Source organism: Emys orbicularis, chromosome 19 (assembly GCF_028017835.1).
Source record: "Emys orbicularis isolate rEmyOrb1 chromosome 19, rEmyOrb1.hap1, whole genome shotgun sequence".
Classification (NCBI taxonomy): domain Eukaryota; kingdom Metazoa; phylum Chordata; order Testudines; family Emydidae; genus Emys; species Emys orbicularis.
In genome coordinates, this window is record NC_088701.1 from 21,440,597 (window position 1) to 21,555,683 (window position 115,087).

At 66.0% G+C, this 115,087-nt stretch overlaps 6 protein-coding genes across 6 annotated transcripts in view; 1 reads left to right on the plus strand and 5 right to left on the minus strand.

The window, feature by feature from the left end:
• The window catches only part of LOC135892022 (solute carrier family 26 member 10-like), an 8,482-nt gene extending 7,454 nt beyond the window's left edge, over positions 1–1,028 (minus strand). The window contains exons 1-2 of the mRNA XM_065419704.1: positions 893–1,028; positions 1–111 (exon numbers count right to left, since the gene is read on the minus strand). Coding sequence (XP_065275776.1) covers positions 1–109 — 109 coding nt within the window. The 5' untranslated portion in view covers positions 110–111; positions 893–1,028. The remainder of the gene's footprint in view (positions 112–892) is intronic.
• An 18,381-nt stretch (positions 1,029–19,409) lies between these two features.
• Positions 19,410–23,278, plus strand: LOC135892076 (transcription factor Sp5-like). The gene is made up of 2 exons (XM_065419769.1): positions 19,410–19,564; positions 22,315–23,278. The coding sequence occupies exons 1-2, from the start codon at positions 19,410–19,412 to the stop codon at positions 23,276–23,278; spliced, it is 1,119 nt and encodes a 372-aa protein (XP_065275841.1).
• Positions 23,279–26,320: 3,042 nt separating this feature from the next.
• Positions 26,321–54,359, minus strand: ARHGEF25 (Rho guanine nucleotide exchange factor 25). Its single transcript, XM_065419516.1, is given in 16 exon segments — positions 26,321–26,410; positions 26,937–27,038; positions 27,445–27,653; positions 28,029–28,209; positions 29,319–29,510; positions 30,092–30,169; positions 30,914–30,964; positions 31,642–31,734; positions 32,175–32,264; positions 33,816–33,885; positions 34,309–34,412; positions 38,331–38,420; positions 39,133–39,446; positions 49,464–49,644; positions 54,251–54,289; positions 54,291–54,359. Coding segments are annotated over 16 exon segments (1,953 nt in total).
• Positions 54,360–61,635: 7,276 nt separating this feature from the next.
• On the minus strand, positions 61,636–64,356 carry DTX3 (deltex E3 ubiquitin ligase 3). The gene is given in 5 exon segments (XM_065419707.1): positions 61,636–61,711; positions 62,435–62,652; positions 63,604–63,882; positions 63,921–64,017; positions 64,019–64,356. Coding segments are annotated over 5 exon segments (1,008 nt in total).
• A 9,933-nt stretch (positions 64,357–74,289) lies between these two features.
• On the minus strand, positions 74,290–86,365 carry PIP4K2C (phosphatidylinositol-5-phosphate 4-kinase type 2 gamma). Its single transcript, XM_065419354.1, has 10 exons — positions 86,234–86,365; positions 82,513–82,610; positions 80,168–80,264; positions 79,639–79,785; positions 79,253–79,399; positions 78,358–78,396; positions 76,284–76,397; positions 75,182–75,425; positions 74,678–74,781; positions 74,290–74,370 (listed from the first exon to the last, which is right to left on the minus strand). Exons 1-10 carry the CDS (start codon positions 86,363–86,365, stop codon positions 74,290–74,292), a joined length of 1,203 nt encoding a protein of 400 aa, XP_065275426.1.
• A 4,995-nt stretch (positions 86,366–91,360) lies between these two features.
• Positions 91,361–109,669, minus strand: KIF5A (kinesin family member 5A). Its single transcript, XM_065419255.1, has 28 exons — positions 109,529–109,669; positions 105,533–105,620; positions 105,230–105,303; positions 104,934–105,038; positions 104,499–104,547; positions 104,170–104,225; positions 103,672–103,759; positions 103,281–103,405; positions 102,914–103,018; positions 102,099–102,247; positions 101,276–101,424; positions 100,661–100,836; positions 100,223–100,291; positions 99,898–100,104; positions 99,670–99,816; positions 99,239–99,427; positions 98,852–98,969; positions 98,696–98,763; positions 98,148–98,257; positions 97,912–98,013; positions 97,654–97,714; positions 97,490–97,561; positions 97,121–97,225; positions 93,022–93,238; positions 92,545–92,686; positions 92,122–92,204; positions 91,714–91,741; positions 91,361–91,439 (listed from the first exon to the last, which is right to left on the minus strand). Exons 1-28 carry the CDS (start codon positions 109,655–109,657, stop codon positions 91,361–91,363), a joined length of 3,090 nt encoding a protein of 1,029 aa, XP_065275327.1. The 5' UTR covers positions 109,658–109,669.
• Positions 109,670–115,087: the final 5,418 nt, after the last annotated feature.

Here is a 115,087-nt window from a genome sequence, read left to right on the forward strand (position 1 = left end):
CAGTAGAGACGTGGCGCCCGGTGCCAAAGAGCATGTAAAGGATGACAGGGAAGAAGGAGGTGTAGAGCCCGTAGACGGGGGCCACGGAGGCCAGGAGGGCGAAGGCCATGCCTGCGGGGACCCGAGACGGGCACGGGGGTGAGCCGGGGGCGGCCAAGACCATAACTGCCCCGCTGCTCTCCTAAGGACTGAGCGGCAACGTCCCGCGGATCGCTACTACACCCCCGCCCAGAGGCCCCGGCAAGAGGGCGAGATACAGACTGTGATGGGGGAGGGGTCAGAGCGGCCCCCCAAACAGAGGGCTCCTGTTTCAGAGGGGCACTGAGGCCAAATCCAGTCAGCACCAAGGGGTCCAGCCTGTCTAAACCTTGCCCTTCTCCGTGGCTTTGTTACCACCCCACCCGGGGGAAACTGAGGCCCAGAGGGGTGGAAGGACAGCAAGTCAGAGGCAGAACTGGGAATGGAACTCAGGAGTCCTGGCTCCCAGCCCCCACTGATCTCACGCACCAGACCCCACTGCCCTCCCAGAGCTGGGGAGAGAACCCAGGAGTCCTGGCTCCCAGCCCTTCGGTTCCAAGTCTAACCACTGCCCCAGGAGTGAACCCAGGAGTCCCGGCTCGGCTCGCTGTCTCTCCCGCCACCGTGCGAGTGGCTCCCAGCAGAGCTGCGCAGGGCGGCTCTCCAGCCTCTGGGCTCCCCGGCCAGACCCGCTCCCAGAGCTGGGATCCGTCTCTCCACCGGCCGCCGCGCAGCCGGACCCCCGGCAGCTACCCGCCTTGGGGCGCCCGAGCCCGCGGAGAGATGCGGGACGTGGGACAGCTGAGGGGTAGCTCGCCCCCCCCCCGGGGCTGGGGGGTCAGGGGGAACGGGGGGGTCCGGGGCAGCTGCTCACCCTGGGGGATGTGCACAATCCCCACGGTGAGCCCGGCCAGCGCGTCCCCCAGCAGCCAGGGCCCCACCCGGTAGCCGGGCAGCCAGGCGGCGATGGGCAGCCGGCGCCGCAGGAGCCGCAGGGCGGCCGCCCCGGAGCAGCGGCAGCCCCGGGCCACCCGCCGGCGCAGCGTCCCCGCCGGGCGGCCCCGGGGCTCGGGCGCCCCGTAGAGCTGCTGGAAGCGCTGCTCGGTGAGAGCCCGGCCCGGCGCCAGGCGGCTCATGCTGGTGGCCCGGGCGGGCTGGGCGCGCGGCCCCTTTTATCGCCCGGCCCTGGACCCCGCCAAGCCCCGCCCCCTCTGACCCACAGCGCCGCCCCCTTCCCCGGGCTCTAATCTATCCCCCTCTGACCCACAGCTCCCACCCACACCCACCCTCTGACCCACAGCCGCCTCCCCGGGGTCCCATCAAGCCCCCTCTGAACCACACAGCCCCCCCATCTGACCCACAGCTTCCCCCCCCATGCCATCTACCTCACCCTGACCCCCAGCCCCCTCCTGGTCTCCAATCTACCCCTATCTGACCTACAGCGCCCCCCCCAGCTCCCATCTACCCCCCCATCTGATCCACAGCCCCCCCATCTCCCATCTACCCCCCTGACTCACAACCGCCCCTTCTGACCCACAGCCCCCTCCTGAGCTCCGATCTACCCCCCTCTGACCCACAGCTCCTTCACCACCATCATCCGTAGAGACCCGTAAAGGCAGGGCGCTGGCTGGAGATGGGGCTGAGCCCGGGAGGGCCCAAGCCGTGCCTGGGACACAAGGAGCGTCCTGTCCCCGGGGGCTGATCCTGCAGGACGCCCAGTCATCTCCCATCTCCCCCTGACCTGGGGGGCCCGCTCCTGGCAGAATTAGGCCCTTTGAATTCCACCTCCCCAAGGCAGAATGGGGGTGTGAACAGAGCCCGTATCCTGTTTGCCAGCCCAGGTGGGGGACACCCCTCCCCCCGCCCCAGGCAACCAGACGGATTCAGCACCAAGCCCCCTGATGCTGGGGGTTGGGGGGTGGGTGGGGCAGCCTCAGCAGAGAGGTCGGAGGTTGAACGGCCCACGGAGACCAGGCTCCCCTCGGCCTGTTGGGGGAGGGGGCCCTGCCTGGCACATTGGGAGGGGCCCACATGAGTGGCAGACCCATCCTCCCGGGGGTCTCCGAGCGCCTGAACCCCAGAAGCCCTGCAGCCAGGCAGCTCCCCCCCCCCCATCGCTGTGCCCATAGCCACCAACCCTGGCCCCTCCCCGTCCCTCCATGTGCCCCCCCCCCCTCAGCCTGGCCTCTAGGTAACCCGGGAACGCAGAAGTGAATCCTTCCCTACAAACAGGATCTTCCCACTGAACTGGCCACACGGCACTAAACCCCGACAGGGAGGAAACCGCTCCCCCAGCCGCCCCGTGCCCCCCTCGGCCCGGCCCGGGCCCTGCTGAGCTAAACACAGGAACTATCGTGTGCCCGGGGCTGAGCCAAGCACACGCAGGGCACAGGCCCAGCAATGGCCCGTAGCCAGGAGCCTCCTGCTCCGGGTCTCCCTAAAACCTCCGACGGCCGGAAGCTGGGACGGGACGCCAGGGGAAGGACAGCTCGATAACCGCCCTGCTCTGGCAGCAGCCCCGGTCGGAGACAGGCCGCTGGGTGAGCGGGGCTGCCCCAGCCCCAGCCCCGCTCACCCCCCCCCCCCCCCGAGGCGCCATGGGGGGAGGGCAATGCCCTCGGCCGTTGGGAAGGGGGGGAAAGCAACTGATCTGCTACATGCCTCCCCTGCCCCCCCCCCGTTAGTCTGTCCATCCCCCTATGCACCCCTCTATCCCCACCCCATGCACCGCTACCCATCCATACTCCCCTAGTTCCATCTATCCCCCGCTATCCATCCACCCCCCGTCCCCATCCGCAGGGCCCCTTTTGTCTGTCTGCTTCCCACGCCCGTGACTGTGGCATCGAACGGTTGATCCCAGGCTCTGAAATTCCCCCCCCCCCCATTATGGAAGGGAAGCCGCAGGGCTCTGGCAAGCAGGCCCCTCACCCGCGCCCCCCGCAGCGCACTGGAGAGTCGCGTGGCTTGCCACAGCCACACGCACTCAGGCAGGAAGATGCCACGGCGGGCATGGAGCCCAAGAGCCCCTGTCTCCAGCACCCTCCACCCCTGCTCCTGGCTGTCTGGCTGCCCCCCCTCCCCTCCCACAGAGAGATTCAAGGGCAGGTGCCGGCTATAACATTCATTGCAATGATGCCTCCGCCTGTGTCCTTCTCCAGGCACTTCCAGCCAGTAGGAGCACAGAAAACAGGGAAGGGGGGGTCCCATTTAGCCTGGGGGGGGAGGCATGTAACCTTTTAGATGCTGGACTGTTCAAAGCAGAGGCTCTCCCAAGGGAATTGCATTCTTCTCTCACTACAGCCAATGGGAGTTAGGCACCAAAATACCTGTGAGGCACTGGGCTAAAGGCCTTGGGGGCAGAGAGAGGCTGTCCCGACCCATCGCCCAGCCCCTACGTCCCCCCTTATTGCCCCTTGCCCAGCCCCCACATCCCCTCCCTGTCCCGTAACATCCTTGTGCTGCCATTTCGCAGCTGAGAACAAGGCGGGGGACCAGCCCCACGTAGCTGCCAGCTCCCCGCTGGCCCCCAGTCCCTCCCTTGGGGACTTCCAGTCATCGCTCTGTGGGAGCCTCTCCCATCGCCAACACCCCTGGGTGTGGGGAGCCCAGCTCCTGTGGCCCCCAACATTCTAGCAAACCCACCCGGCAGCAGCGCCTTGCCCCAGGGAGCGGCACCTGGCTGCCCATGGCCATGCTAGGAGCTGGCAGGGGAGGGACAATGGGTCCCCGGCTAATTGCCCTGGTAGCTGCCAGTTTGCCGCCCAAGGATGACGGTTTGCGGCCTTCTCAGCTCGCCCCTGGCCCCAGGCCCGCTGGGCACAGCCCCCTGTCACCGGCAGTGGGCACTGCCCAGCACGGGGGCCTGGCTGTGACCAGAGCCGCGGCAGCACCGTCCTGGTGCTATGGCCCATGTGCCGGGGGGGCGGGGGCTGCCCCACCACAGTGGCCTGGTTGTCGGCAGGGCCTGCTTGGCGCTGCCCTGGCCGTCCTGCGCTGCCCCATCCCCATCTTCCCAGCTGCGGCCCGCACCCGCCTCAGCCAGTCCCCCGCTGCCTCTCCCCGGCCCATTCTTCAAAGTCTGGGTGGTGCAGCCTGGAGCCCGCGGCCTTCCAATTCCTTCCATTGTTCCCCTGGCGTCTTATCGCGCCGGCTGGCTGCCTGGCCCGCTCGCTCAGCACGTCCTGTCAGCATTAATCCCACCTCGGGGAGGCCGCGGCCAGCTACTCCTCAGCCCCCACATTGTTCGCGGGGAGGAGAACTCCACGATGGGTTCCTGTATTTCAATGAGCCTCCGAGGATCCGCCTGGCCGCCTGCCACTTGGCAGCCTGGCCCGCCCGAGGGTAACAGGGTGATGGGCTGGGGCCACGGAGAGTCATCTTCGCCCTCCCTCCCGCCCCAAACGCTATTGTCTGACGGCAGGAAACCAGCCCAGCTCGGAGCAGGGAACACGCGAACCCCCGGGGAGACACGCGCAGGCTGTGCAAGGCAGGGTTAGCGGGCACCCCAGGGCACCGGGAGAGACCCACACCTAGCTGGGTGCATGGCCCAGGCAGCTGGGGAAGATAGCGCAGCACTCAGGGAGTCAGGACTCCTGGGTTCTATTCCCCAGCTCTGGGAGGGGAGTGGGGGCTAGTGGTTAGAGCAGGGCCTGGCCACCAGGACTCTGGCTTCTATTCCCCGTTCTAGGAGAGTGGGATCCAGTGCTTAAAGCAGAAAGAGATGAGAGACAGGATTCCTGGGTTCTATTCAGGCCAGGGGATGGGAGGGGAGTCTAGTGGTTAAAGCAGTAAGCTGCCAGGACGCCTGGGTTCTCCTCCCATCTCTGCCATTGACTGACGATGTGACATGGAGTGAGTCCTTGCTCTGCGCCTCGGTTTCCCCACCTTGCAGTGCTGAGTTCTGGATCTGTGGCATTTCCCCTAGGAGTTGGGGACCTTTCTTTTCCCCCCAGGGGCTCAGTAACCCTGGGGGGGGTCTCTGCCTCCTAGGGGAGGGGGTATCTCTGCAGTAACAGCTCTCCTGCGGGTGCTACCGACATTCTGTGCCCACCCCAACTCCCAGCCCCCCTACTCTGAACCCCTTCACCCTCCCCAGTCCAGCTGACTCTGAGCCCCCCCTTTCTCCTGCCCTGAACCCCCCTTGCCCAGCTGCCAGCCCCTCCCTGCCCCCATGCTGGGCTTGCTCCACAGATACAACAATCCGCTCTGTCTCTCCTTGGCAGGTCTGGTTGTTTGGGACCCCTGAGAGTTCTGAGCACGGCCCCGTTCCCCTCCAACCGGCCTCCCCGGGAGGGCTCAGAAAACACCACCGCTGCGGGTCAAAGCCAGCGCAGGATTCGCCCGGGGCTTGGCCCAGCCCCCCTCATCTTCTGCAAGCTGCTTCCATATGGGCTAGAGCAGCAGGGAGCGGTCATTCGTCAAAGCCCCCGGGGAGCCCTTGGCCCGGGTCGGCGGATATTTAGAGACGTGCAGCCGGAGCAATAAACACCAGGCCATTTAGCATTTGCCCTCCAGAGACCCCCTTCTGCCACGGGCTCCTACGGAAGGATATGCCGCCAAACTCTGGGTCCCCCTGCACCGGCGGGGGGGGGCATTTCCTGTGTGGTGCTGGCCCCACCCACCTCCTGCCACTGCGGGCACTCAGCTGTTGTACAGAGAGCAGGCCCCAGACAGCCTCTGCTCCCAAAGAGCTCACAATGGAAACAGACCATGGATGGGAGGGGAAACTGAGGCACAGAGCGAGACAAAGGGACTTCCCAAGGTCACTCAGCACTAGAGGTGAGACTAGGGCCCAGCCCTCGGGCGGCCCAGCCCAGCGCGCTACCCACTGGACAGCACTGCCCCCTGCAACGGGTGATTCCAGCCCTCCGGGTAGCTGCCCCAGGAGCTGCTCTTTGCACTGACCCCTGCAGGGTTCACAACGCTAGTGCAGATCACCATTCAGCGTGCGCCGCACTAGGGGATAAAGGGCTGGAATCAGGCTGTTTCCCCCGGTGTGGACAAGACGGGAGCCTGCCCCGGTCTTACCGGGAAATCGGGGAGTTTTTCAGGGAGAGGGGGGCTGCAGTTCCCTGCCTTAGCGGATCCTTCCCCCGCTGGGGGTCCCGGAGACCAGGCCTCCAACGGGAACAGCTCCAGGGTGGGGGAGACAGATGCCAGACAGACCCCTGCTCTGGGGTGACTGATAGCGCAAGGGATGGGTGGGGGGCAGGAATCCAGTGCACCTCCTGACTTGGTCGCTCTCTGTCCCCCTCTAGTGGCTATTCCATGCACTGAGGCCTGCAGGGTAAGGAAGCCCGCTCCCTAGCTTATAGGGTAGTAGCTAAAGCGGTGGGATCCAAAGGTCCCCGGTTCAAATCCGCCCCCTTCCCCGGGCGGGGTGTTTTGCAGCACAAGGGGTGATCCGGGGGTGAGCACAGCGGGGCCAGGTCCCGGCGCTGAGCAAATGGAACTTGCTCTTTCCGGGGAGCCAGCTGCTGTCCTGAACTGCCCCTCGGGGGACCCGCCGGCCCGTGAAGCGCCTGCCTCTCGTGTGTGGTTCGTGCGTCACGAGAGCTCTTCGCCACGGCCGGGAGAGCCGGCGAGTGGGTCCCAGCCAAAGCCGGAGAGCAGCAGCCGCACAATCCGTGCTGAAAAGACCAATGGCCTCTCTCTCCCCCGGGCCCAGACCAGGGGGGCACGAGTGGACATGGGCACTGCAGGCCTGGGCGAGCTCTGGGTCGCCCACCCGCATTCCTAAAGGGTTAAATAGCTTTACCCAACATAGTACCTGGTAGGCAGAGGAGGGAGGCTGATAAGGTGGCCGAGGGCGGAGGGGGGCTCGGGCCGCTCTCCCCACACAGAGACTGGGGAAGGCCAAGGTGCTGAGGACGAATCTCCCGACCAGACACTATAGTGATAGGCACAGTGGCCCGCTGCTGTCCTTCACCCCAACCCAGCCCTGGGGGTCGGAGGGCATCCAGGCGCTCGAGAGAATCCCAGCACGACCCATGGGAGAGGAGGCTGCGCAGTCTACTTTTTACAAATGGGGAAACTGAGGCACAGAGCAGGGGCGGGACTAGCTCAAGAACACACAGCAAGTCAGTGACTGAACCCAGGAGTCCGATCTAACCCCGCTAGACCCCTCGCCCCTCCCAGAACCAGAACCCAGGAGGCCTGACTGCCATTTGCCGTGCTCTACCCACTACTCAACTCTCCCCTCCCAGAGCCACAAATAGACAGTTCCCTGCTCCAGCCCACGAGACCCCGCTCCCTCCAGAGATGGGAAGAGAACCCGGGAGTTCCCTGCTCTGGTCCTGCCTGTCTGATAAGGGAAGCGGGAACCCCAGGGGGAAATGGCCCATCTCCAAAGAGCAAAACACTTCTTGAGTCGGGGAAAGGAGGGTGCTGGCATCAGGGTATCGGTGCCAAACTCCCGGGCTTCAGCTTCCCAGCTCTGTGCCCAGGCTGGGTGGCACTTTCCTGAGGGTTTCAGGGGTAAATTCATTGGCTCCGGCTGGGCACAGGGAGAAGAGCCCAGGGCAGATTCTCTCTGCAGCCCGTTCACTCCTTGGCTCCTCTCCCAAGGCTGTGAGCACAGGTGCCAACAGTCCTGGGGCACCCGCCCCCTGGGAACCCACCTGGGCCCACCACTCACAGACCTCGGGACTGGGCAGAGGCCCTGGCCGCTGCAGGGCCAGCCTTCCCGGCAGGCCGGGCGACGGATCCCTCGGTTATCTCCACAGGGGCAACCTTCCTGTGCCCTGACCCCTCCTGACCCTGCTCCCTGGGGGGCAGGAAGGGAGGGCCGTGACCGCCCCACCCACCCGATAGGAGCTTGGCCCCGGAGCCAGACTCTCCAGCCAGCCACGCTCCTTGTCCTTGAGCCTCTGCTGATCCTCGCTCCTCCGGTGGGTTCCTTAACGGGGCTGGAGTCCGGACGTCCCAGCTGGGCTGGGCTCTGGCAGCGGCAGGGGGCAGAGGTCCCGGACGGGCTCTGCCCAGCGACAGGGCCCGGGCAGCGTCCCTCCTGGGGGAGATCATTGCCCAAAGATGGGCCCCCCCACACACACACACATGTGCCACTCCAAACCCTCCCTCCTTGCCTGTGGGGTGGGGCCCGGTGCTGTACGTCTGTCATTCAGCCCTGTCCCCGCGCCCCAGCCTCGGACCCACACTAGGGGGCAGCAGCGAGCTGCCTTTGGGACAGGAAGGCTGGAGTGGGGCCCCTGCCCCCTCCCTCTCTATGGCCCTCAGGGGCCTCCGGGGGATGCTGTGGGACTGAGATTTAAAGGGACAATACGTCTTTACACCCATAGCCTCCCCCCCATTCTAACCACTAGACGCCATGTCCTTCTTGGGATAGAACCCAGGAGTCCTGGCTCCCAGTCCCCTCCCCCAGCTCTAACCACTCGTGCATGTGCTAGAGATCCCTCTTCACCCAGCCTGGCATCCGTCCTGGGGATGGAGCCCTCCTCCCGCCCTGGGCTGTGTGGTGCCAGCTTGGGGAACTCCCCCCCCCCCCCATTGGAGGCAACAGACTGGCCACGCCCCCCTAGGTGCTCACTGGCCCCTCGCTGGCCGTCCCAGCAGGGCTGGAGGAAGGCACAGGGCCCACGCCCAGGTTCCCAGCTCCCGGAGTCAGGGGATCAGACCAGACTCTGGGCTCTCACTGGAAAAGGACAATTTCTAGCCCTCACAGCTGGGGAGAAACGCTCAGAATTGTGACCCAAGTGTAATTAACTCAATAACGCTGCCTGAGTCTGCCAAGAGCCTGAGCCCATAGCTGCCTCATTCATCCCCCTGGGGTGTAACCGCCAAGGTCCTCTTCTTTGGGGGCCCCGGCCAGCCCCACCCCAGCATGGGACTCTGTGTGTGGCAGGAGGGGGAGAACGCAGCAGGCCCAGCCCCCCATCCAAGCAGAGCCCCCCTGGCAGTGGGCAGGAAGGGGACGCTGTGGGGTGGAGAGGGAGAGCCAGACACTGCCCCTCCAGTGGGGTCGGACCTCTGGGGAGTCCACTTTCATAGTGGACCCAGGGCCCTGGAGGTGCCTTAAACCAGTCACGGGGCGAGGCTGCGCTCTCTCTCCCCACTAGAGGGCGCCCTCCGGAGCAGGGGCGAGCAGCTCGCCAAGGGCCCCAGCCTCCCAGGCTGGCACCGCTCCCCAGGACCAGCTTCTGGGTGCCAGCCATGCAGGGCTCCCGCTCTCCCCAGCCGCCCGGGGCGACCCCGTCAGGAAAGGGACGGGCACCGCGCACCCCCTGCCCAGAGCTCACCTGGTCTGCAGGCAGCAGGACGCCGTCCCTGGGCGGGGGCTCCGGGGCGCTTTGATTCGGGGGGTTTGAAGATCAAGCGAAGCACGAGGTAAATTTGGGCCTTTGATCTGCGAAGACGCGGACGTCGATTCCAGCTTTGATTTCCTTCGCCGCGGGCGCGGTGCCAGCAGCCGCCGCACAGGGCAAAGCGCCAGCCACGCAGGGCAGCCAGGTGCAGGGACGGGGCAGGGCACACACAGCACGCACAGCGGGCGCACACGGACACACTGCATGGGTCCGCAACATAGCACACACTGCACAACACAGCGCACAGCTACACAACACAGTGCACACTCACAACACAGCACACACCAATACAACGCACAGCTACACAACACAGTGCACATGGACACACTGCACGTGTCCGCAACACAGCACACACTGCACAACACAGCGCACAGCTACACAACACAGTGCACACTGCACAACACAGCACACATCGACACAACGCACAGCTACACAACACAGCACACACGGACACATTGCACAACACTGCACACACCGACACAACGCACAGCTACACAACACAGTGCACACGGACACATTGCACAACACTGCACACACCGACACAACGCACAGCTACACAACACAGCTCACACCGACACACCGCACAGCTGCACAACACAGTGCACACTGACACACTGCACGGTTCTGCAACACAGCGCATATTGACACACTGCACAACACAGCGCACACCAACACAACGCACAGCTACACAACACAGCTCAGACCGACACATCGCACAGCTACACAACACAGCGCACACTGACACACCGTATAGCTACACAACACTGTGCACACTGACACACTGCACAACACAGCGCACAACATCACACTGCACAACATAGCTACAACTCTGCACACACCGCACAGCTACACAACAAAGTACACACGGACACACTGCACAACACACACCGATGTACTATGCAGATACACAACACATATGCCTGCATGCAACATGGGCACAGAACACGGTGCAGCACAACTACACAACACAACACACACTGCACAACACAGCTACACAATGCACACTGATGCATTGCATGACACACACTCAACACACTACACAGTCACACAACACACTTCAACACAGAGCACAGGCTGGCAGAGCACACACCAACACACACACGGACCCACATACACCACGGACCCTTCCTTGTGCCCCACACGGGAACTCAACACAGGTCAGACACACCGGTGTATTGCACACACAGCACAGCTCTTTGCCTGCCCCACATCTGCACCCCACACCTCCCTGCCTGCCCCACACCTGCACCCCACACCTTCCTGCTCCACACCTCTCTGTCTGCCCCACACCTGCACCCCACACCTCCCTGCCTGCCCCACACCTGCAACCCACACCTTCCTGCTCCACACCTCCCTGCCTGCCCCACGTCTGCACCCCAGAGTCCCACACCTCCCTGCTCCACACCTGCACCCACACTTCCCAGCCTCCCCCACACCTCCGACACACCCCCAACTCCCCACACCTCCCTGCCTGCCCCACACCTCCCTGCCTGCCCCACACCTTCACCGCACACCTTCCTGCCCCACACCTCCCTGCCACACCCCCAACTCCCCACACCTCCCCACCCCTCTACATTGGACCCCTGTTCCATGGCTGCCCCCCCAGCACAGAGCCCCTTGCCCAGCACTGGGCCCCGTCTCCCAGCCCGGGCACCGGGGCCCGCTCTAAGGGGAGCTCTGCGCGGAGCTGCCAGAGGGCGCTGGTGGGGGGCTGGCACAGGGCCCTCCCAGGCCCGTGGCGTAGCCAGGCCAAAGCCCCCATCCTTCACGACAGCGAGCGCGGGCCAGGGTGGGGCTGCTCCGTGCCAGCCCTGGGGGCAGCAGAGGCCGAGAGGCCGCTGGCACCGGGAGCTGCCGTCCGGGCACATCCCCGGCTCTGCTAACGAGCCGCAGCGCGCGCCAGACGGCATAATTCATGGCCCGGCGGCTGCCCCCTGCTGCTTCGCCGAGCAAACCCCAGATGTATTATTCATGCCCCCACGGACTTTTCTGGGCCTGGCAACACAGCCCCCACCCCCCCCAGCTCCCCTCGGAGTAATCCACTAATGAGCCACTTCCCGGGGGACTGCGGGGAAGGAAGGAGCCCGGGCGGTCGTGACTCGAGGCGGGCGGCCACCCCCCCCCCCAGCGCTGCCCCCTGCAGACGAGCCCCAAACTCCAAGGGGAGGCCCGTGGGGGGAATCCGAGCCCCCCGCGCGCCCTGGGGAGGGCCAAGCCCCTGTGGCTCCCCGGCCCGGCCCGGCCCAAGGTAAGTTCTCGAGACTTGAGCAGGGGCCGCAGAGGAGAGTGCGGTGCCCCCCCCCCCCACACACACACACATCAGCCTAATGCAAGGAGAGGGGGGCGCCCGCCCCGCTGCCTTGTTTTCCCCCTAATTGAATGGCGGGGGACTGGCAGCAGCTGCTCCTCAGATAGCGGATGCCGCGGGATGCTAAACAGGCGGCTTCAAAGCCGGGCCTACACGGCGCGAGCAAATTGGACCCGTCGTCCCAGCTCCGCGCAGGGCCCCCCAGGCCTTTGTAGCCCCGGATCAGAACCGCTCGGCTGCTTCCTCCGATATCCGTCAGCCGGGTGGCAGGAGACGAGATGAAACACAGGTTGGGGGGGGCACAGCCCGTCCCCGGGGCCCCCCCGAGCTGCTGCTACTTGTTGTTCTCTGCTGCAGCTGATCCCTGGATTTCCCGGGCAGCTGGGGTGGGACTTGGCGAAGATTCCCTTTGCCAATAAACTTTCTGTGCTGGGGAGCCGGGGGAGGGGCCGCTGCTGGGGGAGGGGGCTCCCGGCCTGGCAGCGTGATGGGCTGGGAGCCCAGGATGGCACCGGGACTGGGTACGGAGCTGACATTGCAAGCTTAGCGCCCCTCCGTCCTGCCTGAGTCCCCCAGTCCTGCCAGGTCAGCTGCCCACACGCAACTGTGCCAACACCCTTCCATCCCCACCTCCAGCCCCTGTTAGCCAGGCCCTGGGCTCCCCACCCCTCACTCCCGACCCCCAGCCCTGAACTCCTCACACACTCAGTTCTGCTGATGGCCCTGGAGCCCAAGCTACAATAGGAAGCAGGGAGAGTCAAGGAGGCCAGTGGAAAACTCCAACCCATCCTGGCTAAGAAGCCCCATATTGTGGGGATCTGGGCTGGAGGGGCCAAGCCAACAACCCCTCCCCCCATGCCCCAAGATCAGGGCAGGGCTGTTCTGGAATCAAAGCAGACCGGCACAGACAGACAGATGGGCAGAGATACCGAGCAAGCAACAGCCGGCCTCATGGAGAACAATGTACAGATGAACGCCCAGGGGGCACCGAGGGACAGCCGGATACCCGGGTAGCACCAAGGGACAGCCGGACACCCAGGGGGCACCGAGGGACAGTCGGACACCCAGGTAGCATCCAGAGACAGCCGGACACCCAGGGGGCACCGAGGGACAGTCGGACACCCAGGTAGCATCCAGAGACAGCCGGACACCCAGGGAGCACCGAGGGACAGCCGGACACCCAGGGGGCACCGAGGGACAGCCAGACACCCGGGTAGCACCCAGGGACAGCCAGACACCCGGGGGTACCGAGGGACAGCCGGACACCCAGGGAGCACCGAGGGACAGCCAGACACCCGGGGAGCGCCAAAGCATGACCAGACACCTGGGGAGTGGTGAGAAACAGCCCAACACCTGAGGGGCACCGAGGGACAGCCGGACACCCAGGGAAGCGCCGAGCGACAGCGTCACAGCTGGACACCCGGGGAGGGCTTTGGGGGTGATTTGCCTGTCCTGGGGGAGGGGGGGGAGTGGCCGGGCCGCACTCCCAGCCCCACCATGCCCAGTAATGTGTCTGTTTGTCGGGTGCGCTGACTTCTGCGCATCCACCATCACTGGGCTTGGCCCCGGCTGGGCCGGCCCTGCAGCATCCCCACTCCCAGGCCCGGCGCGCTCGCTGCACAGACCGTGGGGCGCCAGCAGCTCCCGTCCGCCCGACAGGCCTGGGCAGCCTCTCTCCAAAAGCCCTCGTGGCGGCTGCCAGCCCCTGGCACATCCGGGCACCTCGCCCCAGCCCAGAGCCCAAGCTCCAGCCAACCGGGAGCTGGAGCGAAGAGGCTCAGCCCCAAGAAGGGAGCCGCGAGGGAGGTTCCCCCTGCTGCTGTACCCACCGCGAGGACCCCGAGTCCCCCAGCCGGGCACCGTGTGTCTCTGCCATTGGTTCTCTGCCAGGCCCAGGCCTGACGGAGGAGGCGGCAGCAGGACGAGCAGGGGAGGGCTGGAGATGGGGAGCAGGAGGCTGAGGGCGGATGGGACCAGTGGGGGGGAATGAACTTTAAGGGGTGCGGGGGGGGGTAAGCAGGAGGGAGCTGCTCTCTATCGCCCCTCCCCCAGAGCAGGGGCAGAGACACCCCCCCACTTCCAGGGGCGACCGATCCCCTTGCCCCTGGGATGGCTGGCAATGGGGGGGGGCACAGGTGGAGGAGGGGGGATTTGCAGTTGTGTCCCCCAAGGATTGAACGGAGACACCCCCCCCGTCTCCGGCTCCTTTCCCAGTGGCCTGGGAACCCGCCCCCAGAGCAGTCCCAGCGTCTGCCCGTTCCAGGCTGGGAGCTGCCCTGGTTGAAATCAATCACTAGCCACTTGGCAGGCTGCAGCAGCCCCTGGGGTGCTGGCTCCATGGGGCCAGGCAGGGGGGGCAGGGTCCCAGCCACTGTTGGGGCAGCAGCTGGACACACAGAGCCCATAGGTGAGAGCAGCGGGCACCCCTACCCCCCCATGCCCTCTAATGGGGCCATCTCCAGCCCAGCTCGTGATGGGCAACCCCCCTGCAGGCTGCATGAGTCACCCACCATCTGGGTGCCATTCTGAACCTCTTCCTTCCCTTGCAGGGAGCGAGCTGAAGTGTGTGTGTGTGGGGGGGGAAGGCGCCAGGACTCCTGGGTTCTCTCCTAGGATGCAGGCACCTCAATAATATCCATTCCCAGCTCTGGGAGGGGAGGGAGCCGACCCAGCCGAGTGGTCAGAGCAGGGGAGTCCAAGGAGTCAGAACGCCTGGGTTCCATCCCACAGCGCTGCCGCTGGGTCGGTCACTGCCAGGCTCCGGGCCTCAGTTTCCCCCAATCTCCCATAAGTTACATGCTGGGGGCTGGGGAGGGGCAGATTTCACCGGTGTCAGTGAAACACTCCAAGACAGGGACACTCCCCGAGCCCGAGGGCGGAGTCCGGCTGCTTCCCACCAGGGCTGGGAGCAGAGACCAGAATCGGCTCCATGGCACCTCCCGCTGGGAGCACATGGGCCAGGGCAGCCCCCCCGGCTGCTGGGACCTTTACCCTCCACCCCCACCCCGGGCCAGCCCCCGACAGCTAGAACACAGGGGCCAAGTCTGGTCCTATCCCCAGCTCTGGGGTGAAGGGGGTTGGGAGGGTCTAAGGATTAGAGTGGGGGGCTGGGAGCCAGGACTCCTGGGTTCTATCTCCAGCTCTGGGAGGGGAGTGGGGCCTAATGGTTAGAGCTGGGGGGGGGGTCTTGGAGCCAGGACTCCTGGGTTCTATCTCCAGCTCTGGGAGGGGAGTGGGGTCTAGTGGTTAAAACCCACCCACCCCGCATCAGCTGTCCTGGCCCCAGCCCCCCAGCTCTGGTCAGGGTGCAGGGCGGGGGGAGCCGGGGCGGGAGATATGGGGCCCAGGGCCCAGAGCTGGGGGGGGAGCAGACTGGAGCTTTGTTTTAGCAGTTCAAAGCGATGCACCGGTTGTTTGCACTTCAAAGGGCGCAGCTGGGCCCGCGTGGAGTAATTAACAGCTGGGTTACAGGGACCCCCTGAAAGAGCCCCCCCCCCCCCCCCGCCTGCCCCTGCCGCCACTGCACGTGCGCCCTCACACACAGACACACAAGCACGAATGCACACACACACACACACACCCCTGCTGCAACTCCACACACACACCCCTGCTGCAACTCCACACACACACCCTGCTGCAACTCCACACACACACACCTGCTGCAACTGCATACACACCCCCTGCTGCAACTCCACACACACACCCCTGCTGCAACTCCACACACACACACCCTGCTGCAACTCCACACACACACCCCTGCTGCAACTCCACACACACCCCACGCTGCGACTGCACACACACACCCCACACTGCAACTACACACACCCCACACTGCAACTACACACACACACCCCTGTTGCAACTACACACACACCCCACGCTCCGACTGCACACACACACCCCACACTGCAACTCCACACACACCCCTGCTGCAACTCCACACACACACACACACCACGCTGCGACTGCACACACACCCCTGCTGCAACTACACACACACACACACACACCACGCTGCAACTGCACACACACACACACCCCTGCTGCAACTCCACACACACACACATCCCTGCTGCCATCATGCACATTTGCACACCCAGAGCTGTCACCATGCACACTCACACACACACCCTTGCCACTACTCACACACAAACATAAACACCCACCACTATCACACACACACAGGGTTGTGTGAGACGTGTCTTGGAAACGATGCCTCTTCCCTGACTGCATTGGACCCTACACACACACACACACACACACACACACAATCACACCTGCCACCGTTGGTCCACACAACCTACCCACAAACACCTGCCAGTGACACACACACCCCAGCTGCTGCCGGACATTCACTGCACGCACACACTGCATGCACACACACACACACATGCTGCGGCAGCGCCACGTTCACACACACACATGCATAGACAACTCACACGCACCTACCATTGCTACACTCACACACCTGCCATCATTGATACACACACGAACACCCCAGCTGCTGCCACACATGCAGTGAACAAGCACACATACACTGCTCACACACATTGCACAAACACACTGCATGCGCACGTGCACACACTGTACAAACACACTGTGTGCACACACACATGTGCACTGCACATACACACTCACTGCACAAACACACTGCATGCACATGCACACTGCACAAATGCACATGCACACTGCACAAATGCACTGCACGCATGCACCCCAGAAATACATGCACTGCAAAAACATACTGCACGCGCACACATATACTGCACACACACTGCATGCACACATACATACTGCACACACACGCACTGCACAAACGCACTGTACACACTCTGCACAAACTGCACACACACACATACTGCACAAACACACCGCATGAACACACGCACTGCACAAACAACACACTACATGCACACACGCACTACAAACACACTGCACAAACACATGCATTGCATGCACATACACACCCACTGTGCACACACACACACACATGCACTGCTGCACCGCACATGTGCTGCTGCCACACTCATACAACACTCACACACACAACTCCCATTGCTCACACACACACACACACACACACACACACACACACACACACACTCACTACCACACCCACCCACTTCTGCCTCTTGATACAACACCCAGCTTAGGGCTGCCTGGCCTGGCCCTCCTGGGGGAGAGAATGCCCCCTGCCAGCAGCCCCCCACCGCACCCCTCCCCATAGCACTGGGGCCATGCCCCACACCGATCCCAGTTCCCATCTCCATGTGCTAGACGGTTCCCAGCAGATGGTGCCCCCGGCCCTGTCACCACCACACCTGCCGCCGAGCCGTAGGGCCAACGGGGCCGGAAGGGCGAGCTGCAGCCGGCCAGCTGAGGCCTGGTGCCGTCTACACTAGCATTGTGTGAACACGTTTGAATGACAGCTGTCCTGTAGACGTGGCCAGGGAGGGGGGATACCAGCTCCTTGGCCTGGGGGGGATGGGGTGAGGTCCTGGCACATACCAGAGGGCTGAGGGGGAGGGGGAGACAGAAACAGCCCCTCCCAGGGCGTTCACTGAAACCCACCCTAGGGATGGAAAGTGCTAATGGTGGGGGGAGGGGGCAGCCCAGAGCCAGGAGATAAGGCAGCACAATGGGCTATTTGCATACAATGCCCCGCACCCACCCTGGGGCTCATCAAGGGCCTTGGGGGTGGGGGAGGGGAGGAGAGCTGGGGGAGGGGCAAACCTGCGATGGAGTGGGGAGGATTCAGAGCCTGGCTGACACCCAGCTCCCCCCTCCCCGCCCCATACATGCAGCACAGCACCTCCTCCTCCTGCCAGGCTGGGGCCCATGTGCCTGCTGGGCACTCGCTGTCCTAGCTGCTCGCTCACCGTATCTCACCACCTGGGAAGCGCGGGTGGATGCCAGCCCCTGTCTGGCTCCAGCAGCCACAGCCAGGCCCCTGCCGGGCAGTGGACAGGGATGGGGGCAGCCGGGCACCATCCCCCAGGCCGGACACACGGACGCGGCACAGGGCGCCACCACCCCCCAGGCCGGACACACGGACGCGGCACAGGGCGCCACCCCCCCCCCCAGGCTGGACACACGGACGCGGCACAGGGTGCCACCCCCTAGGCCGGAAACACGGACACAGGCGAGCGTCACCCCCCAGGCCGAACACACGGATGCGGCACAGGGTGCCCCCCCCCCAGGCCGGATACATGGACGCTGCACAGGGCATCACCCCCGAGGCCGGACACATGGACGTGGCACAGGGTGCCCCCCCAGGCCGGACACACGGACGCGGCACAGGGTGCCCCCCCAGGCTGGACACACGGACGCGGCACAGGGTGCCCCCCCAGGCCGGACACACGGATGCGGCACAGGGTGCCCCCCCCCCAGGCCGGATACATGGACGCTGCACAGGGCATCACCCCCCAGGCTGGACACACGGACGCGGCACAGGGTGCCCCCCCCAGGCCGGACACACGGACGCGGCACAGGGTGCCCCCCCAGGCCGGACACATGGACGTGGCACAGGGTGCCCCCCCAGGCTGGACACACAGACGCGGCACAGGGTGCCCCCCCAGGCTGGATACATGGACGCTGCACAGGGCATCACCCCCCAGGCTGGACACACGGACGCGGCACAGGGTGCCCCCCCCAGGCCGGACACACAGACGCAGGCCCTGTCTCAGGGCCGGAGCCCGTTCTGTGTGGAAGGAGGCAGCCAGCTGGTCAGTCTTGGCAGAGCGGAGCCTTGGCAGACCTTGGAGAAGGGGGGGGGGGATATCGTCTGTCTGTCTGTCCATCCATCCTGCTGTCATTCTGTCCATCTTCCAGTCAGTCTCTCTCGCTTTCCCGCAGGTGCCCCTCACCGGGGTATCTGGGAGCAAATGCTAATAACGTCACTGGCTTCAAGCGGGTCTCTGACCCACCTCCCAAGCCAGGCATGGGAGAGTTGATGCTTCATTCCCCCCTCCCTTTCCCCGGAAGGGGTGGTCTGTGGGGGGATCTCTGGGTGCCCTTTCCCACCCCCCACTGTAGAGCCGCTGGGGGAATCTCCAGCATGTCCGAGACACCCGGGAGTGTCCCAAGGCGCTGGATACGAAGTGAGCCACGCAGCAGTGAGCCCCCAACAACCCGGTGGCCACCTGATCCTGGGGTGCCAAGTGGAGGGGATTCCCGTGGGCCCCTCCCCGCGTCTGTATGGCCACAAAGCAGGAAGGGGCCGGTTGGGGTGGCCACTAGACAGAGAGAGGCAGGATGGCCCAGTGGTTAGAGCCAGGAGGGGCGTCCTGGGCCCTTGAACTGGGCAGAGGGCACTGGGCAGAAGGCAGGGGGCGTCCTAGACCCACAAACTCCCTCCCCTGTCCTAGATGCAGCCAGCTCTGGGGTGAGTCCCGGGGCCAGGCCCTGCAGCTGGGCTGGCATGTCACGTACCCAAGAGGAACCATTTGCTGCATCCTATGCGCTCATTCCCCTCCCCCGCGACTCCCTAAAAACCCCACCTCGCGCTGTACCTTTCAAGAGATAAAACGAGCAGCCGGGGCTCTTCACACGAGCCCAATCGGCCCCTTTGCATCCATAACAAGTGGCCCAGCGGGGAGCCCGGCGCTTAAAGGAGACCCAGCCAGACCCCTTTGAAATCCCTCCATCTAGTTTAATGATTGGTTCGCTCCCGGACTTCAAAGGCTGCCTCCCCTCCGCACTCCTGATTGGCTGAGGGGGCAGCCCCAAAAAAAAAGTTTGCGCGCAGGGGGAAAAGCGCAAAGATGCGGCCGGGGGAGAAGCGGCGGCTGGAGAAGGAGAATGACGCCTGCGAGCCGCGGCGCGCCGCGCTCCACGGAGCAGCCCTGAGCCCCCGGCCCTGGCTAGCCTGGGCGCAGCGCGCATGGACCCCGGCTCCCGGACCCCAGCCCCGCTGCAGGTAAGGGGCGTCCCTTCCGGCCGGGAACGCAGGCGATCTCCCGGCTCCCCGCCCCGCCGAGGGACCCCCGGTTCCCAGCTGGAACGCTGCGTGCGCCCCGGAGAGCTGCGCCCTTCCGTACCCGAGTCCTGCGCCCTGCGACGCAGGGAGGCGAACCCGGTGCTGGGGGGATGTAGTAGCCCTCCGAGGGCCCCGATCCTGAGCTGGGGGCAGGTCGCTGCCCGGAGCCGGGGGAGGGGGGCAGCAAAAAGAGGCGATTCCCACGGAAGATCCTCTCCGTGCGCTTTGCGTCGCTGCTGCTTAGCCTGGCACGGGACAGGGACCGTCTCCTGGTCCCCGGCCCGCCCTCTGGATCCCTCCCCCTCAGCGCTGAGCCCAGCGGAGGGCAGCTAAGCCTCGGGCTGTGCCTCTGTGTTAGACCCTCGTCCCTTGGGCGTCTTCCCCGGGTCCCCTGGGGCCTAGCGGGTCCGTCCCCCGCAGAGACACATGGAGCCGGCCAGCCGCGCCCGCTCGCTCGCTCGCTCTGCCGGGGGCTCCGGCGACAGGCTGCTACCACCGCCGGGTCCTGGGCCATGCCTGGGCTGCCCCGAAAAGTTTATTCTCCCAGAGGGGCTGGTGGGGAGCCCTGGCCCCCTGGAGCCCAAGGGACCAGAACCCGCCAGCGGCTGATGTTACCAACCTGGGGCTTGGGCTCCGGGCTGCACACTGGGACAGGCAGACTAGTCACCAGCTGTCACGGGGTGCTGCGAGTCCCAGGTCAAGCACCCACGACCCTCTAGCCTGTGACAAAGTCAGGGGGAGCGGAGCGCTGGGTCCTGCTCCCTCTCTGGCTAGGGTTGGGGGGGGGGGTCATGAGTCACTCGGCAGGGCCTCTGCTATCTGGAGCTGCTCCCCTCGCCCCTGCCCCTGCGAGAGCCTTCTCCTCTGCAGCCCCTGCCACCCGCCTCTCCCAGGGCTCCGGTTCCCCTCAAACCTCAGCCAAGCCCCCTTGTCCCATTTATAACGGAGTAGGCTGGCTCGCCCCTCGCAGGCATCCGCACGCTCGTGGGCGTGGGATACTGCTTGTGCGTCAGGGTGAGCACCATGCTCAAATCACTGGTGATACGGGATGCACGGCCAAACCACTGGTGATACGGGATGCACGGCCAAATCACTGGTGATACGGGATGCACGGCCAAACCACTGGTGATACGGGATCACGGGGCGGTCTCAGCATCTCCCTTGTGGTGCAGGGGCCGGGGCTGCCTAGTGAAGATCCCCCAACCTCTGGGCCGGACTCTGCTCCCAGACACAAGGGTGAAATCCGGAGTGAATTCAGTGGGGACTCCAGAGCGCCGCCCATGGGACCAGGCTGGGGACAGGCAGGCGAGCCCTCCTATACTGCAGCAAAGCAAAGTTCTCAAACCCTAGGAAGAAACACTCCAGGATCTCCAAGGTCAAACATCTCCTGGTGGAAACAGAGACATGGAGCCCCGGAGACTGCCCGAGAACAGACCCTGTTGGGTATCGCGGGCTGCCCGTGCCAGGCTCAGTCTAACCGCCACCCCGTGCAGATGGGCTGGGCAGTCGTGCATCGTGGCTTGGGTTAATAACCCAGCTTTGCAAACGCCTCAACTTTCTAGTCACCCCAGGGGCTGCCAGTGACACAGACAGAGGTGACCTGCTTGGCATCTCTTAGGGCGCAGGAGTTGGGGGCTGTGCCCTGCGCCAAGCTGTGAGCCCGGACGCTGGCCACCGGGAGGGTATAATAGACTGGGATCTATTCCCACCCTGATCAGCCGGGGGATGGGGGGGGGAAGCCCCACCCCCGAGGCCTGACCCGCCCTGGGCAGGGCACACCCACAGCCGCTGGCACAGCTGCCAGGGCAGGAAGAGGAGTTTGCACCTCCAGACCCCCAGCTCCCAACCCAGAACTCCACTCAGGCAAGTCTATGGGGCTCCCAAGTCTGAGCGGTGCCCTGAGGTGTACCCAGCGTTCCCGGGGGGTCACCCAGGAACCGCATCCAGCCTCCCGCCCCCACCCTGGCTCTCTCCTGCGCCCACTGCCTCTCCGGGCAGGAAGCTGGGAAAGGCAGGAGCCGGCTGGGTTTGGGGTGGGTCAGTCCTGCTGGGGGAGCTGGTGCCCGGGCACAAATAGGGGCCATTCGCATCAGAGGCTAATGAGCACCTCGGGCTGCGGGGGGGGAGTTCTGTTCTGTGGGGCCCTGGGCACCCCCTAGAGGCAGGACTTGTGGAGCTGGGAGGGGGGGTGCCCCAGGTGGGTGACGCTGCAGCTTGGGGGGCCGGCGGTGGCTGGGGGCGTGTGATGCTGTGATGGGAAGGCAGGTGGGTGATGCTCTGGCAGAAGAGAGGGTTGCTGTGGCTGGGGGGGGCAGTCAGGTGACGTAGGGGCTGGGGGGTGACGCTCTGGTGCAGGGGTGGGAAGATGCTCAGGCTGGGGGGGCAGGTGATGCAGGGGCTGGGGGTGATGCTCAGGCTGGGGGGGGCAGGTGATGCAGGGCTGGGGGGTGACGCTCTGGTGCAGGGGGTGGGAAGATGCTCAGGCTGGGGGGCAGGTGATGCAGGGGCTGGGGGTGATGCTCAGGCGGGGGGGGGCAGGTGATGCACTGGCTGGGGGGGGAAGATGCTCGGGGGGGGGGGAGATGATGCAGGGGCTGGGGGCAAGCTGCAGGGAGTGGTACTGGGAGGGGGGTTGTTCTCACTGCTAGGCCCGGCCCTGCCTGACTCCGGCTCTCTCTGCCCCAGGACAGGACCCCCGTCTCCTCCCCTGAGCGAGCTGCTCCCCACCACCCCTCCTTGGCGTTCCTGGCAGCGGCTGCGGGACCCTCCACTGCGGACTTTCCCCCGGCCGCCTATGAGGCTGTAGGTGGCCCTGTTGGGATGTTTCAACTCTGGAGCAATGAGGTGCCGGCCGGCTCCGGGCTGAGTGCCCACACCATGGCCTTTGGGCTGCCCAAGGCGCAGTACCCCGGGTACGTCGCCCCGGGCTCTCCCCTGACCCCACCGGCCGAGCACACCTACTCCTTCGAGCTGTCACCCGTCAAGGTCCTGGCTCCCCAGGGGCCGCCCGGCTCCTCCTACCACTTCCCTGAGGCTCAGGACTTCCCCAGCTTCTTGGAGAGCTCTGGCGGCATGGCCCCCCGGCCCCTGGGCCCCGGACCCCCCAATGCCCCAGCTGCCCCAGGGGGCCACGCGGAAGATGCCCCCTGGTGGAGCCTGCAGCAGCCCACCTCGGGCAACCTGCCTGCCTTCCACCTGAGCCGGCCCCTGATGCTGGGGCCACAGCCCCCGCTCCCAGCCCTGCTACACGGCTCCCCCAAGGGGCTGCTGGGCCCGGCCCGGCGCTGCCGGCGCTGCAAGTGCCCCAACTGCCAGGCGGGCGCCGAGGAGCCGGGCAAGAAGAAGCAGCACCTGTGCCACTTGCCGGGCTGCGGGAAGGTCTACGGCAAGACGTCCCACCTGAAGGCCCACCTGCGCTGGCACGCGGGCGAGCGCCCCTTCGTCTGCACCTGGCTGTACTGCGGGAAGAGCTTCACCCGCTCGGACGAGCTGCAGCGCCACCTGCGGACTCACACGGGCGAGAAGCGCTTCGGGTGCCAGGGCTGCGGGAAGCGCTTCATGCGCAGCGACCACCTGGCCAAGCACATCAAGACCCATCAGGGCAAGCGGGCCAAGGGCAGCGGGGCCCAGTTGGGCACCATCAAGCAGGAGTGAGGGGGCTGCGGACGGTGGGGGGGGGGCACAGCGCAGCTGCTATTGGGGACAGACCTGCGGGGGGGAGGGAAACTGAGGCACACGCTCCTGGTCACACATACAAACACTCCACGTTGTGGGCACGCACCTGGAGACACACGGCTGAGGCAGAGCAGGTCCAGCCTGGGATCTGTGGGAAAGGTCCCAAATCCGGCCGCTCAGGCCAACTGGGAATGTTCGAAATATCCCAGGTGGCCCTGATCACGCGGCCCAAAGCGCTTGGTTCCTCCAGGGTGGACCCTAGCGTCTCCATAGTGCTGGGCGGGTTTTCCCCAGGCAGCCCGCGGCACAGCCAGGGCCATCCCTCTCCACCGGAAACTTTGAGACAGAAGCCGTGAGACGTTTGGAGTTTGGCATTTCCCGACAGAAAACATCGCCTTGGGAAAACTTTGGGTCGAAGAGACACACACACACACACACACACACACACACACACACCCCAAGCACCCCGGACATCTGCAGAGACGCCCCCCCAGAGCACCCCGGCCACTCACAGAGATGCCCCCCCGGACCACCCCGGCCACACACAGAGACGTGCCCCCAGATACCTGTGGAGACGCCACCCCCGGAGCACCCCGGACACCCGCGGAGATGCCCCCCCCAGAGTGCCCCCAGCCATCTGCAGAGATGTCACCCGGACACCTGCGGAGACGCCCCCCCCAGAGTGCCTGACTGCGGAGACGCCCCCCAGGAGTCTCAAATTTGCACAGCGCGTTCCCTCTGGAAAAGCCAGTCCTTGTGACCCAGGGGGGTGTGGGGACCCCCCGCCCCAGGCCCCCTCCCTTATGGATCTTCAGCAGGAACGATGGAGCAGCCAGTCCTGGGACCGCCAGCCCAGCTAGCGGTTGCATGGGGGGCAGGGGGGTTGGAGGTGGCTAGAACTAAACACAGGGCACTGAGACCCCCCCTGTCCTGGGGGGGCCTGACGCCTGGACCCCAGAGTGAACATGGGGGCAACTGTCAAATCCCCCTTCCCCCGCGGGCACCCACGCAGTCACTGTGACATCACAGCGTGCGAGGTCACACACACGCTTCTGACATCAGCATGGGGGGGGGGGGCGGCTCCAGGGGGCCAGGCTGTGCCCCCTGCCCCATGTACAGCGCTTGACACCCATTAAATGCCTGACACCGCCCCAGCCACTCTGGTTGGTCCAGTCTCTAGGGCCCCGGTGGGAGGGAGTGGGGGGGACCCCGACCCGGCTGAGATGGGGGTCGATGTCCAGAGAACGGGGGCAACCCTGGGGCGCTGTGAGGCACCACCAGAATGTGGCCACCTCTGGGGGGGGAGAGCTGCACAGGCGAGGGGCTGAGCCCACGTGATCCCCCCACTCCCACCCCACCTGCGCCTTTGGGGGGACAGAAGGTGCTGAGCCCACATGGGGTTCTGGGGGGGAATGGCAGAGCAGATCCCCCCACTTTGGGCCCACAGCGGGGAGGGCTGTTTCAGGGAGCACATTTTTTGTGGGGGGATCCAGAAATCCCTCGAGGGGGGCTCATTCCTGGGGGAGCTGTGGAGTGGGGGGGGCAGAGCCAGCAGGTGGGTAAACACTCCCCCACCCCCTGCAGGAGGGGGAGCTGGCCCTGAGATCTGATCTGTCTTAATGCCCCCCTCCCCCCGTGGCCATAAACAGGAAAGGAAAGCCCCCCCCACCCGTGTCCCTCACTCAACCCACAGCCCCCACCCCGTACCCCCAACCTGCAGCCCCTGGCCCTGGCCCCCTCTTGCCCCTGCCCCAGCTCTGCCACTACCCCGTACCCCCAACCTGCACCCCCCCACTAGTCAACACCCTCCAAGCTAGCGGCTGTGAGTGCAGGATGGGGCTGTAGGCACAGTCCGTGGGGCTTCGGGGGCCCCTCCTGCTGCTTCTCTCTGGCGAAACCGGGGCCCCACCTCACAGCCTTGCCTGGGGCGCCCTGCTGCCCTCCACCTCTGGAGCCGGGCCTGACCCTGCCAGGGGTGTCAGCAGCGTGAGGAGGTGCTGCCCCCATGCCCTGAGCCCCGGGGGGCCCTGTAGTGCATGGCGCTGCCCCTGGCAGCAGAGCCCATGCCCCGGAAATGGGCCTGCCCCACACAAGCGCGAGCCCTACACGGGACCGGGCTCCTACGGATGGGGGGGCTGGGGGCTGCCCCCCCAGGAGCGCAGGAGGTGCTGTCACCCCCTAGAGGCCGGGAGTGGGGTGGGGCTCCGAGCTCAGCCAGTTTTTCCCCATTTGATAAACCAAAAACTTTATTATTAAACAAAATAATTCCCATGCTCCCCGCCCGGGGCCCGGCAGCATGCATATACAGGGGCCTGCGGGCCCGGGGGGCGAGCCCAGGGGGGCCCCGCATTGCATTCCCTGGTCCAGAAAGGGGGCCTGATTCCCATGGGGAGAGGTGAAGCCTGGGAGAGAAGCCACCTTTGGGCTGGGCGGCTGGGCCAGGCTAGAAGGGTGGGGGGGGGGGCGGCCATGTTGCAATCTCTGGGGCCAGAGATGGGGGGTGGGAAGGGAAGGGACCTGACAGCGTGGGGCTGCTAAACGTTCCCCGGGAGCAAGGAGGGGATGTCTGGGAACACCCCCCCGCCACAAAGCAGGGGGAAGTGGGGGCCGCAGCTGGGGGTCAGGGCGACGGGATCGGGGTCCGGCTGGGTCCAACCCAGCTCCCAGGCGGGGGCAGAGGCACCCTTCCCATCTGTTCAGAGCCCCATTTGCCCCCTCCCCAGCACCCCACTGCCAGCCCCATGGCAGCTCCATGCACTGACGGGTCCTGGGTGGGGGAGGGGCAGACCCCCGTGCCCCCCTCAGTATGAGGGTCCTTGGCCAAAAGGAAGGTGCTCAAGGTCACGTCCATGGTCCCTGCCTGGCTGCCCCTCCTCCCAGGGGGGGCAGCGTGGGGTGTGGGGCTCCAGGTCTCCCCGGCTTCACTCCAGTCTCTGAGGGGGGGCCCAGCCATTCCTCGCGGGTCACTCCTTGGGCTGGGAGGGGGCAGCAGCCTCCAGAGTCCCCAATGGGGGGAGTGGGTCACAGCTCGTCTTCGTCGAGTTTGGCAAGCCGGGCGCTGGGGGTGTCGGAGCCCGGCTCGGGGAGCAGGCAGCCTGCCCCCCTCAGGGCCTGCCAGGGACAAACGCAGCAAGAGTCAGCCCCCCACCCCCAGCCAGACTGGCCCTGCCCCCCAGCACTCCTCTGCCTGCCCCAAAGCTGGCCCCTGCTCCCCAGAACCCGCGGTTCCCCCCCCAGCACCACCAGGCCTCAGCCCCGAACTCACAAGAGCCAACCACAAACCCCCAGTGGACGGGAACCATTGCAGATATGGGGCTCGGGGGGCTGCGGGTTGGGAGTGAGGGGCACTGGCTGAGCTGGGGGGGAGCCCAGGGCTGGGAGAGCAGGGGGCTGCGGGTCGGGATTGGGGGAGGCACTGGCTGAGCTGGGGGGGAGCCCAGGGCTGGGCTGGCAAGGGGTTGTGGTTCAGGATTGAGGGGAACTGGCAGGGCCCAGCGAGACCCTATTGCAAAGCAGGAGCAGAAGAGACATTCCCCGGCGAGCCCCCATTGCCCCAGCCCCCCCACACCTGCTCCCCACCCCCCAGCTCCAGCCCTAGAAGTCGCATGGCCCTTATTGATCTGTTCCCATCACTCACCCCAGGGGGGGGCTCGCCTGGCTGGGGGCCCCCGGGGAAGTCGAGGCAAACATGGGCCGGGGAGGCCGTCCTGGGCGCAGGGGAGCTCTGGCTGCGGGCGGGCTGCAAGGGAAGCGCGAGGAGAAGTGGACCCAGGAGTCCTGGCTCAGGGAAGGGGCTTCCCGAGGCTGGGCTCCCCAGACCCCGACTTCAGTCCCTGCCCCCTATCTCAGCTGGGCCCCCCAGACCCCAACCTCAGTCCCTGCCCCCCGCCCCTTACCTCAGCTGGGACCCCCACACCCCGACCTCAGTCCCTGCTCCCCACCCACTACCTCAGCTGGGACCCCCAGGCCCCAACCTCAGTCCCTGCCCCCCGCCCCCTACCTCAGCTGGCCTCCAGACCCCGACCTCAGTCCCTGCCCCCCACCCCCTACCTCAACTGGGCCCCCCAGACTCCAACTTCAGTCCCTGCCCCCTACCTCAGCTGGCCCCCCAGTCCCTGCCCCCCGCACACCAGTCCCCCCAGTACCTCAGTGGGCGGCGGGTGGCTGCTGGGCAGGTAGATGGAGGGCAGGGAGGAGTTGTAGGCCCGGAAGCCGGGCCCCGTGTTCCTGTCCATGGAGGCGGAGGAGTGGGGGCGCATTGGGCCGCTGGGTGGCGATGCCCGCGGGGCCCCCGCCCAGCCCAGGCTGTGGGACTTGCTCTCCCGCCGCTGGTACTCGATGGGCGACTGCAGCGCTGTGGGGGGGAACCACACAGGGCATCACACGTGTCACACGCTGCACAGAGCCACATGCACGCTCACACGGCACACGGGCTGCACACACCTGGGGGACAGCTTCCCTCCCCTGACCATTCTGGGAACCTCTCACCCTGCCGGGCCCTAGGCAGGGCAGATAAGGGGGGAGGGGGGAAAGTGCACCCAGGGGGAGGGGGCTAGGGCAGCCTGTGGGCGGAGCTGTGAGCGGGACATCCCAGGGGCGGGGCTGTGGACAGGGCAGCCTGTGGGCGGAGCTGTGGGCAGGACATCCCAGGGGAGGGGCTGAGGGCGGGGCAGCCGAGGGCCGGGGGAGGGGCCGGGGCAGCCCCGGTGGAGGAGTGGGGGTCACCTACCATTGAGGAAGTCGCGCTGGGTCTCCAGGATGTGGCTGATGTCGGCTGCCCAGGCCCGGGCGATCTCGGGGGCCGCGGCCTGGAGCACGTAGCGGACGGTGCTGCGGTCGGCGCCCCGCGACGTCAGGGCGAACTTGCAGAGGTCGTTCTCCACGCCCTCCTCCAGCCCCAGGCAGCTGACCTGCCGAAGGGAGCCCGGACTGAGAGGGGAGCCGGCCCAGCCCCCCGCCACCAGCTGCCCCCTCCCCCCAGGGGCCTGGGGCCCACACTGGAGCGGGCAGGCGGAGGCACAGCGGGGGGCGCTCAGTTCCCCTCGAGGGTACCCTGGCTCTGGTCCCAGTCCCCCTGGTGCAGAGGACCAGGGGGGGCTCCCAGGCGTGGGTCACAGGGCGGGGAGGGTGCAGTGGCGGGGAGCGACCCCCAGGCGTGGGTCACAGGGTGGGGAGGGGGCAGTGGCGGGGAGCGACCCCCAGGCGTGGGTCACAGGGAGGGGGCAGTGGCGGGGAGCGACCCCCAGGCGTGGGTCACAGGGAGGGGGCAGTGGCAGGGAGCGACCCCCAGGCGTGGGTCACAGGGCGGGGAGGGTGCAGTGGCGGGGAGCGACCCCCAGGCGTGGGTCACAGGGCGGGGGAGGTGCAGTGGCGGGGAGCGACCCCCAGGCGTGGGTCACAGGGCGGGGAGGGTGCAGTGGCAGGGGGCTGCAGGGGCCACAGCACATGAGGTCCCAGCCCCTCACTTCCCGCTCCCTTTGGCAGCTGCCCCTGGGAAGGTGCCTGCGAACCCCATTTTGCCCCCTTTGCTGTGTGTGTGTTGGGGAGCAGGTCGTGGGTCCTGCCCCGCAAGATGCTCCCAGGGTTTGAGCTCTGGACTGGGCACCAGCTTCCAACCATTTGGGTCTCACCAAAGGGGGTAGGAGGCTCCTCTGAGAGGCGGGACTTGCCTGTGTGGGCGGAGCTTCCTGAGGCTAGGATGGGGTGAGGCCTGCTAGGGGTGAGGCTCCCTGGTGGGGCCTTGGCTTGCCAGAGGTGGGGCTCCATGGGTGGGGGCAGGGCCAGCCAGGGGCGGAGCTCCATGGGTGGGTGTGGCCAATTAGAGGTGGGGGCGGGGCCTGCCAGGGGCAGAGCTCCATGGGTGGGTGTGGCCTGCTAGAGTTGGGGCGTGGCCTGCCGGGGGCGGGACTCCATGGATGGGGTGTGGCCCACTAGAGGTGGGGGCGGGGCCTGTCAGGGGCGGGGCCCGCTAGAGGTGGGGGCGGGGCTCCCTGGCTGGAGGCGGGGCTCCCAGCCGTACCTTGATGCTGCTCTTGAAGAGGTAGGCGGGCGTGGCGAAGGCCTTGCGCCGCTCCAGCGGCTCGCTGAGGATGACGAGCTGCTCGAAGAGGAAGACGCGTCGCTCCCTGCAGCGCGGCAGGAACCCGCCGTCCTGCTCCGTCACCCAGAAGGTGTCCTGCTGCAGCAGCTTCCCCTGCGCCGTCAGCTTGCCCTGGGGGTGGGGGGTGGGAGGGGTCACGTGGGGGCCAAAAGCACCCCTACCCCAGCCCCCCCAACTTCCTGTCACCCCCCTGCGCCCCACCAACACCTAACCCACCCGGCCAGCGCCCCCACCTGACCACGCCCCAGCCCCCCATCAGCACCCACTCCATCTGGCCAATCAGGGGACAGCCACAGCCCCACGGGACCCACTGGAGTGCTCAGGTTCGGATCCCAGTTCCAGGGAATTCTTGGGGGAAATTGGTGCCCCCTGGTGGCCACTCGGCGAACAGGCGAGAGGGCAGAACGCAGCCAGGAACCGGCTCGGCACCCTGGAATATGGGCAAAGAGCCATGCCCCCCACCCAACACCCCACAGGGACATGGACCCCTCAACCCCCCCCCAGTGGGCACAGACCCCCTAATCCCCCCCCACATCCCCGGGTCCTCAAGTGCCCCTGGGGGGGCCATGGCAGGCTGATAGCAGAGCCTACTCCATCCCCCTGCGGCGGGAGCAAAGGCTGCCCCAGCACAGGGCCTACGCGTGGGGGGGGAGACAGTTGATTGGAGCCCCCCCCCGCCCCCCAACTCCTACCTCAAACCCCTGCAGCCGCCCCACGTTCATCATGTCGTTGCAGCGCTTGGGCACGAAGCACATCACCTCCACGGCTTTCTGCGAGGCAAGGGGGGGTGAGAGCCGGGGGGAGGCCCTGGGCCCCGTGCGCCCTGGGGGGCAGGAGCTGCAGATACTTGGGGCTGCAAGTCAGGAGTGAGGGGCACTGGCAGAGTTGGGTGGGTTATCCCCAGACTCGCCCCCCCCCCCCCACTGCCCATGTAATGACCCAGTTGCTTTCATTTTCCCAATGGGAACTGAACCAACCCCAGGATGAACCTCCCTGGCAAACACCCGCTCCGGTCCCCATGGAGACGCTGCCCCGTGCCCCCTCCGGTTCCTACGGAGACATTGCCCCTTGCCCCCTCCGGTCCCCACGGAGACGCTGCCCCGTGCCCCCTCCGGTCCCTCCGGAGATGTTGCCCCTTGCCCCCTCCGGTCCCCACCGAGACGCTGCCCCGTGCCCCCTATGGTCCCCACGGAGACATTGCCCCTTGCCCCCTCCGGTCCCCACGGAGACGCTGCCCCGTGCCCTTTCTGGTCCCCACGTAAAAGCTGCCCACTGCCCTCCTGGTCCCCATGGAGATGCTGCCCCGTGGTCCCCCGGTTCCCATGGAAATGCTGCCTGCTGCCCCCTGGCAACCTCACCCTGTCCCCATGGAAACGCTGCCCAATCCCCCCGACAATGCTACAGGACTGGGATGGTGCATTTTCAGAAGGCGACCCCCAGCCCAGTGGGGCCTTGCCCTGGGCAGAGGCTTGTGGGCCGGGCGCCCCCCAGCTCCCGGCTCTCGCCGGCCCTACCTCCAGCTGCTCCGTGTCCATCCCGGCCTTGCTGTAGTACTTCAGGAAATCCTGGGACGCAAGAGAAAACAGGACTGAGGGATGGGAAAGGGGGTGCCCCGACCCCCCCCAAGGGGCTGGCAATGGCCCCAATTAACCCCCAAGCAGATGGCATCCCTCCTAACATGGACAGGGCAGGAGGAAGAAGCAGATGGCTCGTGCCCCCTGGCAGTGTGCCAGGGCAGGACGCTAGGGCTGGGAGCCTGGTTCAGAGCCACCCTGTTCCACTTGGCTCACAGGGCCGGGTCCCCAAGACGCTGGGTTCGCTGCTTTTTACACCAAGCCTTCAGCAGAACCCAGAGCAGGTGTTTACGCTCCCAAGAAGCCAGGGCTAGCATGGGGGCTAGCAGGGGGCTGCGGGTCGGGGTTGAGGGGCATCGCAGAGATGTTGGGATGGCTCTGGGCCAGAGTGTGCCCAGCCCTGGGCAGCCTGGTGTGGGCAGCTGGCTCTGGGGCGGAACGCCTCTGGCCCTGGGCAGCCCGGTGTGGGCGGCTGGCTCTGGGGCGGAACGCCTCTGGCCCTGGGCAGCAGGGTGTGGGCGGCTGGTTCTGGGGTGGAGCGTCCCCAGCTCTGGGCAGCCTGGTGTGGGCAGTTGGCTCTGGGGCGGAACGCCTCTGGCCCTGGGCAGCCCGGTGTGGGCGGCTGGCTCTGGGGCGGAGCGCGGCTGGCCCTGGCAGACCTTTCTCACCTTGAGCAGCAGCTGGTATTTCATGATCCTCTGCACCGGCTTGATCAACAGGTCATTGAGCTGCAGCCTGTGGCCCAGCTCCTGCTTCAGCTCCTGGGGAAACAGAGGCAGCACATCAGCCCCCTCGTGCTCCCCACTGGCCAGGGCTCGCCCACCTCCAGGAGGGTCCAGCCAGGGTGGGGGGCAGATGGGGCAAACTGGGGTTCTGGCTGGGGCAGTAAGTGTGTGTGGGGGTCAGACGAGCCGGGGAGCGGTGGGGGTTGGATGGGGTGAGCTGGGGTCCCAGCTCGGGGAGCGAGGGGGGGTTGGATGGAGTGAGGTGGGATCCTGGCTGGGGGAGTGCGGTTGGGGGGGTTGGAAGGGGTGAGGCAGGACAGCAAGAGGGGGGTCAGACAGGGGGAACTGGGGAGCGAGGGGGGGTCGGATGGGGCAGGTTGCAGAGGGCGAGTTGGGGACTGGGGGGGGTCACCAGAGTCCCACCTGGGGGGGGGGTGTCATAGAGGGGCCGGATGGGGAAGCCGGGGTCCCCTCACCTCAAAATAGGAGTCGATGTACTCAGAGACAATGTGCTCCGATTTGGGTTTGTTCTGGCAGTAAACGACGTACATGTGCAAACGGCGCTCCTGGAAGGGAACGGGGGGCAGGTGACAATGGTCCCAGGCACACGCCTGCACACGCCAATGCACGCCACAACATGCCCCACACATGCGCACAGCCCCCAACACGTGCCAGCCCATGCAACCACACGCTAATACACGCTGGAACATGCTCCCGCGTCTATCCTCGCAGGGGGGTGGCTGATGCCCGCTGGGACCTGCAGCAGCCCCCAGCGGAGCCGGTATGCCCAGCAGTTACGTGACCACAGGAGAGGTGGCAGGGCCCATGCAGCACCATATGGCAGCCAGCCCCACGGTGCGGGGCCCTTGAGATGTGGGGGAGGAGGCAGGGGGGCAGCATAGATCAGGGGTGCGGCCCTCACTGTATGAGGGGCAGGGCATGGTGAGGCGGGGTCCTCGTGGCAAGACCTGTGGGAGGGGCAGAGGCCATGTGGCGTGGGTGGGGCGGGGCTCCCTTGGTGTGACAGGGCAGGACCTGGGCCCCCACGGCACGGCGAGGCGGAGGGGTGGAGTGGAGTAAGCAAGTCATGAGAGGGCAGGGCCTGCGTGGGGCAGAGCCCTGGGGTGTGATGAGGTGGGTCCTTGTGGCATGGTGGGACCTGGGGGCAGGGGGGCGGGGCCTGGGGGCAGGGCGGGGCCAGGGGCAGGCTGGCGAGGCAGGGCTGGGGGTGGGATGGGGCCTGGGGGGAGGGTGGGGGTGGGGCTTGAGGGCAGGGGCGGGGCCAGGGGCAGGCTGGCGAGGCAGGGTGGGGGTGGGGCAGGGCCTGGGGGCAGGGTGGGGGCGGGGCCAGGGGCAGGCTGGCGAGGCAGGGCTGGGGGTGCAGTGGTGCCTGGGGGTAGGGCGGGGGCGGGGCCTGGGGCAGGCTGGCAAGGCAGGGCTGGGGGAGGGCTGGAGGCAGGGCGGGGGCAGGGCCAGGGGCAGGCAGGCGAGGCAGGGCTGGGGGGGGCTGGAGGCAGGGCGGGGGCGGGGCCAGGGGCAGGCTGGCGAGGCAGGGCTGGGAGGGGCTGGGGGCAGGGCGGGGGCGGGGCCTGGGGCAGGCAGGCAAGGCAGTGCTGGGGGGGGCTGGAGGCAGGGCAAGGGCGGGGCCAGGGGCAGGCTGGCGAGGCAGGGTGGGGGTGGGGCAGGGCCTGGGGACAGGGTGGGGGCGGGGCCAGGGGCAGGCTGGCGAGGCAGGGCTGGGGGAGGGCTGGAGGCAGGGCGGGGGTGGGGCCAGGGGCAGGCAGGTGAGGGGGGGCTGGGGGGCGGGGCCTGGGGGCAGGGCGGGGGTGGGGCCTGGGGCAGGTGGGCGAGGCAGGACTGGGGGTGGGGCGGGGCCTGGGGGCAGGGTGGGGGCGGGGCCAGGGGCAGGCTGGCGAGGCAGGTGTGGGGCTGGGGGGGGCGGGGCCAGGGACAGGCTGGCGAGGCAGGGCTGGGGGGTGGGGCGGGGCCTGGGGCAGGTGGGCGAGGCAGGGCTGGGGGTGGGGCAGGGCCTGGGGGCAGGGTGGGGGTGGGGCCTGAGGGCGGGGCCAGGGGCAGGCTGGCGAGGCAGGGCACATGCAGCGACGCCCAGGACTCACGTGTTTTATAAAGAGCTGCGCCAGCAGGTCCGGGTTGTGCAGACATTTCTCCAGCTCTTTAAGGAAGTAACTGGGGGGGGGCAGAGAGGGCTGAGAACCATGGGGCAGACCCCCACCGACCCAGGCCCCCCCCAACCCCCCAGGCAGCTGGGTGTGCCAGGGGCCCAGCGCGCGGCCTGGCACGGGCGCACCACAAGGGACCACATCTGGGAGAGGGCAGAGCAGGGCACCAGACGGCTCTGATCCTGGTCTCCCTGATCCTGCCAGAGCCCGGGCACCCCCCTGCAGCGGGCGGAAGGGGGGGGCGCTGCAGAGATCTCTTAGGGGTATATCTGTGTGCCCCCCTGACCTATACGTGGGTGGGGGGAGGCAGCCGGCCTGGCCCTGGCAGCACAGGGAGACCCAGCCCCTGGGACAAAGCGTTGGGGGGGGGTGTCCCTGGGACCCACGCAGGGGGAGGGGGGCTGGGGGGGCGTCCCGTCCCCCGACTCACTCCTTGTGCCAGTCGTAGATCTGGTGGATGTTCCCGAAGATGATCTTGTCCTTGCCCTCCATGTCCTCGGGCACGCCCCGGGCACGCATGGTTGCCATGTAGCCCTGGGGGCAGGAGGGGCGGGTTAGCGGGGAGCTGCCGCCGTGGGGCACACAGGGTGGGGCTCTGCTGCTGCCCAGACTGGGGCAGGGGGAGCGGGGTTCCCGGTGTGGGGGGGCAGGCCCCCGGTGGGAGGTGCTGGGCCAAGGGAGAATCATCTACTCACCCCAGGGAGGGGCCGTGTTCCCGGGGCAGAGCTCGGGGCTGAGGGAGGGGTCTGGGGGGGGCTACCCGGGGGGGCTCTAGGACTGGGCCTGCTGCTTGCTGTGGGGGGCTGCCCAGGGAGGGGGGCCCTAGGGCTGGTGGCTGTCTGGGGAGGGGGCCCTGGGGTGGGGGTGCTGCCCGGGAAGGGGTCCCTAGGCTGGTGGCTGTCTGGGGAGGGGAGCCCAGGAAGCAGGGGGCTGTTGGGGGAGGGGAGCCTGGGGGCTGGGGGCTGTCCGGGGAGGGGGGTTCTGGGGGGGTTCACACCTCCACTATCTGGCCCAGGTCCTCCACGTACATCTTCTCCGTCTCCACGAGCTCCGTGAGGACGAACCTGCCCACGGGAGGGAACGGCCACGTCTGAAAGCGGGGAGGGGACGCAGCCCCTTGTGAGACCCCCCCACATCCATCCTCCCCGTCCCGCCCTCGGCTGCCAGCGGGAGACGCCTCGGCCCCCTCCCAGCTCAAGCCCAGAGCGATGCCGGGGAGGGACCTAGGGTCCAGGTCGCCCCCAGCCCCAGGATCCGTCCCTAGCAAAGCCCTGCATGCTGGGAACGCAGCCTCTGCTCCAAGCGCCCCAGGACTCCCCAGCCCTGCCCCTGGCACCCACAGCCCTGCCCCTGCCCGCTGGTACCCCCCACCCAGGAACCCTGCCCCTGCCCGCTGGCACCCCCCACCCAGGAACCCCCGTCCCTACCCCTGGCACCTCCCCCCAGGAACCCCCATCCATGCCCCCTTGCACTCCCATCCAGGAACCCGATCCATGCCCCCTGGCACCTCCCCCCAGGAACCCCCATCCCTGACCCCTGGCACCTCCCAGTCAGGAACCCCCATCCCTGGCACCCCCAGCCCTGTCCCGCAGGCGCAGCGGCTCCACTTACATACTCTTTTCTAAGGCACTCTTTCTCTCCTCCTCACTCGTTATCTCTTCCGGGGGTTGCCTGGGGAGCTCTTCAGGGGGGGCCAGGCCTTGGGGGTCACTGGGGATATGAAGGGGGCTGGGGCCCTGCCAGGGGGAGGGGAGACACAGTTAGGGGGCATGGAGCATCCCTGCCCACTCCCACCCAGGCATTGGCAACGGGCCTCGAGGCTGCTGGGCAAAGAGCCCTGGGAGACCCTGCCAGGTGGGGGGCGTGGGGGCCCGTGGGGAGCAGGGGCAGGGGCCCAGCACCTCAGATCCGTGTGTCAGGGGCAGAGCTCCCCCATCGACAGACGAGTTGGCGCCTGCCCTGGAAGGGGCCCTCGGGGGAGGGGCATGGAAAATTCCAACCACCTCCCCCCAGCACCCCAGTTGCTGAGCCCGCCAGTCACTTCCCCCGAGAGCCAGGACGGGGCGGGGGGCACCTCCCATGTGAATGCGAGTGCACAGGAGTGTGTCTGCTTGGAGCACCTGTGTGCACGTGGGGGCACATCTGTGTGTGCAATGGCGTGTGTGCGGGGCCTGTCTGTGCATGATGTGACGAAGTGGGACTGTTCTTAATGTTTTCCTCAGTTTCCCCTATGCAGTTCTTAAGTATCTAGGGGGTGGGATAAGGGTGTATGGTTGCTGCAGAGCAAAGGGCCAGGGTACATAAATGCCCGACACTCTGTCTCCTGGCAACTGATGGCCTGGGCCTCTCCTCTGCAAAGGTGCCAACTGAAGGTGTTGGAGACAAAGAGATCAGGTGACCTCCTGGCCTGGGAAAGAGAAAAAGCCCAGAGAAGGAGGGGCTGGACAGGGGTGGGAGTTTGGAGCTAGCTGGGGACTGGAAGGGAGGGCAGACGGGGGTCTGCCTCGCTGGGCCCCAGAATGGACCCGGCGGAGGGGTCCCGTTCGCTGGACCTACAAGCTCTGTTTTAGACCATGTTCCTGTCGTCTAATAAACCTCTGTTTTACTGGCTGGCCGAGAGTCACGTCTGACTGCGAAGTGGGGGGTGCAGAACCCGTAGGCTTCCCCAGGACCCCGCCTGGGCGGACTCGCTGTGGGAAGCGCACAGAGGGGCATATGCTGAATGCTCCCAGGAGAGACTCAGGAGGTGAAGCCGTGTGAGCTTCTTGCCCTGAAGACAGTCTGCTCCGAGGGAGAGGAGGCTCCCCAAAGTCCTGACTGGCTTTGTGGGGAGCAGTTCCAGAGCATCGCCCGGGGACTCCGTGACACATACGTGTGTGCAAAGGGGTGTGCATGGGGTGTGTCTGCATGTGCACAGGGTTTGGGGGGGAGTATCTGAGTGTGCACAGGGAGTGCATGGGGCGTGTCTGCGTGTGCACGGGGTGTGTGTGTCTGCGTGTGCACAGGGTGTGCATGAGGCATGTCTGCGTGTGCATGGGTGTAGGGGGCATGTCTGGGTGTGCACAGAGTGTGCGTGTGGCGTGTCTGGGTGTGCGTGAGGCGTGTCTGGGTGTGCACAGGGTGTGGGGAGTGTGGGTGTGCATGGGGCGTGTCTGCGTGTGCATGGGTGTGGGGGGCATGTCTGTGTGTGCACAGAGTGCGTGAGGCGTGTCTGGGTGTGCACAGGCTGTGAGGGGAGTGTCTGTGTGTGCACGGGGGGGTGTCTGCGTGTGTCTGTGTGTGCACAGAGTGTGCATGAGGCGTGTCTGGGTGTGCACAGGTGTGAGGGGAGTGTCTGGGTGTGCATGGGGCGTGTCTGGGTGTGCACAGGCTGTGAGGGGAGTGTCTGCGTGTGCACGGGGGGGTGTCTGCGTGTGCATGGGTGGGGGGGCGTGTCTGTGTGTGCACAGAGTGTGCGTGAGGCGTGTCTGGGTGTGCATGGGGCGTGTCTGCGTGTGCACAGGGTGTGCATGGGGCGTGTCTGCGTGTGCACAGGGTGTGGGGGGAGTGTCTGGGTGTGCATGGGGCGTGTCTGGGTGTGCACAGGCTGTGAGGGGAGTGTCTGCGTGTGCACGGGGAGGTGTCTGCGTGTGCATGGTTGGGGGGGCGTGTCTGTGTGTGCACAGAGTGTGCGTGAGGCGTGTCTGGGTGTGCACAGGGTGTGAGGGGAGTGTCTGGGTGTGCATGGGGCGTGTCTGCGTGTGCACAGGGTGTGCATGGGGCGTGTCTGGGTGTGCACAGGGTGTGGGGTGAGTGTCTGGGTGTGCACGGGGAGGGGGGTTGCCAAGGGGACTCCTCTGCTTTGGGGAGACGTGGGTTGGGATCTCAGGGACCCCAAATGGCCAGAGATGCAGTTACCATAGTAACTGCAGGCCGTGCATGAGATGCCCTGGGAACCAAGACCCCATAGCCTGGGGGCCGGGGCACAGTCATGGGGCGGGGGGGGGGGGTGGCAGCAGACCTGCCTCGGGCATCGCGCCCCCAGGAGCATCCCAGAGCTCCCGGTCCCTGCTCCTGCCCCCCAGCCCCGGGCAGACCCCGCTAGCTGGAGTGGGTCCCTCCAGCGTGTGCAGTAGTGGGGAAGTCCTGCCGGGTCCCAGCCAGTGGCGGGGTCAGGCCCTGCGAGGGTTAAACGCCCCAGGGACCGGGACTCCTGGGAGTCAAATCCCCCAAGGACCCCCCACCGGAGTCAATCCCCACAGCGAACCCCCCCAGGGGCTGACCTGGGCGCTGCTTCTCTGTGCCCCAACTCCCAGCCACCCTTGGTACCAGTGGGGCAGGATCTGGGGCTGGGAGGGGGCATCTAGCCCCAACACAGCACCCGGGCAGAGCCAGGGGCAGTGAGGATGACCTGGGCCCAGGGGGAAAAGGGGGGGGTCTCCTGCGGCGCCCGCCCCAATGCCCCCTCCTCACCTGTGTGTTTGCCTCCGTGGCACCCCCCTCCAGCAGACTGCACAGCAGAGCCAGGCCCGGCAGCCGCTCGCCCCCCGAGGGGCCCGATTCCTGCAACACGCCGGGGGGGGGGGGTGTCAGACGGGGGCTAGGGCTGCAGCTCTGCCGGGGGGGAGAGGGCGCTCGAGAGGCTCAGTTTGCCCTGGAGCAGGATGGGGTGTCTATACCCCCTGCCCCTGATCTCCAACCCCCGCAGCCCTCACTCTCCCTCAGGGCGTCAGGTGCCCCCCATGGCGGATCCCCTGTTTTCCAGGGGAAACTGAATTCATGAGGCTGTTTTCCCAGCCAGAGCCTCAAGGCCCGCCAGGGCAGGGGCAGCCCAAATCAGGGGGCAGATTGCGGGCGCTGGGTGTGTCCTGACACATCACCAGCTCCCTGTGCCACCCCTGGAACTGCTAACCCAGAGCACTCCCATGGCAGTGCCCAGCCCCAGGGAACCCAGCCCCCCATGGCAGTGCCCGGCCCCCGGGAACCCAGCCCCCCATGGCAGTGCCCGGCCCCCGGGAACCCAGCGCCCCATGGCAGTGCCCGGCCCCCGGGAACCCAGCCCCGCATGGCAGTGCCCGGCCCCCGGGAACCCAGCACCCCATGGCAATGCCCGGCCCCCGGGAACCCAGCCCCCCATGGCAGTGCCCGGCCCCAGGAACCCAGCCCCCTCATGGCAGTGCCCGGCCCCCGGGAACCCAGTCCCCCATGGCAGTGCCCGGCCCCGGGAACCCAGCCCCCCCATGGCAGTGCCCAGCCCCACCCCCAATGCTCTCACCGTGGGCTCCCGGAGGGCAGCGAGGGGCTCGTTGGCCTTGCCCAGCAGCCCCAGGTCGATGCTTTTCCTCTCCTCCTGCCGGCCGTGCCGCCTGCCCTCGCCCCCTCGCCGGGGCCGACCCTCCGGCTTCCGCTCGCCCTTGGCCAGGCTGCCGGTGCTTAGCTTGCGCACCGGGGTGGTCAGCCACTTCTTGAGGGTGCTGACGGAGCGCCGGGAGCCGGGCGAGCTGGGCGCGGAGCCGGACGAGGGCTGGGGCTGGCTGGAGGCCACCGAGGCCGAGATGCTGCCATCACTGCCTGCCACCGAGTAGGACTCTGCGGGACAGAGGCTGAGGGGTCAGAGAGCAGGGCAGGCACAGGGTGGGCAGGGGGCTGGCATTGGGTGGGCACAGGGTGGGAAGGGGGCAGGCAGGGGGCAGGCACAGGGTGGGCAGGGTCCTGGCATGGGGGAGAAGCTCTGGAGGAGCGAGGGCTGACTCTCCAGGTGGGCCGGGGGAATACTCTGTGTGACCAAGTGGGAATGTTCTTAATGTTTTCTCTGAGTGTTGGGTGGGTGCCTCAGTTTCCCCTATGCATTTCTCGAGTGTCTGGGGGGGGGTGATTGTTGCAGGGCCCTAGGGGGCCAGTGTGATGGTGTCTGCACAGAGAATGGCCGACACCCTGTCTCCTGGCAACTGATGGCCTGGGCCCCTCCCCTGCAAAGGTGCCAACTGAAAGTGTTGGAGAACAAAGGGATCAGGTGGCCTCCTGGCCAGGGAAGAGACAAAGGGAGAGGAGGGGCTGGAGAGTCAATTTGGAGCTGGCTGGGGAAACGGAGGGGAGCCCTGACAGACCTCCTGGCCTCCCCTGGCCCCCCAAGCTGGACCCGCCTGAGGGGTCCAGTTGTCTGTACCTGCAAGACCTGTCTTGGACTGTTCCTGTCGTCTAAATAAACCTTCTGCTTTACTGGCTGGCTGAGAGTCGTGGTGAATCGGAGGAAGCCGGGGGTGCAGGGCCTTGTCTCCCCCAAACTCCCTGACACTCCGTGGGGTGTGGCATGGGGGGTGTGGAGAGCCAAGGGGCTCCCTGAGCGGGCATGGAGGAGAGCGGCACACAGACATGAGGGGGCTCTCACATGGGTCCAGAGGGGATCCTCAGGGGCACACACACACACACTGAGCAAAGATAGCGCTTGGGGGGTTATGCCCCGGGTGGCTTGGGAGGGTGCCAGGGCTTAGAGGGGGGCTGCTGTGGGTGGGCAGGGCTGGCAGCTTCTTTCCAGGCCCAGGAGAGAAGCCAAGTCTCTCCGGGGCACGGTTGGCAGCATGGATAAAATGCCTGGGAAGAGACGACCCAGGCCTTGAGCAGCCCGGCTGGAGCCATTAGCCCCTGGGTTTGCGGCACAATGGGGCGACACAGAGGCCCACGTGTCCAGCCCCCATCCCTGATCCCCACAGTGGGGAGCGCTGGCAGCAGGGGGGGGCTGCTGGGACTTAGCCCAGCTCAGAAATCTAATCCCTTCTATTCCAAACAATTCCAGCTGCGGAACGGAGCCGGCGCCGGGGGGCCCTGGCCCGTCAGCTGCAGCCTCGTCCTCTCTGTCCTGCAGACCCCCTGCAAAGCCCCCTGCCCTCCCCGCCAGCCCAGTCCGGAGCCCTGCTAACTGGGGGGGCCAGGGCTTCCAAAGAGCTCACCTCCCAGTGCTCAGGGCCCCAGGGTTCGGGGCCTAAAGGGCAGCAGAGTGAGCTCTTTGGATAATCGGGTCCAGGGAGTGCATGCGAGATAAACATGAGAAGCAATTAAGCTCCTTTACGGCACGAGAGAGGCAAAACCACAAGAGCCACCACCCAAAGCACCAGCCAGTCAGGAATCTGAGCTATGGGGGCGAGGGGCTTCCAAGGGGGGCCTGAATGCAAACCCAGAGGGCTGGGGATCATTTGGATGGAGCTGTGGCTACCTGAAGAGAAGCAGCAGAAAAAGCACAGGAACATGGCCCTGAGAACAGCCTGGAGAGCGTGAGAGCTTTTGGGCACAGCACGGGCTGGGAAGGGGCTTGGGATGGGAGCAAAGCACCAGCCTCCCGCTGTTTGATTCCTGCTGCCTCGGGGGAAACAGGACTTTGTCCATACGCAGGATTGCATCAAAGATCCCGGCTCCAGCTGCGATTCCTCCCCCCACCGGAAACAACCCCCGCCCCCCCCGCACACGCGCCCCGGGATCAGCACCCGCCTCCAGCCCATTTCGAACCCACACTTTACCCAGCTGGGGAGCCTCATCCCAGCCCCATCTCCTGGGAGGGACGGCAAGGGAGGCGCCTCCCCAAAACAACAGAGCTGGGGAGAGAACCCAGGAGTCCGAGTCCTGGGTTCCCAGCAGCGCCCCCTGCCATCTGCTTTGGGGAAATTGGGACATGCGTTCGAGAAGCAAGGAACGACCCCTCACGCTGGACTCCCCCATCCTCCCCCGAGGGAGACCCTTCCCCTGCCATCCCAGCCAGGTGCCCGGGGCACTGACCCTGACGGTGCCCGCTCTCAGCACAGCTATCAGTCAGCAGCAAAGCCTGTAGCAGGCAGGACAAGGGGAGGGAAGGCCCCCCCCGGGCAGGGCCCGGCAAGGCGGGGGGCGGCGGGGGCTGGGCCAGCGCCTGGCGGGAGGTGATAATCCCATGCAGCGAGACGGCACCTGCTCCCGAAATAACCTCATCTGCGTCAGGAGCCCAGGACGTGTCAAGCCGCCGCCACGGGCACCCCGCCCCACCCACAAGCCGCCGCCACGGGCACCCCGCCAGCAGGGGCGAGGCGGAGGGGCCTGGGCACAGTGGTAGGGGAACGTGCCGCCCCCCCAGGAGAGGGGCTCCCTCGGACACCTGCCCGAGCTGGCACCTCCCCCCTGAGCTGGGGGGCGGCCCTGGCATGGGGACGGAGGCCCAGGGAATGCAGGGGGCAGCAGGGGAGCGCCCCACATGGGCCAGCCTGGCACCAGCAGCAGGGCACAATGCCCCCCCAATGTCCTCCCCGCAGCCCCTACTCTCCCCCTGGGGACCAGGAGGTGCCCCCCCGAGTTTGTCCCCACGCATCAGCATCCTGCCCCCACGGCCCCCCCCCCCCGCACCGTGTGCCAGGGGAGGGGCCACGTGCCCGCAGAGGGGACGTGCACGGAGAGGTTCTTGGCAGCGCCGGCGAGCAGCCGGCCTGTTCCACCCGCTGTTCCCGGGGGGGGGGGGGGGGGGGGGGCCTAGCCTCGGGCCGGGCGGGGGAGGGGCAGGGGATTGTGTGACTTGAGTTGGGTTCTTTATCATTTCGTTTTCTTTTAAAGGCTCCTAACGACCCGGGGGCGGGGGGCGGAGTGGGGGGCAGGGCCCCAGAGATGGGGTTTGGGGAGCCTGCAGCAAACTGGAGGGGGCTGGAACTGGTGCCCCCCAGTGGGGAAAGGCCCCATACCCCACTCCCTGCCCCCTTGAGCCAGGCAGTGCCCTCGCCCAGGGGCTGGATTAGAGCCAGCGCCCCCTAGAGGGGAAAGGCCCCATGTCCCATTCCCTGTGCCAGGCAGTGCCCTCGCCCGGGGGCCGGATCAGAGCCAGCGCCCCCTAGAGGGGAAAGGCCCCATGTCCCATTCCCTGTGCCAGGCAGTGCCCTCGCCCGGGGGCCGGATCAGAGCCAGCGCCCCCTAGAGGGGAAAGGCCCCATGTCCCATTCCCTGTGCCAGGCAGTGCCCTCGCCCGGGGGCCGGATCAGAGCCAGCGCCCCCTAGAGGGGAAAGGCCCCATGTCCCATTCCCTGTGCCAGGCAGTGCCCTCGCCCGGGGGCCGGATCAGAGCCAGCGCCCCCTAGAGGGGAAAGGCCCCATGTCCCATTCCCTGTGCCAGGCAGTGCCCTCGCCCGGGGGCCGGATCAGAGCCAGCGCCCCCTAGAGGGGAAAGGCCCCATGTCCCATTCCCTGTGCCAGGCAGTGCCTTGCCCCGGATCAGAGCCACGTGATGATGACAGTAACATGGGGGATCCCTGCGCTGGCCAGTTTGCCCTAGGAAGCCCCCCAGGGCGGTGCTGGTGCCTGGCGGTGCCAGGGCTGAGGTGGGGGAGCTGGGCGGCTGTGGGGGAGATGGCAGCGGGGGCTGAGGCTGGTGTGGAGTGTGGCTGGGACGGCGGCCAGGCCCCCGAGCCGAGCAAAGGCAGCTGTGTTCGCTGTCTCCCCAGCCCTCCCGCGCCCGGGCTGGCACTGGGCACCGGGGCTCCACATGCACAGGCCTGGCAGCAGGTGCCAGCCATGCCCCAGGGTGGGCAGCGCTCAGCGTGGCTGGATTTACTGAGCCCCAGGGACGGGCCTGTGGGCTGAGTAACCCCTGCTAGTGGAGCCCGGAGAACCCAGGAGTCCTGGCTCCCAGCCCTCCCCCACGTGCTCTAATCACTAGACCCCACTCTCATCCCAGAGCCAGGGATAGAACCCAGGAGTCCTAGCTCCTAGCCCCCCCCATCCCCCAACCAAAGAGGGATGAGCAGGGCACACGGCTGAGCTCAGAACAGAGGGTGCTGAAGGGCACCCCTCTGCAGCACCCCTGGGTGGTGAGGGGCCATGTGGGACCTTTGGGGGGCAATCTGGGAAGACACCCTCCAACAGGAAAATACTGGAGGGGGAGTCAGGTCCCTGCTGCCCTTCCGGGGGGGGGGGGGAACTGCTGTAGTGAAGGGGGGACTCCAGGCAGCAGGCAGGGTGGGGAGGGGTGGCGCTAAGACCTGCCCCACACTGGGGCCGGTCTCTGGGGGAGGGGCTCCCAGGCAGCAGCCAGGGGGTTAAGTACAGGGCTCTCCCCCCCCCCGCCGCCCATCCCGGGATCCTGCCAACATTTTTCCCATTACGTTCTGTTTATTTTAATGAGGCTGACAAAAAAATGTTGATTTTATTATTGTATAAACAGGCTGGGCCGGGGGGGTGCAGGCCCCGGGCGGGTGCAGGCCCCGGGCGGGCAGGGGGCTTGGGAGGAGGGGGCAGTACAATCAGCCTGGGTGGAAGAGAATTGGCCAGGGAGGGGGGTCAAGAGACCAGAGAACTCAGGGTAGGGGGAGCCAGCTGGGGGGGGGACCTGGGGAGATCAGCTGGGGGAGGAGCCAAGGAGCTGGGGGGGCGTCAGCTGAGGGAGGAGCTGGGGGTTGGGTGGGGGTCATCTGGGGGAGGAGCCAGTGAGCTGGGGGAGGAGCCTGGGGGCTGTCAGCTGGGGGGACACAGGGAGATCAGCTGGGGGAGGACCCCGGGCAGCCAGCCCCCACCCGCGGCTCCAGGCCCTGCTGCACCGGGCAGCCACAGACCTTGGGAGGAACGGGGGGGAGGGGGGAGGCGGGGCTGTCTGTGCTGCCCCCGCCCCCAGCTCATCCCTCCCACACAGAGCCCTCCCCGGGCATTGGGAGCCCAGCCCTGTGCTGGGGGGGGGAACCCTGCGAGGGGAAGGAAACCCGGGGTTGGGGGGGCAGCTGGGGGCTGTCCAGCAAGGCGTGAGGGGGGGTGTCTGGCCAGGGCTCGCATTGTCTGTGGTCATAACAGCTCCATTTCAGGGTGGGGGGGGTGGCACTGGAGAGACCAGGGGGGTCCCCAGGCCAAAGGGGGCAGCTGGGCGGGGCGGGGGGCTGTGTCACCTTTGGCTGCCGCTGGCTAGCTCCACACTAGGTCCTGCCCCAGGGCTGCCCCCGTCCCTGGCCATCAACCATGTCCCCCCGGGCCGCTCAGCTGACCAAGGCCCCATCACACCACGGAGGGGTCGGACTCCTGTCAAACAATGCCAGCAGGAGCAACCCGCCAATAAGAACCCGGTCTGGCGAGAGACCCTTCGATAACAGAGCAGATCCCGCAGCCCTGTGCCCTCCAGCAAGCTACCAACAACGGATCCCAGTCTGCCCAGTCCAGAGCTCCTGGGAGACCCTACAATAACAAACCAGTCTGGGTACAGCCACGCAACTCCAGGAAGACCCTACAATAACACTCCAGTCTGGGTACAATCACGTAACTCCAAGAAGACCCTACAATAACACACCAGCTGTGACTGGGGGCGGGGGAGAGAATTCTTAGTAACAAAAGAGAATTTCCATGCCCGGTTTCTGAGGGGACCCTCAAGCCTGAACGGGGGAGGGGTCTGCTGCGCTGGGTGCATCTGGGGGGTGGGGACAAGACAGAGTGTGGGCCCCAGGCAAGGGTTAGGGTAGCCATACACTGAGCAGAGCCCCACTCCCCTTCCAGAGCTGGGGATAGAACCCAGGAGTCCTGGCTCCCAGCCCCACCCCCACTCTAGCCCACTAGACCCCACTGCCCTCCCAGAGTCAAGAATAGAACCCAGGAGTCCTGGGCTGAGAGCTGCCCCCTCTCTGCTCTCATCTAATTCTCTGCCATTAAGCAGGTGAAAGCCCCGCTTGGCGCAGCCAGTCGCCCACCTGCGGAGGGAGAGGGCGCCAGGTGGGGGTTGAGGTCGGTGGGTATTGGGGGCGAGGGGACGTGGATGTCCCCTGCCGGGCACCGGCTGGGCGGGCAGTGTGGAGGCTGGTGACCGGCTCTCTCCTGGCAGCTTGGCTGGTGCCCCCACCCCCCACACTGGGTCCCCAGCACCCCTACAGCCTGTCCTGCCCCCAACATCGACCCAGGACACCCCCTGGCACCGAAACCCTCCCCGTGATTCCTAGCACTGGGACATCCCCCCGCCACCGCCAGTGACCCAGGCCTGCAGGGAAGGGGCAGAGGTCCTGGCACTGGGGGCAGCTGGTCTGGCCAGCCGGGGGCGCTGTCGAGAGGATCCCCTGGGCTGGGGGCCATGAACACCACCACTGTGCCCCCAGGTGAGTGGTCAGGCCCCATTCCCCCCGCAGAGCTGGGGATAGAACTCAAGAGTCCTGGGCTCCCAGCCCCCACTGCTCTAACCCGCTAGCCCCCACTCCCCCCCAGAGCTAGGGATAGAACCCAGGAGTCCTGGGCTCCCAGCCCCAACCCACTAGCCCCCACACACCCCCAGAGCTGGGGATAGAACCCAGGAGTCCTGGGCTCCCAGCCCCCACTGCTCTAACCCACTATCCCCCATTCCCCCCCAGAGCTGGGGATAGAACCCAGGAGTCCTGGCCTCCCATTCCCACCCCCCCACACACACCTTTTGACCCAGAGCCAGGAATGGGACCCAGGAGTTTTATTAATCTGCCCCGCGCTCCCAAACCTGCAGTGGGGGGGCTGGGGGGTCCCACGGTCTCCCCCATCAGACACGTCTCTGGGGCCCGGAAGGAAAGTGCCAGAGGTTGGATCATGGAACAGAAAAGGACCCTCATGCCCCAGCCATGGGGCCACTGGAGATGTCCCCCCCCGGTCACGGGGCCACCCCGGACACCCCCCCCAGCTCTGCCAGTGCCCCTCAATCCTGACCCACAGCCGCCAGCTTGACCAGCCCTGGGCTTCCCCCGCCCCCAGCTCTGCTGATGCCCTTCAACCCAGGGAAGAGGAGCTGTCCCCGAGTACAGAGCACCCCCCGGAGAAGAGGGGGGGCGTGGGGATGCTGCAGGACCCTCACCCCCAGCCTCGGCCCAGCATGGGTAGCGCAGTGCAACTCAGCGGCTGGGACAGGGCACCCCCTACTGGCCCTTCTTGGAACTGCAGGGCAGTCTGGGCTCCAGGCCGAGGTGGGGCTCAGGGGGACACAGGGCCCCACCCCGAGCCCTGGGCAGATCCCTGGTCCTGGTGCAGGAGCCAAATTCCTGCTGTGGTGCAGGGCGAGGGGGCGCTGGGCCCCAGAGGGCAGGGGGCAAAGGGGTAAGAACCTGGGGTGCACAGACTGAGGGTCCCCTCCCTGCCCCCACCCTGGGGGGACCAATGCCCCCCCACCCCCCAGCAGCCCCAGTGCAGGCAGTGGGAAATGAGCAATGGCCACCAGGGCCAGAGTGGGGGTTCGCTCCCCACCAGGTCAGCAAGGCCTCAGGCTGGGGGACAGGGCAGGGCCCCGGCGCCGAGTGTGGAGCCGCGGGTGAGCGGGGCACCACCCCCTCCAGGCAGACTGTGAATGGCCAGGACAGATGTTGGAGTCCGGGCACAGCATGCGCCCCCCTCCCCCAGACTGTGGGGTCTCCCCCCCCAGATACACCCTGGGCCACCCACACGCTCCCACCATGGAAACTCCAATCCACCCCGGGACCCAGCCCCTAATTCTGAGCGACGCACCGGTCCTCCTTCCCCCCACGCCCCCAGGACCCCCCAGCTCTAAATCTGCCCGTCCCTCTTGGTCCAAACTTCGCCTGCCCCCCCCCCCCCGTGCGCCCGCTGCCCAGCGCAGCTGCGCCAACGGGGCGAGGCCATGGGGCATCTGCAGGCTGAGCTGGCTGCACCGTGGGCAGTTGCTGCCCGCTGTGCCATACCCCGGAGAGGTGCCCGCAGGGGACAGCGCCCCGGTGCGGGGGGCGTTGGGGGAGGGGAGTCACTGACCTCGCGCCCGGGCGTCACAGCAGCTGCACTTGGCGAGGACTTTGCGGAACAAGTGTTGGCAGGAGCAGCCCTGCTGGTGCCCCCCTTTCATGGTGCTGCCCGGCCGCGCTGGGCACCGGCGCCCGCTGCCCGAGAGGTGCCAGCCATAGACCGGGCAGCGGGGGGGGGCAGCGGGCGGCGGGAATCGGGGCACGGAGCCGGGGGGCCCAGGGCTCCTGCCCGCTGCACGCTCAGCGCTGGAATAACAGGGCTGGGGCTGGGACTGAACTGAGCTGCCAGCGAGGAGGAGCCTGGGCTTTCCCTCCCCCCTCTCCATCCCTCCATCCCTCCCCGCCTCCATCCCTCCATCCCTCCCCCTCTCCCTGCCTCCATCCCTCGCTCCCTTGGGCTTCGGGCTCTTCCCAGCCCAGGCTGCAGCCAGACTGCAGAGGCGCAGGCCTGCAGCAGGGAGCGCCTGCCCTGGGCCCTAGCTTGTGCCCTCGCCAAGGCCTGGCAGGGCGTGGGGGCGGCCCCAGCTGCCTGCCCCCCTCTTCCAGTGAGGAGGCCACAGCCGAGAATGGGGGGGGGAGCTCGCGGCTTATGGCCAAATCCCCACCCCCCACCCCAGGGGTGATGGGGGAGGGAGTGACTCCTTTGCCCCAGAGCAAGGGGGACTGAGCCCCAAGGCAGGGGGGCTGAAAGGTGCAAACGGACCCCCCTCTTGGGGGAAAAACAGAGCAAGAGGCCTGTGTTGTCTGGATCGCCCCCCCCCCCAATATTAATCACTGGCCCCCCCAGGTGCACTGCGGGGGAGCCATCCATCTGCCTGCACCGCAGTGCCATCTGCTGCCCGTCGCCCCCCAGCCTGGGGCCGGAGCCAGCGCCTGAGTCACCGCCCAGAGCCTGGCACCGGCTCTGCCATTTCAGGGGCCACCGCTGGGGGTGAGGGACACGGAGGGAGGAGGGGGGCAGGGAAGTGGGGCACGACCCTGGGTGCGCCTCACCCTCCGGCGCAGGCCCCACCCCACAGAACCTTCAAGACAAACCACAGGGGTCGTCTCTCAGACACCCCAGCGGCCCCCCAGCCCCACGCGAGCCACGTACCCATGCCCCCGGGTGTCTGTGCCAACCAGCCCGAGGGCACCACCCACCTTACAGCTCAGCACCCTGGCAGGGGCTGCGTGGCCGTTCCCAGGGCATCTGGGGCTATGAGGCAGCCGTGGGGCCAGCCCCACACTGGGCTGGGATGTACCAGCTGAATGAGACTGGCTGGCACAGGGAATGGAGCAAGGGGCCTTTCCCCGCTAGGGGGCACTGGCTCCCATCTGGCCCTGGGGCAGGATTGACAAATTCAGTGACCCCGGGTGAAAGAATTGGGGGGGGGGGGCTCAGCTCAACCTGTGGAGGAGGGGCAGCCACAGCATGAAAACCACTGGCACCAGCTGACCCCCTTACTGGCCGGCTGGGGCTGCACGGACCAAGGGGCCTGAGTGCCCCTCATGTGTGGGTCAGGCCAGGGTCCGGGGACAGACTCAGCATTTCTCCAGACGTGTGTCAGGACAGAGCCCCCAGTAAACTCCCCCCAAAAAGGCCTTGAGGGGGGCCGCTGACTCCAGGACGTCTGGCTGGCGGGGGCTGATTTGTCTGGAGAAGAACCGGGGGTGGCACTAGTCCCCGCTCTTGCCCCCCCCCCATGTCTCAGCTGCTCTCTGGGCCCCCCCAGACCAATCCCTCCCTCACTAGCCCCAAAGCCCGGCCCCGATCCCTCCCCATGCCAGCCCGGAGCCCAGGGACTGGTTCAGGGGGCGCTAATTCGTGCTCCTGGCTGCCACGGCCTGGGGGACGCAGCTGGGGGGTTCTGAGCACCAGGTACAAGCCTCCGGCCAAGGCCCCAGAGCCCTGGGGGGCAGACAGGCGCGGGGGGACCGGAGCTGGCCTCACCTTCTTCTGAGGGGCAGGTGTCTGGGGCCTGGTCCACGCCGGGGGGCTCCGGGGGGCCCGGTGCGGCTGGCCCGCTCGGGGGGTCCCCGTCATGCGGCTCCCCGTTCCCTGCAGGGGCCTCGGAGCGGCCGTGCTCCGGCCGCATCTCGTCCCCCGGCCCCTCCGAGCACAGATCCGGCAGCTGGAACAAAGGAAGGACAGACAGGTTGGAGGGGGTGGGGAGGGGCAGGCAGAGGCGCAGGGAGCCCTGCCGGAGAACAATGCTGGGTCCCCCCCCAGTCCTGCCGGTGCCCCTCACGCCCGCCTGCTCCAGCTGGAGGCAGAGCCTGGGCACTGGCTTTGCTGACTTGTTTCCTGGCATTGCTGGAGCAGCCAAGGCATTGGCACCGGCCATGGCCCTACCCAGCTCCCCCTGCACCCTCGTGGGGGGGGGATGTCAGCCGCTGTCACTGATCACTCCTCACCCTCCGCCACCGCTTCCTGCTCAGAGACTCCCCAGGCTGGGGCCAGCCCAGGGAGGGGTCCCCGTTTGGATCCCCCGGACGCGGAAAGAGGAGCTTGTTTCCTGCCAGACTGCCACCCACACAAAGGCTTGTTATTGTAGGGTCTCTAAGCGCTGGGTGTCATGCTCTGGTTCGTTATTGTAGGGTCACTCTGGTTTGTTATTGTAGGGTTTCTATAGCACTGGGTGTCATGCTCTGGTTTGTTATTGTAGGGTCACTCTGGTTTGTTATTATAGGGTCTCTAGGCGCTGGGTGTCATGCTCCGGTTTGTTATTGTATGGTCGCTCTGGTTTGTTATTGTAGGGTTGTCCCTTTGTCTCCTGATATTTTAAAAAGAAAAATGTGTTGGGAAGCATGGTCCAGAACCCCAACCCCTCCCCCCTGAGAAGGGCAGGGGGCTGTGAGCTGCTCTGATGGGGGGAGGGGTTGCCAGCTGATCTGGGGACGGGGCGGGGATGGGGCCGTGAGCTCCCCCGGAGCAGAGCCCTCCTGTCTGACGAGACTCCCTGCACTGCAGCCCCCCGCCTTTGGCCGCTGCTCCTCCCTAATTCAGACGTGTCCCCCTGAGCCTCAGCCCCAGCCCCGAATGCTCGGGGAGGGACAGGCTGGGGGTCAGCGACATGCGGAGAGGTGGGGGTGTCCCTGGCTTGAGATTCCTCCTCTTGAGTTACGTTTTAAAACGCTGCTAATACAGCAGCCACGGGAGCGCCTGCCATGTTGCATGAGCAACCCTACAATAACAAACCAGCATGCACAGCCCCAGTGCTCCGAGAGACCCTACAATAACAAACCAGCATGCACAGCCCCAGTGCTCCGAGAGACCCTACAATAACAAACCAGCATGCACCCCCCCAATTTCCCCAAGAGACCCTACAATAACAAACCAGCATGCACCCCCAGTCCCCCCAAGACACCCTACAATAACTAACCCACATGCACAGCCTCAGTGCCCCAAGAGACCCTACAATAACAAATAAGCGTGCAGTCGAGAGACCCCACACTAACAAACCAGGCTGCCTGCAGTGCCTCAGCGGGAAGGCTCTGCAGGGTGGGGTATTTATACCCCCCATCCCTGGGACTGTATCTGCCCCACACCAGGAAGCCTGTTTGCTGGGGTGGGGGGTGCAGCCTCTCCCTTGAAACTCTGCTCTAACCAATCTCACCCCCCGCCCCCCAGGAATGGAGCCTCCCGGCACCCACCCAGGGAAGGGGAGGGGGAGTCTGGCGGGATCCCTCTGCCCAACAGCCGGGAAACACCCTGTGAGCCGGAGAGGGGCGGCATCAAGGCCCCAAAAGCCCGCAGCCCCATGTGCCAGCACTGGGGGCACAGCCCCCTTAGTGACCCCTGCGCAGACCCCACAGCCAGCTCCACACGGCCTGTGTAATTCCTTCTTCACAGCCTCCCAGCCACCCTGCACAACCACCCCAAACAGGCCCCCCGACTGCCCCTGCAGAGACCCCCCAATTACCCCCACATGGCCCCCCCAGCCACCCTGCACAGCCACCCGACTGCCCCTGCAGAGACCCCCCCGATTACCCCCACATGGCCCCCCCAGCCACCCTGCACAGCCGCCCGACTGCCCCTGCACAGACCCCCCAAGCTCCCTTGCAGAGACCTCCCAATGGCCCCCATACAGACCCTCTAACTCCCTCATCAGAGACCCCCCCAATTGCCCCTAGACCAACCCCCTATCACCCCAGCACAGAGCCCCCGACTGCCCCTGGGCACCTCCCCGTCCAGCTGGCCCAACGCAAACAGGGGACCCAGATGGTCCTGAATCCCCTGCACCAGCCCCACATGCTACCCAGAGATGTCATGTGGCTCTGACACCCCCAGGAGCCGCCCCCGCCCCCATCCCAGGCCCTTACCCACTGCTGGCTGGGGAGGGCCATGGAGGTCAGGATATCGGCCATGGCCCCCAGCATCTGGTCCGTGCGCCCCGCTGCCTGCTGGGGGCCCTTCATGGCCTGGGGCCGGGGGCCCCACTCACACCTCGCTGCCCCTGACGGCTCCCTGCTCCAGCGCGAGGCTGGAGGCGTCTGGGGGCAGCATGGGCGCCGGGCGGAGCCGCGGGCACCCTGCCCATGTGGCAGCCGAGCGTGGCCGGGATTGCTAAACAGCGACGGATCCTGCGTGGCTCTGAGCCGAGGCCCCCGCCCCGGCCCCCCGCTCCACCGCAGCTACCATAACTTCTCTGCTACAAGCTGCTACCCTCCCCCGCCCCGCCACCACCCCTTATCTCCCGCCTCCTCCCTGGCCTTGGGAGAGCACAGGGGAGGAGCCGGGGGGGCTGAGACCCCCAGGGCAGCACTCAGAGTCAAGGGGAGCTCAGCGGCAGGGCTGCCTTTGGAATAAAAGAGGGGCCGGTGGTCTAGAAACCAGGGTCTAGAAGTCACTGGGCCCAGCGGTGCCGGGGGCTAGAAACCGCCGGGCCCAGCGGTGTCGGGGGCTACAAACTGCCGGGCCCAGCGGTGCCGGGGGCTAGAAACCACCGGGACCAGCGGTGCCGGGGGCTACAAACCGCCAGGCCCAGCAGTGCCGGGGGCTACAAACCGCCGGGCCCAGCGGTGCCGGGGGCTAGAAACCGCCGGGACCAGCGGTGCCGGGGGCTACAAACCACCAGGACCAGCGATGCCTTGGCACAAATGAAGAACTGCTCAGCGGCATCGCTGCTCCGGCTGGGAGGGCAAAGGGTAGCGCAGGATGGTCCAATCCGGCTCAGACTAGTCCCACGTGAGGCCAGCTCGGCCCAGCCCCAGGCCAGAGGGGGGTGTCTGGAGGGTCTCTCTTTCAGTGCCCCCAGGGGAGCTGCAGACTCAGCCCCGCGGGTGTCCTGGGCTCCGCTGGGGATGGGGCAGGGGAGGCCCCTGGGAAATAGGGAGCTGGTTCCAGGCCAAGGGGAGGAGCCCGCGGGGTGGTGGAGTGGAGGGTGAGGGGGCAGGGTATGGAGAGGCTCAGGCCATTGACAGTGCCCTAGAGAGAAATGTCCTGGCAGCGCTGCAGGGCAGAGAGCCCCAGTTGGCTCCCTGTTCCCCCATAGCCCTGTGATTACGGTCGGGGACTCCCCCAGAGTAAGGGGAATCCCGCTGCCCCCTATAGCCCAGTAATTACAGTCAGGGGCTCCCCCAGTCAGGGCCATCCTCCTGCCCCCTATAGCCCAGTAATTACAGTCAGGGGCTCCCCCAGTCAGGGCCATCCTCCTGCCCCCTATAGCCCAGTAATTACGGTCGGGGGCTCCCCCAGTCAGGGCCATCCTCCTGCCCCCTATAGCCCAGTAATTACGGTCGGGGGTTCCCCCAGAGGCAGGGCCATCCCGGTGCCCCCTATAGCCCAGTAATTACGGTCGGGGACTCCCCTGGGACGTTCGTTTCCTGCCATTTCTCTCCCACTTTCCAAAGTCAAAACACATTTTTGGAGCCCGAGCTCGGAGGAGCCGCAGCCAGAGCCCCTCCCCCACCCCCCGCCACGCAGGACCTTCCCCCATCCTCCCCGCCCACGCCACGCAGGACTTCCCCCCATCCCTCTGCCCTGCCCCTCCCCCATGCCCCCGCCCACAGAACCTTCCCCCAATCCCTCTGCCCTGCCATGCCCCTCCCAGCCCCCGCCACGCAGGAGCCTGCCCCCCATCCTCATCCCCCACCTGGCATGCAGGACTATGCTCCGTGTCGTGTCCCCCACGGGCCCCGTCATACCCTCAACTCTCCCCCCCCCCATGCAGGCTCCACACACAGGCTCCCGCCCACCCACTTTGGAGTCCTCTGTCCCTCTCATTCATGCCAGCTGCCTTTCCCCCCTTTCCCCCCCCAGCCTCGAGCCCCTTGCTGCTTCCCCCTCCCCTGCACAGATCCACCCCCCCCCCCCACTGATGGCAGTTTGCTGCTGTACCCCTCACGCCCCCCGCCCCCGGTTCCAAATTCTCCCTCCTCCGAATGAGCCTGGAGGGAGCCCTGAGCACCCAGCTCCTGTAGGAAACGCTCAGCACATGGGAACTCGCCTCCCCCTCGCTGCCTGCTGGTATGTTATGGTAGGGTCTCCTGGGGCTGAGCATGCTGGTATGTTACGGTAGGGTCTCCTGGGGCTGAGCATGCTGGTATGTTATTGTAGGGTCTCCTGGGGCTGAGCATGCTGGTATGTTATTGTAGGGCTGCTTGGGCTGGATTCCTCCCCCTGCTAGAGCTGACAAGCTGCTCCCTCCATGGGGATGTTAGCCACAGCGGCCCCTGTCCCCCGTCCCACGCCGAGAGCCCTAGACCCTGGAGAGGGACCCAGGCAGTCAGACCCACCTGGGCTGCGTCTCCTGGCTGACAGCAGCAAAGCCCCCTGGCCGGCTCCTTCCTGGGCCGCACAAGGCCTGAGCCTGCAGCTTTCCAGCCGGGAACTGCAGCTCAACATGAATAATTTACTGTGCTCCAGCTCGCCCTAATAGGCGGCTCTGTGCCGGGGGAGGTGGGGGGCTGACCCTGCCCATGCTCACACCCTCCTGCCAAGCTAGGTGTGCAGGAGCCCGGCTGTCTCAGCCCCGGGACAGCGCCCTCCCCTGGCTCAGCCACACCCAGAGGGGAAGGCAAGTGCTGAAAATGCAGCTGCCTCTGGGGCGGAACAGCCCCACAGTAACAGGCTAGGGCAGGAAACCTGCAGTGTCCAGGCCACGCGAGCAGCCTGAGCTGGGATTTAGCCAGGAGGCTTCGGCCCAGCTCCTGGGACCGTCAGGAAGGAGGCGGGGGTTGATTTTCCACCATGCTGGGTGCAGCGGGGGTCAGAATGGGACAGAGGTGAGACCCCTCTGCACAGCACCCCCAGTGCCGAGGCCAGCCCTGGCTCCAAGGAGAGCCCCCGCCCCAGTTTTGCAGTGCCCCGTGTGCTCTTTGCAGCCTCCCAGCCAAGGGGTAACCGGGCCTGGCCCTGCTCAGCTGATGAGCCCAGCCAGGGTTCCAGGCCGTGGCACCGTGCCCGCCGGGCGCGAGACTGCCCCGGACCCTCTTGGCCAATCGGCATCCAGCTCACGGTCAGCGACCCGCACGCAGAAAGCTTTTTATAACCACCATTGAGGTATTTATAGCGCCAGCTTGTCTGCCGCGGAGCCCTGCCAACCTCACCCCTGTCCCCGCCCCGGCAGTGCCCTTCTCTCCCCCACCCCCACCCCAGCCCGCCTGCCCCACTGAAGAAAGGATTAATCCCACCATCACCCTCCCCTCCCAGCTGGGGGCAGCTGGCCTTGCCCTGCGGCCCAGTCGCTAAAATCAACCCCCTGAACCTTGTTTGCCCCAGGCCAGCTCCTGCCAAGCAATGGGGCAGGGCAAGGGAGCCGGGTGGTGCGAAGTCAGGGCAGGCTGGGCCGGGGCGAGAGGCCACGGGGGCATTTAGACACCCCCCCCTTGATGCCCGGGTGGCCCCAGCAAGTACAAAGGGGAATTAGAACCACTATGAGGGGGTATAAATGGCTGGAAGATGGGCAGAGGCGCACAGTTGGTGCCAGCTGGGTACGTCCATATGGGGTGGGAGGGAGGGAGGGATGGCTAGCGAGTCTGGGGGGGATAGAGGGGTCTGGATAAGGAGAGATGCGGTGTGGGGGAGGAGAGATGGATAGAGGGGTGTGTGGGCAGGTGGGTGGGGGTGGGGATGGCTGGATGGGCAGCGGGTTGTGAGGGGATGGATGGAGGGAGGGGTGGGTGTGGATGGATGGATGGAAAGACGTGTGTGTGGATGGATGGACAGACGGACAGAGGGGAGTGGTGGGGATGGATGGTTGGACGGACGGAGGCGTGGGTGGGTGGGTGGGTGGATGGATGGAGGGGTGTGTGGGGGTGGATGGATTAATTGGGGTGGGGGGGATGGATGGAGGGGTGTGTGGGTGGACAGATGGAGAGGTGTGGGTGGGTGGATGGATGGACAGAGAGGTGTGTGGGGATGGATGGATGAATTGGGGTGTGTGGGGGTGGGTGGCTGGATGGACGGACACAGGTGTGTGTGGATGGATGAATAGACAGAGGACTGTGTGGGGATGGATGGATGGACACGGGTGTGTGAGGATGGATAGATGAATTGGGGGGGGTGGGGGATGGATGGTTAGAGGGGCGTGGGGGTGGATGGATGGACGGACACAGGTGTGTGGGGATGGATGGACGGACACAGGGTTGTGTGTGGATGGATGGATGAATTGGTGTGTGTGTGGGGATGGATGGTTGGAGGGGTGTGAGGTGGATCTATGGATGGACGGACACGGGTGTGTGGGGATGGATGAATGGACGGACACAGGACTGTGTGGGGATGGATGGACGGACACGGTTGTGTGGGGATGGATGGATGAATTGGGGTGTGTGGGGGATGGATGGTTGGAGGGGAGTGAGGTGGATCTATAGACGGATGGACATGGGGGTGTGTGGGGCTGGATGGATGGACAGAGAGAGGGGTGTGTGGGGATGGATGGATGGACAGAGGACTGTGGGGGGGGTGGATGGATAGAGAGAGGGGTGTGTGGGGGTGGATGGACGGACACAGGGTTGTGTGTGGATGGATGGATGAATTGGGGGCGGGTGGATGGATGGTTGGGGGGGTTTTGGGGTGGATGTGGGGATGGATGGACAGACAGAGGGGTGTGTGGGAATGGATGGATGAATTGGGGTATGTGGGGGGAAGGATGGTTGGAGGAGTATGGGGGTGGATGGGTGGATGGACACAGGGGTGTGGGGATGGATGAATGGGGGTGTGTGTGTGTGGGTAGATGGATGGATGGACACAGGGGTGTGAGAGGGTGGATGGATGAACGGACAGACACAGGGGTGTGTGTGGATGGATGAATGGGTGTGTGTGTGAGGGTGGATGGACGAACGGACAGACACAGGGGTGTGTAGGGGTGGATGGACTGACTGACAGACCCCCTGACCTCCGGTTTCCCAGCAGCCCTTTGATCTCTTTCCAGAGATTTTTGCCTCCTGGTGTCTGGTTTGGGGCAGGGGACGCTGACGCGTGAAGCTCCGGGGCCGGCGCTGGCCCAGACCCTGCACCTTCTGCCCTGGCCGGGGCTGAGACGAACGGGCCGGCTGGAGAGGCACCTGGGGGCCAGGGGACAGGCCGGGCACGCGCGTGAGGAAGGGACTCCACGTCCCCAGGGCCTGGCCTTGGCAGACAGGGCCCGGACCAGGCCGGAGGGCGCGGCGAGGGACGAATGGGCAGCGGGGCGTGAGTGGGGGGCACAAGCGTCGAGGCCAGGGGCCCGCAGCGAGCAGGAGCCGCAGTGCCGGGCGACGTGCATGGCCATCCCCAGCTCTAGAGCCCCCAGGCCACAATGGGCCAGAGCTGAACCCCCAACCCACGGCCCCCTGCCCGCGCCCCGCCATGGAGCTTCCTGGGCTGGGCAGGCAGCAAGGGTCGCCCTGCCCCCTCCCTGGGCCTGGGAGTGAGGTGAATGGGGCTCCCGGCTCCACTCATCTCCACTCCCTGGGGCTGGAATTGGGGGGCCGAGGTCCCAGAGCTTACAGAGGGATTCGGGGGAGAGGGGTAGCAGCCAGTGCCCTCCCCCTGCCCGTGTCAGGGCATGGGGCATAGATCAGCACCCAGACACCCCAGGGGTGGGATGAGCCCAGCTGGGCAGTGGGGAATCTGCCCCCCAGTCCCTATCTGGCTGGGGCCAGCTGGCCAAGAGCAGGGGTTGGAACTGAGCACCTGGGCCTGTGCCGTGGGGCTGAGGTGCCCTCAGGCACCGGTCTGTGGGCAGAGGGGCCCAGCTGTGCCTGGCAAGAGAGGGGTCAGCTGGCCCGGTCTAGCTTGGCCCGCCCACTGGGGTTGTCTGTTACACCAGTGATCTTCGTCCTCCTGGGCTCACACCGGTGCCACCGACTCCAAGAGGCTTGGGGCAGGGGACCCCGCATTGGATCCCGCCCCCCGCGAAGCCCCAGCACCATCGTGAGGAACATACCGTTAGCCCAGTGGGGACACTGAGGCACAGAGCTGGGGGGTGACATGCCCAAAGGCAGCAGCAGCAGCTCAGGGCCAGAGCTGAGGATAGAACCCAGATATCCCAGCTCCCAGACCCCCTGCTCTAACCACTAGGAGCAGCTGAAGAAGTTCCCAGGGGCCTGGCCAGTGCCGGAGCAGAGCCTGTCCTTGAGGCAAGGCAGGGAGGAAACGCTCCGAGCCCCCCAGGGCTGCAGCAGGAGCAGCCTATATTTAGCCCCTTCCCATCCCAGGGGCTCCTTCACCACCTTCCCATACTTGGCCATTTCCCCGTCATTGGAGACCGATGGGGGCCCCCCTCCTCCCCGGCCGGCTGGCTCCAGCGTCCAGCCCGCAGCTGGGATGGGGGGGGCATTCATTGCGGGCACTGTGGGGAGGAAACGGATGCTCCATCCTGGGGGGTGGGGGTTCCAACCCCTGACCAAAGGTGCGGGGAGGTGCCCAGCCCACGGCCATCGGAGACATGCTGTTTGTGGTGAGGAAGTGGGGTGGAGTAGTTAGAGCAAGGGATGGGCTCGGAGCCAGGACTCCTGGGTTCTGTTCCCAGCTCTGGGAGGGGAGTGGGGTCCAGTGGTTAGAGCGTGGGGGTGGCTCAGAGCCAGGACTCCTGGGTTCCACCCCTGGCTGTGTCCTAGTCGCATCCCCTCCTGCTGCTTCCTTTTCTCCCGGCGTAACGTGGTGCAACCCCAGGGGTGGCTCCACTTTTTCTTCTTGACAGTCACCCCCCCATGGCCCCTTTAGAGCCACGAGCCGGACGTCCCAGCCTTACCCAGGTGCTGGAGGGGTGGAATTCCAACCCAGGCCAGAGCCCACCAGGGGAATAGTTCAGCCTGAGCAGGTTTATCTGCATTTTGGGCACCAAATTCAAGGCCTAGTCAGAGAACTCGGGTTCCCGTGCCCAGCTCGACAGGCGAGCTGGTTCTTGCCAGCCTTGCTCCCACTGCTTGGGGAGCTGGATTACCTACGGTGACGCACCTCCACCACAGTGGCACAGCCCCAGCCCGCATCAGCCTCTGTTTCCCCTCCCAGCCCGTGAGCTCTCGGCGGCAGGGCCTGCGCCCCTCTATACCGATCAACATGGGAATGGATATTTCAGCCCGTCCGGCCTTTCTGAGAGTCCCCGGCTTTCAAATTCTCTCTACGGCTGGCCGGTGTCGGCACGGGGCAGAGTCCTGAAGGGAGGGTGCAGAGGGCCCCATGGGGGCAGCGGTTGGGGCCCAGGGCCCCAGATAGGCCCAGGACAATGAGGAAATCCTGCCCCAGGGCACGCGGGAGTGAGAAGGGGCCCTCAGAGCAGAGAGGGGCAGCCATGCGGCTAGCTGAGGCTGCTGAAGGCCAGAGCCCATCACACAGCCTGGCGCTGGCTGCGTTTCCCGTGCCCATCTAGGGTCTCTGGTCTGGTACTGAGATTGGAGGCTTGTGGGGCAGGCCTGCCTGTTTGTACAGCACCTAGCACAAACGGTGCGGGGGCATGCCGGGGGCTCTCAGCGCTACCGTAATACACCTAATAAATAATGCACAGCACCTAGCACAGTGGGTGCGGGGCCATGCCGGGGGCTCCCAGCGCTACCGTAATACACCTAATAAATAATGCACAGCGCCTAGCACAAACGGTGCGGGGCCACGACTGGGGCGAAGCGCTACTGTAATACACATCGATAATAGCAGCCCTGCGACTCCCAGAAAGCCAGCACCAGGCGGCCTCGGTCAACCTTATCCCCAAGAATTCCAGCAGAAGCCCTCCCCCCGCGGCCCCCGGCACCGGGCTCGGAAAGGGGGCTGCAGACGTGTTGCATACTTTTATTCAACCAAAGCTACAGAATCCAGGACAGACAGGTCGGGGGCCGAGCAACTCAGTTTCTCCTCTTTCTTTAACCAGCAACCTCCCCCTCCCCATCCCCCCCCGTGGAGAGACACGGGCCCCATCCTCCCCGGGGCGCGGGGGGGGGGGGGGGAGGCTAACACAGGACAGACAGCGGAGTCTGCTCACAGAACGCGACGCATCGTCTCTACCACACACAGTACACGCTGCGCGCCCGCAGCCACATGCTGAGAATAGGCAAAAGAAACAGAAGGGCCCCGCGCTGCCCGCTGGCGGTGCCCGGGCAGGTGGAGCCGGTGGCGATGGCCGGGGGAGGCCGGTCGGCAGAGTTCAGATCCAGACGACGGCGCCGGGCTCTGGCGTAGGCGCGTTCGGGACCAGGCCCCGGCGGAGAGTCCGGATGGGGATTGGAGGGGTATATACAGGAGAGGCGGGTCCCAGCGGGAGCCGTTGTCCACAGGCAGGCAGAGGGTGCCAAGGCAGGTGTCCGCAGAGGGCTGAGGCTTCGCCCGGGGGGGTGACGCGACAGGCGTCCTGGCAGGGCCGAGCCGTCACATAGCTCCGGAAATCAGTGCACAGCCGGCAGCGGCTCTGGTGCTCTGGGGCCCAGCAGGAACCGGAGAGGAGGCCGGCTGGGCCCAGGGCCCAGTGTTGTGTGCGAGCCAGGCCACCTCTTACACATACACACGTCTCGTACAGTCACCGCAAGTGCACACCCTGATATCACCCGCACAGTGCACACGCTCCACACGCAACCCCCGACCCCACCTGCCTGGTACAGCCACCCCACTCCCACACACCGGTACAGCCACCCCACCCTCACCTCCTGCACACACAACCCCTGACACCACCCACCCGGTACAGCCACATCACCCTCACCCCCTGCACACACAACCCCCGACCCCACCCACCCGGTACAGCCACCCCACCTTCACCCCCTGCACACACAACCCCCGACCCCACCCACCCGGTACAGCCACCCCACCCTTACCCCCTGCACACACAACCCCCGACCCCACCTGCCCAGTACACCCACACCACCCTCACCCCTGCACACACAACCCCCAACCCCACCCGCCCGCTACAGCCACACCACCCTCACCCCCTGCACACACAACCCCCGATCCCACCCGCCCGGTACAGCCACACCACCCTCACCCCCTGCACACACAACCCCCAATCCCACCCACCCGGTACAGCCACACCACCCTCACCCCCTGCACACACAACCCCCGATCCCACACACCCGGTACAGCCACATCACCCTCACCCCCTGCACACACAACCCCCGACCCCACCCACCCGGTACAGCCACCCCACCCTTACCCCCTGCACACACAACCCCCGACCCCACCTGCCCAGTACACCCACACCACCCTCACCCCTGCACACACAACCCCCAACCCCACCCGCCCGCTACAGCCACACTACCCTCACCCCCTGCACACACAACCCCCGATCCCACACACCCGGTACAGCCACATCACCCTCACCCCCTGCACACACAACCCCCGACACCACCCGCCCGGTACAGCCACCCCACCCTCACCCCCTGCACACACAACCCACAACCCCACCCGCCCGGTACAGCCACACAACCCCCGATCTCTCACTCACACACATTTATCTCACGCTACCCTCTCCATACACTCCCCCCCGTCACACACTCCCCTCCCCCCCGCCCCTCCAGGTAGCACTGGCAGTGGGGAGAGGCTCTGGCACGGACAGCGCGGGCCCCTCAGCCGCAATCCAGGGCGGAGCCAGCGAAGCACCTTGCCTTGACGGCCGCCTGGCCGCCCCGAGCCCAGCTGGACAGGAGACGCTGTGGGGCCATCCTGCTGCCCGCCCGGGTCGCCCCCTGGCACCACAGCAGGAGCCGCAGCAGAGAAAGGGTTAATCCTCAGTGAGGCCTTTGGCTCGGAGCTCCTCCTGCACCCTGGCGAGGTACGTGGGGTCGGGGTACCCGAATCTAGGAGACACACAGGGGAGACGTCAGCCATGCACAGCCCCACCCTCACCTGGACAGCTCCCCAGCCTACCATCTGCCCCCCACGCCGCAGCAGCCCCCGGCTTGGCCAGCTCAGCTGTGCACTGCCATGCACAGGGGGACCCCAGCACCCCCAGGGCCTGGGGGGCGCTCGGCCAGGGCACGGGGTAGTTTGTGTCCCAATTCCTGAAGAAACGGCCCTGGGAGCTGCCAGGGTCACAAGCGTTTTGGCACGCAGCACAGCGCCCCCTGGTGCCGGGCACTGGGGTCAGCGCCGACAGCGAGGGCAGAGCACCCCCCGCTGAGCCCCCTGGCGCCGGGCATTGGGGTCGGCGCCGACAGCAGGGACAGAGCGTCCCCCGCTGAGCCCCCTGGCGCCGGGTATTGGGGTTGGCGCCGACAGCCAGGGCAGAGCGCCCCCCGCTGAGCCCCCACACTGCAGCACAGCGCCCCCTAGCACCACATTGAGGATTTAGGGTCAGCAGTGACAGTAAGGGGAGAGCGCCCCCTATCGCACTCCCCACAGCACAGGGCCCCCTAGCACTGGGGCCAGCACTGACAGCCAGGGGAGAGTGCCACCTACTGAGCCCCCCACCCTCTGGGTTTCCAGGGCCAGTCGGGCCCCACTCAGGAGCACAGATGGGTCACCCCCCGCCACCACCACCAGCCCCCAGCCCGTGAGCCCTGCAGGCGGCGGCTGCCTACAGCTGGGGTCCCCCGGTGCAGTTGGTTTTGTGGTGGATGTCGTTCCACGTGATGACGTTGGCTCTGCCCGTGGTCATGGAGGTGCCGATGGTGAAGGTCAGGCGCTGGTCGAAGGCCTTGCGGAATAGCGCCAGCACCTTGTTCCCCTCCGGGCAGTCGGGCAGGTAGGCCACCCGCGTGGTGCCCGGGTACCGCACACCAGGGTTGGGATGCTCCACCTGCAATGGGGGCGGGGGGGGGGAGGGGAGAGACCATCAGACCCAAGGGATGCTGTGAAGCCCGGCACAGACGCTGCTGCCAGGCAGGGGTGACACTGCCCCTGGGCCGGAGCTCGCTGCGGGCATCAGGCAACCCCCCGGGTCGCTCCGGCTGCGGGCTTGGTGACAGAACCCCGGGGGCTGGTGACTCTGCACCCGGCTCAGGGGGCATTATGCCTGGGGAGGGAGAAATGACCCCTTCTCACTGCCCCCCGAATGCCAACCTGCTTCCAGCCCCCACAGTGCCCAGCCTCCCTGAGCCACTGGGCGACGACAGTCCAGAGGAGCCAGGACAAGGTAGGGCTGGTGTCACCCAGCATCGCCCCCCGCCAGGGCTGTGCCCATGGCTCTGCCATGCCCCCAGGGGCAAAGGCAGGGATCGGATGGTTGTGGGAGGAGTTAGATCTACCCAGATTTACCAGATGACCCCAGAGTGGAGGGAAAATTAGCGGATTGGGGGGTGGGGGGGTGACAGGAAAGGGGGGGCATCCAAGGGCCAAGGCAGCTGGGGGGGGCACTGCACATGGGACTGGGAGAGCAGGGGTTGGGATTGAGGGGCACCGGCAGGGTTGGGGGTGTGGGGAGCCCAGGGCTGGGCTAGCAGGGGGCTGCAGGTTGGGAGTGAGGGGCACTGTCAGGGCTGGGGTGTGGGGAGCCCAGGGCTGGGCTAGCAGGGGGCTGCAGGTCGGGAGTGAGGGGCACCGGCAGGGCTGGGGGTGTGGGGAGCCCAGGGCTGGGCTAGGAGGGGGCTGTGGATCAAGGTTGAGGGGCACCAGCAGAGCTAGGGAGGCAGGCAAGCTGACCCAGAACCCCCCCACTTGCAGCTGACTGCCCCAACAAGCCCCCTGCCCCCTTCTGCAGCCAGGCGGGGGAGGGCTGCAGAGCTGGGGCCAGAGGCGGGGGAGAACTCACCCCTTGGACGCCAGGCGGGAAGACGTACTGGATGATGATGGTGCCGTATTTCTCGTAGCCGGGGAGCAGCAGGCCCGAGTCCTTGGACACCAGCATGCGCCCGTTCTCGGGCTGGTTGCCCACCAGCTGCCCGTAGAAGCGCCCGCACATGGGGCAGGCCCGCTTGACCTGCAGCGCCCGCGTGATGCAGTCCTCGCAGAAGGAGTGCCGGCACTTCTCCAGCGTCTTTACGTTCTGGATCTCGCCCAGGCAGATGGGGCACTGGCTCTCCTGCTCCTCCTCCCGCGAGCCGCCCGCCGCCCCCCCCAGCCCCCCACCTCCTCCTGTGCCCCCCGCCCTGGCCCCGGTGGTCTGCTGACCCCGGGAGACCACGCCGGCCCCGTGCGGGCGCAGCTCGCCCCCGGGTTTGTCCAGCAGGGCCATGCACCCCACCAGCTCGCTCTGACGCTGCGCCTTCTTCAGCTCCTTCTCCGTCTCCTTGAGCAGGGCCTTGAGGGCTTTGCGGGCCAGGTAGAGGCCGTTGCCGGCCCCGGGGGCCGGCGTGGAGAGCTGCAGCACGTAGATCTCCGAGGTCTCCCCGTCGATCAGAATGCTCAGCTTGGTCTCCTCCTTCAGCTTGACCAGCTTGGAGGGGGCCTCTTTGGTCAGGAAGTCCCAGACGGGCTTAGAGACCGTGAGCTTATTTTTAGTGGCGCCCCCGCATGCCGCCATCCTGGATAAAACAAATGACACTGAAGAGAAAAGAACAGTCATCAAAGCCACCGGCATCGCCTCCCGGGTGGGCTAGAGACAGACAGACAGACAGACAGACACGGACACCGCCCCACCCCCTTCCACAGCCAGCCAACGGCCCCAGCCCCAGCCGGGATTTGAACCTTCGGCTCCAGGAAGCATCGGGAGGGGCGGATCCCGTCAGGGACCCGGCTATCCCCTCAGCCCCCGTGTCCTGCAGGGGAGGGCAGCCTGGACGACTGTCATTGTCCCCTCTGGCCTTTAAATCTCTACCCTCAGGTTCCACGCTCCTGGGAGTGTCTCTCCTGGGGTCTATTCCCCAATCGCTGTGTGAGTTGGGGTGAGTTAGCTCCCATCCATCTCAGTGGTGGCAGGTGGGTTGTACCCCACGGCGAACAACTCCCCCCCCCCCAAGTTCAAATGAAACAACCTCCCCCCACGGCTGATAAGTCGCCCATCACAAACATGACAGTCACGAGACAATCATTTAATAAATATCATTGCAATTAAAATAAAACACAGGTGTGGGGTGGGGGAGAAATGCTTGTTTGGGGGCTTAACAAATGGGGGGGTTAACAAACAGGGGGGCATGATTGCTGCAAAAACCCCGCTTTGTAAGGCCCAAGGCTGCGTTCCCCCCCCCCCACACACACACACACCTTGGGTTATGAAACAGCAGAGTAATGAATGGGAAGTCCTGGGGGAGGGATAAGGAGGCTGGGGGTGGGGTTGTCCATGGGAGAGGGAGGGGGGGTCTGGCGGGACCCTAAGACACAGATCCGTCCCCCCTGTTAAACTCGCCCTCCAACAGCACGAATGGGGGTGCATCCACCCCCCAAGAATTGCCCCTGCAGGGCCTCAGACGGTGAAGGGTCAGGCCCTGCCCCCCCACATGGGGCAGATCAGGGGTGTGGTCAGAGGGCACTGCACTTTGGGTAGCCTCTGTGCCCCAGGGGGAGCAGAGCTGAAGTTAGAGCAGCCCTCAGGCTGCTGTAATCGACACCTCAGGCCAGGCCCAGAATACGGGGAGCACAGAGAGGTGCAACGCGCCCTGCAGGGATGGGGGACCTTGGGATCGAGCCCCACAAACTGAGCCTCAGCCCTGGACACTAGGAGCAGGTGGCTCCCGAGCCCCATGGCACATTTGGGGAGACACCCCCCCACACACACACTTATCCCTCCCCCCACCCCAGTAAGTGCCAGGAATAACCCCCCCCCCCTATTTACCCCACTGAATCCTGTGCCCCGGGGCTATGGCTCCAGCAAGGGGGCTGGGGCCCTATACCCCATGGGGCAGACAACGGCACCACGCAGGTGCCAGCCTGGATCGAAGGGGGGCACCGGGGTGGGGACAGGGGAGGAGGCCTCTCTCCCTTCCCCCGACACTGGGGGTCACCCAAGGTCATGGCTCCCCGCCTCCCCTGGCAACCTCAGCAGGATTCAGACCAACCCTCACCTTGGGGTGGCATGAGGGGGCGGAGGGTGCCCCAAGGAGCTTTTGCCCCAGTTGGTCCCTGGGTTGGGGTGTCTCAGGGGGGTGGGGGCTGAATTGGGCCCTGTCTGGGGGAGCCCCTCTGGGGCCTGACCAGATGTGGGGGGAGGGACCAGGAGAGCAGGGCTGGGGGAGCCCCAAAGTGGGGCTGAGCTGGGGGGTTGACTGGGGGGCGGGGAGAGCTCCACAGAATAGGCCCAAACCCCAAGTCCTGGCTCCCAGCGCCCCCTGCTCTAACCCACTGGATCCCCATTCCCTGCCCGGTTCAGGGATAGACGAACCCAGGCGTCCGGGCTCCCAGACATGCCCCCACCCCCCAGCAGCTGTAACCCAGACCCACCCCCACCGGGGCCAGCATAAGCAGACCCACAGCAGGGAGAGACCAGCCCCCCCGCAGGACAGCCCCACACCTGGATGTGTGTGTGGGGGGGCGCACTGAGATCCCCCCCCCCCTGCAATGGATGCAGCCCACCCCAGAGCCTCGGGGGGGGGTAGGAGGAAGGGGGGGCTGGTAAAGGGGGAGATGGACCTATCGGAGTGGGGGGGCGGGGAGGCCTCCTGCACCTGGGGGGAGGGGGGGGCTGCACCCTATGGGAGGAAGCAGGGGGCGGGGCCGTAGCAGGGGGGTTCCGTACCGGGCGGCACCTACCTGGGGAGCCCATGGGAGAGGGAGGCAGGAAGCGCCCGGAGCGCGGAGTTCAGCGGAGCCGCGAACCAGGAACTACAAAGACCGGGGGGGGGGAGACAAGGGGGGTTGCGGGTTACGACGCTGCAGGGGCTGCCCCGCCCCCCCGTCTATCCAGCCCCCACCCCGGTGTCGCGGCAGCTGATCGGCCCGGCTGGCGTCAGCGACCCCCCCCCCCGCTGTCTCCCCCCGCCAGCTCAGCGTCCCCCACTACCCTCCAAAGTTCAGGGCGCCCCACCCCAGCTCAGGGGGAGCCCATCCCCCCTGCCTCCATCTCCTCCCCGCCCTCTCCCCCCCCCCCCGCTCAGGGGGTCCCTCCCATCCTTGTGTGAGCCCCAGCTCCCCCCACCCCCATGATTCACGGCCCCCCCTCAGCGCCTCTGCCAATACCTGGAGCCAGGTGGGCAAAGGGGTGGGAGCTGGGCCCCCAGCAGCTGGTCTCACGGAGCCCCAGCAGGTCCGGTCTGTGTCACCCCCCAACCGCCCTGCCCGCCCCGAACCACCTGCCACGCTCCATGCCCCTGCTTGCGGTCTGCACCCCACGTCCAGCCGCCCCCCCCAGGCACCGTGGCCTCCCAGCACAGCCCCCTTTGTGCAGAGGACGTGCCCGCGGCGTGGGGGGTTGTCCGTGGCAGGTTCGGCTCACAGGACGTGGCGGCCACCTGGGTCTGTCAGCCCGTCCCCTGCCTCCCCACCTGCCCCACTGATCTCCCCACTGCTCAGGCCCCAATTCCCAGCCGGCTGGGCAGGCCCCACTTCCCCCTCCCCAGCGGGCTGGGCTGAAGGGCAGGCAGTGTTTAAAGCGCATTGGGGGGGGTGTCACAAGGGGTCGCAGACGTAGCCTGTGGGGGGCACCTTGTGGCCCATCTTACCAAAACGGCTGCTCCCAGATTACGTTGGATCCCTCAATATGTTCAGAGCCCCACAGCCAGGGCAGGGAAGGAGCCGAATTCCTGGGCCGGACTCGCTGCAGGTGGGGGGCCGGGCCGGCTGGACCTCAGGGTTTCTGGGTTGGGGGAAATTTGAACATTGGCTTTGGTTCCAATTCAGAGGGAAACGCCACTCAATTTTCCTTTTCGGAAACCCCTCCCCACTCCCCAGGGTGCTTCCCCCAGATTCGCTCCCGGGGCCTGGCACCCACTGATTGAAATCGACCGTTTCACAGCTGCTGTTCAGTGCTGGGCACCCCTGAAACGGACACGAATCCTGGCAGTTTCAGTCAGAAGCAGCCAGAGGCCCTGGCCCTGGGAGCAGCCCGGCCTGGGAAAGTTTTCCCGACTGCTCTGGGAAAAGCCAGAACTTCCAGACTCGCAGGCCGGCCGGCTCCCCACTTCCTCTGCACATTCCTGACCAGCCCTAGGACGGAGGCTGTGGATGGGAGAGGTGTGAACGCTAAGAACCCCCCCGCCCCCCCCCCCAGTTTCATTTAAGGGGCACACACTCCTCCCTGCGCAGGGATCCAACCGGCAAAGGGACATCCATGATTCGCCCCATCCCCTAGTGAGTGCTGATGAATAACCTGCACTGAAGGATTTTTTCTCCTTACTGCCAGGGGGCTCAGGGTTCGGTCGGTGCCATGGGCAGGGCAGTTCATGCCCCTGTTGCATCGGGTCTCCTGCCTGTCACATCCTCACTGGCCTCAGGAACACCCAGCCAGTTTCTCTTCTCCATGCCTGTTCTCGCTCTCCATAATATCCTGTGGCAGTGAGTTCCGCAGGCCGGTGTGCTAACAAACCTCTAAGAGCCTGCTCTGCCAGGCAAGAGGCAGCCCTGGGGGATGCGAGGGGGCACTTGGGGAGGCAGCTGGCATAAGGAACTGAGAGGGGTATGGCTCTCTGGGCCCTGCTCAATTGGTGCAGAGGATGGAGGGGGTGGTGGTTTTGCTCCCAGCCTGCAGGGAGTGACCAGCATCTGGGGGAGGTGCTGTGTCCCACCGGGGACTGCCGACAAACAGCCTGTCTGGATCCATCTGGATCCAAACAACCGGGTGCCCAACAGTCATGGTGCATAGGCCCCTCCCCCTGGTCCGTAAGCCTCAACCGAGCCCTGGAGTCTCTAGCACCCGGGAGCTCCGTGTGTCGTGGGCGCTGCCCTGCGAGGCAGTGTCCCAGCGCGGGCTGTTCACTCCCAGAGCCCCCGGCGGCTGGCGTCACATCTGGTCCGGGGCTGCCAGGGCCTCGAGCAGAGCCTGGCATTGCGTCTGGGCAGCCCCCCCCAGTATGAGTGTGACCCTGTAGGCCCCCCCTGCACAGCAGCACCCCCAAGCTGCCGTTGGCAATCACAGCCCAGCCGGCATTCACCATCCCCTTCTCTGTGGCTGCATTGCAATAAACACGGGGCACAGCCCCCCGGAGACCCTACAATAACAAGCCAGCCTGAGCAACCTTCCAATAACAACCCAGCCCCCGCGGCTGCTGCAGGAAGGGACCCCACAGCTGCTCCCATGGGACCCTCTGAGAGCAAACTGCATGTGTTGGGAGCAGGGGAGTTCCCAGATTCAGTGGCCCTTGCAGTGTGTGTGTGTGTGTGTGTGTGGGGGAAACGGGCAAGATACAGGGCTCCCCTCCCCCATGGGTGGGGGGATTTGCTGGCAAAGACCTTGGCTTTCCCAGCCCCAGCTGGGCCCGGGGGGAGATCGGGCGTGGAGGGAACCAGCGAGTACAGCCGGCCTGGCCATGTAGACATACTGCCCCATGGGGGGGCTCGTCCTGAGACTGATTCCTCCCTAGAGGGGACTGGGATGGGCCAGGGCTGCAGAGTATCCCCAATCCCCTCCCCCCCCCAGGATCCCTGTCCAAAAAGGTGTGTCAGGGCTGCTCCCCGACCCCCGGCACCCCATGTACGATCTCCCTTCAAGGCGGGCCCCCAGGACGCATCACCCCCGCTGGGAGGGGCAGGGGTGCAGGGCTCTGGGGGAGCTGGCTCCACTTCCTACCAGGGGCCCCAGTGCTGAGATCCTGCTAGGTCAGCGTTGCAGCCGAGTGCCCCCTCCCCCCCCCCCCCGCAACAGGCTTCATCCTACTTTGCAGGTGGATCAGGCCCCATCAGGGCACCAGGCATGGGGGAGTGGAGGGGGGGCAGGAACGGAGGTCAGGCTCTGTCAGGGCACCAGGCCTGGCATGGTGGGGGTAAGGCCTATCTGGGTGCCAGGCCTGGGGGGGGGGGGGGGGAATTGAGCCCAGCCAGGGCATCTCTGCCACAGGACAAAGAACGGGGAGGGGGGGCATGGGCTGTTCTGAGCATCCAACACAGGCCAAAAACTGAGCGCAGGGATCCTTCAACCGCCCCCCGCCCGCCTCCCCTGCATCCTTCAGCTCAGACTCCCCATCCCCCCACCCTTCTCCCCTCCCCCTTCACCCCTTCAGCTCAGACCCCCGCATCCCCCCTTCTCCCCTCCCCATCACCCCTTTAGCTCAGACACCCGCATCTGGCCCCACCATTCACCCCCCATCACCCCTTCCCCATCCTTCAGCTCAGACCCCCCCATCTCACCCACGCTTCTCACCTCCCCCACCATCTTTCATCTCAGACCCCTTCATCCCCCCACCCTTCATCCCATCCCCCCTTCAGCTCAGACCCCCATCCCCCCTTCCCATCCTTCAGCTCAGACCCCCCCATCCTTCACCCCTCCCCCATCCCCCCTTCCCATCCTTCAGCTCAGACCCCTTCATCGCCCCCCCGAAGGACTCACCCCCCGGCTCACGCTCCCGAGGGGGGGCAGCGGCCCCTTCCCCCACCGCCGGGACAGGTGATGGTCTCGACCCTCCTCAATCTGCAGCCAAAGGCAGGAAGCCAAACCCCCCACCCCCCACCTCAGCACCACGGCCCAGGTCTATTTCATGCCAACCTCCCCCCCCCCCGCCCACACAATGGCCCGCTGCTATTGTGCATCCGGGCCCCGATCCCTGGCACGGGCCCCCTGGAGCAGCCAGACAGGGCCGGGGACATGCAGCCCCCCCCCCCCCCCGCAGCCCTGCCGCCCCCCCCCCCCCGCAGCCCTGCCGCCCCCATCTCTGCGCCCCCCCGCCCGCCTCTCCACCCCATCTCTGCAGCCCCCCAACCCTGCCGCTCTGCCCCCCAACGCCCCATCTCTGCAGCCCCCCAGCCACAATCCCCCCACCCCTCTCTGCAGCCCCCCAGCCCGAGAAAAAGCCTCGCAGCGGCGGGGCGGGGGGGGGTCCGATCCCGACCGCTCCGTACCTGGCCGCGCAGCAGCCCCGAGGCACCGCGGGGCGGGAGCGGTGGTCGCAGCCATGGCGGGCCCGGCCCTTCCCCGGCCTGGCGCGGGCGAGCGAGCGACCCGCTCCCGGCTCCTTTTGGGGGGGGGGGGCGCCGCTCGCCGGGGCGGGCGCGATGCGAGCGATGGGGGCTGCGGCGGCGCTATGGAAACGGGGGGGGGGGTCGGGCTGTGAGTGGCGGGGGAGAGACACTGGAGCTGGGATTGTGGGGGGGGGGTCGGCATGTGAGTGGCGGGGGCGGGAGGGGGGAGACACTGGAGCTGGGAGTGCGGGTGGGGTGGGGATGTGAGTGGCGGCGGGAGAGGGCTCGCTGGGGGGGTGACACTGGAGCTGGGATTGCAGGGGGGGGGTCCCTTTGTACCTACTGGCCCTGCAGCCCCTGGCCCGTTAGCCCCCCCCCCCCCCAGCCGCTTGGTGCCCAAAGCCCAACCGCACTTGGGGTCTGCCCCCCCCCGGAGAGCCAGCCCCGTAGTGCAGAGCCCCACTGCAGAACCAGGGGGGCTTGGTGTAGAGACCCCTTTGGGCCCGGCTGGGAGGGGCCTTTCCTGGCAGGGGATTCACCACACTGAACAGGCTCCCCCAGAAACCCAAGGAGGGGGTGGGCCAAGGGCATCACCAGGGGGAGTCAAACAGGAAGGCATAGCCCCGCTGGACGGTGCCTCCTGCCCCCAGGGCACAGGGCAGGGGCTGGAGGTTTTGCAAGCAGCAGGGCTGGCACCATCGGCGGAATGGGGCAGTGCCAAGGCTGGGGGGAAGCGACGCCACCCCAGAGCTGTCATCGCTGTTACCTGGGTGTGGGCAGCATCCACGGGTCCCCCGCAAGGTTGTGGGGCCCAGTGGCGAGGCAGAGCTGGAGCCAGGCCCTGACCCACAGTGCATGCAGGCTACACAGCCAGAGCAGGGAGGGAAACTGAGGCACAGAGCCGGGCTGTGACTTGCTCAAGGGCCCACAGTGGGTCAGGGGAGAAGCGGGACCAGAACCCAGGTGTCCTGAGTCCCAGACCTGCTAGGCCTCACTGCCCCCTCTCACAAGCCCAGTAACACCCAGTGTGCGTCCCACCCGTACCCTGGCCCGTCAAAGGGGCTAGAAGAGAGAGGAGCTGCCTGGGCCCAGGGCAGCGAGGGTGAGATGTGCCCACCAGCGAGGGACAAGCCAGGATTTTGAAAGCATGAAATCGGGTCGTGCTGGCTCTAAGCGAGCGGCTGGTTTCATCCGAGCCAGGCGTACCCGGGAGGGCAGATAATACTACTGTGACACCCCCCCCCCCCCCCCCGCGCTCAGGGCACGCAGTGGCAGCTGAGGGGGATCAGCCCAGAGCTGGGGGTGATGGGTGTAAGGGGATAGGGGTGGCTGGTGAGGAGGAGCTCCCCTGGGGGGTGACCCTGGTGCCAGAAGCCATGAGGGGGCAGAGGAGGCTCCCTCCCCCCATTGGGGGTACCACTCGGTTATCTCCCCCCCACATAGGCAGAAGCAGCTGGAAGGGCCAAGGTAGGTGCAGCTACAAAACACCAGAACCTTTTTCTCCCCTACCAGAGATGCCCCCCCCAGGGCAGGGGCCAGCAGCCCCAAAGGAACAAGGATCATCTGTCACCCCACAGTTCATGCCCAGGCTGCAGGGGTCAGAAAGGCGCTACCCCTCCCTGTTCCCGCCCCCCTAGCACCAGGCTGGGAGCACTGCAGCCTCACCCCCGGCTCTGGCATTGCCCCAAGCATGGATGGCGAAGTTCACAAGCCTTAGTCCCTACCCAGCCAGTCAGTAGGGGCAGGGCGGGCACTGCCCCACCCCATGTCTCCTTCCCTTCGTCAGGCGCTTGCCAGGGCCAAGAACCCAGAGCCAGGCTGCTGTCAGTCAATAATTTATTTCTATCCAGACACAGGGAACGGAAATACACCAGAGTTTACAAAAACAGAAGGTGCAACAGACTAACCTGCAGCGCGGGCGGCAGGGCCCCTCTCCCTGCGCGGCCCCAGGGCAGGATCGGGGCCCTGCCCAGGCTGGCGCACGGAGCGTTATTGCGTGTCGCAGGATCGCTGGAGGGCAAGGAACCGCATCTGGGGCCTCGGGCACCAGCCTCCTGCTTGGGAGCCCCTGCCCCCGATGGGTAGGGGAGCAGGCATTTCGTCCCGCTTGGCCAGCGCTGCTCACAGTGGGCAAGTTCAGAGCACCTCTTTGACCTGTTCTACTGTGCCCCCCCCCCCAAGGCAGCAGTGGGGATAACGGATTGCAGACCAGGCCCGGGGACAAGGCCGGTAAGGCTCTGCTACTTCCCATCCATATCCTGCCCCTCCCAGGGCTAGCTGTCAGCTCAGCGCACGAGCCCAGCCAGGGCTGAGGAGGGCTCAGGCCAAGGGCAGAAGCAGCCCCACATCCAGGGGAAAGCCCAACCCGTGGCCAGCAGGTGCCAGGGAGCAGCAACGCTATGCCCCCTCCATGGGGCCGCTGAGACCCTGGGCAGGCAAAGCTGAACCTAGCACGAGACTTGCCTGCAACCCACTGGAAGCACCTCCTGCTGGAGGAAGGGCAGAACTGCACACGCCAGCTGCCCCATGCCAGGAGGAAGGTGCCATGGCTGGGCAGAGGCTGCTGCTGCTGAAATGAATAGAGGAGGTGGCTTACCCTCTCCTTGCGGGGCCTGCCGGCCCCGGGAGCCCAGCGTACTCGCAGCCGGGGGGAGGGAGCTCTGCGCCCAGTCGCTCCCCTCCGGCATGCAGGGCAGAGGAGCAGTTTCCGGCCACAGCAGCCCAGAGACGAGGACCAGTGGCCCAAAGCTCGGCCCTGCCTCGAACCCAGGATCTGGCACCTAACATGGCTCGTGGCCTCGTGCGGGTGAGGCTGGGGGCAGGCGCCGGGGAAGCCAGCAGCAGCCATGGCCCCGGGGACGTAGTGTGTGGGGAGAGGTGGCTGCAGAGCGGGGGGCTGGGACCCCAATGCAAACTAGTGTTAACAACTGCCCCCGCGACCCAGCCGGGAGATTTCACCTAGGAATAAATTACACCGCGGGACAGGCCAAGAGAACCTTCTCCCTTCAGGGGGACCGGTGCGGAGCGCACATGGGGGGCGGGCAGGAGAGGGGACCCGCTGCCATCCCCAGGCTCGGGAAAGCAGGGGGGGGGTGTCACTGTTGCTAGGGGGGAAACTGTCTGCCCCCTCTAAGGCACCAAAGGGTCGAATCTTTTATTGCATATTGCAGGGCCCGGGCTGCCCCCCCTCCGCCCTCTAGACAGGGCTGGTTGCAGACCCCAGCCCTAGAGATGGGCTGAGCTGACAGGGCCCCTCAGCCAGCAGCCCCCCCACCCCAGTCAGAGGATCCATCCCCCGCTCTCCCGCCCGAGAGGGCGGATAAAGATAAGGCACTTGGGTTTGCAACCAAGCCCGCCCGGCCCACTCGGCTTCTCTGGAGCTCAGCTGAGCCCTCGGGCCAGCCAACAGTGGGGGGCACAAAGACCAAGGGGTGGGGGGCAGGGGACACCTTTGATCTTCAGCTCCCACAAGACGAGACGGGGGGGAAAGAGGGGGGCCTCTCCGGGCGGGTAACGACTAAGCAAAGATGTTGGTGACAAAGTCCAGGAAGCGCTTGGCGTACTGCTCGGGGTGGACGGTCGAGATCTCCGCGCCAGCCTGCAGGGGGCACAACAGCATCAGCGCCAACCAACCCCCGCCCCCTCCGACACCCCAGGGCGACCTTCCAACGCTTGCCAAGAGCCTGGGGGGAAGAGGGGGGGCTGTGCCCCACAGCTCTGACACCCCCTCCCTCGCCCGGTTTTCTGCTGGTCCACATGCCAGAGGCCAGGTAGCCCGGCTGCGTTTAACGAGGCTAATTCAAGCGGGGCGTGCGCAGCTCCAGCTGCCGTCCTCCCTTCCCCGGCAGGCCCCCCATGTGGCCAGGCGGCTCCGTCCCCCCACCCCGGACGCGAGCGGGACTCACCCCGTGCTTGACGGTCTTGGCGGCGTGCGCGGCCTTCTTCTTGGCGTCGTACTGCGTGAGGATGTCGATGAGGCCCATGAAGTACACCTCCGGCTGGGGCCCGCCTGGGGGAAAGGCCATACCCCGGCTTAACCCGGCTCCCAGACCTTCAACGGACCCTTCCCCGCCCACTAGCTCCCTGACCAGGGGTCCAGCCATGGGCGCAGTGGATCCGCGCCCTGCCACTCTCGGCAAGCTCCACGGCCGGCCCCGTCCCTGCCGCCTGGCCCTGAGGCTGCCGCAAAGGGCTGTGCGACCCACCGGCCACACAGGGCGCTCTGGGCCAGTGCCCATGGCTGGGGCCCTGTTTTTGAGGCATTGGGGGAAAATCCAGTCCCGAACGCGAGGGCCGGGGGCTCCCATCCTTTGAACATCTTTTGGGCCAGCCAGCGAGGAAGGAACAAAGCTACCACCCCCCCGCCCCAGATCCCTGCCCCCCGGCATGGCACTGCCAGCCCCACTCACCTTCCGCGCTCTTGATGGCGTACACGTCGACGTAGGGGTCAAACTCCCCGGGGCTCAGCGGCTTGTAGGAGTTCAGGTAGCCGCCGATCCCCTCGGGGGATGTCCCGTAGGAGCCCACAGCCATGACGTCCTCCCCCTCCTCTTCCTCCTCCTTCAGATCCTCGTCCTCCTCCTGCTCGGCCCGGAGCACGTCATGGATGCCCAACAGCAGGCTGTAATCCATGATCTTCAGCTGGACCAGGAACTAGGGGTGCAGCGGGCAGGGGGTGAGCCGGGGCAGCAGTGAAAGGCTCCATTCCCACCCAGGGGGCTCCTTAGAAGCCACCGCTGCTCCCACTCAGGCCATGTTACCTAATGGTTAGAGCAGGGCCCTGCTTTGGCCCGCTCTAAGGGCTGTCGCCCTGCCCCGATCTGCAGGGAGGGGAGACCCCCGACTGCACAGGGCCGCACCTTGCTCCAGGGAGAGGAGCTAGACATGGCCCACAACGCAGTTCTCCGGAGCCGTTGGGCCACAGGGACGTTTGGGGACCCCCCCCCACAGCTGAGAATGTCAGCGGAGCCGCGAGGGACCTGCTACTGTGGGCGCGGGAGACCCAGCAGTGCCAGGGCCTGGGTGCCAGCCAGCGCCAACAGCCGGTGCCCCTGGCAAAGCAGCCCTGCCGCCCCTCCTTTGCGTGGCTCTCCCTGGAACGTATCGCCTGGCACAGGCAGGGCTCTGGGTTCTTGGCCAGGCAAGGAGGGGCTATTGCCCCAAGCGGCCGGCGAAGGGAAGGAGACATGGAGTGGGGCACCGAGCCTCCCAAGGCAGTGCCCTTCCTTCCCATGGCTGATACCCCCAATCCCTCTGCCCCAGGTTTTAGTCCCTGCCGGCAGTGGCAGTGCGCCCCGAGGTGTCCGGCAGAGCCCGGTAGCCAGTTTTGGTTGCTAGACAAGCCATGCTCGACAGGCTGCCCCGGGCGGGTCTGGGCCGATCGGCTCAGGGAGGACGAGCTGTTTCGGGAAGGTTAGACGCCCCCAAGCACCCTCCTGCAGGCGGTGCCCGCAACCGATCCCAGCTGCCACCTCGGCGTGGAGGTCAGACGTACAAAGGCACCTGCCCTACCTCCACATCCCTCTTCAGCTTCTCCATGAAGTCGCCCTTCTGCCCCTCGTCCACGTACACCTTCTGGCTCATGTGCAGGAAGTCCATGTCTTTCAGCGTGGGCAGCTCCTTGACCTGGAAGGAACCAGACACGCTTAGTGGTCCAGGGAGGAGGGGGTCCCCAGGCGGAAGCAGCCTCACACCTGTGGGGCCATGCCCCGAGGGATGACCTGGAGAGCAGCCCAGCTCACGGAGTCGCCCCGGGAAACCCCCTCGCCGCCCATGGCCCCTTTAACAAGAGGCCCTGTCAGACCTGGGGCTGCCCCTCCTGGGACGGTTCCGGGGCTCACGGGGTGACAGGGCCATGGCGCCCGTGGCCAAAGGCAGGAGAAGCTGGCGACAACAGCCCGGCCGTCAGGGAGCCGCTCCCCCCAGAGGAAAGACTCAACAGGAGCCGGCGGCTGGCCCCTCGGCTTCCCCCGGGAATCCCCAGGATTCCCCCGGCAGCTGAGCCAAGGGCTCCAATCCAATCAACCCTCCCTCGCCATCATCTCGCGGCCCTCAAATCTCGTTAACTGGATGCTGACGCCACCCCCGGGCTTTAGGGCAGGCGAGGCCACTAACGAGATCAGGATTATCCGGCTAACTCGGGTCATTTCCCCCGCAAACGGGGCGAGGCGGCCGGCAGAGCCCCAGCTGCATCTCGCCCTGGCTCGTTTGGAGCGGCGGCTGGTTAGTTAATCCCAGGCCCCCGCCAGACAGAGCGAGCCTCTGGCCGGGCCTGGCATCAGCTCGTCCCCACTCCTGCCCGTGAACCGGCCTTGCTGCCCCTTCGCATCAGTGCCCCCAGAGCTAGCCGCAGCTGGAGAGCGCTGGCAAGGCGACCCCAGGGCCCGCAGCGCTCCGCATGGAGCCCGCCGAGGCCTGTGCTGGGGGAAAGGGCTGCTACCCTGGGCACCCCCTCCCCGGAGGGCAGCGCGCAGAGGGGTGGCCGTGCAGAGCTGAGAACCGCTCCTCCTGCCCGGTGCTTCGGTCCGGGATTTAACGGCGGCCAATTCCTTGCCAGCTTGAGCTGCCTTTCGAAGGGGGCTGGGCCGCTCCCCGGCACGCTCTGCCCGGCCAGGGGATCCCAGCTGGAGCTGCCTTTCAAAGGGGGCTGGGCCGCTCCCCGGCACGCTCTGCCCGGCCAGGGAATCCCAGCTCAAGCCCAGCCTGGCTCCCCCCACCGCCAGGGATGCCCCATCAAACCCACCTGCTGGCCCGTCCCAGCAGTGGCACCGCATCAGAGATCAGAGGCCCATCCTCCACTCCAGCTCCCTGGGGTGGGGGGGATAAGACAGCGGCTCCCCTCCCCACACCCTGAGGGGACAGAGCCCGCCTCTTCCCATGGAGTCAGCAGGTCCCAGTTAACCAAGATCCCCCTAAGCTGGGCACAGGACACCCCATAGCTTCCCGCTGCCCTCAGCCTGCTGCCCAGCCCCAGGGACCCCTGAGGGCAAACCCAAGCCCCTTCCCTAAACGGAAGCACAGGGCCGCATCCCCGACAGCTGCCACCCCCTGCACTTCGCTGCTCGCCCCGGCTCCCGCTCGGCGTGGGGCGGCCCCACCGGGAGGCGGCTGTGTGAGCAGCAAGGTGGATACCAGAAGGCTGGAGACCCAGGGTAGTCGGCCCAACCTCCAGGCATGGAAACCTGGCAGCTTCGCCCCAGTTCTGCCCCAGCGGGCAGGGCCCGGATACCAACCCAGCCCTCGAGGAGGGGCCTAGTTTTCAGATGCTTCGAGGTGCATCTGCAGAAAGGGAAGCAAGGCACCCCTACCACGGCTGCAGCCTGAGGACACCCGACGGCCACGGGAGACACCAGCCAGGCCTACCGGAGCAGCCTCCGATGGGGTCACCACCCCTGCCGATCCCACTGGGGGCAGCGACGCCTGTCAGTCAGGGACTCAGGCCCCCTGCTTGCTCTCCTGGAGGCCGGGCGCTGTCGCCCGCCAGAACAAGCTAGGCACCGAGGAGCGGGGAAGCAAGCTTCAGAGCAGAGAGATCCATGGGTCAGAGACCCCCCCTCCCCCCACATCCTCAGCCATCCTCCGCTACCTTCTCCTTGTCGCTGGCTTCTCGGGACACCAGGGAGCCCTGCAAGAGAGGTACCCGCCGATTAGTCACAAGCCCCCCCCGGCCGCAGGAGGAGGGGTCAGATCCCACGGACTCCTGCATGTGAGGGGCACAGAGCAGGCGGCCACAAGAAGCCACGGCAAGAGGGAGAAGATGGCTGAGATTTAGGGGACTGTCACCTGATTATTATGGATGGGAGCCAAGCGGCTAAACCCCCCGCACTGCCCTGAGCCCCCGGTCTAGTCCCAGGACTTCTGAGCCACTTGGCTATGGGATCCGTCTGGCCCTAGCCACACAGCTGCTGCTGCTGGCCTCTCCAAGCAGCAACCCCCAGCACCTGGGACCATGCCGGGGTGGGGAGGGCATGAACAGGTCTAGGGTGGGTCGCAACCACCTGCCCTTTGTGGGGAAATGGGGCCCCTAAACTAGGTTGCCACGTGGTGTGGAAAGTGACAAAAGCCACAGCTCCAATGGGGGCCTGTCCGGGGGGGGCTTCCAGCCGCGTGCCGCACAGCCCCGGCCGGCCTGACCCCGATGCCCACCAGCCCGGGGGCGCCCTCTGGGGTCCTGAGGCGCGAGAGAAGCTCCTCGGCCAGGAAAGGCGCTCCAATCTGGAGGAGGGTCTCTATCGAACTGCTGCTGAAAGCGGGGTTCAGGGCAGAGACCAATCGGGTGAAACCGGGGCGATCGATCCCTCGGGGTGCAATGCTCTGGGCCGACCCCTGGTGACGCAGCCTCGCAGGGGGGCTCAGGAGGGCACAGAGAGACTAGACCGGCCGGCAGGACGATCAGCAGCTCGTGTGTCTGCAGGGACCGGGGTGCCCCCAGGAACCTGGCTCAGGTGACTGCCCCTGGCCCCGCCCGCTGGCCCCGTTACCTTCAGGTCGTACTTCCTGTGCACGGCGAGCCGGTGGCTGAACACGTTCCTCATGACCAGCATGTAGGTCTCCTCGCTGTCCACACTGAGCCGGTACATCCCCAGGAACTGGGGCAGCAGGGTGAGCCCGTGACACTTCACCACGTACTGCAAGGAGACGGGGCCGCGTCAGACCGGCAGGGGCCAGGGCAGAGCGCGAGGCGCCAGCCGGTCGGGCCTCTGGAGACCCCAGCCAGAAGAGGGGGGCAGTGACGTGCCCTAGCGGCTGCAGGTTGGTGGCAGCGCTGGGATTGGAACTCGGCTCATTTCCTCCCAGCGGCAGGCAGGTTCGCTCTGGCGCCCCCAGGTGGCGAGGCAGGGACACCTCAGAGTGACACCGGCCGTACCTGGTGGTAGTGCGAAAGGAGGCTGTGCACGTCAGCCACGTCTTCGCTGGAGATCTCCTTGATCACCAGCGTCCGGTCGTAGGAGGTGAGGAAACGCCGGTCGCTCCCCTCACCTTCGTAGTGGGGCGGGCTGCGCGTCAGGGAGACCTGGGGGGGGGGGGGGGGAAGCAGGCGTGAGAACTGACCCTGGGGCATACCGGGGACACCTCACCCCGGGCCATTCCATCCTTTAACGGGGCAGATGGTGAGTTTCAGGAGCATCTGCTATCGGCGGCCTGCCTTGCCAAGGGGCACCACCCCAGCGATATCAGAGACTCGGCCAGCGCTGCTGTGGCCAGCCCCCAGCTCAGCCGGTCCCAGCCCGCCTCTGGCCAAGAAGCAGGCGTCCCAAGGAAAGCTTTAAGGGGCGCAGGGTGGGTCTGCGTACGTCCCCCTCTATGCACACAGGGCCCTGGAACGCGAGGCCCAGGACACACATTCACCCTCCTGCCCCCATACACGATCGGTACCGAGGGAGCGGGCTACCCACCTGGTAGTCCTGGTCGTCAATCCCGAAGCGCTCGCGGAGGTTGCGGAAGACCTGCGGGCAGTACTCCTTGAACTTGAAGTGGCTGGGCAGGTTCTCCCTGGCGGGGCAAAGGGGGGGGGGGGGGTGTCAGTGTTTAGAACCAGAGGGACCAGCTGGCCCCGGGAAGGGATCAGCCTGGCACAGTCACAGCCGTAACCGTGTGATTCAGTTCAATACCACACGGCTCATGGGCACCTTAACCCGCCCCTGGCATCGGGGACCCTCCTTGCTGGCAGTCGAAGCAGAAGGCAGAGGTTGGAGGACACCAGACAGAGCCAGGGATCCCCCCGCAGGTGGGGACGCTGGCAGGGGGGCTGGGGGGCGCTGACCCCTGGTTCTTGTGTCACGAGACGGGGGAAACAACACTTCCCTAGTCACTTTCTCCACCCGTGTCATGATTTTATAGACCTGCCTCAGTCGTCTCTTTTCTAAGAGAAACAGTCCCTGTCTTTTTAATCTCTCCTCACATGGAAGCTGCTCCATCCCCCTAATCATTCTCTGTCCTTTTCCAATTCTCTGGCAGGGTGACGAGATCTGCGTGCAGTCTTCAAGGGGTGGGCGTAGCGTGGATTTCGACAGTGGCGTTAGGATATTTTCTGTCTGATTCTCTCTCCCTTTCCGAGTGGCTCCTAACTCGGTTCGCTTTTTGACGGCCGTGGCACACGGAGCGGGTGTTTTCAGAGAACCCGATCTCTGTCTGTAAGTATCTACATGGGGCGCAAAGATCTAACGACAGGCTCTTCCACCGAGCGGAGCAAGACAGAACGAGAGCCAGCGGCCGGAAGCTGACGCTAGACAAAGGCGGCAGACGTTTAACAGGGAGGGGAATTACCCCATGGTGGAGCCTCCATCGCGGACCGTTTTTAACTCCCGACGGGCTGCGTGTCCAAACGATCTGCTGTAGGAATTAGCTCGGGGCAGCTCTTGACTAAGTGATCACAATGGAGCAGCGTGCACCACCTGCCCGGCCCCTGCCGTCACACAGAGCTTCACGAGCCAGCTCCTTGCCAGAGTGGCAGTGCTGTCCCCAGCTGCCCCGCTCCGGGCAAGCGAGACCCACACGGGAGCTTTTAGGTCACGTTTGCTGTTGAGTCTTCGCCTGGGCCCAGGTACAGGGTGGTTAAGGCTGGCAGGCGAGAGGGGAGGGGCAGCAGGGGAGGGCACCGGCACAGCCAGAGCTCTGGGCGAGGGCCCCCTAGCTCCAGGGCAGGGTGTTAGGCCTGGAAGGGGCTGGGGAAATGGCGGCTAATGCCGAGCACAGCAATGCCAAGGGGCTGCCACCGCGAGGGCACCAGAGGCTGCGCCCAGCGCAGGGAGAGAGACTCGGGAGCCAGGCGCAGCGGGCGCGAGAGGTGAAAATGCTGCTCCTGGGCTGAGCAGAAGACACGAGGGGCGTGGGACGTAGGGATGGGCGGGGAGGCTCATCGGGGGCTGGCTAGAACCAGCCTGTATCAATGGAGGATTTGGAAAGACAATGAACGCCTCGGGGAATGAACGGTGACCCCAAACGGGACACAACGGGGTAGGATCGGAACTGGCCTTTCCGGGACACCGAGCTCTGACCTGGGACTGACGGCGAGCGAGCGGAGACGGGATCTTCGGCAGCTTGGCTGGGTGGAGCTCAGCAGAGCCCTCTTACCCTTTGCTTCTCTCCATTCCCCCCAGGGCTTCCCAGGCTGGGCTCCAGCTGCCTAATAAACCCTGCGCGGTTTTGAAAACGGCTGCCTGGCGTCAGCGCATCAACAGGGGGAAAGTCTCGGACCAGGAGCCGATCTCGGCCCTTGAGGAAGGGTGAGACCCCGTCGGGGAGCGGCCTGGCTCGCTGAGGGCTTCCTCCAAGGGACTGTTTAAAAGCCACGGCACAGCATGGATCCCGTGGCCCCGCGACGCCCCTGCACCCAGGGTGGAAATCTGGGGAACCCAAACAAAGCTGCCCAAACTGGAGGACACATCAGCTCCTGCGAGACGAGCCTAGAGAGCGTTAGTAAGCTCTAGCAGGGAGGGGGCTGACTCAAAGTCCTGCGGGTGACGCCAGGAGGGTGGCACAGAAGCAATCCGAGAAATGCAGGACCCCAAAAGGTCGTCTAGTCCAGTGCCCCGCACCGAGGCAGGACTCTGTTGCCTAGGAGGACGCCGACCCTGCTTTCTCCTGAGCTAGTCGGTCTTATCTCCGGTGCACTGGGGTGTAATGTACCAGATCCAACCTCAGCCATTTCGATACCAGCCAGCGAGCTGTGCGCGCGCACACGCCCCCCCCCCCCCCCCCGCAAACTCCGTAGGGGCGGCAGCCTCCTGCAGCGACTCACCTGTTGAAGAGATGATTGTTCACTTTGATTTTAGAGTTGGCTTTAAAGTCATCGGGTAGCAGCATCACCGGCAGGGGAACCTGGCTGAGTTCATTGATCTGGCAAGGGAACACAGACAAGCGGGTTACTCCCCGCCCCGCGCGCAGGTTTGGCGCATCAGCAGGCGGCGTTCAACCCCCAGGCACGCTCAGACCTGCTGCTGGGTATCCTGCCAACCTCGTCCAGGCGCACAGAGCCAACGCCACACGGGACAGCTTCCATTCCTGCTAACAGCGTGGCGGGGTAGGGGGCTAGGACAGCGTTCCCAGCAAGTCCCTGCAGAGCCAGCTAGGATGGCCAAAAAAAAAAAAACCGGCTCAGGGCCTGGTCGCGAAGCTGCTTGGCAGTGTCCAGAGCATGGCGGTGGAGAGGTGCCGGGGAAGAATTCGAGCTCCCCTCCCTGAGCTATTCAAATGAACTGGACAGCAAGTGCCAGGCAACCTGCAAGCGCCCCCTACTGGATGGGGTAATAAACAGCCAGGCCATTGGAACGGGGCGACAGGAGCCCAGGGGAACAGTGTATAAAGAGCCAATTCAAGCAGCCCGTCAGTTGGCGCTTGAGGGAGCTCTGGGAACGGGCTGTGGATTAACACGGAGGGGGCTCGCCCACCGCTTGGCATGGTGGTGCCAAGCACGACAGAGGAAAGTGGCAGCTGGGACAAGCCAGGCTCCGGCCTGTAGCCGCTCAGACTCCACCCCGAAGCCCAGGCACAGGGAGCAGACGCCGATCAAGCCTGTGGGAGGAGCGAGCTGGCTGGGAGGGCGTGCGTGAGGTGGGAGCGCCCGTTTTAGCCCAGCACAAGGGGAGATGCCGCGACCACGTGAGTTCTGGGGCGGGGCCGTCACCGCCCCGCCCAGCTTTGCCCTACAGACTCCGGGCGGACAGTCCCCAAAGCTGCGCAGCGCCGTTTGGGGGCTCTGCCATCAGCTGCTAGAAGGCAACCAAGCTCCCGCAGAGTCACTGGGAGGCCATGTGGGTAGCGCGCCAGACCTCAGAGACCCCCTTTCTTATCCCAGCTCTACCACCTTGGGCAAGGTCCCATCCCCGCCCCGTGCCTCGGTTCCCCCTAAATGGTACGTCCCTCTCTGTGAAGTGCTTGCAAGCCAGGGGTGAAGGACACCGTACAAGAGTTATTAACGGCCAGTTGAGCCCCCTTAAGCACCTAGCAGACATTGCCCTGGGTAGTCAAAACGGAACCGCGCCCTGTACCGCTCACGGACCCGCTCCTGAGAGGAGAACCGTCCCTCGCGAGGGCCCTCGACACGAAGAGCCCCGGCATTAACAGACACAAAGCGACGGCACGCGGTGGGGTCCCGGCAGCTTGACACAACACTGCAAGTACATGCGCACGGGAGCCCACGCGACAGAACTCCGCGAGCAGCCAGACGCTCGAGCCACCGGTTCGAAAACCTGCTCCGTTTCTTACCCAGGCACGTGATTTTTTTTAAGCCGGGGCACAAATTAAACACACCAAACAGCAGGGAGCCGACGAAGCCAAGGCACCACCCGGGACGACCAGCCAGGAAGGAAGCAGCTGGCCAGGCTAGGGTTAAGGGACCACCACACTCCATGCTCCGAGGCCCACGTACCATCAGCCTCCTACACTGGGACGTCCAGGTTGTTCTGGGGCTGGTTAAGCAGGACACAGAGCTCTGGCTTTCTAGGGGGCTGGACTGGAGTGTCCCTTACAGCCCCTGGAATCAGCAGGCGGGTCCCTTGGCTTCTGGTCTCAGCCGGCGGCTAAGGGGTGGCCCTGGTACAGCGCACCCGAGAGAGGTGTGGGTTGAGACACTGATCCCACAGTGCAGACGCCTGCTCCAGGTCCCACTTGGCACCGTGGGGCTGGGACGTTCTCCCCCTCTCAGCTTGCCGCTGCGCAACGATGCTACGCCCCACCTTGGACCCGGGTCACGAGGGGCTTTTCCCGTTCGGGATCTCACTAGCTCTTGCCTGCCAGGGTCCCTCAGGTGGGCCAGTCGCCGTCAGGTAGGGGGGAGGAGGCGCTCACACGCCAGAGCGAGGAATGCGGTACACATGCCTGGAAAGGCACAGGCCACCCCTTCTAAACCCACAGGGCTCCCTGGGATGGGGTCTGAGCAGAGGACTGGGACGCCAGCAGCGCCTGGGAGCCTCACGTTCCCTGTCTGCAGGCTGGAATAATCCTGCCCTCGTTCCCAGGGAGCCTTGCGCTGTGACCTGGTTACCGAGCTCCACGGCTGTAGCCCTAGCGATCAGAACTATTTAAGGAGCGCAGCCGCCGGGAGCTGTGGGGGCACAAACTGGTGTTCAGCAGGAAACCCCACAAAGTTCACACCCCCACCCACGGGGTCAGATCTGCCTAACTCCTGCAGAACTGGGACACCCCCACCCCCACCCTGATCAGACCCACTGCCTCAGGTGAAGGCTGGGGAAAGGGGCAGCTTCTGCAGAACTCACATTGTGACTCACGTTGGGGTGGGGGGAGGAAGCAGAGGGAGAGGAGATGCCCAGCCCAGGGGAAGGAAATAGTGTGGGGTGTCTCACCTGGTGTGGGACACCCCAGCTCAGAGGGACAGTGAGGTCCTAGGCTGGAGGGAGTCAGTGGGCCCCGAGTGTCCTGGTCTCACCAGGTGCTGAACCCCACAACTCACTCCCAGGATGCAGTGAGGTCGGGGGTGGGGGACAATCACAAGCTCTCAGGCTAGGGGGGGTGGGGGGGTATCCCAGGGGCCCCGCCATCATCCAGGGCTGGACACCCAAGCCCAGCAGCGGCAGTGACATCAAAGGGGCTCAGGGTCAGAGGGTCCTGGGCCAGGATCAGGGGCACCCCAGAGAATAATAAGGGCCTGGACCAAGTAGCCCTGGGGGACACCTGGTGCTGGACACCCCAGCCCAGGAGAGCAATGAAGTCATGGGGGGGGGGCTGTGGGGCCCCAGGCCAGGATCAGGGGCCCCAGAGGGCTGTGGGGGGCCAGGAGCCCATCCCCACCTGGTGCTTGATGCCCCAAACCAGCAGAACAGTGAGGTCTCAAGGGGCCCCAGACCAGGATCGGGGGTCCCAGGATCAGAGAGGGGACTGGGAGTCCTGGGAGGCAGTGCGGGACCGGGCCGGGAACCCCAGAGGGACCAGGATCAAGGGCTCCCGGGGCAGTTGGGGGCCCAGGAAGGGGGACTCCCAAGGTGGGGCAGAGGCGGACCAGGAGCTCCCAGGGGGGAAATGGGGGCCAGGATGGGGAACTCCCGAGGTGGGGCAGCGGGGGGCCTGGACTTCCCGGGGGAGGGGGGCGCAGTGGGGGCCAGGATTGGGAGCGCCAGGATTGGGGATCCGGTGGGGACGACCAGGAGCTGTCGGGGGGGGGGCAGAGGGGGACCGGGATCGGGGGTTCCAGGGGGACCGGGAGCTCCCGGGGGGCAGTGGGGGGGGCCGGGATCGGGAGTTCCGGGGGTGACTGGGAGCTCCCGGGGGGCCGGGATCGGGGGTTCCGGGAGCTCCCGGGGGGCAGTGCGGGGGGCCTGGATCGGGAGTTCCGGGGGTGACTGGGAGCTCCCGGGGGGCCGGGATCGGGGGTTCCGGGAGCTCCCGGGGGGCAGTGGGGGGGGCCGGGATCGGGAGTTCCGGGGGTGACTGGGAGCTCCCGGGGGGCCGGGATCGGGGGTTCCGGGAGCTCCCGGGGGGCAGTGGAGGGCCGGCCCCGCCCTCACCTGGTGCTGGACGCCCCAGCCCAACACGCCCAGCAGCGGGTCCGCCGCCCGCGGCACCTTGACGCGCTGGGGCACGAAGCGCTTCCGCTTGGTCTTGGTGCGCGGCGCGGCGGGGCCGGCGGAGGCGGCCATGTCCCTGCTCGGCCCGCGCGGCCGCACTTCCGCCTTCTGCCCCCGGCGCCGGAAGCGGGGCCCAGCTGACTCCCCCGTCACGTGATGGGGGCAGGCCCCGGCCATTTTGCGCCTGCGCCCCACGGCCCCGCTCCCCCTAGTGCGAGGGTGTTCGACGTGGGGGGGCAAAGGTCATGCGCAGGCCAGGTTCTAGGGGTCGTGACCCCATGTGGGGGCAGAGGTCATGCTAGAACACATGTGACGCGTGGGTCAGGCCCCCGCCCGTCCTGTGTGGGGGCGAGGGAGCCGGGCCCGGGCCAGGGCACAAGGGTCCGGGGGAGTCAGGCCAGGAGAGCTGGGCAGGGGCCCCGGGCAGGGTAGGGCACAGGGCACCGGGGCAGCCCAGGGGAGCTGGGCTGGGTAGGGCACAGGGTACCGGGGCAGCCCAGGGGAGCCGGGGCACAGACAGGCCGGGGGAGCTGGGCTGGGTAGGGCACAGGGCACCGGGGCAGCCCAGGGGAGCTGGGCTGGGTAGGGCACAGGGGCAGGTTGGGCCCAGGGGATCCAGACTGGGCAGGCCGGGGGAGCTGGGCTGGGTAGGGCACAGGGCACCGGGGCTGGCTGCGGGAGCCGGCCCAGGGGAGCCAGGCTGGGCAGGGGGCCGGCTGGGCCAGGGGTGCACACAATGAGCAGGGCTGGGGGGGCATCGCTGTAGAGCAGGAGCTGAGCCCATTCAAACAACCCATGTTTTTACCCAGCCCCGTGCACGGTGCACGCTGTGGGCGAGGCCCGCCGGCCAGACCTACAAGATGGGGGGGATCCTGGACAGCAGCGTTTCCGGGGTCATCCTGGACACACGACTCCCCCAGCTCCCGGGGCGATGTGGCGGCAGAAAGAGCTAGTCAGCAGGGTGGGGATTTTCTCTCTGTCTGCATCAGGGAGAGCGACCGCTGCTGGATACTGCGGCCAGACCTGGGATCCCCATTTTAAAAAGGATGTTGGATAGTTGTCGAGGGTGCAGAAAAGAGCCACAAAACTGATTTGCAGACTGGAGAAAATGCTGGACACTGAGAGAAGCTCCGTCCGTTTCACTTATCAGAAAGGAGATTGAGGGGGGGGGGACCCGATTAGAGCATCTCAAGTATCTTCACGGGGAGAAAACCCCGGGTCCTGCAGGGCTCTTTGCCCTAGCAGAGAAAGGCAGGACGAAAACCGATGCTTGGAAACTGAAGCCAGAGGAAATCACATTAAAAATGACACACGTTTAACTGGATGGGTGTTTAACCATTGGAACCACCTCCCAAGTGGTGGATTCTCCATCTCTTGGTGTCCCCAGATCCAGGCTGGAGGCTTGTCCGGAAGATGTTTTAGTCAAACACAAGTTCTTGAGCTCAATGCAGGGGTAACTGGATGAAGTTAAATGACTTGTGTTACACAGGAGGGCCAAATGGTCCCTAAGCTCGTTGATCTGTGACCCCACTCAGGCAGAGTAGTAGGTAAAGGCCATGATCCTAGGGGGCACCTGCTGCAAAACAAGGGCTAAAGGTCACAACTTCATTCCCCTCTTGTGCCCCAAGAGGGGGCGAAGGTTCAGCCTCCAGGGCTAGCAGCTCTTGGGCCCACAAGCCACCTGTATGTGTGTGTGTCACAAGGGCACAACCCCTCCTGAGACCTGGCCTGAGAGCTCCCACGTATCAGATGGGAGCTGAGGCAGGTCACATACCCCCAGCTGGGCTGGATCAGAGCCAAGAGGTTCCTGATCTCATTCCCGCTCCCGGACATCCCCCTGCCACCCAGCACAGCATCACGCCCCAAGGGGCAGCCCGCCCCCCCACCACCCATTCACTGCATCCCTGCCCTCAGCTTCCCCTTCATCCCTCCTCTGCGGCAAACTGGGCTTGGGGTTCTCTTGGGCACATCCACCCCCGTGCACAGCCACGGCCCTGCGTGGGGATCAGAAACCAGAGCTCAGGGATGGTTCTGTGGGCTGGTCGTGGGCAGGCACACATGGGCTGTGGGTTGGCATCACTCCCAGGGCTAGTGGCACAAAACTGGCAGGAGGGGTCATGCTCAGAGCCAGGCTAATGGCTCTTCTGCAGCACGCAAGGGTTGCTCCTGCCCTGGGAGGCTGCGGCTGGCTCTGGGGTTCTTTGATGTACAAAGCGAAATAGCTGTAAATGGTGGGCTGGGAGGGGCCAGGCTCCAGGCCAGTCGAGGGGCAGGAGGTCAGGTCTGTCCTAGCTTTGGCCTGCCAAGGGTTGGCTTTTCTGGGCATCAGGTTTCTTCCCCCCCACCATACCGCCTTCAGGAGAAAGCTTTCATGCCCAACACTAGGATGTGTGCGTGGGGGTAGAGATGTTATATTTCCCTATTCAATCCTCAAAAGTCCCCTGCCCAGCTAGCTCCCACCTCCCAGGTCAAGGCAGGATAACAGGCCCATGGGCTAGCACAGGTTATTCCCATCCCCGTCCCATGTAGGAGCCCCCGTTGTGGACCATGCCGCTGTGTAAGGTGCTGCACAAACATGAGACCGAAGGACGTTGCCTGCCCACAAGAGTTTCTTGCTCCTGTCCCGTGCCCGCTACTCCCCCCGCTTCCCAGACACCAGGGCGCTCGCTCATTCTCATCTCTTTATTGATTTTCTTAAATAAACACTTTTTACTCCAACATGCAACATTTTGGTGTGATGTGAGCAGAGGGGGAGTGGGCGGGGCCTGCGTGTTCCCACCTTGCAGGAGCGGGGCAGAGTGACCCCGACATTGGGCCGAGGGTCCCCCCGGCCCGCTCTGCTCTGGGCGTAGTGGCCGTGGCGACGGGAGAAGAGGGGACACACACACACGCAAGCTAGAGGCGGCCGCCCGCCGGCCCAGGGAAAAAAAGACACAGAGGTGGGTTTAGCAGCTTCGGTTTGTCCAGAACAGCGCCGTGCAGGACGCCCGGCCCCTGTAGGCTAAACTGTATAATGGGCATTGGGGGGGAGGGGCAAAGCCCCCAGGCAGATTTCACAACCGTGGCAGTGTCCCCCCATTTTCTAGCACAGCGCCTCTGCCCCCAAAACCCCCCTACCTGCTAGCTCTGAGGGGAGCCCACCTTGACCTGGAAGGCACCCAGAGGAGACGATCAGGGCGCACCCCCCCCCGGGATCAGTAGCCTGGGGAGCAAGGCTAAGGAGTAGGGAGGCTCCCGGAGCAGGAAGGGGCCCAGCTCAGACAGCGCCATGGGGGTGGGACTCATCCTGGGGGCAAGATGCAGAGTGCAGCCCCGAGCGCCAGCACAGGTACCTCTGCCCTGCCCAGGAGCAACCCCCCTCTGGGCACGAGAGCTGGGGCTCCCCTGCATCTCTGCTGAGCCGGCCGCCCAGTGGTTGTGCTGGGGTCACGGGCTCTCCCGGGGTTAGTCTGACGCTGGGCGAGGCCAGGGACTCAGCCTGGGGCGAGCAGCTGTCTCCCCAGCACGGCTATGGGTGGAAGGGACAGACGGCCACTCGGCAGCCGCTGCAGCCCCAAGTCCAGATGCCAGGCAGGGCTGGGGCAGTGCTGGCAGCTGGGTGAGCTTGGGGGGGACAGAGGGAAGAGCCCGAGGCACTGACCTGCCTGCACTGCGGGGCCCCTTCCACCCCAGCGGGATGGCAGGCTGAGAACCAGGGGGCCGCTTACCCCTTGAGATGAGAAAGCAGGCTCCCAGGGCCTGGCAAGGCGGCCCTGCTGCTGGTTACGCGTAGGGCGCCCCCGGCCGGGGACACCGCTGCCTCAGCAGGTCCCGATCTAGCAGGGGGAAGGGCAGCGCCTGGGGGGTGCCACGGGCTCTGGGAGCCCAGGGCTGGGAGGCGGATGAGGGGGCGTGGGGTGAAATGGCTAATACCCCCCTCTCCGCGGGTGCAGAGGGGCTTGTCCTGGGCCTGGGTTTGATGCTGGACATTCCTCATGGCGGCTGCTTAAGGCATTTTAAAATCAAGGTGGGTCGGGCCGGAGCGCCAGCCCCAGGCAGGCCGGGCCCGGACCCGACGGGCAAGCTGTGACCTCAACGAGCTTGCAAGGACAGAGAGAGCGCGAGACAGCGAGCGCAGCAGCTGGGGAACGACACAGGAGACGAGAGAGCAGGACAGGCAGACGCGCGGACGGACAGACGGGGGTTAGTAGAGAGGCCCCGGGAAGCCAGAGAGCAGCATGCTGAGCAGAGGCCTCCAGCCCAGTTAGAAACTACAAGAGAAGAGGGGATGGAGTGAGATCTCAGGCCGCCCCGGACAGCAGGGACCTGCCCCGGGCCGAGCCCGGCTCACCCGCCAGTGCTGTGCCGGGCAGGGGTCCCGCCCCGCCAGCTAACGGGGTGCTGGGGAAGGCCGGCTTGACCTGGGGGCACGAGGAGGAGGGGCAACCCCCCAGCAGTTTTCAGGGTAGGACCCCCAGGGTGACACACAATGGGGAAGGGTTAGTGCGGGAGACAGGAGGGGAAGGCACCTGGGGGTGCAGGCACGGCGGTGCCAGTGTGACACTGGGGGGCTGTGGGAAGGTGTTGCACGCGATACTGAAAGGCTTTGGAGGGCAGCGACAGTGCTATGGCAGGGGGCGGGGGCCAGGCGCAATGGGGGGGGTTCCCCTGGCAGGGCCGGCTCCAGGGTTTTGGCCGCCCCAAGCAGCCAAAAAAAAAAAAAAAAAAAGCCGCGATCGCAATCGCGATCTGCAGCGGCAATTCGGCGGAAGGTCCTTCGCTCCGAGCGGGAGTGAGGGACCGTCCGCGGAATTGCCGCCAAATACCTGGACGTGCCGCCCCTCTCCCGAGTGGCCGCCCCAAACACCTGCTTGACAAGCTGGTGCCTGGAGCCGGGCCTGTCCCCTGGGAGGATGCAGACAGCAGGGAGTACATAACGGGGGTAAGGGCAGAGGCCCGTGGGGCGGTACCCGGCCGGGCGGGGGGGTGCAGGGGCAGAGGCCCGTGGGGCAGGGCGGTACCCAGCAGGGCAGGGCAGGGCAGGGCAGGGCGGTACCCGGCAGGGCAGGGCACTCACCAGCTGCGCTATTAGCTGGCTGCTGTCTCCTGGTGGAGGGGGAACAGCTTAGCTTGTTCGTCAGCCTGGCAGCTGCAGGGCAGCTCACTTCTGCGGGCAGAGAGAGGGCTTAGCTCTGCCCTCGGCTGTGCCCCGGGAGGCCCCTTCTCGCCTTCCCCCCAGTGCCAACCCCCTCCCCAGGCCAGGGCCTGGCTGCTCCAACCCCGGGGCAGACAGCCTGAACCCAGGGCTGTCTGGGGCGTGGACGACGCCCTCCCTGTGATGCCCCTTGGCTGGCGGATACCCGGTTCCAAGCCCGCCCTGTGGGTTGCTGGCCACTCCCTGCGCCACGTCCCAGCCCCCCCGCGGGGGCTCCCGGCCTCACCTGTTATCGTTGATGTCTGTGGCGTTCCCTGCAGCCCGGCAGACATGGAAAGGAAAGTGCAGTGTCAGGGGGAGGCCTGGCCCCCCATCATCCTGGCAGCCAGCCCCATAGAGGGGTCCCCTGAGAGTAGGAGCCCTGGGGTGCTCTCCCAGGACAGGCCCTGGCTATCAGGGAATCTCTGATGGGCTGCAAGTTCTGGTCCCCAGCAGGGCCCCAGCCACCCAGCAGATGGCCACCTCCGGCCCCGTCCCTCCCCAGCCTCAGCCGCCCGCTCCCCAGCAGCAGCCTCCACTCAGCCGCTCGGCCCAGCTGAAGCCGACGCATCCAAAGGCTCCAAGCTCCCGGCTCCCCTGTCAGGATTGCCCTTCTCCCCCCCGGTGCCCCCCACCCAGGCTGGGCCCCTCTCACCGTTATCCACGCTCAGCTTCTGGTAGGGGGCCAGGGGGCCGCTGGAGGAGCCCGTGCCGCTGCTGGACGAGGAGTTGGCAAAACTGAGCAAGGGGAGACCCAGACAGACGGAGCCGTCAGAACCGCAGCACGGACAGCCGCTCGCGGGGGGCCACGGCCCAGGACCGGCAGCCCCGGGCCCCACATGCCAGGGGTGATGAATGGGGGATCCCTGCCCCAAGAGCTGGTAGTGCCCACCCCCACTACGGGTTGGGATCCATGCCAGGATCACAGCCTGGATCCTCTGTAACTAACTGGCACCGGCCGGGCTGAGGCCAGGCTGCCGGGCCTCAGAGGGCAGCGTACGCCTGCGGGGGGTGGGTGGGCACATGCGTGGCAGCCCCCCATCAGGGGTTCCCCATCCCCCCCATCCCCGGCACTCACTAGGCATCTGGGGCGGAGCCCTGCCCGTAGGCTGCCTGGTAGTTCTGGAAGAGGCTGTTGGTGTAGCTGACGCAGTCGGAGTTGCGGGCGCCGTAGGGGTTGGTGGGCGAGACCGGGTAGTGCCCCGGCCGCACCGGCTTGGCTGAAAGGGAGAAACCGCCATTGAATCACGGCCCCTGGGAACCCCCCAGTGCAGACGTGGCAGTGAGGCGGGCTGGCTGGGGGGAGCGCATGGCCCCCAGAGAACGGGGGGGGGTCACGCCCTTGGCTCAGGCCTTGCTGGCTCGAGGGTCCGGCAGTGTCCACCCCTCATGCCCTCCCCTGCCCACAGGACCACTCACCGTGGAGAAGGCCAATGCCCTAGGAGTCACCAAGCCCTGCCCCCCATGTGCGTGGAGGGGGGGGTCTGCAGCCCTGACGCTGGCAGCGCCCGCTCCTGTGGGAAAGGGACCCCACTGCCCCCGGGCGGGCGCTCACCGATCTGCGCCGAGTGGGCGCGCTTGCTGGAGTTCTTGTAGCGCACGGCCTCCTTGATGCGGTCCACCTCCTGCTGGTAGCGCCGCTTGTCCTTCATGGCCCCCTCCTTGGCCTCCCTCAGTGCACCCTCCAGGGCCTTAACTCTCTCAGCCGTAGCCCGAAGCCGCTTCTCCAGCTTTGGAAGCTCACAGCGCAGATCTGCATTGTCACGAACCAGCTGGGGGCGCCGGAGAGACAAGGGGGTGTCGGCGGAGGCGAGACCCCCCCTGAGCCCTACCCCCCCCCCCCCGGGAAGCAGCCGGCTCCCACCCCGCCCTATGCAGGGAGCCGCGGCACACCTCACCTCGTCTCCTGCCCCACCCCCACCCCCGGGCCAGTGGCCTGCTTCAGGGAAAGGAGCCAGCACCCCCCCCCCCAGCAGTGGGCTAAGGGGTCACCTGCCCTGGGGGGAGACCCCCACCCCATCGGTTTGGAGCTGGGGGGTTTGCAGCCCCTCTCGCTCCATCTCTGGGATGTGCTCATGCACCCCCTGCTCCCAGGTCTGAAGCCCCCTAAGCTCTCAGCCTCAGCGCCCCCCTGTGGCAGGCAGTTCCACAGATCAATTCATCCCGTGCTACATCACTTGCACCGGGGAGCGATGGGGAACCGGGATTCCCACGCAGAGGGCAGCTGACAGGGCGGTGGTGGGATCTGTGACCGGTGGCCCTAGGGAGGGGGCCTTGTAGAGGGCCGGGGGCTCCAGCAACCTGCCCTCCTTCTCTCGGCCCTGCTAGCGTGTTGAGGTCGGGACGCCTTCGGCAAGGGAGGCCAGCATGGGGTCATGCCCCCTGTCTAGGGGCAAGGGGTGCCTCCCCATTGGCGCTCTCTCTCCTGTGCCCATGGAGACTTGGCCAAATTCATGCCCCTTTCCTTGTCCCCCCTATGTGGAGCCAGGCTCGAGGCTGCATGGCGCAGGGCACACGTTGGCTGAAAAGCTGGAGAGCCGCAGGGCAGCTAGGGGGGCAGGTACCTACCGTCTCCAGGCTGACCGCCCTCCCCCCCCCAGCTCTGCCAGGCACAAGCCCCCAGCAGGCCGTGCCGCCAGGCGTGTGGCATGCAGGCAGCAGCGGTGGCGGGAGAGCTGAAGCCGAGCGCGTGGCAGAGGGGAGCGTGGAAGCGGGAGGCAAGCTGTGGCAGGATGGAGGGGGACGGTCGCCGTCTGGCACAGCCGCCGCGGGCCAGGGGCGGGCAAGAAAACGTTTGAGATCACGCAGCAGAGAACAGAAGAACGGCCATACGGGGTCAGACCCAAGGTCCATCTAGCCCAGTGTCCTGTCTGCCGACAGCGGCCAATGCCAGGTGCCCCAGAGGGAACGAACGGAACAGGGAATCATCAAGTGATCCATCCTCTGTCGCCCATTTCCAGCTGCTGGCAAACAGAGGCTAGGGACCCCATCCCTGCCCATCCTGGCTAATAGCCATGGATGGACCTATCCTCCATGAACTTATCTAGTTCTTTTTTGAACGCTGTTATAGTCTTGGCCTTCACAACATCCCCTGGCAAGGAGTTCCACAGGTTGGCTGTGTGTTGTGTGAAGATATACTTCTTTTTCTTTGTTTTAAACCTGCTGCCTATTAATTTCATTTGGTGACCCCTAATTCTTGTGTTTATGGGAAGGAGTACATAACACTTCCTTATTTACTTTCTCCACACCAGTCATGATTTTATAGACCTGTCATATCTCCCCTTACCTGTCTCTTTTCCAAGCTGAAAAGTCCCAGTCTTATTAATCTCTCCTCATACGGCAGCCGTTCCATACCCCTAGCCATTTTTGTTGCCCTTTTCTGAACCTTTTCCAATTCCAATAGATCTGTTTTGAGATGGGGCGACCACATCTGCACGCAGTATTCAAGATGTGGGCGTTACCATGGATTTATATAGAGGCAACAGGATATTTTCTGTCTTATTATCTATCCCTTTCCTAATGATTCCCAGCATTCTGTTCGCTTTTTTGATGCCGCTGCACATTGAGTGGATGTTTTCAGAGAACTCTCCACAGTGACTCCCAGATCTCTTTCTTGAGTGGTAACAGCTAATTTAGACCCCATCATTGTATATGCATAGTTGGGATTACTTTGCATTTATCAACACTGAATTTCATCCTCCATTTTGTTGCCCAGTCACCCCGTTTTGCGAGATCCTTTTGTAGCTCTTCGCAGTCTGCCTGGGACTTAACTAGCGTGAGTAGTTTTGGATCAGCTGCAAATTTTCCCACCTCACTGTTTACCCCTTTTTCCAGATCACTTATGAATATGTTAAATAGGACTGGGCCCAGTACAGACCCCTGGCGGACACCACTATTTACCTCTCTCCATTCTGAGGGCCCAGCCCGGCCTGCCTGAGGGGTGCCCATGGGGAGGTGGGCACAGACCCTCCCTATCCTGCAGGGCCCATCCCGGGTGCTGCCCAAGCCCCCTGCCTCCCAGGGAAGAGGGAGAAAGGGGCACTCAGGGATGCGGCCAGGGGACGGAAAGCGCCCAGGCTCTTGCCGGGCACTGTCCCTGGCACGGAGAGACTGTCCCGACTGCAGCTGGGGGAAGGGAGGTTTTCGGGAGGGAGGAAGGTGCCACGTCTGAACCCTCGAGTGAGCTCTGCAAACATTTCCTGCCCGGCCCAGCCCTGCCTGCCCGGTGAGGGAGCAGGCTGGGGGGGTGGGGGTACGGTACCTTGGAGACCCAGAGATCCAGCTAGGGAAAGGCAGCGAAAGGGGACACAGAGCAGTGACTCAACACAGCGCGGCACCTGGGGGCAGCCCCGCACCCCATCTGCCTCCCACGGGCCCCAGGGCATCGGCCCGGGCGCCCAGCAGCAGCGGGCAGGAGACTGGGGAGGGCTCCATGGGCAGGGCCAGAGCTCGGGGCAGGGGAAGCAGCCAGGTTATTCCCAGCCTGGGCAAGTGGCTGCACCCCCTCCCCCATGGCGCTGTGCTACCCCCCCAGGGACTCAGCCCGCCGGGGGCACAGGGGACCAGGAAGGCACCCCCTGCTGTGCGGCAGCAGCCTGACACCCTCTCCGCCATGACGGGGAGATACACCCCCCCTAGCGCAGGGATGCGGGGGGACGGGGCGCCAAGGCACCACGGAAGTGGGAGCTGGAGAGACATCGAGAATGGATGGAGACGGGCACAAGTTGGGAGGGGGCAAAGGAGGGGGCTAGGCAGGGCCAGATGGGGTGTGGGGGAGGGAGAGGCCTAGGTGGGGACTGACGGGGATGGGGATCAAGGCAGAGCTGGGGGGGGGGGGGAAAGCACGGCCAAAGCCCACATTCGCACTCCCCGCTCTGGGAGCTGGGCATGCACTCCCCAGGATCCGTCCCCGTGCACCCCAGTGCCAGCCGGCCCAGACAGCCCCCCTGCCTCCCCACCACTGGGGAGGGGCCACTCATAGGGGAGCATTGCCTGATCTTCCCCGCGGGGCGCCCCCTCCGGGAGCAGCTCCTCCACCCCGGAGCAGGGGAGGCGGGAGGAGCAGACTCAGCGCCCGGTGCCGAATGCACGACAGGTGGTGATGAGTCTGGCGTTCTCAGCCCAGGCGCTGTGGTGATGGTCGCTCTAAGGCCCCAGGGTGGGGGGTGCCCCAGAGGAGGTGGCTGCAGATGGCACTAGCTGGGGTCAGACCCAGCCAGGGGCTGGTGAGGTCAGGGCACTGGCAGCACTGTTGGGGGGTGGTGGCATGGACGGGGGGGGGGGGTCAGCCCAAGCTGAACAGCAGGGGAGGGGGGCTCCAGGCTCAGGATGGGCATGGAGGTTCGTGAGCAGTGCACAACACACATGGATCAGAAAATAAAAACAGACGATGCCAATGGGGGGGGTGGGGTCCTGTGACCTCCCTCCAGCCCCCCAATGGGCCTGCCCAGTGCCAGGCAACAGCACACTGTACCCCCAGGGTGGGGGGCATGTCCCCAGCCCACTCGGTGCCCCCGGGCACCCTGCTCACAGCAAGTGCCCCCCACCCCAACCAGTTCCGGCTGAGCCCTCCCCACCCCTCCACGCTGGCTTAGTTCCAGCCCCCCACTCCTGTTCCAGCTGCCCCCCACCCCAGGCGCTCAGCCCCCACCTACCTGTTTGTGAACCTTTGTAAGCTGCTCCAGGTTGTTCTCAAGAAAGGAAATCTTCTGCTTCTGAGAATGGGCCCCCCCACTGTCCTCGGGTTCCATCTCTGCGCTCTGGGGGGCACAGGGAGGGGGGTGAAGCATGGACACATGGTGAAGCTGGCAGGGGGGAGCGCTATGGGGGGGGCTGGCACCGGCTCAGCGGGGCACAGGGCTGGGGAAGCCCAGGAAGGTTGGGGCAGGGCTGTAGTGTGGATGGGGGTCCTTGGGGAACAGAGGCAGGGCAGGACTGGGGCCGGGGGGCTGGCACCGGCTCGGGGTGCAAGCCCAGGGGCACGGGGCCGGGGTCAGGGCTCAGCCAGGCTGGACTCCACTCACTTTCTTGACTCGAGTCGTGACGTCTTGAACAAAAAGCTTGCGCAGGTTGTGGAGGGTCTGGAGTTCCCGGGCCTGGGGCAGAGACAGACAGACAGAGCGGAGGTCAGGACAGGTTCCCCTCCCCCGCCCCCGCCCCCCACTCCGGGGGGCTCCCCGATACTTACGACAGTCTCTTCCAGCCCCTTGAGATCCTGCTTCGACTGCTCGTGGCGCTCGTACAGAAATCTGGGGGGGGCAGAGGAGACGGGGATCAGGCCCCACATTCCCCCCTGGGGGGAGGGGGCGACCCCAGGGGTTGGAGCCGGTCCTGGGACTGGGGGGGGGGCTGAAATGGCTGCACGTGGGCTGGAATCTCAGCCCTGGTCCTGGGGGGCAGGGGGGTGTCTCAGCTCCGGGACTGGGGGGAGGGGGGTGGGGCTCACGTCAGCTCCTGCAGTTTGATGGTTTTCTCCTGCTCCTCGTTCTTGAGTTTCTCGTAGTCGGCCCGGAGCTGCTCCAGCTCCAGCTGCAGCTTCTGGTTCAGGCTGCGGCGGGACAGAGACAGACGCAGTCAGGGCTGGGGGCCCCAGGGCACCATCCGGCCCCCCTTGATGCTGAGCCCCTGCCCCGTCCGGGACACCCCCCCGCTGGGTGTCTGGAGGCCGGGGGGGTCACTCACTCCTTCAGCTCGTCGATGACCTTCTGCTTCTCGTTGATCTCGTCACGCAGCCGGGCCAGCTGCTTGTGGTGGGCTTCCCGGTGCCCCTCCAGCTGCAGCTCCAGGGCCCTCTGCACCACAAGGGCCACGGTGAGAGACGGTCCCAGCCAGGGGCCCCGCGTGCCCCCAACCCACCCCCGGGGACCCCAGACCAACCCACCGGGCTCCCCACCCTGCCCTTGGGGCCCCATATCCCCCGCGCCGGGCCCCCCATCCCCACCCTGCCTGGGGGTCCTAGACTGCCTAGCCAGGCTTGCTGTCCCCACCCCGCCGAACGGGCCCTAGATTTCCCCCCACTGGGCTCCCCATTCCCCCCTCATCCTGGGGCCCCAGATTCCTCACAGCCCTGCCCCCCCCCCCCGATATTCTGCTCCTCTGGTGAGTGGGGAACAGGCAGGAGGAAGAGAGCCCCTTCCCCGGCACAGAGCCCCCTGCCATCCCCCCAGCAGAGGGCCCAGAGCCACCCCTCCCCTCCCCCCAGAGCTCCGGCTCTGCCCGCCCCCACACACCTTGACCTCGTCGGCATCCTGGATCGGGTCCTGCTCCTGGTCCTTCCGGGCCGCCTCGTGCACGGTCTCTGCAGGGCCAGGAGCAGAGGGTTAGGAGGACCCCAGCCCCCTGCCCCACAGCCCCCTGCCCAGCAGGGGCAGGCCCCCCCCACGCACCTTGGGCCTGCAGCTTGGCCAGCTCCTCGCTCAGCGTGTCGTACGACTCCTCCAGGTGCCGCTTCTTCAACTCGACGCTGTGCATGTACTCGCTCAGCGACCGGATCTTGGCCTCGTGCTGCGGGGGGGGGGGGGGGGGTTATGGGCAGCCCCACAGCCCCAGCCCCATCACGCCCGCCCTCAGCCCCATCCCCAGCCCATCTAGCCCCAACCCCACGGCCCCATCACACCCACCCACAGCCCCATCCCCATCACACCCGGCCCCATGGCCACAGCCTCAGCCCCATCACACCTGGCCCAAGCCCAGGAGCCAGCCCACAGCCCCTACCCACGACCCCCAGCAAGGCACCACCCCCATTCTGCCATCCCGCGGCTCCCGCCCCTCACCTGGGAGATGAGCAGCTGGCAGGCGGCCAGCTCCCGGCCCGTCACGGCCATCTTCCGCTGGCACTCGACCTGCAGCGCCTCCAGCTGGCGGCAGCGCTTCACCACCCCCTTCACCTCCGCCTTGATCTTGCTGATGTAGAGCCGGGCGACCGTGAACTCCTCCTCGATGGCCCCGCTGATCTCCACCGGCTGGGGGAGCAGGGAGCTGAGAGCCGCCCCTGCCCCCATCCCCACCCCGCTGAGAGCTGCCCCCTGCCCCATCCCTTCCCCCACCCCGCTGAGAGCCGCTCCCTCCCCCATCCGCCTCCGTTCCTCCCACCCCGTTGAGAGCTGCCCTCTGCCCATGCCCCCCCTTCCCCCACCCCACTGAGAGCCACCCTCTGCCCCCTCCTCCATTCGCCTCCGTTCCTCCCACCCCCTCCCCCTCTCACCAGCTTGATCTCCCCGTTGCCCACAATGACGCTGAATTCGCTCAGGTCCTTCATGAGCCCGTTGAGCACCTCGGCCACGCGCTTCCGCTGGCGGGTGCCAAACTCCTGCAGGCGCTGCAGCTCCGTCTCCAGGGCCAGCAGGGTGCTCTGGGGGGGGAGAAGAGCAGCTCAGAGCCCAGCCCGGGATCAGCCCCCCCCCGCCCCCCCCCCCAGCGCCGCCCCGCTCACCACTTTCTGGGACAGTTCGTCCACCAGCAGCTGGTTCTGCTGCCCCTTCTCCTCCGCCTCCTGCGCCTTCTGGTCGTAGTTGAGGGCCAGCTCCTCCAGCGCCTGCAGCACCTCGCGCACCTCCTCCTTGGCCGAGTCGTTCTCCGCCTGCAGCCGGCCCAGCTCCCGCTGCACCTTCTCGTTGTCCCCGCGCGTCGACACCAGCAGCTGGGGGGGGGGGCACAGCCGGTCAGGCAGGGAGCCCCAGGCAAGCACCACCCCCCCCAGGAGAAGAGGGGGCTCCCCTGGGGTCCAGCCCCCTCCCTCCCTCTGCCCGGCCTCTCACCTCCTCCTGCTCCAGCATCTGCTGCGAGAGCTTCTCCATCAGCTGGCTCTGTTGGTTGATCTCGTCGTCCTGGGGGGGGGGGGGGGGGGGGGGGAAGGAGACAGGAGGAGGGTCAGAGCCACCCGCCCCACGGGCACCCCCCGAGCTGCTGCGCAGCACCCCTGGGCGCAGAGGACAGAGAAGGGGCTGGAAACATGAGGTGTCAGGCGGGGGGGCTCTCTGGCCTGTACTGGCTGGCAGGTTCGGGGGGGGGGGGGGTCTTGGTAAGCCTGCAGTGGGAGGCCGGGGGGCACAGTGCAGCCAGGGGTCTGTGTGTACCCGGGCATCTCCTGGGGCTGCAGGAATGGAGGGGGCTGGCCACAGTAATGGGGGGCCATGGGAGGGGCAGTGGGCACTGGGGGGGCAGTGGGCACTGGGGGGGGCAGCATCCCAGCTGACCTTGTCATCCAGCTGCTTGTACAGTTTGCGGATCTCCTCCTCGTACTTGCGCCGCTCCTCCTCGGAGATGCGGATGACGATGGACGAGGCGTTGTCGTTGACGGGCGTCTCGTCACAGGTGTCGGGCGCCGGCGTCTCCTCCTCGCTCAGCTGCTCCGTCTCCGGCACGTTCTCCCCTGCAGGGGGGGGGCAGGGTAACCCCCTGAAGCTGAAACAGGGACCCCCCCACCGGCCCCCAGGGATGTCCAGAAACTCAGCCCCGGAGAGCAAAGCTCTCTCCCCACAGGACATGGTGAGCTCCCCTTCCCACCCGGACGCCTGGGTCCCCTGGCCTCACCATTCCTCTAGCATGGAGGGTCAGCTCCTCCTCCCCACCCGGACGCCTGGGTCCCCCAACCAGGCCTCACGGTTCCTCCAGCAGCTGGGTGAGCTCCCCCGTCCCCACCCGGACGCCTGGGTTCCACAGCCCGGCCTCACCGTTCCTCCAGCGGCTGGGTGAGCTCCCCCCCCTCACCCGGATGCCTGGGTCCCCCGGCCCAGCCTCACCGTTCCTCCAGCGGCTGGGTGAGCTCCCCCTCCCCACCCGGATGCCTGGGTCCCCCGGCCCGGCCTCACCGTTCCTCCAGCGGCTCAGCTCAGCCTCCAGCTTCCCGATCGTCTCCTTCAGCGTCTTGTTCTTTTCCTTCTCCTTCTCATACTTCTTCTTCCACTGCTCGGCCGTCAGCTCCAGGTTCACCGATGCCGTGTTCTTGATGGTCTTGGCCCTGGAGGGGAGGCGGGGGGGGCCCTTTCATATGGGGCCCACGAACCAGCCCCGCCCCCCAGCCCCGCCCCCCACTCTCCAGCGCTGCCTCCCGGGGCCAGAGTCCCCCGGGGAGTCGATCCCCAAGCCGCAATGATCTCTCCAGCTGGGGTTTCCCCTGAACTCCTCCTAGCGCCCCCCTCTGGTTCCCCCCCCCGGCTCTGCCCACCCCCTGGATTCGGGACACCCCGACATGGGGAACCAAGCGACCCCAGTCCAGCCCTCAGCCTCTCCCGGCACCTGCCCTGGCAGCTCCTGAGAGGATTTAGGGCCACTCCAGGCTCCCTTCCGGGTCGGGAGCGACTGTGACCGGCTGTGGTTGGGTGTGGGGGGGGGGGGGGGGAATCCAGTCTGCTGCTCCCGGCCCATCCCCAGGGGGATTCGCAGCGCCAGAGCCCAGCACACACAGGCGGGTGGGGGAGTTGCACCAGGGTAGCGGGTGGGCAGCGGGCGGCCCCACAGGGAGGGGCCTGCGGGCCCAGGGAGCGGGGAGACCCCTGGGGTAGCAGGTGGGCACCGGCTGGCAGCAGAGGGAGGGGAGACCCCTGGGGTAGCAGGTGGGCACTGGCTGGCACCAGAGGGAGGGGGGACCCCCGGGGTAGCAGGCGGGCAGCGCCGTGGGCGTTGTTCCGGTACCGTTGGCCGAACATGAGGGTGGACTTAGTCTCGGCGTCGTTGTAGCTGGAGGGCGAGCAGCAGATGAACATGGTCGTGCGGCAGTTCCCGCCCAGCGAGTCCTGCAGGATCCGCGTCATCTTGCTGTCCCGGTAGGGCACGTAGCTCTTCTGCAAGGGGCGCGGGAGGGGAGTTATGGGGGGGAGGGGGGCGCTGGGACGAAGCGGGAAGGGTCTGTAACAGGTTTTTGACCCCGATGTGTGCCTGCCCAGCAGACCCCGGGCACTCCCTGTGGCCGGGGGACTCGCCAGCCTGCAGAGGGCAAGGGGGGCTCGCGGAGTCCACAGCCGAGCGTGTGAGCCACCAGCGGCCGGCAGGGCCTGGGCGGGTCTCCCCCGGCGGGCACAGCCAGGGCGCTCTCAGGCTGTGAGCAGGTGGGAGTGATTCGCTCCGACACCTTGGGTCACCCCAGAAGCATCATGGGGGCACCTCGGGGCAGGTGGGAGGGGCACAGAGGGGAGGTTATGGGAGGGGTGTCCTGGGGTGGGAGGGACACCCTGGGGCACAGAGTGGCTGGGGGAAGGGAGGGGTTCCCTAGGGGGGAGGGATGCCCAGGGCACAGGAGGGCTATGGGAGGGGTGCCCTGGGGGGAAGAGGGGTGCCCAGGGCACAGGAGGTAGCCAGGCTCAGGTTCCCCAGAGGAGGTGAGGAGAATGGGGGGAGCCTGTCATGGTTGGAGCGAGAGGGAGACCCTGAACTCCAGCTCTGGGGTGGGGGGGAAGGGAGATCCCACCCCTTGCAAGGAGCCCGCGGGGTGGGGGGGAGGTGTCTCTCACCGTCCCCTCGGCCAGGGCCGAGATGACGTTGCCCAGGGCCGACAGCGACTTGTTGATGTTCTTGGCCTCGTCCAGCACAGCCCCTTCGGCCCCCGTCTTGCTGACCTGCCGGCAGAGCGGGTGTCGGTTATGGGGGGGCTGGGGGACTCCCGTCCCGATGCAGGGCGTCGCCCTCCCAGAGGGGTCTCGGCTGCAGGGGTGAGCCAGGAGCCCCGTGGGAGCAGGGCCTTCTCCCCCGGGACCCAGGCGTCCGGGCAGAGATCCCGAAGCAGGGTGGGGCGGTGCCTCTGGAGGACCCATGGGGGGGGGGGTCCCAGCCCTGCCCACCCCCGGACACTCTGCCTCCCTTGCCCCCCGGCCCTGGCACCTTCTCGCTGCCAGCCAGGTCCACCAGGTAGAGCTTCCCGCTCAGCTTCTGCTCCGTCTCCATGTTCTCCTGCTTGATGTTGATGAGGAAGATGCTGTGGCTGCGGGAGCTGTGCTCGTTCATGTCTGGGGGGAGACGCAGGGGTGGGAGGCCTGCTGGCACTGGCCCCCCCAGGCACAGAGCCCCCACCCGGGCACAGACCCACGGGCAGTGAGCCATTGCCCAGCCCCGAGTCAGCCGGGCCCCAGCCCCCATCCGCTCACCCAGCCCCCCACTCCCCAGCCCTGGGGGCCAGGGCTGACGGTGACCCCGGGACTGGACACCTCCCAGGCCAGGGCCCGGCCCCAAGGCACCTGCCCCCCCCGCCCAGGCTGGTGCCCCAGCTGCTCACTGGTGACAGCCACGTGGCGGTTGGATTTGCCCTCGTCGATCACGTCCAGGATCTCCTCCGGGCTGGAGACAAAGCGCTCGGTGCAGCCCTGCGGGGGGAAGGGGGGGGTGTCAGCCTCGGGGGGGTCCTTATCCCCCCACCCCCACAGCCTCCCTCAAGGCGGCCCTCCCCGAAAGCCTCACACGGGGGGGGGCGTCACCCCCCCCCGTCCCCCACCCCCACAGCTTCACATTGGGGGCTCCTCACCCCCCACCTCCACAGCTTCCCCCAAGGCGGCCCTCCCCCACAGCCCCTCCTCAGGCCCCCACCTCACACTGGGGGCTCCTCACCCTACCCCACAGCCCCCACACCACAGGGGTCCCCTGCTCTGCTCCCCACAGCCCCTCCCCCCGCTTCCCCTCATGCAGCAGGTGATTCTCTTCCAACCCTCTGGGTGCTCCCTAGGTCCCCTTCCCCCCCCCTGCTTCCCCACACGAGGGGACCCCCCTCCCCCCTCACCTTGACGTAGGGTACCCGGTTCTTGTCCTCATGCACCGACAGGTTGGTCTTGGTCACTGGGGAAAGAAAAGGCTGAGCTGGAATGGGGGGGGGGCCCATGGGTGGGGGGTAGTGGGGGCTGGGGAATCGGGGAGGGGCCCCTGGAGGTGGGGGGCAGAGGAGGTTGGGGATCACACAGGGCCCCCAATAGCACCCCCTGGCCTGCTCCCCCAGCTCAGCCACTCAGGAAGCAGAAATAGCAGCCCTCTCTGCACCCCACCCCTTGACCCCCCCCCCCGGTGACCCCATCTGTGCCCCCCTCCCCCGCTCTCCTGGGGGGCATCACTCACCATCCAGCAGGTCCCGGATTTTGTCCAGGTAAATTTCAAAGTAAGAAACCTGGGAAAGAGCAAGATGGAGCCACGTGAGCACAGATTGCGGGGGGGGGGGGGGATGAGTCCATAGGGACCCTTCCCAGGCCCCCAGGATCACCCCCTGCAGCTCGCTCAGGCCCCCATAAACCTCCCCATCCTCTTCCACCCCAGAGATCCCCAGTGCTGCCCCCCACCCCAATCTGAGGCCCTCTTCAAATCCCCCCAGAGTCTCCCATCAGCACCAACCCCAGAGGCCCCCCCCCACAGCTGACCCCAGAGCCCCCCCAGGACCGCCTCCCGCACAGCTCCCACCCCAGAGCCCCCCCAAACCCCATCCCCCATGGCTCGGACCTCAGAGCAACCCCTGGACCTCCTCCCCCACAGTTCCCACCCCAGAGCCCCCCTCCCCACCTTGATGTGGAACTCCAGGTTCTCGTCCATGGCGTAGATGTGGTTGAAGATGTCGCGGGCGATGCGCGGGATGATGCCCATCAGCTGGGGGTCGTGCAGCTTCCCCTGGGGGCGAGGGGGGGTCAGCCGTGGGGCCCAGTCTCCCTGGGGAGGGGGCCTAGCTCCAGCCCCCTCCCTCCCTCCCAGCAGATTTTAGGGGAGGCCAAGGGGCTAACTTCCCCCCCCCCACCGCCCCCAGCACCAGCCCCTCACCCCAGGGGGGCATCACCCTGCCCCCCCAGCCCCACCTGTCTCACCTCCATGGTGTGGGTCTTCCCCGATGACGTCTGCCCGTAGGCGAAGATGGTGCCGTTGTACCCAGCCAGCACATCTGCAAGAGACGGGGGTAAGTGAGAGCCCCCTCCCCCCGCACCTCCTCCTCTCCTCCCCTGCCCACTCTCCCCCACCCCCCTCCCCTTCCCCCCGCACCCACCCCATCCTCACTCCCCCAGCCCCTCCCCACCCTGCACCACCCCCTGCAGCCTGGATCTGCCCCCCCATCCTCCCCCCATTGCTAAACTCCACGTTGGGGTGCCCCCTCCTCCCCCTGCCCCGCTCACCCTTGACGATCTGCATGGCACAGGCATGGTACACCTGGTCCTGGGTGGTGTTGGGGGGGAAGACGCGGTCGAAGACGTAGGGCTTGCCCTGGGGGGGAAGCAAATGGGGTGGGTCAGTCCCCAGGCAGAGACCCCCACCCCTGCTGGAGGGTTCATCCCACGGCCCCCCAGGCCGAGTCCCCCCCACCTCTCTCTGTGCCCCCTCCCTCCCTGGCACTGAGGGAGTGAGCCTGGTGCCAACACACAGAGATAGAGCACCCCCCTTGCCTCCCCCCTGGCAACTGCTTCTCCCACTGCCAGGCCCAGCAGGGAGGCATTTCCTGGCTCGCTGCCCCCAGCCTGTGCCCACCCGGCCCGGTAGAGCAAGGCGACCCCCCCCATGCCCCCGAGCCTCCTGGGTGCTGGGGGGGGGGCGGAAATGAAGCTCCAGACCCAGCAGCAGGAATGGGGCATGGTACTGCGGCGAGCATCTGCCCCCCCAGCCAACCCTTCCAGCCCCAGCCCGTTACCCGGGGCTGAGACGGCCCCTCCCTGCAGCATTGTTAACCCTGGGGGGTGGGGGGGCTGGCAGGGCGCCAGCTGGGAGAGGGCTGGGGGGGTTGGCAACATTCAATAGGAATTAGCTCCCCCCTCCCAGGTAGGAGGGACCCCCCCACAAGTACCATGTGGGGAGGGGGGGATGAGGCAGCATGGGGGGGAGGTCTTGGCCTCCTGAGCTGAGGCCTCTGCCCACCCCGGTCCGGTCCGCATGGGACACACAGGCCTCAGACAGGCTCCAGTCCATCTCCCCCACTGGAGGGGGAGGCAGGAGGCCAGGCCGGCGCCGGGAGCTGTCCAGGTGCTGGAGACGCCCTGGACCAGGCCCAGCTCTGCCAAGACAGGACGGCAGCTCCCCACACGGTGTGGGGGGCAGGGCTGGGACCCCCGGGAGGGGGGTTTGGGGACCGAAGAGCCAGGGGACTGACCGACCTCTTGGAGGGGCCAGATCCCACCCCCAGTTCAAGAGAGACACGGGACATTATTGATACAGGAGCCAGGCACAGAGCTGGGTAGGTGCCGTGCCAGCTGCCCCCCAGCTCTGCCGGTGCCCCTCACTCCCGACCCGCAGGCCCCTGTTAGCCCAGCCCTGGGCTCCCCTGCCAATGCCCCTTTCTCCCGCAGTCTGGCTCACTCCAGGGCAGAGATGCCAACAAAGCCAAGCCCAGAGGGGAAGCGGCGATGTGCCTGAATGGGGAAGTTGGCCAAGGCCCAGCAAACTCATCCCACTTGTGCCCTTGGAATGCCGCACAGACAGAGCCGAGCCGTACCCGCCCCCACCGAGGAGCCCTCTCCAAACACCCAGCCTAGCCCGCAGCCCCCACTCCCCAGTCATTCAGGCCTCCCGGAGCCCCCCCCGCACCCCCATCCCCCCTGCTTGGCTAAGAAACCCCTTATGCCAGCAGTGCCACCCAGGGGGGGCAGAGTATTTGTGCCACTCATTGGTACACCTGCAGCCCCGATGCCAGAGCTGGGGCTCACAGGGAGACGCAGCCCACGCCCAGCTCGCCCGCTCCTGTCGCCTCTGCCCAGGGCTCTCCAAAACCAGCGGCTTGGGAACCACAACAAGCCAGAGAAAGGTTCAACCCAGGCCGGTGCTGGCAGCTCCCAGCTTGCCCCGTCCGTGCCAGGGCTCTGCAAACTGCCCACACCTGGGCTGCAAGCCACAGACCCCTCCCCTACCCCCCTAGCCCACCTGGGGGACCAGGACTAGAACCTGCAACCTTCAGCACCAGCCTGCCCCTGGCGCTCCAAAGCACTGGAGCAGCTAGTCCCCTATACATCCTCTAGGACAGGACATTGGCGGGGTGGGGGGGCTGCTAGCCTGGCACTGACTCCCATCATGCACCTGGCCAGGGCTCAATAAATAATAATGAATCCGCTCAGCCCCCTGCACCGCGTACCTGCACTGGCTTGTTATTGTAGGTTCACCTGCAGGGGCTGGCTTTTTGTTATGAGGGCTGGGTTGTTATGGTATGGTTACCCACTCGGGCTGGGTTGTTTTTGTAGGGTCACCCAAAATGGCGGGGTTGTTATTGTGAGAGCTGGTTTGTTATTGTAGGGTCTCCTGCGAGGGCTGCTTTGACGGCGCGTGAGCTGCCGAGGATAAAGCCCCCACAGACGGCCAGGCTCAGGCTCTCCGGTGACGGGGGCTGTGTAACGGCTATGCAGCAGGGTGCCCAACCCCGTTGGGCTCTTCTGCCAATCCCAGGCTCAAACCCCTCGTCCCTCTGCTCCCCTGCCCCACAAGCTCGTCCCTGCAGGCGCGAGAGCCTCCTGCCCCGCGGGCGGCCTCCCTGAACCGTTCCGCCCCTCCCTGCCTTGCCTCAACCCCCCTCTCCCGCCTCAGGCCCCCATGCAAACCTCCGGGGGCCCTAAATGAACGGGGGGGGAGGGGGGATTCGGGACCAGCTGCTGTAGGGCGGTCACCAACCAAGCTCGTTAATCCGGGAGCCGCGGCCTAATCCCTGCCCAGAGAGAGCTTCCCCTCCCCGGTGGCCAGCGCGGCCCCCGCCGAGGGGACTCCGTGGGCTCCGGCGGGTTCTCCACCACCCCCACCCACCCCGCCATTCCCCAGCCTCAGACGAGCAGGAGATGGGGGGAGGGGAATGACCGTCCTGGCGTCGTCTGGAGCCGGGCGCTGGGCACAATGGAGAGGAGGCGCTGCGGGGCTGACAGAGCCACACGGCCGGCATTGCTGCTGGGCACGTGGACAGACAGGAAAGGGCCTTTATGCCAGGAGGAGAAAAGTGCAGGCGTCTGCCTTCGCTCGGCACAGATGCCCCCCAGCTCCGGTCAGACGGCAGAGGGGGGGGGTGTGTGAAAGAGCCAGACTGGGGGGACACAGACTACGGGAGGCAGCATGGTCTAGTGGCTAGAGCACTCAACTGGGATGCAGGACAGCTGGGCTCTAACCCCAGCTCTGCCCCTGCCCTTGGGTTCCCCTCCCCTGCTCGGTGACTCAGTTTCTCTTTCAACCGTTTGTCTACTTAGCCAGGGAGCTCTGGGAGGCAGGGACTGTCTCTCACTCGGTATCTGCAGCGCCCGGTCCGACAGGGGCCCCTGATCTTGGTCAGGGTCTGCCCCAGTGCGATTGGGGGGGGGGGGCATCTCAGCTGGAGCGTCTGTAACACTTGTCCCAATACCAGACCCTGCTGAGGCAGCCCGGGCTAAGCACGACCCTCACTCTTGGCTAAACCAAGGGGCTGATTTTGACAACCCCACCCCGGGGCCCTGCTCTGCCCTCGCCCGGCCTATGGAGGGGCCCGGGATCCCAGGCTCCTCGACCACCCAGCCAGGCGGGCAGCTGCGGACAGAGCCACATCAGGGGCGTGGACACCTTGAAGTAAACAACCTGCAGCCCACGGCGCGACCTGAACCATTTGCCCCCCCTCCCCCGGCTCTGCCCGCCCCGCAGGGGCACCGGGGTGAGCTGGCACCGCCAGGCTGCAGGCCTGTCCGCGAGCAGGGCGGGGCTTTCACCTTTCACCCTCGCAAGGTCGAGGGGGGGGGTGAGGCAGCCGCTTTGCGGGCTAGGGACAGACAGACGGACAGAAAGGGGGGGGATGAGGCAGCTGGAGGGGCTGGATGCAAGGGGGGGCCCCCATCCCAGTGGGGGCGGGGATGGAAACCAGCGATTCCTATTTTCTATGGGTCACGCACCAGTAGCCAAATCCCCAGCCCTACTGGCCACACCCAGTTGCCTCCGCTGGGATGGAGGATCCGCAATACACCCCCCCCCGCCACCTGCCACCCCCTTGCCCCCCCCTTCCTGGCAGCCGCAGAGTTTGGGCTGACGGAGCTTTGGGGGGGCTGGGGGGACCCCCCACAACTCCCCAGCTCTTTGTGCGCTGGGCACGGGGGCCCCCTTCCTCCCGGCCGGGCAGCCTGGGGCCGATGCCGCAGCGGGGGGAGGGAAGTGGGGAGGGGGGGCCCACACCGGCGGGGGGGGGCACTTACCCCGAGGATGACGCTGTCGTCCCCTTGGAAGAGGGGGATGAATTTGTCCCCCCGCAGGATCTCCGCCTGGTTCAGGGGCCGGAATCGGCAGAGCACCTTGATGCTGCATTCGGTGCTAGGCTCGGCCATGCTGGGCGCTGGACTGGGCCGGGGGGGGCGCAGGGCCGGGGGGCGCTGGGCTGGCACTGGGGGGGGCGCTGGGCCGGGGGGTGCAGGGCTGGCACTGGGGGGGGGCGCAGAGCCGTGGGGCGCAGGGCCGGCACTGGGGGGGCGCTGGGATGGGGGGCCGCAAAGCCGTGGGGCGCAGGGCTGGCACTGGGGGGGCGCAGAGCCGTGGGGCGCAGGGCTGGCACTGGGGGGGCGCAGAGCCGTGGGGCGCAGGGCTGGCACGGAGGGGCGCTGGGATGGGGGGACGCAGGGCCGGGGGGTGCTGGTCTGGCACTGGGGGGGCGCAGAGCCGTGGGGCGCAGGGCTGGCGCTGGGATGGGGGACGCAGGGCCGGGGGGGGTGCTGGTCTGGCACTGGGGGGGCGCTGGGGGGTCCTGCTCGGTCTCTGCTGCTGCGCGGGGCGGGTGCTGGGGGCGCAGCTGCTGGAGACGCTCCCGCTGGTCCGGCCTCGCCTCGCCCGTGTGAGCCGCGCCGGGTCCCGCTCCTGCGCCAGCCCCCGGCCCCGGCGCCCGCCGCAAGCACCGGGCTGGGCTTAGCCACGGCGCCAGCCCTTAAGGTGGAGCGGGCCGGATCGCTTAAGGTGGCAGGGCCCGGCTGGGAGCCAGCAGGCCGGGGGAGGGGTCCCTGGAACCAGGCCCGCGCCCGCCTCCGTCCCTTTGTCCCCGCTCCCGACCCCAAACCGCTGGGTCCTGAAGGCCAGGCTGAGGAAATGCCGCCCTGCCCCCAGCCCGGTGCCCGCTTTACGGGGGGTCTTGGGCACTGAGACTGGCGACCTGCTGGGGGAACCAGCACCAGACCCATGGTGGGGAGGGAGAAAATAGAGGGCGAGTGAATCACCCACGAGCACCCCATGAACCCAGGAGTCCTGGCTCCCAGCCCCCTGCTCTGACCGCTGGACCCCCCCAGAGCTGGGGAGAGAAGCCAGGAGTCCTGGCTCCCAGCCCCCTGCTCTGATCACTGGACCTCATTCCCCTTCCAAAGCTGGGGAGAGAACCCAGAAGTCCTGGCTCTACCCGGACTCTAACCAGCAGACCCACCCTCTCTTGATCCCAAGGTGTCCCAGTGCTGGGGGGGCTGAGCTCAGGAGGGGGGCCTGGGACCCAAAGTCATGCAGGAGCCCAACCCTCCTCCCTCCCCCCACACTTGGCCTGGAGGCCGCTTAGCTGGGCAGAAGCTGCACATGTCAGACGGGGACGGGGCACACGGAGCCAAGCAGCCCTGGCGGGGTCCCTGGGCACCCACAGGCCCACAGCCAGCCCTTCCTCTCTGCTCCTGGCCTTGGGCACCAGGGCAACCCGGCAAGTGCCAAAGGAGGCCATCAATGCCCAGTGGGTCCCACCATCCGGAGATGCTTGAGCCAGCTGGACGTTCCTCTGCTCAGGGCAGGGGTCACCGGGAGACTTCTCCAGATTGGGCTGTCCAGGAGCTCAGATGATCGAATGGTCCCTTCCAGCCTTAAACGCTTGATGAGCTCCGAGAATCCCCCTCTGGGTCAGCTGATGCCGCCGGGCAGTGGTTGACTTTGCTGGAGCTGTGCCGAGGACCTGGCCCCTTTGCATTTGGACTCCCCCTCCCTTGTTTAGCTGCTGTTTTAAGGGAGACAAAGGGCGGAGGAAGCCAAATTCTAGGGCTGAAGTCTGAGGCCACTCTCAGAACCGTGTCCCGGCCCAGATACAGCCACAGCTCCAAGAGCAGCCTCAGGTTTCACTTGAGCCAGCTCTGGTCCTTCTCAGTGGGACTGATCATGTTGCTTCCTTGTTAGCACCTGGCAGAGAAGGGGCTGAGGGCCTTGGGAAAATGTGGGGCCTCGTGTATGCATGAGTGGGCATGCATGTACGCGTGCGGGTATGCGTGTGTCTGCATGTTTGTGCATGCACATGTGTACCTGTGTGTGCACGTGTGTGGCCCTGTGTGCATGTGTGTATTCACGTGCACGTGTGTGTCTCTGTGTGCATGTGCCTGTGTGCATTCATGTGTCCGTGTGCATGCATGTCTCTGTGTGCATGTGTCTGTGTGTGCTTTCATGTGTCCGTGTGCATTCACGTGTATGTGTGCACACCTGTTTCTATGTACACGTGTCTGTGTGTGCATTCATGAGTCTGTACTGGCATGTGTCTCTCTGTTGTATGCGTGTCTGTGTGTGCATTCATGTGTCTGTGTCGGCATGTGTGTCTCTGTGTACACATGTGTGAGCTACAGTTCTTCGGGGGAGTTCAGAGACGAGCAATAAGGATGTTCAGGGTCTGGAGCGGTTAGTTTATGGGCAGGGCTCAGAGGAGAGGAATGCATGTAACTTGGACAGATGACAGTTAAAGGGGCACATTAGGGAGGAGGGATGGTCCGGTGGGTCAGGAGACCTGGATTCAGTTCCCTGCTTCAGCACAGACTCCCTGAGCAAGTCACGTAGCCGTTCCATGCCTCAATTTCCCCATCTGTACAATGGGGATAATAGTCCTGCCCTGCCTCTCAGGGGCATGTGGATTAAGCTCAGATACTGTGGGAAGGGGGACAATGTACTTCCCTATACCAGGCACAGGACAATCCCCCAGGGGGCCAAGGAAGCGTGGAGGGCGCCCAAGAGATGATCGTTAAGACTAACAGGGCAGAATTAAGAGAGGGAACCTTTGCCCCCTGGCAGACCTATTAGGCTGCAGAACAGTCCCGCAAGGGTGGGGGGCAGGTGGAAGGCCCATTGTTAGCTTAGGCAATTTATAATTGCAGTAACACCTACCGGGCCCCAGCTAGAATGCAGGAGCCCGCCGGGCTGGGTCCTGGACAGACACGGTCCCTGCCTTGCCGAGTGTATAATCTAACCAGGCCAAGGGCGGGAGGGGAAACTGAGGCACGGAGCGGGGAAGTGACTTGCTTAGGGAGTCTGTGATGAAGTAAGGAATTGAATCCAGGTGTCCTGAGCCCCAGGCCAGTGCTCTATCCACTAGACCACGCTGCCTTGTGGGAGTGCTAATGGAAGGCATTAGGCGAACTCATAGCTCTTTGTCTCCGAAATGAAACACCTCTGAGCCAGTCAGCAAAGGGTGTCGCCGGCCTGCGGGATACGGGGACCCAGCGAGCGCCGCTGCACCCTGGCATCGCCGCTGCAGCCTCTTACTGGAAGCCGAGTCACGCTGAAACCTGAGGAAGCAGCAGCTAGAATACGGGGCAGGCCCTGAGTCAGAGCCGCAAAACCTGCAAGGAAGGGGCGCTTCCAAGGGAGCTGAGCTGGATGCTGCGTGTGGGTACGGGCTTGGCTTGGGGGGTCACCCGGTGGATCTGCCGCTTACAGGCCCCCGGGGGTCTGGGTTTGAGTCTCAAGGGCTGTGACATGCAGGAGGCCTGAAGATGCTGAATCACTTTAATGGCTCTCTGTGTCAGTTTCATGCTGGGGCAACATGGGGGCAGGAAGGAAGTCAGGGGTGCGGATGGGAATCGATCTGTAAAAAGGCAGGAAAGCTTAGGGTGACCAGATAGGGACAGTCCCGATTTTTGGGTCTTTTTCTTATATAGGCTCCTATTACCCCCGACTCCCCCCCCTCCCCGTCCCGATTTTTCACACTTGCTGTCTGGTCACCCTAGCGAAAGCAGGGCAGGACCCACAGGGGATCGCGTAGGGAGCTGGTGGTCTGAGCTCCCAATTCTAGCAGCTTCTGCACTTCACCTCAGAGCTTTGTCTTGGTACAGTCCAGTTCCCGCTGCTCCCATCCCAGGCCCCGCTGACTGGTGGAGAGAGAGGGGACCAGGTTGTTCTTTGTTTGCTTTCTAATATTGCAAGGCACCCCAGCACCACTGCTGCGGGGGGCCCCCCGGGGGTACACTACAAAAAACCTGGAGTGAAAGAGGCAGGGAGATTAGATTTGGGATCAGAAGAACCAGCTAGAAAAGCCTTCCCTTCGGCTCCAAAAGCAACCAATGAAACCACCCGCCTTGTGGAAGAGGGAAGGGTACCGAGCAAATGGGAGCGCAGATACCACAATGATTAATGGGTACCGCCTGGATAGATAGATGAGATGGGGGGGGGGTAGGGGATAGACAGATTTGGGGTGGAGAGATGAGCTAGATTTTGCCCTGGGACTGGCAGCAAGAGCTTGATGTCCAAAGAAGAAAAAAATGGCAATCCGTGGGAGCTGCGGATGCAGAGTACAGCAGATAATGGGGTGCTGAGACCCAGGGCGGGTACAGTCCTAAAGTGGTTGTGTCACAGAGTCCCCGGGCGATGCTCTGCAACTGCTCCGCACGAAGCCAGGCAGGACTCTGGGGAGCCTCCGCTCTCGGAGCAGACTGTCTCCAGGGCAAGACGCTTCCACAGCTTCACCTTCCTGGGTCTGACCTCGGAGCATTCAGCATCCTCTGCCCCTCCGTGCGCTTCCCACAGCGAGTCCACCTGGGCGGGCTCCTGGGGCAGCCAGAGGGCCCTGCCCCCCAACTCCGCAGCCAAACGTGACTGTCAGCCAGCCAGTAAAACAGAAGGGTTATTAGACGACAGGAACACGGTCTAAAACAGAGCTTGTAGGTACAGAAACCAGGACCCTCAATCAGGTCCATCTTGGGGGGCAGGGAGACCAGACCCCGGTGCTGGACCTCCCTCCGTCTCCCCAGACAGCTCCAAACTGAAGCCCCCTCCAGCCCCTCCTCTGGCCTTTGTCTCTTTCCCGGGCCAGGAGGCCACCTGATCCCTTTGTTCTCCAACACCTTCAGTTGGCACCTTGCAGGGGAGGGGCCCAGGCCATCAGTTGCCAGGAGACAGGGTGTCAGCCATTCTCTGTGCAGATACCATCACACTGGCCCTCTAGGGCTCTGCAACAATCATACACCCTGATCCCACCGCCTAGATACTTAAGAAAGGCAAAGGGGAGACTGAGGCACCCACACAGTATTCGGAGAAAATATTAAGAACATTCCCACTTTGTCACAGGTTGCTATACGCAGCCCAGACAGGCCTCTCCGAAGGGCCCAGTTCTAAGGCAGGCTCAGCTGCCTCTCCTCCATCCAGGCCCAGCCCTGCAGCAGCTGGCAGCTTGGCACAATGACCAGGTCGGGAGATGGTGCCACTGGCGACAGGGCTAGGGATGTTTTTTTGGGGGGAGGAAGGAGAGAATGGGGCCTTTGCAGGTGCCCCGGTGCCACAGCTGCTATTGCACGGGGGGCATCCCAATAAAGCGCCAATGGGGGTGGTGGTGAGCCCCACTTACACGGTGGTTCCCAGCGTGCGAATGCAGCAGCATTTCCCCCAGGTCCTGACAGCCTCCCCAGTCCCAATCTCCACCCCCTCACTGCCGCCCTCTCCTCAGATCCACCCCATGGCCCTTCTCCAGCCAGCCCGGCACAACCCCGGCCCATGCCAATCACAGACCCCTCCTGCCCACCCCACAATCTTTTCCCAACCCCCCATCCTAC

Coding starts and splice junctions, on each gene's coding strand:
- LOC135892076 (XM_065419769.1), top strand. CDS start 19,410: ATGCGGCCGGGGGAGAAGCGGCGGCTGGAGAAGGAGAATGACGCCTGC. Junction 19,565..22,314: donor GGACCCCAGCCCCGCTGCAG/GTAAGGGGCGTC, acceptor GCCCCAGGACAG/GACCCCCGTCTCCTCCCCTG.
- PIP4K2C (XM_065419354.1), bottom strand. CDS start 86,365: ATGGCCGCCTCCGCCGGCCCCGCCGCGCCGCGCACCAAGACCAAGCGG. Junction 75,426..76,283: donor AGCTGAAGAGGGATGTGGAG/GTAGGGCAGGTG, acceptor CTGCACCCCTAG/TTCCTGGTCCAGCTGAAGAT. Junction 74,371..74,677: donor CCAAGACCGTCAAGCACGGG/GTGAGTCCCGCT, acceptor TGCCCCCTGCAG/GCTGGCGCGGAGATCTCGAC.
- KIF5A (XM_065419255.1), bottom strand. CDS start 109,657: ATGGCCGAGCCTAGCACCGAATGCAGCATCAAGGTGCTCTGCCGATTC. Junction 105,304..105,532: donor TGCCATGCAGATCGTCAAGG/GTGAGCGGGGCA, acceptor CGTCTCTTGCAG/ATGTGCTGGCTGGGTACAAC. Junction 92,687..93,021: donor CGCCCACTCGGCGCAGATCG/GTGAGCGCCCGC, acceptor TCTCCCTTTCAG/CCAAGCCGGTGCGGCCGGGG.